This window comes from Ictalurus furcatus, chromosome 6 (genome assembly GCF_023375685.1).
Source record: "Ictalurus furcatus strain D&B chromosome 6, Billie_1.0, whole genome shotgun sequence".
Classification (NCBI taxonomy): Eukaryota; Metazoa; Chordata; class Actinopteri; order Siluriformes; family Ictaluridae; genus Ictalurus; species Ictalurus furcatus.
The window spans coordinates 33006267-33150445 of record NC_071260.1 but is presented as its reverse complement, the minus strand read 5'-3'; the positions used below and the strand labels follow the sequence as shown (position 1 = coordinate 33150445).

General features: G+C 41.2%; 3 protein-coding genes across 5 annotated transcripts in view; 2 read left to right on the top strand and 1 right to left on the bottom strand.

The window, feature by feature from the left end:
• Positions 1 to 24135: 24135 nt before the first annotated feature.
• klf12b (Kruppel-like factor 12b) lies at positions 24136 to 64230 on the top strand. Its single transcript, XM_053627736.1, has 6 exons — positions 24136 to 24543; positions 44189 to 44265; positions 48241 to 48748; positions 54161 to 54299; positions 61276 to 61433; positions 62453 to 64230. Exons 2-6 carry the CDS (start codon positions 44206 to 44208, stop codon positions 62632 to 62634), a joined length of 1047 nt encoding a protein of 348 aa, XP_053483711.1. The 5' UTR covers positions 24136 to 24543; positions 44189 to 44205; the 3' UTR covers positions 62635 to 64230.
• A 5338-nt stretch (positions 64231 to 69568) lies between these two features.
• Positions 69569 to 72889, bottom strand: klf5b (Kruppel-like factor 5b). The gene is made up of 4 exons (XM_053627735.1): positions 72516 to 72889; positions 70828 to 71611; positions 70206 to 70265; positions 69569 to 69972 (listed from the first exon to the last, which is right to left on the bottom strand). Exons 1-4 carry the CDS (start codon positions 72816 to 72818, stop codon positions 69794 to 69796), a joined length of 1326 nt encoding a protein of 441 aa, XP_053483710.1. The 5' UTR covers positions 72819 to 72889; the 3' UTR covers positions 69569 to 69793.
• A 46796-nt stretch (positions 72890 to 119685) lies between these two features.
• dachd (dachshund d) overlaps positions 119686 to 144179 on the top strand; it is a 121906-nt gene continuing 97412 nt past the window's right edge. Inside the window, exon 1 of one of the 3 annotated variants that reach the window (XM_053627733.1) lies at positions 119686 to 121552. In XM_053627733.1, coding sequence (XP_053483708.1) covers positions 120990 to 121552 — 563 coding nt within the window. In that variant the 5' untranslated portion in view covers positions 119686 to 120989. The remainder of the gene's footprint in view (positions 121553 to 144179) is intronic. The other 2 variants (XM_053627732.1, XM_053627734.1) reach the window with 2 other exon arrangements.

Genomic DNA, 144179 nt, shown 5'->3' with positions numbered 1-144179 from the left:
TTCTAGAGTTTAAGTAATTAGTCAAGCTGCACAAAAAAAGTGTAAATAAATAAATAAATAAATAAATAAATAAATAGACTGGAATATATAGGCAGCGACTAATAAAGTAGCTCTGCAGTTAAATCTGTGCTTCATAGTTGATATTTTTGCCATACAGTTGAACCAACTTTGACTGGCAAATATGTGCAGACCCTGTTAGTAATGATGTTATGCAACATGAGCAAACATCTCAAGAAGGTTGCCCAAATACTCAGACGTAGTGGCTGCATACTTCTTCCCTGCAGCAAGCCAAACGAAACATTATTATTACAGTACTGCTTTACTTTTTCCACAACCTTCATAAAAATCCATGGTGATTAAAACCAGGTCAGTGTGTGTGTGTGTGTGTGTGTGTGTGTGTTTCTTGCTGATTCGCCACTGTTAGCTCGTTTGCATTTGAGTTCTGCTATTTCCCTGGCAGTCCAGACTGCTTTGAGCCCAGGCCACCGCATGTTCTCATTGTCCAAGTATTTAACTAACCACGGTGTTTTTAGCGGTTGCCTCACTGAGGGCTCTGAGGGACACCCGGTCCTTCCTGCACCCACAAAGTAGACTTTCAGACGACAACACTTCATTCAAATGGACAATGCTCGAGGGACAACTTTGTCAATGACATCCTTAGAGCACTGACAACTACAAACTCAGTTTGTGATTTTTGGGAGTGTTTCATAACGCAATAATTCTCTGGCTCAATGAGAGGTCTCAGATGCAGTGAATGTCTCTCACAGAAGCCCCGAATTACCAAACGAATGAACAGAACCGACACAGGGACGAATACAGCTTGTTTTGCTGAGTCAGTAGACGATGACATTCCTATGCTCATAAAAGAGCACAACAAGAACATTCTTCAGTTTCCAGACATGCAAGCGCATGCTGGGTTCGACTGTTTCCATGGATTAACCATTTCCAGCTCAATGTGCCCTGTTTTGTTATGATTCACTGAACTCCCTCAGTAAAAGAGGCCATTGAGGTTGGTCAGCATGCCGCCAACGCATATTAAAATGTTTAGTGATTGGTTGAACAGCTCATTTGGATATTTCATACTTCTGGATTGACAATAGGCTACAAATCCACAAACAGTATATGTGTAACCTTAACTTTACCCAATATTAATAACGAATAATTATTATTTACATATCTTTCCGTACAATGCAGTTGAATGTATACTAATCTGGCAACACGGGGCCCAGTTCAAAGGTCTGCGGCACCCATTTGACTCGGTCAGCATTGGTGCTGAAACTCTTCAGGATGGACCAACTGCTAAGTTGCCCCACTACCATGCTTTTCAATTCAATTCAATTCAATTCAATTCAATTTTATTTGTGTAGCGCTTTTAACAACGGACATTGTCTCAAAGCGGCTTTACAGAAACATATAAACACAGGACAGAGATTGTAAGTGTGGGAGTTTATCCCTATTGAGCGAGCCGGTGGCAACGGTGGCGAGGAAGAACTCCCATGAGATGATACGAGACTATGAAACTTCGAGTTTAACTCTGCTTAAACTTAGTAGCAGCGTCAGTTCGCCAGTTGCAGAGTAAAGTGTCTAAATGATTCTCTTTAAAGAAACCCTGAAACCAAATCTGACTTTCTTACCTTGTTAGCTCAAGCCCTTGGCCAGATGCATGATTGCATGTGAATGATTCATCAGTATTAATTACTTAAGACAAAATCTTAAGTAATTAATGCAGATAAGTAATCGTATCTGTAGTCTTCCACCAAATCTCAATGACTTCTTCCTGCCTCTAAATGGGCTCTGACTTTCACTATGTCACTGTAACAGTTGTGAGCAGGAATAAAAATATATCAGTAACGGTGGGTGCACTGAGGTGCTCATGGTGCTGAGCACAACCTTTGCCCTCAATATTTAGTTTTGTTACCTTCATTCCTAGCTGTATGTACAAGCTCAAATACATATGGCCTTTACTCCCCGGACTCACTCTGCATCTGCTTGCAGTATGAAGATTTTGGCTGCCTCCCCCTCCTTTAATGAGTAAATCATCCTCAACGATTTACTGCAATCTAACATCTCCATGACAAATCCTGCCTGCCCAAATATTCCATTTCACGTGGAAATATGTCACACTGTAAAAGAACAATACATTTTCTTTCACATATAAACTCAGCCTTGATATTATAGTAAATAGTTTATAAATAAATAATACATTTATTGTAGTACAAAACTGCACTGTCCCCACCATCTATCACGATGCACCCCATTTTCCATACCCATGCCCATACCCATGCTTTGCTGATAAGTAATGGGCGCTTAAACCCAATGTAAGTTGGAGTTACAAGAACTACAGCAGGTTGATTGAAGCCCCATTTCTATATTAGATCTATTTTTTTTTTTTACTTTTGAATTGTCAAACAATCTTAAAAAACAGCTAAAGACCCACATCTTCCGTGAACACCTAACTAACCCCTGAAACACCAACCCCACGGCTCTTACACCTCTACTCTGTGCACTTTGCTTCTCTAGAATTCTATTAAAAGATATTGTATAATAGCGCTAGATATCTTGTATAGTGGCGCCTATAGGGGCGGTTGTGGCTCAGGTGGTAGAGCGGGTTGTCCACTAATTGTAGGGTTGGCGATTCGATTCCCGGCCCACGTGACTCCACTTACCGAGGTGTCCTTGGGCAAGACACTGAACCCCAAGTTACTCCCGATGGCAAGTTAGCGTCTTGCACGGCAGCTCTGCCACCACTGGTGTGTGAGTGTGTGTGTGTGAATGGGTGAATGAGACACAGTGTAAAGCGCTTTGGATAAAAGCGCTATATAAGTGCGCCATTTACCATTTTACCATTTACTTGTATTGTTCTCCGCTTGATATATCGCTCTGCTTGTATTTCCTCATTTGTAAGTCGCTTTGGATAAAAGTGTTGGCTAAATGAATAAATGTAAATGTACTTCTCCAAATGCCAAACGTTCACCAAAACATGTTGTAGTACAATTAATTATTTCATTATGTTTGAAAATATCGGGGACCTTCATTATATCACCCTAGGCAATGATTTGTAAACGGAAAACATCTGTCCAAAGACTCAAGGGAATATGCATCTGTGAAACACACTGTGGCGTGCTCTGGGATGGACATAAAGCTGCTCCGAAAAATATGAGCTCATGCCTGTTCTTTTCTTATGTTGTGTGCCAATGGATGTGGGACAAATAATGTATAGAGTCTTGAATCTTCTTTTACGCATCTATCATTTTGTACGTATTTACAGCTTACTGTAATCATTTCAGTCATCCAAAAGATCCCACAGCGATCTCTCTCGGAGTGAGTAAACTCTGTTTTTATTTTGTTGAAGTGACACATGGCATGAACGTATTTTAGAAATAGCAATGAAATGAAATTTCACAAGCATCGGTTTAAAACTTATAATTAAAAATGACATTGAAACAATGTATGTACAGTAATTGGCATTTACACTCCTCCACCCTACGGCTCTAACACACTTTTAAATAGCACTGCTTTTAAATGTTTGCTTATAGCCTTACAGGTACACAGGTGAAGCTGTTGGTATTTCTGATTTCCAGAAGGAAATGTCATTTTCAGTGAGTCTATATATTCTTTACAGCTTCATGATCAATGTTTAGCCCAGCTGGAGTAGACACAAATAAAACATTTTGTGTGCGACTGTACACATAATTTAAACCATAAGTCCTTAAAGACTCAAATTGGCACACATTCAGCCGGGACGATCTTTCCAGGCACTTTACCAAACAATCTCTTACAGTCTGCAGAATTCCATAAAGCAAAGCTAGCAGGGCTTTTCAGAAATGTAGCTCTTCCTCCTCCATTAGCGTCCACTGAACCTGCAGAGCAGGGGGAGTAGGTCCTCTTTGACAAATAGCACACACTCCACACTATGTTTGGTGTTAAACCTGACTGCAGCAGGAAGAGTTCTGGGAAAGATGCATGGAAACCAAACAAGATGTAATTTAAGGATAAGATGTATTAAGGAATGAAAAGTGCAAAAACTGCGACCGCAGTGCTGAGCTAAAAACCTCACTGGAAAATCTGTTTGCATTGAACAATAGCGAGTGTTATTATGTCATAAAACATTACAGCCAATCATGTTCCAGTATGCAAATCCAGACCATGCAACAGCATGAAAGTGGAGCGGTGCACGTGGGGAAATGGCATCTCCAATACAGATTTCAAAATGAAGGTTGAAAGTTAAGTAGTGAAATTTGTTGTTGAACTGCCAGACTGTAAGAAAATGAGAAGACTTTCCATGAATGACTTTGGGAAAAATTCATTGTGGTATTTATTTTAGATCCATCTTGCTTGACTGTCCAAGCATGCAGATTGAATGGCACTGATGAGCCGATTCTAAACGAAATGCTGCCAAAATGTTGAAATATCCCTTGATTTTTAACAATAATAAATCAAATAGGCAAAGATGTGAAAGGATATGTCATATGATAGGGGAAAGGACCTATCTATCTTTGTGAGTCCTGCAGGATATTGTGCTTGAGAAAAAAAGAGAGCGTTTATGCAGTTATTCTGGCAGAAAAGGCCCAGTGCTAAAGCCTGTTTTTGTTTCTCATAAGAGAAAAACAGCAGTGTATATTGGAATAGAGAATGTCCTATTTCAAACAGCTGCCTTCCAAACTTCTTTATGTAATGACTACAGTAATTGGCCAACGTGGCGAATTGTACATATGGTTCACTGGCATTTTAAGAATTAGGGAGCAATAAGGTTAACGACATGTAGAGACACTAATTAGAAACATTGCTAATTTAATAGCAATGATATCGCATTTATTAAAGCTGGCAATAACCAATTAAGAAAGTAATTTGGTTAAATGAATAAATAAGACGACTGGCCGTAATTAATTGCGTGCATACATAAAGTTTTTCATTTTAACCTGATAGTTGCCAAGAAACCTTTGTGATGCATTTTCCACCTCGTTTTATCCATTCTGAATGTATTCAAGGCATGAAAGAGCTGTGAGGAGAAAACTCCTTGCCAAAATATGATTCATTGAAACCTAGCCTACATGGCATTGAGCTGCTATCTCTGCTGCTTAACAGTGCAGAGCCTGCCATGGAAGAGAGACTGAATGTGATGTGTTGCTGTTTCTCCTCAGGCTGTGAACTGTGGCAGATGCCGTGCACCTTCGCCCACTCCCCTCCCACGCTGGAGCAGCAGTACACTCAGGGCAGATTCCATGCGCAAGCTGCACACTGACAGATAAAGAAAATCACACTGACACACAGACGGAGAGGAAAGACTAGCTTCTCCTAGCAACTTATCTGTGAACATTCGCACATACAACTAGGCTGTTGGTCGGGCGTGCCGACTAGTCACTATTTTATATACGTAATCGTATTAATGACAGGTTTTGTGTGTATGTGTGTGTGTGTGTTTGTTTGTGTGTGTGTGTGTTTTTTTTTTTTTTAATGGACCTGCTTTCATAGGTAGTCTATATATTGGTGAAGGTGTTTGCTAAGCTGAGAGCCTTATATAGAATGATGTCATGCAGGGTTATGCAAACACGACTTCAATTCAGCACCAAGCCTTATGTGGACTCCGGCATACATTGCATGACTATAAATCTGCACCCTGCTGCTGGGGAGCGTACCACTGTTCCACATAGTTCCGCTTGAACTGTTTATTTCAGTGCTGGGAAAGAGACTTATTAACTTGCACAGTATGGGCAAAAGGGTGTGTGCTTGCTTTTCTTCACCAATGCCCAGAGTAAAACAAATGCCAGTAAAATTCCACAGCAATATCTCTGACACCATGTCTACCTCAAGACAATCCAGGAGCTTTGTCTGCTTTGAAACACTGACCAAGTATTCTAGCACAGTGCTGTATTATCTAGATTAGCAACCATTTACTGAACATGGGTGTGTCCTCACACTCCAACACTAATGTTTCTCTATTTCTCTCTCTCTCTCTCTCTCTCTCTCTCTTTCTCTCTCTGTTAAATGAGCTTGAGTGGTTGCATGGGGCTCAGTGTAGGCTAGCAGCCAGAGCAACCTGAGTCTCTGAACCTTACAGGCGGACAGCTAAGCTCTTCTCCATGGGTGTATCCAACACTCGACTGCAGCAGAACATTAGACTGAGAGACACTCTGCATTATTAACCAGAGAGATGGGGATAGAGAGAGAGAGAAAGAGATAAAGTGGGCAGGCCAGCTTCGCTTCTGGCTGAAATGCGACACTGCACCCAGTAGACATGCATAGCGGAGCCAAACACACCCGCAGACTTTTCCTTCTCCTTTGTTTTCTAATTCAGTCCGTGACAAAAAAACTGAGAGGGCAACAATCATGGCCATTCCATTTTGCCAAAACCACAGGGGGATCAATGCGAAACATCTGGGGCTTAGAGTGGACAGGGCAGCTTTTGTTTGCACAGAGTGAAGTTAGTGTAATGTAGCTCCGGCAGGGTTCCCAGCTACGGTGTGGGTTACCAAGGACTGAAGGGAAAGGTGTTTGCTTTGCTCTGGGGCAAAGGCTGGCCTGGAGCTGCTGGAGTAGAGGATGGCCTTGGTAATGAGTTACAGAGCAAACCATCTCTAAAGCTGGTTCATTGCTGTCACAGAGACTGTCATTCTGGTTTTCAGGTTTATGAATAATCTGAGTAGAAATGGCCATGTAAATATAGTGGGCAATCGCTGATCAGTCAAATTCCATCACACAACCTTAGGTTAATAAGATTTTGCTATATCAGTAAAGCTGTCACAGAACAGTTGTTCAACAGTGGTTAGGATGTTGGACTACTGATCAGTAGGTCATGGTTTCAAATCCCAGCACTGTCAAGTTGCCATTTCTGGGCCCTTGAGAAAGGCCCTTAACCCTCTACTGCTCAGTTGTACAAAAAAGTGAGATAACTGTAAGTCACTCTGGATAATAAGTGCAACTGCCAAACGCTGCTGAACATACAGACACATGCACAGGTCTCTGCTGATAATCTCAGCTGTGTTTGATCCAATATTTATGTCTTTGAAAGAATGCGTATAAAATTATGTTTTAGATGATTACACCATGTTTGCCTCGCAGGGTTGCGGGTTCCATTCCCTCCTATGCCCTGTGTGCGTGTGGAGTTTGAATGTTCTCACTGTGCTTCGTGGGTTTCTTCCGGGTACTCCAGTTTACTTCCACAGTCCAAAGACATGCGTTGTAGGCTGATTGGCATTTCCAAATTGTCCGTAGTGGGTGAATGGGGGTGTGCTTGTGTGATTCAATTCAGATTTTCTTGTATAGCATTTTTAACAATGGACATTATCCCAAAGCAGCTTTACAGAAATATATATATATATTCAGAATATCAATTTTACATTTATGAATTTATCCCTAATGAGCAAGCCAGAGGTGACGGTGGTGAGGAAAAACTCCCTGAGATGATATGAGGAAGGAACCTTGAGAGGAACCAGACTCAGAAGGCAACCCGTCCTCATCTGGGTAATAACGGATAGCATAATTATAAATAAGTCTCTTCAATAAATGTGCTAATACTACATGGTCAAATAGTGCGGTTGTGTAACCAAGAAAATCCATTACAGTCTTTTTGTTGAACTTGAGTGCAAAACTGTTTGTGGTAATTGCAGTGCTGAGGCTATAATAGCAGCTGTAGTCCCAGCCATCATAGCATAACTGTTCACATGAATTGAGGTCCAAAGCCATCTTATGGTTTTTAAGTGGTACCGTCCTCAGCTATCCCATTGACCACCAGGCCGCACCACGTGGGGCCGTCCTCAGCAGTAGCACATAACTTCCAACTGACGAGAACTCCAAGCAGAAGTAGGGCATCAAGATGGATGGATAAAGTAAAAAGCAGTGGGCCTAAAACAGAACCTTGCGGAACACCAAGCTTCACCTCAGTATGGACAGAGAAATCTCCATTTACATCTATGAACTGATAACAATCAGTCACCTGATTGTGCCCTGCGATGGGTTGGCACCACGACCAGGGTGTCCCCTGCCTCGTGGGAGTCCCCTGGGATAGGCTCCAGGCTCCCCATGACCCTGTGTAGGATAAGCGGTACAGAAAGTGGATGGATGGATGGATTGGCTTCCACTTTAAGAAGGATGCATTTAATAAAGGAATAATATTGTACTAGGTTGCGCATAGTCTCATGCAACTCCACCTGCTGGCCTGGATGATACTCCATGACGCTCTACTACTCTCGGTTCACTGTGGTCCTGAGATGTATCAGTGCCACTCAGTCAGTGGCACTCTGCGTGGGTGTAGCCGAGACTATTAACCGCAAAGGACATCAAGTGCTCTACGTCAAGGGCAGTGAGGAGTGTCGAGGGTCTTTGAGCTTACATTAAGCAACTGTAATGCATAGACCAGTACCATACCAGCAATACCTACATTAGTATGTAAATGGATATGCTAAGTTGCTAAAATGCTTTTCTGAACTTACTGGCAGCATTTTTATTGAAGAGGACTTTAATTGGAAAGTTTGGATTTGTCTAACACTTTCTGGATGTATTAGTCAGTTCAAACTTTGTAGCAAGCACAGTTTGCATCCCTTGTGCCAGCTGTTCTCAATAGTTATTTCTAATAAGAATGTGTCATCACAACAGAATCAGCTATGTTGTGAAGAGCTTGAGGTTAGACATTTACCATGTCTGAAAGAACTGTATGAGCCAGCCTCCAAAACGATCTCAAATTATCCTGAGCAAACCACAGAAGCTCTTTCACCTTTGGCTTCTTCGTTAAGTTTGTCTACAGCCATACATCTGCAGTGAAATGCTTTGTACATTAGGCTCTGGAAGTGGGCTGCATATGGAGGACTGATGCACCGGGGTAATGAGCCCTTTGACTGGCTGTGCACCACAGTTGTGAGGAGACTAATTGGGAAAGACTCGCTAATTTAAGCACTCTGCTGGATAAATGAAGTGCAACCAACTATGAAGAGTAAATCAGTGTGTTACTGCAACCACAACTTTTTCTCCTGACAAGAGTTATACCTGAAAATTTGTTTTAACACGAGTGTAGTGCTCAGAAGGGTTCCATGTAGTCTCCTGCTGCTGACAGAACCATGCTGTGGTAGTTAAATAAGGTAGAATCCTAACCATAACTACCGAGTTCAAATTCCTTCACATCAAAACCAACTGTAAAGAGAGATGTAATAGATTTTTCTTCCACTGCTTTCCTGAAGAAAGTACAAGTAGTGAGGATAATGATCTATGATAAAACACATGGCCAGAATGACGCTAAAAAAAGAATTACCCCAAAGGAGCAAGCTGAAGAACCCACGTTTCGTTCTTTTTATTTTAATTTATTCCACTGTAAATATGATGGTTATCAAATACTTACTGAAGAGGAAGAACACAGAAAATAAACTAGGAACTGTTATTGAACAAAACTATTTATGATCAGACGAATGAAGTTAAAAGTTGCAATCACAGACATTAAAGTCTACTACTGGGTGGTATTCCTGCCCCACTGGGATAAGAGTGTGTTTTTTGGGACAGCTGGATGGCACTGCAGAGAGAGGAAATGGAACTCATCCTCCCCCTGCTGTGAACTGAGGGGTGGCAGAGTACAGAAGCACAGAACCAAAGGAGGGGTCTTAATAAGACTTATCCCTCCCTAGAGAAGAGTGTTTTCTCTCTCTCTCTCTCTCTCTCTCTCTCTCTCTCTACTTCTGCTCGGAACAAAAAATAATGCTTCCGAACATCAATTCCAAATATCTGTGTTAGAGACAGAGCAGCATCTCATGACCATGGATTTTGGTGGGGCGGGACAGCACTCATAATGACATAACGAACTTCAAACAAAATTAAATTGAGAGTCCATCGCATGTGATTTATGCTATCGGCTAATACATAGTGAATTAACCCCATCATAGTTCATAACATCAACAACATACAACCACCTAGCACACAGTCTCGCAGCTCGTTCTGAACAGGTTCAGATGTGCCTTTGTTCAACTGTGTTTGATACAGCAAGTGTGATTTGCCAGGTTTGAGCAAAATTTCAAGCCTAACTACATCTCAAAAACATCACGAAAGACCTGAAGTTCGCCCCAAAAAGTCTGAATATTTTCTTCTTTTTCTTAGACTTTGCGCTGGAAACACGATCATATTTCTGATGTACAGACATAATCCATTTCGTAATCCCTCTTTCGCTTGACCCAGGCTTTGGAATATATTTTACAATTAGCTCTTGTTGCAGTTTCCATTTTGACCACTAGGTGCAATAATAATTATATGGAGCGAAATAGGGCAGTGAGACTGCTTCGTCACAATTGTGCATCTAGAAATGTGAGCAAATCAGCTTATTCGAGATTTTCTTTTATTTTATTATTATTTTTTTACAAAATCGCACAAAAGAGGTAATTAGTATTCACAACTCCATACATTTTTAAAATGTATGGAGTTGTGAATGAGGACTTACAATGAAGATTGTTGAAGTGCTGATATATACGGTAGGCCTCTGCCTACCTAAACCAGTAACCTGGGTGAAAAGTTGTGGAAAGGGGATCTCTGCCATCTGTCTCTCAGGCCATGCTGTGCCTGGAGCAGCCCCATGGGAGATGTGCTGTGGATCCGTTATTCAATTAGAGGTGCATTATTGGCCCAACTGCCTCCACGTGCTGAGCTGATGATGTTGATTGCCCAGCTCTGCATTCCTCCATGTCCCCAAACACAGCACAGTTACATTATGTGTGTGTGTGTGTGTGTGTGTGTGTGTGTGTGTGTAAAAGAAACAGAGAGAAGAAAGAAAGAGGGAGAGTAAGGATATGTGCAAGAGATGAAGTGAAGGGGTGCTAAAAATGGGGGTCTATTAAATAAACCTCCTAAGCACCTCGGTCTTGTTCACATTACCCTGTCTTTATAATGCTGGAGGCAGCAGCAGCAACCTGTCACCTCTTTATCATACAATGTCTGGAAGCCTGCACCATTACTCTACCTGGAATTGTTCTTTCTTTATTAAAGGCTTAGCCTCTCCTTTTCTGACTTTATCCAGAACTACGTTTTAGAATGGCATAGCAGCTTTTAGTTGCATTTCTAAGGGACATGATGCAGCTTATCATAGCATCATTCAATCATATAGGTTAATATCTCAGAGGCATGACCCATGATTGAAGAATCACCAAAATCTTAAAGTATTTGGCTGAAAGTTGCTTGGCATTATTGTGTCCAGCTTTGGCATGGTGGCACAGACGGTAGCGTTGCTTCCTAACAGCACCAGGGTTCCCGGTTCAATCTTAAACTTGGGTTACTGCCTACATGGAGTTTATGTAGATGTTCTCTGCATGTCCGTGTTGTTTTCCCCGGGTTCTCTGGCTTACTCCCACCTCCCAAATAACATTCTGGATTGGCTACATTACTTTGCGCCTAGCTGTGAACAAGTGTGTGAATGTACCGTATGTGTGCATGGTGCCTTGTGTTGGACTGGTATCGAATCCAGGGTGTATTCCCAACTCACGTCCAGTGTTCAAGGGATAGGCTCCTGATCCACCTCGATCCTTAATAGTGGTTAATGAAGATGAATGAACGGATGTCCTAGCTCTTGGGGAAGTAGGTATCCAAAGTAGGTATGTCAAGTCTAGATATACTGGAGCTCCTGAGAAAAGTGTACAGTGCATCATTGATTGCACTTGCAATCTGCAACCTTGACTAGTCTTGTGTGTTATGGCCGTTTATGATACAGAGCACTGTAGACTGATGTTCCTTTCACCTAAGATGGCTGACAGGGACTCTGTGTGTGTTTGTGTGTGTGTAGTTGCTGAAGACTGCTTTCTCCTCTTGCCAGGCAAGGCTGGCTATGACACCCATAACCATATCCCAGATGCCCAGAGTGACGAGGGCTGGGTGCCTCATCTGCTGTGGAGAGAATACAAATAGGTCAATGTTGCAGAAAAGGGGTGGCCTTGGTCAGAATGCCAGATGAATTCCTCTATCAGACATGATGGTGAGGGCCATCTGCTTCGATTGTGGGAGAAGTCAGGGACAAGGCAGGGCTGCGACTCCCACAAACCCATCACACACAGACAGTGATGCACCTGAAAATGCCAGTGCTCACACTTCCCGTTTGTCTCAAACTCACAAAGGTCCCCTTCATCTACTTGTTGCCTTGTACACACAGATTCTGGTCACTCATTATTTTCCTTGTCGTTTTTTCCACACCACTTGATGTAATGTGATGTGTATTATTAAATAAAACCTTATAAGGACACCTTGGGATCCCTCAGCTTGTAACATGATCAGATTCCAAACATGGGAACTGTATTCTCACATAACACTTTTAAACCCAATTTAACTTCGGAAACATACGGTACAAGATCGCTGAAAAGAAACCTAATGAATCTTACAGGAAGTTTAAATTCTAGTAAGAACATTCTAGCGATTCAAAATCAAAAGAATTTGAACGCACAGGCTGTTTTCACTATAGTACATCTGGAGAGATTCCAGTTCCAACCAGCATAACCAGTGAAACCTAAATCCAGTACAACATGACTGTGGAATTAAGCAGAAACCGATTTTGTACATAAATCCTAAACAACAGCAAAATAAATGACTCCTAGCTAATTCCTAGCGAACAATTTCAGGGATCAAAACCTTTATTGAACATCGCAGGGACTCTTTGGTTCTAAGACTATTCAATCTGTTCATTTGTCGGGGTGTGCTGAGAATGTTCCTGTGGTAAAAATACTGTTCAATAAATCACACCTGACTACGCAGGAATGAATGAGTAGGACTATATTAAAGCAGTAAGACGCATGAGACGGTGTACTCTACAGTGATATTATCATGGGTAAGGATGTTCTTAGGCACTATGCATAGGAATGTTAACACCGTTGTTCGTATTATGTTAGCCAGACATCTAGCGATCGCTATACAGTAGAGTCTAGTCTTTCATCAATAAACCTGAGCAAAAGGACTTCTTACTTTCACTGAAACTCGCCATTTTACTCCTTTATTGGGGCAGTGGTGGGTCAGTGGTTAAAGGCTCGGGGTTACTGATCAGAAGGTCAGGGGTTCAAGCCCCAGCACTGCTAAGCTACCACAGTTGGGCCCTTGAGCAAGGCCCTTAACCCTGAATTGCTCAGTTGAATAACTGAGATAAATGTAAGTCACTTTGGATAAGGGCGTCTGCCAAATGCCGTAAATGTAATCACCATTAACTGTTAAAAAAAGCTCTTTAATAAGCAAAGTTCTCAGAACATCGCAATGCAAAATGTCTGGGTTATGCATGTAACCCTGTTCCCTGAGAAGGGAACATCTGGGTTACGCATGTAACCCTGTTCCCTGAGAAGGGAACAAGACGTTGCGTTTAGCATAACACTATGAGGCGCTTCCCATAGTGTTATGCTAAACGCAACGTCGAAGTTCCCTTTGAAAATGGAACACTAGAACAACACAGCTTTTTAAAATGTTACAGGAACATTGTTTTAGTAACATTTCGGCCTTACCTTTTTCAGAACACGTTGAATACGATACTGAAGGTTCTGACCATGTTTTTGGTAGCTGGGTTGGAGTTATGGTAGGAATGTACAGTACAACAAGCCGATCAGGCCACCATCTTGCAGACTACCAGCGTACACGTTCCAGCCGTTATTTAACACATTTCCAGACGGACTACAAATACAATCAAAGTCACTGTCTTATCGATAGATTGGTTCATTCTAATCACTATAATGTAGCAGGGAAGAGAAGAGTTTGGTTATGCTAGAAGCTACGTATGTGCGCATTTTAGACAACATCTGAAGTAAACACCGATGCTCAGTTCTTGTGATTTCCAAATCCAGAGTCGGTGTAGATTTGAAAAGCAACAATGGATCGAACACTTCACACAGGATAGGGATCAGATTAGGTGTTAATTTAGCGTGCAGAAACTCTTCATTCAGATTCCTGCTGTTTGTTATTATACTTGCTGCTGCATTTTCAGTCTAATCAGTGTGATTTAACAATGTGCCATTATCATGGGCATGGCTATGAAGAGAAGGAGCCCATAATAGACTTGTGCACTCACATAAAACTGTCCTGTGTAGCTAATTATTCAGATAGGGAACCTGTGGTGAAAACTTTAGCTCTGTCAGGTAGTTCTCTATATCACAATTGCTAATGTTATACTGCGTATTACAGGGCCTATTAGAGCAGCGCTAGACACTATTACAGGTCCTGAATTCGGGTGGTTTAGAGGTTAAAAATAAACGAATCTTTTTAGAGAGAAAGGTTTATTTGTATAGTGTATGTTCTTTCACATTTCCTCGTGATGCATCAAGGCCATAGCCATCTTTATTCTCAGAACAAATGAGCACATGCATTTTAAGTCAAACCAATGATTTATGCGTGAGTTAAAAGCAAGCAAAATGACAAAGCCACAGTTTATGGCATGCTTTTACATCCTCATGTGCAGCACATTATTACTCCATGTCTTTATATTCTCTCAACTACATAACGAGGATTGTGTATTGATGTTCTGTTTAATGTTAGTCTGTGAATGTGCAGAATAAAACTCCATAGATGTGAGACCTATATGGCTAAACGTCGAACATAAGGAGTAGCGGGTAACACCTCATAACCTGTCTAACCATACTGATAAACACGAGGGGTGGGGGTGGGGTTAAAAAAAAAAAAAAGATGGAATTATTATGGTTGCTTTAATTAAAAGACTATTTACAGTAGAGAAGACAGACTCAGGGTTCAGTATGTGGTCCAAAGTGGATAAGATAATCAGACTATATCGAAGTTTGCTAAATATAGGAACAGTGCCTGTCATAAAACCCATAAAATCAGTGTGCAATTTTGGAAAAAAGAAAAGAAAAGAAAAGAAAAGAAAAGAAAAAGCTCAAACTTTGGAGCGTTTGAATGCTTTTGTCATTTAAGCCAAGAACTTAAAATGTTTTCTTGAAATCTCATACGCCTTCAAGCTTCCACTTTTTATTTTTTCAGCTGGCCTACCTGATCGAAATGTTGTTTTTATTCGAGCTGCTTTGGATGTGTTACAGTGATCTTCTGGAGATTTTGTCTTGGCCAAACACACATCACTTTTACCAAGAATGAACTCATTAGTAGCCAAAAATAGAATCATGCAGTTTGTCTTGAAGAGATTTAAAAAAAAAAACATTTCAGGTCCACTTTTGGACTTCTTTGAAAATGCCACGAAAGATGAAGAAAAACTCTTCAAACCAAACATAAAATTAGACCTTGTTCAACAATGCTGTAATGTAAACTAGAGCATTCCAGTGTTTTAGGAGACCCGAAGCCTGTGTGTATTACCTCAGCCCGGGTTAATAGGGCATAAGGATGATGGAATTATAGGAAATAGATGTCGGTTTCTAGGTTTTTGCGGCTTATGGAATACTCGAGTCTGCCAGTTATGTAAATGTGTGAGAAGTGGATTACAGTTTTTGGCACGCCATGTAGTATACCAGAAATCCCCAAAGTGTTGATGGAAATCAGAACGTGGGCGGCTTCCGGTGTCTAATATTGCTATTGAATATTCAGCAGCTCATATCCAATACATTGCAATAATCATGCAAAATACATTTAGCAAACCGCACTCTCATGCAGGTTTCAGATTCCAGGTTTTTCTTAATTGATGTAACTCTCAGGCAACATGTATTGATGAAATTCACTGGCAACATTTATTGCTGAAGGTGCTACCCTCAGTTTTAATAACTACATTTCTGTCTTGTTGATGAAAATGAATGGAAATCATTCCGCTACAGTTCATTATTGGCTTGTGCTCTTTTTTTTTTTTTTTTTGAACTCGGAAGGTAAATGAACGGCTTTCATTTTCTCCTTCCCACGTGTGCTGAGAAAATAATAAACAGTTTCCTCGGTGTCTCGGCCTTAATACGGTCATCTCTAGTTTCTGCGTCTCACCATCGCTTTGCGACGCATCCGTCTCCATGATCATTTCAACTGGTGCCAGCAAACGACTGTGACCTCTTTAATTTTGCCTGTGATGAGGGCCCCTCCAATTCTCCACAGTCCCTTTTAGAGCGCAGAAAAAAAGTAGCGAGTGAAAGCAATGTTGTTGCCATGGCTACCTTCTGGCAGCCTCCTCGGTGTACCAAAAGCCCCCACAATGAAGAGCACTGGCTGTTCCCAACCTCCAGCCTGCACAGGAGGGGTGGAGCTGCTCACAAACAACAAGAGGTCTCTCCTCCACCAAACCAAGGCTGAGGGCTGGAGAAAGAGCAAGAAAAGTGCACTGCAACACATAATGCCGCTGAGTGCTGGGCCTGCTTAGTACAAACGGAGCGTTTGTACGAGTTTGTAAGTTTGCAAGAGCGGTACATGAGCAGCTCTATACTGATTGCTAGGCAACTGGTTTGAAATGAGGTGCTGGATGTACAGGGGTCAGTGTATGTCCTGCCCCTCTACTACCTAAGAGCCAAGCATGTTTGAAGACCGTCGATGTGTGAAATAGCAACCAGTTGAAGTGTTCCCTTACAAATGAACAGTGTTTTCTGTGAAACGTGTCAAGCGTCAGAAGTAAAAGGACCGCTCGTGTCAAACACGCACCTTCATTCCTATTCCGATCGTTCGAGCTGCAGCAAATCTTTAATATGCAGTCAATAGCTGATGTTGCTTTATTCACAGTGATCCAGTTGCTATCAGATGACTCATGAGTTTGAGGTGGGTTAAATGTCAGCACCAGAGGGAAGGTGATCCAGGTAATGCATCTGCAGCGAGAGCACGTAATACCTGGACACCAGCTTGCAAACATATCGCTCCCCCTCGTTACTTTCACAACCATTCTTTTACAAAGTGGACGACACATTGTGTAACAGTCACACGGCGTGCTGTTTGTTAATCCAAACCTTTTAAAATTCCATTATGCCTGCAAATCATCAAGTACATTAGGAGAGCACTTGAGAGTGAAATGCATGGGTGTGTGAATTTTTTGGAGTGGAGATACATGTGCAAATGCGTTTGCGTGCACACAGTTTCCACAGCCTCCTGTTTCTCCGATTTTCCCTCCGTCTGTATTTTAAGCATGGTTTGTATAGCCTCTCTCTCTCTCTCTCTCTCTGTGTGTGTGTGTGTTTTGTCCACTTATGTGTTTGTGTTTTTTTGTGTGCAGTTCTCCACAGTGTGTGCTTGAGCCCCGCAGCTGCAGATGCAGTCGCTATTGGACACAGTGTTGGTTGTGGTGGTGGTGGTGGAGTCGAGGCAGCCCGACCCCGTTCGTGCCCCTGCCTCTGCCTGGGGTATCTCACTGACCTTGGCCCCAGCATAGAGAAGCACTGCCTGCAGCTCTAACAGGCAAAGCCCTCCCTGTGTGGCAGGTGAATACACACACACACACACACACACACACACACACACACACACACACACACACACACACACACATATATACTGACTACAGGAGAGCTGTGCCTCCCTCAAGCAAACACGTTGTCATGTGTCTCTAGACTCGCCTCATTGGTGAATGTAGAATAATGGATTCATTGGCAGGAAAAGAGCAGCTGATTCAGTGTGGCTTGAGTACAGATAGTATTTTGTGTTATGTTGAAATGAATCAGTAATGAATTACATTGAATTTTACATCGCACTTAGGCTTTTTTTAAAATTTTTTTTATGATCGCCAACATTTAAAATACTGATGGATGTTGAGTCACATATTGATGGATCATGAACATCCATATATAATTTTGCACTATCCCTTCTGTGTACATACCAAACAAAGCAAACTGTATTGATTTTCTACATCTGAGCACTTCTATTTTACATCCATTTCTGCTAGTGTAAAATTGAATAATGCACACAGACTCATTCACGACATCCGAGGCGCACGGTGGCTGAGTGTTTAGCACGTTCGCCTCACGCCTCCAGGGTCGGGGGTTCGATTCCCACCGTGGCCCTGTGTGTGCGGAGTTTGCATGTTCTCCCCGTGCTGCGGGGGTTTCCTCCGGGTACTCCGGTTTCCTCCCCCAGTCCAAAGACATGCATGGTAGGCTGATTGGCGTGTCTGATTGTAGTGTATGAATGGGTGTGTGATTGGGTGTGTATGTATTGGCACCCTGTCCAGGGTGTACCCCGCCTTGTGCCCCATGCTCCCTGGGATAGGCTCCAGGTTTCCCCGTGACCCTGAAAAAGATAAGCGGTATAGAAGATGGATGGATGGATGGATTCATGACAACAAGTGGGAGAGTTTATTCTGCCAACATGTCTCAAAGCACAGTGGGTCTCAGTGGACTTCAATATCGATGAATTAATGGAACCACATGCAAAACCTTCCAGTGACAAGTAACCTGTCGTATCCTGTAACTGCTTGAGCTGAAGTTAGAAGAGCATGATGCCATTTACTCATATACTTTGAATGAATACAGCCTGTGTTAAATATTATTTATTGCATAGGGTTCTTTTCAGAGAGATTTACCTGCCCAGTATTATTGTGTCTGCGTAGTCTTACAGTAGAACATGTTGTTTTATTCTTTTATTTTTGCCACTTTCAAGGTCATATTTTAGTTCACGATGGTTTTATATTCACAGACTCTTCTGACTTGCTCTCGAAAAAAAACTCTCCTTTCAGAATGAAAGGTGAGGCACACCTTTTTAAATGTGCACCTAAATGACAATAGGTGTAATTTTAGAGTGATTCACTTTTTTCCCCCAGATGAAATTGCTGAGAAAATATCCATAATGCAGTGATGTCAAATTCTGAACAATTTGAGAGCACGAGAGCAGGAAGGCGAGGAAAGCGATGCAGCAGGAGACAACGTTATTGCACTGCGACTGTAGGCAAATGCTGGAGACTAACACTCCTCTACTCTACTCTACCGTACTGCTTGTGATTTCTTTATTGACTTGAGGTTTTTGTTTGTTTTGTTCTTTTTTGTCTTGGAACCATACAGAAGATTAGCCTTAATCTTTCAACTTCAGCGTATATTTCTGCTTTCTGCATTGCTATCAAATCCAGATCCGTATGAAATAAGGAATAAAACACAATGGAGCATGTTGTTATAGGAAAAACAGTGGGGTGGCGCATTCAAATGACTTTTTTTTTCTGATAACACAGTGATGTAATGTATTACATTTGAAATGTAGATCATTTGATTACAGTTACTGATGTCAATAAAGTTACTTATTGGAAATACTCGTGTCTTATTGGCTGACGGTCTCTCAATTCTGCTAAACGCTAGCTCACGGTCAGTGTGAGGGGGAAATGGATATACGCTAGTAAAGGAGTTGAAACTGAAACGGAAACATCCTCTGATGCTGAGCAGGAAAACAAGGCGTGTAAACGTCTAGATGAGTTCCAGTTTACGTGAAGATGATCTGAGCGGAGCAGAAGGAAAGATAACGAACTCTACACGGCGCTGTAGCAGCTAAACCCATACAGTGATAGCTTAGCTGTGTCTCCCCTCGGCTAGCGACGCCAGACTAGCGTAGTTAGAAAAGTTTTATATTTTATCCGTCTGGTCGTCCGACACACAGTGACAACACCCGAGGCAGGTTTTATGATAAATCCGACTTTTTCTCATCATGTCATACACTGACGCGCGCTAAAATTACCGAAAGAACTATGAGTTTCACTTTGTAGTGTATTTTTGTAGGTTTGAAAGGTTTTGAAAGTAACGTGAAAGTAAAGTAATTAGTAATCTGATTACAGTAATCAGAAATGAGTAATCAGATTACAATTTTAAAGTAATAATTAGCAATCTGTAGTGGATTACGTTTTTTCAGTAACTTACCCAACACTAGTAAAAGCACATCCTGAAGTGTTTGATTCCTTTTATAACACGCTAAATGTTGCGGAATGTCCAAGGACAAATGAATTCCTGTTATCACTTACGTTACAGGGACGAGAAACAGTGGAGGAAAACGTAAAGAAACAAATTTACCTCTGACTGTTACAAACACATCAATATTTATATGGTTAAAGAACACATTTTTTAAAAATCTATTACGTGGAAATAATCTAAGACCATAAGAACATCATACATGAACTGTAATATCTTTCATTCATTCATCTTCAGTAACTGCTTTAACCTGGTCAGGATCACACTAGATTCAGAGCCTATCCCATACTGCGAGGCAGGGAACACTTATGAGTGATTTAGTGTAAACAATCTGCCTACATGTTTTTGGACAGTGTGAGGAAACTGGTGAACCCCAATGGAAAGCAGAGCAGACACTGAGAGAACATGCAGAACTCCACTGAGCTCAGGGATGCAACCAAGGACCCTGGAGCTGTGAGACAGCAATACCCAGTATAACACACGTTTCCTATAGTCTGTGTTTCTGAAACTGAAGGGGGTAAACTCCTACAGCTTCTCAAACACTTTGCTTGGACAGCTGATGAAGGAATTTTGTCCAAAACATCTTGTTTCTCTGGAAACTTTTTGTGTCCCAGACTTCAATTTTCACTATTTACATATACAGTATCTCACAAAAGTGAGTACACCCCTCACATGTTTGTAAATATTTGATGATATCTTTTCATGTGGCAACACTGAAGAAATGACACTTTGCTACAATGTAAAGTAGTGAGTGTGCAGCTTGTGTAACAGTGTAAATTTGCCGTCCCCTCAAAATAACTCAACACACAGCCATTAATGTCTAAACCGCTGGCAACAAAAGTGAGTACACCCCTAAGTGAAAATGTCCAAATTGGGCCCAAAGTGTCAATATTTTGTGTGGCCAGCATTTTTTTCCAGCGCTGCCTTAACCCTCTTGGGCATGGAGTTCACCAGAGCTTCACAGGTTCCACTGGAGTCCTCTTCCACTCCTCCATGACCACATCACGGAGCTGGTGGATGTTAGAGACCTTGTGCTCCTCCACCTTCTGTTTGAGGATGCCCCACAGATGCTCGATAGGGTTTAGGTCTGGAGACATGCTTGGCCAGTCCATCACCTTCACCCTCAGCTTCTTTAGCAAGGCAGTGGTCGTCTTGGAGGTGTGTTTGGTGTCATTATCATGCTGGAATACATGCTGGGATCATGCTCTGCTTCAGTATGTCACAGTACATGTTGGCATTCATGGTTCCCTCAATGAACTGTAGCTCCCCAGTGCCGGCAGCACTCATGCAGCCTCAGACCATGACACTCCCACCACCATGCTTGACTGTAGGCAAGACACACTTGTCTTTGTACTCCTCACCTGGTTGCTGCCACACACGCTTGACACCATCTGAACCAAACAAGATTATCTTGGTTCCAGTAATCCATGTCCTTAGTCTGCTCGTCTTCAGCAAACTGTTTGCGGGCTTTCTTGTGCATCATCTTTAGAAGAGGCTTCCTTCTGGGACGACAGCCATGCAGACCAATTTGATGTAGTGTGTGGCGTATGGTCTGAGCACTGACAGGCTGACCCCCCACCCCTTCAACCTCTGCAGCAATGCTGGCAGCACTCATACGTCTATTTCCCAAACACAACCTCTGGATATGACTCTGAGCACGTGCACTCAACTTCTTTGGTGGACCATGGCGAGGCCTGTTCTGAGTGGAACCTGCCCTGTTAAACCGCTGTGTGGTCTTGGCCACCGTGCTGCAGCTCAGTGTCAGGGTCTTGGCAATCTTCTTATAGCCTAGGCCATCTTTATGTAGAGCAATAATTCTTTTTTTCAGATCCTCAGAGAGTTCTTTGCCATGAGGTGCCATGTTGAACTTCCGGTGACCAGTATGAGGGAGTGTGAGAGCGATGACACCAAATTTAACACACCTGCTCCCCATTCACACCTGAGACCTTGTAACACTAACAAGTCACATGACACCGGGGAGGGAAAATGGCTAATTGGGCCCAATTTGGACATTTTCACTTAGGGGTGTACTCACTTTTGTTGCCAGCGGTTTAGACATTAATGTCTGTGTGTTGAGTTATTTTGAGGGGACGGCAAATTGACACTGTTACACAAGCTGTACACTCACTACTTTACATTGTAGCAAAGTGTCATTTCTTCAGTGTTGTCACATGAAAAGATATAATCAAATATTTACAAAAACGTGAGGGGTGCACTCACTTTTGTGAGATACAGTACATACTGGATATATTTCTACATTTTTTTTTTTTTTTAAACACGTCTTCGATAAGACTTCTGCATAGGACTGTAGGTGTAGTGGACACAAGTGTAGATCAACCAGGTCAACCTTTGCAGAGTTGGAAAACTCGAGCTATGGAAAGCCCATCAGACATCCCAGCACCTACAGTAGCAGCAGGGTGTATAATGCAAGCTGTTGTGCCTGAAAGCATACAATTACTGAATGGAAGGAATATGGGTTGGACGCTCCTGAGTTCAAAAAGGAGGAACCACTGAGAGTAGTAGATAACAAAGCTAAGATCCTGTGGGACCTCCAGATCCAGGCAGATAAACAATTAATAATAAACCAACCGGACTTAGTAATAATAGATAAGGAGCAGAAACAGCAGTGGTGATAGATGTAGCAATCCAAAGTCATGATAACATCCAAGGAAAGGTCCACATGAAGCTGAAGAAATACCAGAAACTACCAGAAGAACTGGAGAGAATGCAGTGGGTTAAAACGAAGTTGTCCGACTGGTGATAAGGAGGACACTTGAGGCTGCGACCCCTATGCTGAAAGAACGGATTCAACAGATTCCTGGAATGACATCAGTCATACTCGGTACAGACGAGTGCAATATGAGAAACAACAACAAGAACAACAAAATAAAACCAGCACTGCACCACTCCCGTGTGCAAGGGAACAGATCATCCACCCAGATAGAAAAGCGGTTTGTTTCCTACACTGTCATTTCTCATCAAGGTTATTGAAAGACACAACAATTTATTATACCTAGCATCATGTTAACACTACAAGTGACTAATTCTCTACACAGTGTTGGCCTAGCTGAGCATGTATAATCTTATCACCCCAAACCAGCTGTTTCCCTTGTGTGTAGGTAAACGTTCGGCTGTGGACACTTGAGCCCACCTAATCGCTTTGGGTCCACTCTGCCACTTAGAAACAGCTTTAATCAGAGGTTGGTTGTTAGCTCAGGACCCCCTCCCTACCCATTTTCTCTCTTTCCCTGTCTCCCTATCTCTTCTCTCTCTCTCTCTCTCTCTCTCTTTGCCGGGGAGGCAGGAAGAGGCCAGGCTCTCTGGCAGACTCCCATACGCTCTCCCATTCCTCCCATCCGGCATGCCTGATTCCAGTTCAACCCTTTACAAGACATGCCAGGACCCTTTGTGGGCCAGTACAGGGCAGGCAGAGAGAGAAGAGCAGCCTCTTCGAGATGTCATTATTCCAGGGAAAATTGCTGCTCTTGCTAGCGGCTGCAGCTGGGTGATACACTGTAACAGGCAGAGGCATTGGGAACAATCAGAAAGAAAAGGGTACTTGAAAAAGCCATTTTTTAGGCATGAGGATAACAGTTGCCGTTTATTTATTAATTAATTTATTTATTTTGTAACTGGCTGTCCAATAACGAAACAACTATTTTGAATGTGAATCAGTACAAACGTATGGTTTTATTCTGTGAAATACTGGCAGTACCAGTGTTAGTTCATGGTATTCCTTGCTTCAGAACAGAATATCCCTAATGTTAAAATTATAACGAGTAAATATTAACAGATTTACTATATTAGACTTACACAAGAGGTTCAGGTGGATGTGGATGAAGCCAGTTTTTTTTTTGTACATGTTTGCACGTGCATCTGTTTCTCTCTGTGTGTGTGTGTGTGTGTGTGTGTGTGTGTGTGTGAGGTCTATCTAACAGTGATGCAAATTAGCTTGGCATCCTATACATTAATTAGGATTCCCAGAGGTAAAAGTGAATCTGATTATGACTGATGCATCTTCCAGCAACTCATCTAAAATAAATAAATAAATAAATAAAAATGACGGCTGTACCACACAGCACTTCATTGTTCGCCATTACCTGAATACAAACGACCGATTTTTTTGACATCAAGTGATTGATAGTTAGAGATGAGATAGATACTGCATGTCATTGGCAACTTTTAATATTTACACTTTTGCACAGAGCCTGAAATTCTCTTGACTGCTCATATGCAAATATTCCTTCAAACTTCTTTTTGTCATATGCTCTGACATTGCTTACAGTGCCGGTTCAGCTTACTTCCACTGTCAATAGGAAGAAAGACTCTCTCTCTCTCTCTCTCTCTCTCTCTCTCTCTCTCTCTGTGTCTCTGTCTCTCTGTCTCCCCTCCCCTGTAGGTGGGGCGGTACTCGACCGTGGCTCCATGGCTGTGGCTCTCTGCGCTGGGAGGGAGCAGAGCAGACATGTCGGAAACCTCCCACGAGGGGCCCCGTGTAATTCGATGCACGCTGTTAAAGCTTAGGGTATATTGTCTGCTCTTGCTTATGAAGCCTCCACCCACTGGCCCACCCTACATTTAGTGGATCATGTGACTGTGGTAAGTCATTTGCAAGTACAACAGTTCTCTGTGAGCCCCCATTCATTTCCTGAGAACTACCCAGAGCAGCTGAGAGGAGCAGAGCAGAGGGGAGGGAGTCTCAGAGAGCGAGCGAGGAGAGGAAGACAGAGTGAGAGAGAGAGAGAGAGAGAGAGAGAGAGAGAGAGAGAGCAGACTGTATAAGGAGAACAGTTTCTGCCGCTCTGCAGCTCCTGATCAGGTCTGTATATCTGTATTTATATATTGATGTACTCTCATTTTTCTGGAGCTCTCCATTCTGTTCTCTTCCATGTGGAGTGTTTTGTTGGCTTGTCAGTGGCTTAGTTCTGTGCATCTTGTTAAACTGTCATTACGCTGTCATGTCAAATGACAAGTCAGATCACCTCTTCATGCTTCTACACAGCAGTACATGAACATCCTGGGCAGGTGCTTACATCCTGGAGACATTATGGAATGAATATTACTATAGAAAGAAACATTGTAGATATGCATTTTTACTCACTTTTTAGTGAAGTATCGTGCAGCACCTCAGCAACAGTACTGTAGTTTTATTCGTACTCTTACGACAAATAATTGGGCTTCTGTTTTATTTTTTATTTTTTAAATAATTTGTATTTTTTATTTTTTATTTTGAAGAACTTGCTGTTGATTGCCAAGAGTGTTTTTCTACATTAAATGTTGACACACTTTTGTGCTCGTTCTCTTCATTTACTTAGAATGTTCCGGTTGTTGTAGTATGTCTGTGTATGTGCGTGTGTGTGTGTGTGTGTGTGTGTGTGTGTGTGTGTGGAAAGGGACAAGATACTACTATGACAGATTTGCTTGTTCACGAAGCGCGATGGCCAACGGGTTAAAGCTCGCGAGGCTTGCGTGGTGGTGGAAGGACACCAGGGGGGTGGGAGGTGTGTGTGTGTGTGTATGTGAGTGTGTGTGTGTATGTGGGGTGGAGGCTGACAGGCCGGGTGTTGCAAGGGTGGTGTCTTGGATGTCATCTGCTCCTCTGGCACTTGCAGGAGAACAGTCATTGGTATTGATGGCTGGCTGTCAGTGCGACTGTGGGCTGGCCTGTGGCTGTTCTTTTCAATTACAGCAAACCTGGCCAGGGCTGACAGCAAAGGCATTTGTACACAGGAAGTGGTGTTGGTCTGTAGAATAGCGCTGGGTGTCAGTGTGTACTGACCTGTGGGACTTTACCCTGTGTTATTGCTTGCCTGGAACTGTGAGGCAACTGGTCGCTTTAGCTGCCCCCCTGCTGCTTAAGGCTATTCAGCCAGAGAGATTACGTCCTATTTAACTTTCACTCTCTCTGTATTCAAACCCCACTCTGCTCTAAGACACTGTGTGTGTGTGTGTGTGTGTGTGTGTGTGTGTGTGTGTGAGAGAGAGAGCTATAATACTTGTTATAAAGTTATAATGAACTCTGTTGATATGATAGATACTATGATAATGAAATCATTTGTTTACTTTGTACACTGAAACCCAAGCTCAGATACTCTGATCTATGGTGTCCAGCCACACATCAGCTCTGATCCATACCAATCAGCATCTTCTTTCTTTCTTTCTTTCTTTCTTTCTTTCAAATGCATTGAAGTAAGAAATCCATTGCCCTTGTCTCTGTCAGGACCGCATTGAAGCACATTGTCCCTGGTTCCCAGATAGCAATTGACCAGGTATAGGGGTTCAATAGTAGCACACAATCATCATGGGAAAGTCTGCTTATCTTCTTGTCTCCAATGCTTTCCAGTTTACTCAGCTGCATTGCAGGATTCCATTAAAAGTCCAGTGTGGCCTCAACTGGGGGAGGATTGTTCAAAGTTAACCACCTCTGTGTTGCCCAGAGGTCTGTCAGGTTAGGCTGAGAAGGTGTAGATTATTGATGGGCGCTGCCTGAAGAAGGACACCTCACTAGAGAGGTCAGCTGGTAGAATCCATAGAAACTGCCCGTTGTAAACAGGCTCTCGGGCTGAGTTACGGTAAGAGAGCGCCAAACTAGACTTATCTGTGGATGACCCCTGACCACGAACTGTATTAATCCAACCTAAGTGACAAATATACAGCAGTAAGTACTGATGGAAAGCACACAGTGATTAAAGACATGTGTTTTATAATGTACAGTGAGAACAATAAGCCACTCAATCCAGTTTCTTTTAGGGAATGACGGATTCATTGACGGAGTGTATATTGGATTCACACAGCAACCTGAGTGATTGGTGTGGTGCACAAAAGGGCCAAAAAGAAACCTGTGCCATAAAAAAAACAACAACCCTAATCTCCCGCACTGGGTCATGTTATAGTCCATCACAAAAGAGATCATTTCATGTTAGCTATCAGTGTAAGTTACAGCGTGAGAGAAGCTGAGAATATTTTACTCACTATTGTCATGCATTCAAATGACTCAGGCACATACACACAGAAAACAAAAGAGAAATAATGATGTCACTGCTTCACTCTCAGGAAAATCCAATTTTATGGTACACATGTAATAAAATAATAATAATATGAAGCACCATATGATATGAAAATTCCACAAATTAGGTCTGCTTGCCAGGGCCAGTCAGTCGACCAAGCTTATTTAAATGCGGTGTAGGTCAAAGATTTAGTAATATTTTAAGGAAAAACTAACAATCACTCCAAAATTGAAGCTAGCAATTAGTGTGAGATAATTTGCATGTGCTACTCAGTGATTATTAACCTTCAGTCAGTGCTGTCCAAGGGCTTGGCGCATGATAGAGTGAAGCAGGACAAGTCGATGTCGGGGTATAGAAATGTCTCGTTTTCCTGCTTTCTCCTCATTTCGACATTTTTGCAAAGTTGACAAAATGTTCTCGTGTGTGATCTGTGGTGTGTTCAACCCTTGACCTGTTTGTCCAACACGAGTTTGTTTACTAAAGCTGTGGAGGAAAGTGGGCCCAGTTAAACTTTGACACATTTAGAGGAGTATTGTGGGGCTACACTGGATTTAGTGCAGTGTCGCACAGTACAAACTATTTACCTGTTGTAGAGACATATTCACAGCAACCCGAGGCTTTGGGCAACTTCAGAAATGGCATAATACCACATACCACTACATAATGATAAAGTCCATACTGCTATACAAAATACTCCATACGTCTATACAAAATACTCCATACGTCTATACAAAACACTCCATACTCCTATACAAAATACTCCATACGTCTATACAAAATACTCCATACGTCTATACAAAACACTCCATACTCCTATACAAAATACTCCATACTCCTATACAAAATACTCCATACGTCTATACAAAATACTCCATACATCTATACATAATACTCCATACTGCTATACAAAATACTCCATACGTCTATACAAAATACTCCATACTCCTATACAAAATACTCCATACTTCTATACAAAATACTCCATACTTCTATACAAAATACTCCATACTTCTATACAAAATACTCCATACGTCTATACAAAATACTCCATACTTCTATACAAAATACTCCATACGTCTATACAAAATACTCCATACTGCTATACAAAATACTCCATACTGCTATACAAAATACTCCATACGTCTATACAAAATACTCCATACTCCTATACAAAATACTCCATACTTCTATACAAAATACTCCATACTGCTATACAAAATACTCCATACGTCTATACAAAATACTCCATACTCCTATACAAAATACTCCATACGTCTATACAAAATACTCCATACTTCTATACAAAATACTCCATACGTCTATACAAAATACTCCATACTGCTATACAAAATACTCCATACGTCTATACAAAATACTCCATACTGCTATACAAAATACTCCATACTCCTATACAAAATACTCCATACTGCTATACAAAATACTCCATACTCCTATACAAAATACTCCATACTGCTATACAAAATACTCCATACTGCTATACAAAACACTCCATACTTCTATACAAAATACTCCATACGTCTATACAAAATACTCCATACGTCTATACAAAATACTCCATACTGCTATACAAAATACTCCATACTGCTATGCAAAATACTCCATACTTCTATACAAAATACTCCATACGTCTATACAAAATACTCCATACTTCTATACAAAATACTCCATACGTCTATACAAAATACTCCATACTGCTATACAAAATACTCCATACTGCTATACAAAATACTCCATACGTCTATACAAAATACTCCATACTCCTATACAAAATACTCCATACTTCTATACAAAATACTCCATACTGCTATACAAAATACTCCATACGTCTATACAAAATACTCCATACTCCTATACAAAATACTCCATACGTCTATACAAAATACTCCATACTTCTATACAAAATACTCCATACGTCTATACAAAATACTCCATACTGCTATACAAAATACTCCATACGTCTATACAAAATACTCCATACTGCTATACAAAATACTCCATACTCCTATACAAAATACTCCATACTGCTATACAAAACACTCCATACGTCTATACAAAACACTCCATACGTCTATACAAAATACTCCATACTTCTATACAAAATACTCCATACGTCTATACAAAATACTCCATACTCCTATACAAAATACTCCATACTGCTATACAAAATACTCCATACATCTATACAAAATACTCCATACTCCTATACAAAATACTCCATACTGCTATACAAAATACTCCATACTGCTATACAAAACACTCCATACGTCTATACAAAATACTCCATACGTCTATACAAAATACTCCATACTGCTATACAAAATACTCCATACTGCTATGCAAAATACTCCATACTTCTATACAAAATACTCCATACTCCTATACAAAATACTCCATACTGCTATACAAAATACTCCATACTGCTATGCAAAATACTCCATACTTCTATACAAAATACTCCATACTTCTATACAAAATACTCCATACTGCTATACAAAATACTCCATACGTCTATACAAAATACTCCATACGTCTATACAAAATACTCCATACGTCTATACAAAATACTCCATACTGCTATACAAAATACTCCATACTGCTATACAAAATACTCCATACTTCTATACAAAATACTCCATACTTCTATACAAAATACTCCATACGTCTATACAAAATACTCCATACGTCTATACAAAATACTCCATACGTCTATACAAAACACTCCATACGTCTATACAAAAGCAGGAAAAGTTAAGGATATGCTTCCCAATATGCTTCTATATGTTGTCAGATCATTCGAGGAAAATGATAGTGAGGAAAATGTGGACCAAAAATATAATAATAATAATAATAATAATAATGTAGGTACTATATGATTACAGGAGACTTAACCAACCACGTCGTATTCTCTGTGCCAAAACTGTGGTAACCTGGGACACTTACAAATCTGACTAATTTATGTGAGCAATGATTTTCCTAAAGTTTAATGCAACTATCATACTTCATACATTATATTACACACAATAAATAATCTCTGCTGTATAATCTTCCAGCATTGTTTTATTTCACATGTATATATAACTTGCTTGTTATCTCATTATGCTTTGGACAGTTTACTCTGTATTCCTAGTCTAATCATTTGTTTATTTATATGAAAACGCAAAGTATAATACTATATAATGTATACTGTATATATAACAGTGTAACACAAAATATACAGTATAATATACAGTATAACATATCCTTATATGTTATATATGTATATATATACCCATAATGCTGCATTAGCTGCTGTTGCTAACTTGTTAACTACTTTCCTACGTCATTAACCTGACTATACAAGTCCAGGGAGCGGTTCAATTTCACCCTGATAAGTTTGGCTTTCACTTGCTCTATGTTCAATGGATACAGATGTTGTACATTTCTGCTTATACACTGTACATAAATACAAATATGTGTGCACTGGCAATAATTTGGTTGAGTCAAACGTTTGGAAAATTGTGCTGTGGGATGTAGGGAAATGTAAATTTATGGTGGAACAGAAATGATTATAATCCATATTCGCCATTCAACCATTACTGAGTTGTATTAGTTCTAAGCTACTTTTGGAGGAAGTCTTTTTTTTGTGTCAGATGAAACGGACAATATTAAAATAGATATCTGAAACAATATTGTTAGTGTCTTCGGTTTTATTTTATTTTTTTTATAAGTTGTAGGAACAGCTGTTGTGTGCTATTGTTATAGTCACATCGCAGCTGTTAGGATATAGACTACTACACTCACCTTATGTGAGTCTGTGTGTGAGATTTAAATATATAAATATAATGTTGGGCGCACGGTGGTTTAGTGGTTAGCACGTTCTCCTCACACCTCCAGGGTGGGGGTTTTATTCCCACCGGGGCCCTGTGTGTGTGTGTGTGTGGAGTTTGCATGTTCTCCCCGTGCTGCGGGGGTTTCCTCCGGGTACTCCGGTTTCCTCCCCCAGTCCAAACACATGCATGGTAGGCTGATTAGCGTGTCCAAAGTGTCCGTAGTGTATGAATGGGTGTGTGAGTGTGTGTGTGATTGTGCCCTGCGATGGATTGGCACCCTGTCCAGGGTGTACCCCGCCTTGTGCCCCATGCTCCCTGGGATCGGCTCCAGGCTCCCCGTGACCCTGAAAAAGATCAAGCGGTATAGAAGATGGATGGATATATAATGTTTTATATATTTTTTAATATATATATATATATGTTTATATTTGATTACTTTCCAAAGGCTTCAAGATTAAAGCTAGGAAATGGTACGACGTTCACCTTACCTTGTAAGGAAAATGACTCTTTACATCTTTTAAACTCATATTCCTGTTTATATCCTGTGAATCCATGTTAGTTTGATAACACCTGTTAAAACGGTAGCTGCTTTCATTACTAATTAGTGCTTAGTAATTGAAATGTTGACTTGCCATCCGATTTCATCTGCATCAAAATAGCGCAGCACAATAGACGCCTTCATCTAGATCATTTGCATTCTAGCAGCTGGAGGAAATCCACGTGGAATAAGGATGATAGAGCCTGATGAAGATCGAGAGTAGTGAGTATAAGAGTGTACATGAAATGTAGTATGAATCTCTGTCGGTGACTGGAAGAGCAGAGGAGCTGCTCCACACGGCGTCTCTCCGCTGTAGTCTCTCAAGCGTCACCATGACAACGCACCCGCGGTCCTCGACTGTTGGTTGCTGAAACCTGAGAGGACTTATGGGGAAGTTAGTAATACAATGTTGTTTAGTCGTTGAATCGGTTGTGTGGTTTCAAACCCAAATTTTAATGTGTGTGGGTGAGTAGAAGCATCTGTGTAACTGCTATAGTCCCTCTCGTAACAGCACCGGTCGAAATGGTTAAGTCGATACACGTGGAATCAGTTCACTGAGGGGATGTATATTATCATTAAAAGGTTCTCACTTTTGAATCCCACACTGGCTTTTACTGTAATGGTGAATATTAGCTGAAATATGAGAATCTAAACTGTACTGAAAACAAGAGTCGGCCCATGTGAAGCATGAACATAAACACAGCTGCTTTTTGTATTAAGTGGTCTCTGAATGGGAAGAATTTCAGATCTAAAAATACTCCGCCAAGACTTCCTGTATTACTTAACATTTTAGTGGTATACTTTTCTTGTTTCGGTTGTCGCTTGGTCACGTACAGAGGGCGAGGAACATAATGTAAGCCTACAGTTTGAAATAGTGGAGGTGTTTACGTGTAGTAGCTGTAGGCTGTCAGGAGCTGTGTGAGAAATGTGACGCTGTGTTTATAGTGCTCGTGTTTACCGCATTGCTCAATCAGTTCGTTCAGTGCTCAATCAGTGTGTGTGTGTGTGTGTGTGTGGGCGGGTGTGTGGGTGGGTTTGGAGGAACGTATACACTGCTTATTGGACATTTTGCTCTGTATTTCTAGGAGAGATGGTGCAGGAGTTGCAGCGTATAAATATGGCCGTATCAGTAATCAGGATGTGGAAGTACATGTAGATTCTCCTGCACACGTTAAGGTGACAGGAGATGTGTGTGAATATTAGAGGGTGCTTGTGGTTGGAAGTGTGTGTGTGTGTGTGTCAGTGTTTGTGTACATGACTGTGTGTGTGTGTGTGTGTGTTTATTGGGGGAGGGCAGTGAGAGACCAGGACATAGTTAAAGCAGACTACAGACTACCCATTAAGATTGGGATACAGCCATCCATGAGGGACAGAAGATTGGTTATGGTACAGATGATAATGCACTCCACCACCTCCACCCTGAACTCCTTGTGATCCTCTGAGGCAACTGCACCACACACACACACACACACACACACACACACTACAACATCATATGCACAAGCTTTAAAAGTTTCCGAGTGTAATGCTACTTTTATTTTCACAGTGATACATCACAGTATGTGCTATCAGTTTTCTCTGATCTTGTACTGAAAGCTGCGGCAAGCACGATCGATTCCACTTCCAGCGACGTGTTATACGTGTTACATAAGTCCTAATAAAATGTGTTATTATTTTGCCTGAGATAAATGAGAGGAAATGTGCAAACGGCATAAACCACTCAGACCTCCGTGACCTATAATTACTCAGACTATCACAGCACTCTTTGCCTGATTAAACTAAGTTCATTTAATATCCGTGTTTGTGATACATAGGCACAATATACTAAATAAAACATACTGGTATATACTGTATAATCGCTTATAAAGCTTATTTTCTTTAGACCCTCGAATGACAGAACAATATTGATTCGCTTTCTAACTATGATGTGCATTTAAAAAAAAAAAAAACATGCAAGATAGCACAGCTGGAGAGTGTCACATTATTTTTGTTTCCTACATCTGTGCTCTGGGTTGTGTTTGCTTTGGATGAAAGCGTTACCTTTCTTTAGAAAAAGGCTCCCCTGCAGCCTACAGATGGTCCTGGCACTCAGATGGCTTCTGAAAAGTTAGTTTGACCACTCTTTGTGTGTGTGTGTGTGTGTGTGTGTGTGTTTGGCTGAAAGATTGAGACAGCTGTGTGTCTGTGTGTCTAGACCTTTAGGAACTGGGATTTGGTTCCTCCTAGTGAATCAAAAAGCAGGATTGTTGAATCCATTGGAGTTGATTGTGTGCTTAACTAATTAAGACAGTATTAAATCAGTACCTTTGTTGGAGCCCAGTAGTGGTCGCTCACTGGTTAAGGCGTTGATCTGCTGCTCAGGAGGTCATGAATTCAGACCCCAGCACCACCAAGCTACCACTGTTGGGCCCTTGAGCAAGGCCCTTAACCCTCAATTGCTCAAATGTATGAATGAGATAAATGTAAGTCTCTCTGGATAAGAGCGTCTGCTAAAAATACTGTTAATGTAATGATGTAAGGACATTAAACAACTATATTATTGTTGTCCAGAATGGTGTAAATAGGCATGGTGGCTTAGTGGTGAGCACGTTTGCCTCACACCTCCAGGGTTTGGGGGTTTGCGCGGAGTTTGCCTGTTTCCCCCATACTTCAGGGGTTTCCTCTGAGTACAGTACTCCGGTTTCCTCCCCCAGTCCGAAGACGTGCACTGTAGGCTGATCGGCATTTCTAAATTGTCCGTAGTGTGTGAATGGGTGTGTGTGATTGTGCCCTGCGATGGGTTGGCACCCTGTCCAGAGTATCCCCTACCTTGGCCCTGAGTACCTTATGGTAGACTTCAGGCTCCCCACAACTCCATGTAGGATAAGTGGTACAGAAAATGCATGGCTGGTTTAAATCTTAGTAAGCTAACACCACTATTCCTTGGAGACGAGCAAAGGCTGTTTTACACTTGACGGTGGGTGACGGTGCTGATAGGGAGACCTGTCAAATTTACAAGCTCATGTCAGTGACATGACTAATTACATTGGGCTGAGCTCATTAAAAGGGATTAATGACATGTGAACGAACGTGACATTATGAATCTGCCTAGTTAATCACGGCGACCTGTCAGCGGCTCAGGAAAACTCAGTGTTCGATAAGTCTGTGTTGAAGCTTGTCATTATAGTGCAAAGCAGAGCCCACTCCAGAGGATCACAGGCATGGCATGGACTAGCCTTCCTTTTAGAGAGAAAGACAGAGAGGTTCATTAGTGTGCTGTAGCGCATTACAGATCAGGCCGGCTCGTCCGTGTGTGCACTGAGGGCTTGAGGTCAGTACATACAGTAAAGAACAGCGGGTGCATGTCAGAGATTGAACAGTCTTTATTGATCCGGTCCAGTCCAGGCTCCACCTGCTCCACCACCACGCTCTGCTATCGGGGTTCTCCACAGTGATCAATCTTGTGGTATGTATTGCTACACACCTCTGAGAGCAGTTGAGGTTTTCGTGTCAGATCTATTTTGGAACAGCAGCCACTGATAACCTTGCGCTTAGACAAAGAGGAGTACAGAGGGGTCATGTGTTTCTGGTCACATCTACTATTTTAAGGTTATGAGTTGCATATACAGTAGAATCAGATCATTCATATTTCCTGAACCGATTGCTGCTGTATAGGTTATAGATAGTAACAATTATTGTGCGTGTGCGCACGTGTGTGTGTGTGTGTGTGTGTGTGTGTGTGTGTGTGTGTGTGTGTGTGTGTGTGTGTGTGTGTGTAACGTACAGCAGTGTGAGTTTGTAGAGGAGAGTGCAAGCAGAGGGCAGACTGCAGTGGCACTGCCAGATTTAGCAGAGGAACTGAGGATCAGGAAGGCTGACGTGTTTCTGAGAAATGGATAAATCTGGCAAGAAACGCCCACGTTTAGTTTTGTTTTGATTGTAACAAAGTTTCTTTGCACTTCTTTGCAAACTTTTAACTAAAAGCTGTTGGTTTAATGAGCTTGTTTAATGCCTCGAGCATGGTATAATAAATGTAAACATCAGCACCGAAACGCAATTCCACAGCACAGTTCCCAAATATTAGAGAATCATTAAAGCCGTGTTCTGCTGAATGCAAACTGGTTTTTTTTCTCTTTTTTTTTCTTTCTTTTCATCAAACCAAAGTTCAATAGCAGGTAAGCGTTAAGTGGATTTTGTCCTCTTTTCCACACACACACACACACACACACACAAAACCTCTCAGTCTTTCTACACTGACCAGTGTGTAAAAACATTATGTAATATAATATAGAACGCTAGTACTTATTACATAACATTTAGCAGCTGAATGAATCGTGCATTGAGTCATAAACAATCATAATTTGGTTCAATCATCAGTATACAACCTTTACTATTGCCCCAGAATTGGTGGGGTCACTTAGCCTGAGTACAGACCCTGTGTATGTGAGTCTACATGAACCTAGTGACCATTTCACCCCTACAGAATTACTGACACAGGATCTCCCCAAGCAGAAATAGCCAGAGCCCAAAGGCAATCCACTGGCCTACAGGCACTTCCGCCAGCCCCATAGAGAGCCCACTTAATGTTAACACCAGTATCAGCGTTCTATTAATGGGCTCCTGCTTCCTATCAGGTGTTTGGGGCTGTAAAAGATGCTGAGAAAAGTGATGTGCTGAACAGTACGGCTGCCGTTTTGCCATTTCTTCTTGGATAAAGGGTCTCGCTGTAGGGGTTATGAGCTTTAAGGCTTGCTCACTTTCTCCACTTATTGTGTTTATTGCTCAGGGTAAAAATAGCCTGTGTGTACCTAAACTACACTCCAATGTCTCTAAACTACACCCTTGCCAGGTTCCAGCACAAGCCTGTGAGGATAAAGCCATCACTTCCAGTACATTTACACAGTTCATCTGGATTTTCTAAGATTCCTCAGTATATCTCTCAGTAAGAGGACATTTGCCAAAGTTCTAGGATTAATGGACGCAACAAGATGAGAATACAATTTGTTGCGAGAAAGACATGATTTATGATTTTAGCCAAAAGAGAACGGCCAAAGGGGTCCTCTGAGGTAAAGTGCAGTTATGAGGACACACACACACACACACACACACACACACACAGAAAGAAAGAACTCTCACTGGGACTGAGGCAGCATATTCCTCTTGAGCTCAATTCAAAAATGTCCCAAAAGCATCCAAAGTTTTAGGAGTGACTTGCCTGCCAAGGAAAATGCTCCTTATGAAATGGAAAGTCTTATGTCATTCACCATGTGCCAGACAAGATTAACAGACGAAAAAGTGTCCACCAGAGTATAGAGCGGCTGGGGTTAGGGGCCCTGCGATGTTAGTGGATGAAGCGTGTGTGGAAAATAAATTACACAATGGCTACGGAAGTTCACTTTCAATTCAGCTTCAGTGAGAGTAGGAGCTAATACTCCTGCTAAGCTTTTACACAGTCATTCCACTCTCACTCCTCCAGTGACATGATCTGTTGGCATGTTCTGTTTGAATGGACAGCACTGAAGTGATCTGCGCGAGAGAGAGGAGTGGAAGGCTTACTGCCACATATGTGGGTGGTGCTGGCAGCGGGGACTAGCTCTTTAAAAATGAACAAAAAAACCCCAACAGAATTAACCTGGCAAATTGCCACGTAATGAACTGGCTATTCCCCTTCCTCACTAAAAGCATGACAAGTTCCTGTGAGAAACACAAGGGTGAACAGAACGGAACAACTCCTTTTGGTGCTCTGCTGAGGTTCTTGTCAGGCTGACTGGATATCTTGGGGGTGTTTGGAGGGGCTTTGGAGAGGGAAGTGGCTTTTGAACTGATCTTTGTCTCAGACACGGTGCAGAGCAAGCTGGAGGAAGCCCTCTTCTCCTGTTCTGTGTGAACGCTCAGCAGCACATATGAGCTTTGATGTTAATACTGAGAAGATCACTATCTGAAAAAGGCCCAGAAAGAGGTGGGAGACCAACTGAAATGAATCCACAGACAAGACAAGGAGAAGAAGCTCTGAGCAGGGGTGTTAGCTGGACTGGTGATCATCCAGGGTTGAGCTCAGATTCTTCTCCATCAAAATCTTTTAAAAATCTAAATAGACATGCATTTTTTTTTCTTGCATGTGAGGGCTAATTGCCTTAAAAATGTGAAAATTGGACAAAAAAGTTTGATTTGGTCATAAAACTTGCCTCAGGTGTTATCACTGTTTGCAGGACTCAGACCAATAAAACATCAAACTTTTTGGCTATCTAACACAAGACTACGCTAGTTCGGTGTCGCTAGCTAAGCGGAGGCACAGTTAAGCTATCACTGTGTGGGTTTGGCTGCTACAGAGCCGTGCAAAGTACATTCGCTGTCCTTCTGCTCCGCTCAGATCACGCTCGCGTATCTTGGAACTCATCTAGACGTTTACACGCCTTGTTTTCCTGCTCAGTATGACAGGATGTCAGTGTTTCAGTTTCAACCCCTTTACTGCTTTAAAAATAAATAAATAATAAAAATCGCCGTATATCGATTTTCCTCCTCACACTGACTGTGTGAGCTAGCGTTTGGCAAAACGGAGACCTTTCAGCCAATAAGACGCGAGTATTTCCACGTGTTTTCCTGTAAACCCTGTCTGATTGGTCTCGCCTCCGTTCACTGAAGATATAAAATTAATATAAAACGCCGCCGTCTTCTTTTACTGACGTTCAGTTACGTAGTGACGAACCGCTCCAGGTGGAGAGCGTAATGCCCAGGACGGGTTGCGCCCCCGGCTCTGAGCTCTGAGTGATAAAATAAGATATATTGCACTCTTACAGTATAAGTGTTCCTTGAAGTTTATTTACAGTGGAGCAGTAGCAGTTAATTGCTCCTGTCTTGAACATGCTTATGTAATTTTATTTCATTTTATTCTTTGCTCTGGTTGAGGAACCTACACACACACACACACACACACACACACACACTCACACACCAATCCTTTGTTTGCCCCTTGGCTTTGTGGCAGCAGGGTCGGCCTTTGTGGCCCAGATGCCCACTCAGAGCACTCAAAAGCCTTGGCAGAACCAATCTGTTAGGTCTCTACTAAACTCCCACTGGAAAAATCTAACTCTTCAATACGAAACACCTCCATATATTTGACCTTACACATCATCCTGCTGTTTCACCTTTCACCTTTCACTCTTTCATCTTTACTTTTTTCATATTAGCTCTGACTAATATTCACAGCCTTGGTATAATGCCACCTTGCACATCCAAATTCTAAAGAACAGCAAGACCGTGCACGCACCATGCACCCATTCTCACGTCACTCATATCAGTGTTTTGAGAAAAACTACCAGATTTAAAAAAATGCAGCGAGCCCCTGGCTGTAGAGAGCTGAATGCTCAGTACTCTTTCAAATGATTATGTAGTGGGGTCACCACTGGATCTAGGAAGGTCACGCTTTTGCATCCCGCGCTGCCACGTCGTATTGATCCGCCTGTCATTTCCTGAGCTCCGGTCTACACTGATTCCTGTCCATGCAATGCAGCGGCCTCCATCAGCACCCATCCTCAGAACAGTGCTGGAGCTGTGATCGGTCACGGGAATGCAGTCATCCTCTCCTCCCTCCCTTCTCTCTCTTTCCCTTATGACCAAAATGACTCTTGGGTGATCACTTTTCCAAACTGGCCATTTCTAATTGAATTGCCTTCTTTCTATTCATGAGCCTCTTGGGGGCTTGTTCTGGTGGTGCACGGCAACAAGACACTGAACACTCGTCCTCCGTTCACACTTGTGCTCACACCTGGGATCACCATTTCATTTCACAGCCGTAGTGAAATGGAAAGATGATCTTAAGCTTTTCTCGATAACAAACACGGGCATATGTACAGGCTCACACAGTATCGAGGCTTGTCCTGCCAATAGCTACATTCTTATGTTTTTCACCGTAGCACTGTGGATGTACAAGTGCGGGGTTTAATGACTTGTTTTTGTTGCTCTTGTGGCAAAGTTGGAACAAAGAGAGCTGCTTCGTTCAAACGGCATTCTTAACGAGAGGTAAAAATTTATTCGAGCATTAAACCTAATTTATTATTTCATTACTACTAATTTATTAATTCATTGTATTTTTTGTGTGTGTGCTTTTGTATTCTAGCTAGGGTTAGGGTTAGGAAAATCCCTCCACCCCTCCCCCAGCATACAGAATATACAAAATCATACAACAACCAATCATTATCACATTATCAAGAGGTTAACCACGCTGCTGCGATAGCTAATCAGATCAGCTTATGAACCCATACCACCTTACGTAAGAGCGTATTTTCCCCCATTGGCAAGGTTTCTACTGCAAGCATTATAAAATACAAGATTTAGTCATTATCTTGCGGTGTGCTCCTGCTACTAGAGCAGTATATGAACTATATTTAATAGTTTAATAATAAAAAAAAAGATAAATGCCAAACTCGAGCTGTATGTTTTTAGCAATGGCATTAAATGCTCATGGGTCACTACACAAACTAATAATGTCTGATCGCTTTACAATCCAACTCACGTTGTTTAAAATGCCGCGCTTGAAGTCAAGGAAACGCCGCTTTATCCCTGATTCTGTACTAAGTGGGGAATCACTGCAGCACATAGTAAATCCAGCACATTCATTTACAGCCATTCATTTTTTTGCATGTATTTGTTGATTTAAAAATGTTATATATATATATATATATATATATATATATATATATATATATATATATATATATATATATATATATATATATATAATTTAATAATTGTTTTGTGTGTTGGCTAATTATGATAATTTCCTATAGTTGTCTCCTTCTTTTGAAGTTTTAATCAATTGGACTCCAGGCAGACGGAAAAAAAAAAAAAGCTAATAGTTAACATCACAGTGCTCCACTCAGTTATGTTAATAATGCATTTAAATGACTTCCTGTGAAACAACCGACTGCTTGTTCTCCTTATTGATTTCCCATTGGAGATGTCTTGTGGGGTGTTTATGTGGTTAGCTCAGCCAGAGGTTTCCCCATTTGTCTTCTGTTCCATCCAATCACCATTACCGTTGGAGCGTGAGATGGCATATGATGTGAATGGATGACAAATATAGGGTTTGTTTGCAGGCATATAAAAGCAGCTGCCTGTCAGACAGCAAGGTCTCTGGTCACTGGTAAAGCTCATGTGTTGATCTAGAGGCACAGCAAACCTCAGCACTCCAACTTAGGTTGCCATGGTAACATCATCTTGGTCCACCACTACCTGAAGACATCCTCATCACAATACATGCTCACTACAGCCACATTAGTGGGCGAACATGCTTTGTGTATAACAAGAGACTGTGGGACAGACGTATGTACGTCAGGAGGCGCAGTGCAAAATGCCACTTGATGTGGCTGCAAGATGCGTTCACAATGCGTCTGACGTTAACATTCGATTTATTAATTTATTAGCTCATCACGCAAACCGCACCTGGAGCTGCCTACTAAATGTACTTCTTGGTGTGGAGTAAACTGCTCTGTTGAAGCAGCTGTGAGATGGTGAAAAGACAGAGAGGACTAAAGAGATATATATATATATATATAGACACACGCACACACACACAGGGTATATATACACATATACGACTGTGTCGTTAGCAATACTAAGTAATTACAAGTAATGTTGCCAGATATTATTCACAAAAGCAGCCCAATTAACACGATCCCAAAACGGTGCCGAAATTATTACACGTTTTGTAATGATTAAAAAAAAAAAATCTTTCAGAATAAATAAAAAAACAACTCATGTTGGTTGTGTAAAAGCTGCCCATTTCTGTGGAAAGGCACACACCTGGCAGTAACACTTCAGGCAATACTCATGGTATTAATTAATAAGGTGTTGGACGAAATGATGTGCAAAAAAAAAAAAAAAAAAAAAAAATCGTCCGTTGTTGATTGCCCAAAGTTTAGTACACTTTCCATTTCATTAACTTTCTCCAGCTCTTTCGCTCTGACTTTCCACTTTTTTTGCATGGAAATGCTTCATGGGTGAAAGACTGTAAGTTCTTTTGCTTTAAATTTGTTTGGGTCGTGTACAGTAATTGCATAGAGCCAACTGGCTCATTAACCTGATGTAGCAAAGTCAATCTATAACCGCTCGTATTCTTTTGGCAAGACCTCTTTATCGACCACTTTTATAGAATGCAGACGTGTTAACCATATTAACGCATACTAATTGCTTTAGTAGATCTGGCTTTGAGTCATTTGGCTGGCTGACAATTAGGCAATTACTAATTTCACACTCTAGTGTGCTAGGGTTCATGCTCTAGCTCGTGGCTCTCTGCATGCCGATCTGCTGATCTGGATCTGGTCAATGCCAGGAGTGAACTGTAATGGAGATGTTCAGAGCATATCTGCTATGCTTGCATTTCTTCATATGCTGCTGCTAAAATAATAAGGGAGTGGGTTACCTCAGGACACCTCCTCCTGAGGCACACTAGCATTGTTATCATTGGCTCCTTCCATGAAGGTCTCGTGCCTAAAAGATACAGCCTCATCCTCTGATCTCCACGCCACCGTAGGGAGACTATGTGAGCTCTGCTCGGGTCAAAAGAACTTATCATAGTCACCTACCTGATTACTATTAATACCCGATATTATTTTCTCATTTGCTTCATGACCTAAAAAAAAAAAAACCCCAACTGGACAAGAGCCTAAATTAAGAGTACGATACATCAGAATATCACTTGTGTTTAATTCATTCTTAATACATTTTAATGCGATGGAAAATTGGCTAAATCGGCTTCAAAAGCTGTGAGAATGAATGCGTCCTGTGACTTTACTGAGTACAGTCAGTTTTCTTCTGATGTAGATGTGCTTTCTATGCTTCGGTGCTTTTAGAAATGACAAATTGAGTAGACACGGAGGAAGTGATGGCCTCAGTGGGACGACTAAACCATTTCATCTTCACACTGTGGCTATGCTCTGAGAAGTATATTAGCTTGTAATCAGATTCTACCAGTTCATTAAACCTGTCTCGCTGCTTGTCTTTAGTTGTCGTGGCCGGGAGGTGGATGCGTTTTTCACTTTTCTGTGTTTCAAGTGCCTCTTACAGTGAGGCTCAGGCCAGAGGGGACGGTGGTATAAAGACTGCAGCCTTTTGTTCCAAAATAAAGCCACCTAGGGCGGTTTTTATAGCGAAGCGGCTCTATGAGACAGTCTGCCGTCTTTCTGTTGTCTGTGTGTGTGTGTATTTATGTCTCTCTCCCTGTGTGTGTGTGTGTGTGAGAGAGAGAGAGAAAGTGAGAGATCTGTGAGTCGATAGGATAGTTTAGAGGTACTTCTGCTCAGGTTAAACGTGCATCTCAATTCTCGGACATTGTGGAACTTTTTTGTTACAAAGGTTGTTTTCTTTCTATGGTCTGTCATATGTTCAGATGATGTTGACTCATATGAGAAAGCTGGAGCCATGTTTATATTCGATCCGCTCGTTGGACGCTTTCTTATGAACACCTGTACACCTGAGCGCTCGTGCAGTTTTCCGATCAGCCAATCATATGGCAGCAGCACAATATATAAAATCATGCAGATGTAGGTCAGGAACTTCAGGTAATATTGACATGGCGACAGAGGTCAGAGGTCAGAGTTTAGAGGAGAATGCTCAGGCTGGTTTGATAGCTGATAGGAAGGCGATATAGTCACTCACATAAACACTCTTTGCAGCTGCGGTGAGCAGAAAAGCATCTCAGAATGCATAAAACAGTGAATCTTGAGACGGACGAGCTACAACGGCAGAAGACCACATCAGGTTCCTCTCCTGTCAGCCAAGAACTGGAATCTGACGCTAGATTGGGCACACTACGCAGTTTTGGAAGATTAGATAATTGCATGAATGAGCAGGCGTATAGGTGTTTTTATTCAAATAGCTAGGGAGTCTATGTCATGTACGAGTGCTGATGTTGTTGCTGATACACACACTGGTCAATTGTAGAAATTGGGACTATATGTGCTTGATTTTTCATTATTGTTTGTTTGTTTGTTTTATTTTTACGTTTTAGAACATTTTAATTTGGGAATTAGTAATCTGCTGAACCACACATACACCTGGATGAGAACTACAACTAGTGCTTACAAAGGCAGTACACTTTACTACAGTTTCCTGGTAATGTCTTTTTCTTTCTTTCTTTCTTTCTTTCTTTCTTTCTTTCTTTCTTTCAAAAAGAATGGATCATTGTGAGGAGCACGATGGCTTAGTGGTTAGCAAGTTTGCCTCGCACCTCCAGGTCTGCGCGTTCGATTCGCGTCTCCGCCTCGTGTGGCAGAGTTTGCACGTTCAACCTGTGCTTCAGGGGTTTCCTCCGGATACTCCGGTTTCGTCCCCCGATCCAAACACGTGTCTTGTAGGCTGAGTGGCATTTCCAAACTGTCTGTAGTGAACGCGTGAATGCGTGTGTGATTGTCTCTTGCAGTGGGCTGGCCCACATCCAGGGTGTCCCCTGCCTCGTTCCCCGAGTCCCCTTGGATAGACTCCGGGCTCCCCCGCAACCCTGTACAGGAGAAGAAAACGCATGGATGGATTTTTTAATCATTGCAAATAATCGAAAACATCTTATCAAACAAATTCAGTTTGAAGTCCTGAAGCGAAGTTGCAGTGCGGATTTATTTTGAACAATACCATAACGATATCGATATCCTCACAATGCTGCGTAACGTTCCTAGTGATCTGTTTCTCTGAGGTGTTCGGGGTTCTCCAGGCAATATGCTTTCAGGCAAATCTTTTAGTTTGTGGAAAGGTAAGCCACATGTTTAACTGCTCTACATTTGATCCAGACTAATTACGCTAGTCTCAGCCTGCGTCTATGATCCCATTATAGCACAGAACCATCTGTGTGCACCATTTTAATAGGCGTGTAATGAAAATGCCATCGCAGATGTGCTTTCTTACTACAGGCCATAAAGCTGTTTACTAACTACACACGGTACCTTCATGCCATCATCAGACACGCCATTGTATTCAGTGTTTCCCGTTCAGTGTGAACCGCAGTCCACTTCAGTGAGGAAAAGCTGAGGAATCACATATGAGTGCTTAGTCATGGTAAACACGACTTACTCAAATCTCACCTCTCTCTCTCTCTCTCTCTCTCTCTCTCTGTCCTCATAGACGCCATCAATAACAGGATGTTAATGCTTGACGGAATGCCAGCAGTCAAAGCAGAGCCTCTGGAATCTGAGAGAGGGGTAAGGAAACTGTTGCCTTTTCACAACACCCTACATCACCTTTTCTCCATGTTTATCCAGTGTCCCACCCCACACCCCTATGCTTTGACACACACACACACACACACACACACACACACACACACAAGAAAACTTGTTTTTCTCACTGTGATAGCTTAATTACTCCCAGACATGGTACAAAAGAGTGTGGGGAGGGGTATGGCCCTGATGGCCCTGACGGAGCTGTAGGATGGGGAGAGTTTCACAGCTGAAGCAGGAATGCTCTCAGGGTTTCCAGGCTGGCCGTCTTGGCAAGACACAGACACAGATGCACACACACACACACACACACACACACACTGCTTCCTTTCTCTCATTCTTCACTATTATTATTATTTTTTTAATATCATCAGTCACTCCCTTTGCTTCTACTACATGTCTCTGCATTTTGAACTGTGAGATGACCTACAAACTAACTCTATTTTTACTCCCTTTCCACTTCCTACAAATGCTAGTGCGTGTTATTATTATTATTATTATTATGATTATTATTAGTGACTTTATTTCTTTTTCTTTCTGAACAAAGATAAATATACTGTCTATCAATCCTACGCATTTCCTGCATGAGTAATCGGTGATGATTAGAAGCGATCTTGCACACAGAGCACTTCATCAAAGGAAGTAGAGCTGTGTGTGTGGTGGTTTATTTCGCGCACTGTTTAAGCACTGTCTACTGTCACCGCTAGCTTTCTGTTTATCTACAAACAGTCAGAGTAGAGAAGAGTACGCTTTTAAAGGACACCACACCACACCACACCACACCACGCCACACCAGGATCCCAGAACTTTCAGATGCGGTCTTCAGCTGAGTGGAGATTTGCCAAGACGGAGCTAGGAACGGGAATGACAGCCTTCACCCCAACAGGCTAAGATAAATAAGCTCCAGCTCAGACCCTAGCCTCATATTCAAGTGAAGCGCAGTGAGACAGAGAGCGAGCTGGTAGGAGTGAGGAGGAGTGCATGTGAAACAGTGGGCTGACTGAGGTTTAGAAACATTCTGCTTTCTGCTGAAATGACATTTAAACAAGGGAAGGAAATGTGACATGTGTGTTGTTTTGTCTCTCCCACAAACCTCTTCATTTAGACCAGTGTTACTTTGGATGAAATTCAAAGCAGGTTATTTTAGGTTGCATTCCGCAGGAGGTTCACGATAGTTTTCCGTCGTGGTTTCACGGTGGTGTCTCATAATGACCTATTATCCAACCACAGCGACATCATACGTACCTCCGTAAACGCGCAGGCCGCACGGCGTTGGTACTGTTTTGTTTAATTAACAGCGTTTAATGTAACGGTTTGCTCAGTTAACACATTGAAACAAATTGCTTCGGAGCTGAACACGCAGGGTGGATAATGTGGATGGTTGTCTGCAGTCAGCTCAGATCTAATGCAGTGTAGAGAGATGCGAGGATGCTTCTCTGGAGGCTGGAACCACTCGATCTCCTCGGTGATAAGCATACAGTATCTTAAGAGTACATCGGCTGGAGCGCACTAGACTGGAAGATGAGTAAAGGGTTAAAGCGCCTTTACACGTCCGGATTAGAACAGCCTGCCTGATTGTAGTGCACTTGTTTTGTAGAAAAAAAAATATATAAAAAATGCTATGTTGTAACACAGCTCAAGAATACAAGAAGTTATTCAACAATCACATTCGCAACTAAGGCTGTGGTAAAATAGTCCTGCTGAAGAGCGGTTAACCAGAGATGTTGTCACTGCCCGTAAGATGAAAAAAAAGCTTCAAGTCACTCAGAGTGAAATCTTTCAGTTAGACACGGTGGCTGAGCATGTGGCGAGCTGGGAAAACCCATCACGCGGTGACGTTTGGACAATTTATACTACACTACAGGTTTTCCTGGACCGTAATACGTCGCATGTATCTCAGTCACGATTAAAGTTTAAGTTTAGCATTTTAAAACGAAAGGCATTGCTGTTCACTGGTTTAACTAGCATGTCATGAAATGCAATCGATACGAGATTTAAGTAAATACATGCACTTAATAAACACGATGATTTTCCACATCTGTAGTCTCATCGACGCCGTTCACAGCGCTCCACGCAGAGCAGCCTCATCGTTGTCTGTTAACTCGACAGATCACAGTTTGCTGAAATAATCCCTGACTAATCCAGTGAGTTTTGCTCCGTTAGCCGAAGCTGTAGGATTTCGTGGAGATTTTTTTCTGCGTCTTTTTTCTTCAAAATTTGCATTGCAAATCGCAGAGGGGTTTTTTTTGTGTGTGTGTGTGTGTGTGTGTGTGTGTGTGTGAAAAACTACTTGAGTCTGAAATCGCAATTGTACAAAATCGTTTTGTCTTTCGGATTGTCTTGTGCCGTGAGGTTCGTGGGTAAACGAGACCTTTTAGCAGGACGTACTCGAGGGCTTTGGCTAAATGTGCGTCGTCATGACGTCACATGGACCCTACAGATTACTACAGAAACTCTGTGGTCATTTTTGGGAAATTGCAAGTTCCTCCGACTATTGCTTGAGTTTGCTTGACTTTGCAATAATGTCTGCGATCACAAAATCACCAAATCCTGGACGGACCGACTACTGACTACTGATTTCTACATTGTTTTGGTACACTCTTTTCTGATTTTTCTGAAGTAGCCTCAGCGGTGGGTCTTCCCAGACTGCCACACAAATCTCATTCAGTTGTAGTGTAAACAGGTTGTTTATATCCTTTTATGGGAATAAAATAAAATGACTGACCTTCCACAAAAACTTTTTTTTTTTTGAAATGCATTGAGAGAAACACACACACACACACACACACACACACACACACTGCTTACATGTGAAAAATAGACCTGGCAAAACATTTGAATTGATTTCTACTGAGTTGAATAAATCCTAGTGAGACACGGTGTCCTGCTAATCAGAGTGAAAGGCTAGTGTTTGTTTTGAGACTCGCACGAGCTTTTCTGTCTTCCACATTTGTGATAATCCTGACCTTGTGGCCGTACTGTAGGCTCTGATCTTTAACCTTTGAAAACGGCCACCATTTGTGCTTCAGACTGAGATGCTGCTTCACTGTGCTGGTGATTCACAGGTCTGTAAGACATCTCGTAGGCTTCAAACGACCGTGAAAGCATCGATGGGATGATTATCCACCACCATGTTCATTTCAGCTGCCATGGTGATTTCAGAACTTTCCTTCTGTGGATAATGTGCTGCTCTGTCTTGATTAGCTGAGAGTCCAAGAGCTCAGTCTTTATCCTGCACCCTCTCTCTCTCTCTCTCTCTCTCTCTCTCTCTCTCTCTCTCTGCTCAGAGCTCTCACTTCATAGCAGTTAAGACTGCATTGTCGACAGACTGCACTGTTCACCTTCCTGTCCTTTGCCGTTCCGACCTGCTGCCCTTTTAAGATTTGTTAAATCCGGTGCTTGGGAACGGTCTCGGAAATGCACAGGGTACGGAGTCAACAAATATCACGTGCAAGTATGAGTTTTAAATGTTTGAAAAAGACACGCTCCTGAGCAGGTTCGTTATGTTTGGATTAGCGTCGGGAGAGAGTGCATGTGTGTGAGAGAGAAAGAGAGGTTGGAGGGACGCCCTGGCTGATCCACTAACACATAGCTCCTCTGAGGCACATGACAGTGCCAGTGAGGGTCAGGAAATTGGACCCATATGATGTTTTTGCAGTGGTGGAGAACAGATTCGAGAGGAGATATGAGTGGAGCCATGAGGGATGAGTCACAGGGATTGAGAGGAGAAGCACAAGAGCGACACAAATGCAGCAAATGGCACTCATCCCAGCCTTGTGATGTCATATCTTAAACCTCCAAAATGGTGTCACTGTGTGAGAGAGCTCATCTGGGTGAAAGTTTGTGTGTTGCAGTGTTTATACCCATATAAGTGTTGCTGCCTGTTTTGAAGCATACTGCACAACAGCTCGGATATGACTTAATAGCCTTGTTTTTGTCTCTGTCTCTCCTCCTCAGTCCCCTAAAGTGCACAGCTACCCTGATATGGAGGCGGTGCCCCTTCTCCTTAGCAAAGTGAAGGCAGAGCCACCGGAGGACCTGCTCTCTTCTGAGCACTTTCACACTCAGACAGAACCCGTGGACCTGTCGATCAACAAGACTCGGTCCTCACCTCCTTCGTCCACTGCCTCGCCCATCACTTCGGCCTTCTCTCCATCCTCCTCCTCTTCGCCTTTATCGTCATCGCCTTCTGTCATCGCCTCCATCTCTTCAGGAAAGGCCTCAGTGTTGACTCCTGGGCCTCTGGTGGGCTCTTCCTCGGGGGTCCGAGGCCAGTCATATTTACACATCATCCACCCAGTGCCGCCTTCCAGTCCCAGCAAACTGGCCAGACAGGTGCAGCGCATCCCCGTGGTGGTGCAGTCCCTGCCGCTAATGTACACTACAGCGGTGCGCTCGCCCTCCAACCATCTCAACTCCACCATCATGGTCCCTCTGCTGGACGAGGCCAAGAACCAGGGCAAAGGTGAGGGAGCACTTGTCACGGTATAAGTCATGTTAACTCAGACTGGATGATTAAGAAGGTCTGACACCAACACCAAAAACTCTGATATATTTATTTAATCTGTCAGGAGAAATGTCCGTAACTCTTTTCCGTACTAATATCATTTTCAGGATCTACAGATTCTTAATTTCATACAAAGATTCCTCAGACAGCATAAAATATTTTCCTTTGATATTTAATTCCATTTTATTTGTATATCAATTTTAACAATATTGTCACTTAAGTAGCTTAACGAGCATCTAACTGTAGCTTTAGATCCCTTATGAGCAAGTTAGAGGTGACAGTGGCAATGAAAAATTCCCTGAGGAGGAAACCTTGACAGGGACCTATCCTCTTCTGGGTGAGACTGGATAGTGGGATCATAAATCATTACTCTGCTACAGTGGTATACGACAACGTCACATAGTATGGAGTGAGCTGAAAGTATGTTTAGCACGAGCAACATAGTCTTTATGATTAAAGCGTCAGTTCTCGAAAGGTCTCTGCGGCTCCTCGTGAGGTTAAACGTATTTGATTAGACATTAGTATTCCTTGCACACTACTGTGGATCTCCTGAACATGTGTAGATATAGACTTAATTGTCCTCAGCCGCCTGTGCAGGTCCTGATGTGTACGTTCTGTCTGGCCCTGCTTCGTCTATGACTCGGGTCTTTGTGCCTCAAAAAGCCCACTCGAGATCAAAGATGAAAAGAAGAAATAAATGTCAACAGCCTCCAACTCAAGTACTGTACAGACCCACGTCCTGCACTCTCTTGTGGTGTGGGTGTCTCCAGGCACTAATGTGTTTTTGGTGAGCTGGGAGGGGATTTTGGAAGATGAAAATGGCTTCTCCTAAGTGTGATATTTTCCCTGTGCTTTAGCCTCCAGTTCAGGTAACAGAGACCAGGCTCGGGCCTGCACCACCCTGGCTAATCAAAAACATATGTCTCAGGCCAAGCTTCCCCCCGAACTCGCTAGACCTCACCAGCTGTTCTGTCGGGCTGCGTTTTAAAGCAAGCGAAGGGCTTGCGGAGAAGATCTGGCCCAAACCCACCAGGCTCTGGGTGTTGCTACTGAGCAAAGATCGGCTCCGGACAGGCACCGGGGGAGCCGTGTCTTAGTAACCAGTTGTTTATCTGGGACTGGTGTTGGTCCCAAAGGACTGGGCATGGCTGGGCGCAGCTTGCGGGGAGGAAGGAGAGGAAAAACAAAGTTTGCATAATCGGGTGGGACGGATACTGAAGGTGGGTGGCTGTTTAAGCAGCACGGACTCCACCCAGGGAGCTGTACTGAAGCACAGAGGAAATGGAGTCAGGCTTGGGTGGAGTCAGCTGAGCGGCGGCCCGTGATATAGCTGGGAGATAGCACAAGTTCGGGGCACTTACAGGCAAAATCACAAAGCGTGCAAACACACACACACACACACACACACACACACACACACAGGTTGGCTATCATTTTAAAAGGAATTGTGTGCCCTTGTCTACAGCTCGGTCTCTGGTGAGGTTACCATGGAAACAAGCTTAGGCTGGAAACAACAGCAGAAAGAAATCCTGGGGTTTGCTTCACTACCTCTCTTGAACTCAGCTTTTGTCGTTGCCTTTATATGGACATTTTCCCGAAGCATACTGACCAACAGTTTAGCTAAATTGGATGGCTTAATGCAGAGCCAATGTAGAGATCACTGTTGGCTCTGAACGTGTGTGTGTGTGTGTGTGTGTGTGTGTGTGTGTGTGTGTGGTAGCAGGCCACTATACTGAGCTCTGTCTAGTCAGAGTAGGAGTCTGAGTAAGACGGCCATGCTCCAGGCTGTAGTAATGAATCCAGTGAATCTTTAATGGGAGGGTGTGTCAGAAGTTCTGCTGAGTGTTTGTGGCACCTCAGCCAGGGCTGTCCTCTCCATGCCACTGAGATACTCTAGATGGACGTTCTTGCATCATCGATGAGACAAGACACTGACTCAGAAAATCTGACGGACTGAGCACTGGGTTCACCCAGGGCAGTTACAGGGAGTCACTACATGTACGTTACCTTGTAAGTAAGTATGTGAGTACATTTTATTTCTATAGCACATTTAAACACAGCAAAGCTGACCAAAGTGCTGCACGGAGTAAGATAAAATGAAATAGAAAACAGAATAAAACCAATAGACAATAGTAAACATGAGATTAAAACGCCTGGGAGAAGAGATACGCTGTCAGCTGCTTTGTAAAAACGATAATAGAAGGTGCGAGGCGGATATCCAGTGGCAATGGATTCCATAAGAGAGGGGCGGAGACGGAAAGAGCTCTATCCGCCTTCGTTTTTATACGGGATCGAGGGACATACAAAAGAAACCTATCAGAAGATAAAAACTCTGCTGGATGAATGTGGTGTAAGACATTGCATCTGGTGTGGTGTAAGATGTGTGGTGTTTGCTCAGAGCTCTGCCTGGGCTGGGGAGATGTTGTAGCTCAGCATGGGTGGAGGAGTGTGTGAGAGGGTGTAAATGGAGTCTGCTGACAATCTGACTCTGCCCAGGCGCTGATAGAGAGATATACAGCTGGTGATATATAGCGATATCACAGGAAAATGTCATTTCAAAATTTTTTAGACATTTTTAATTTTTGCAATAATTTATTATTATTTTTTACAATAATGACTTTGTGAGTTTAACATAATCCGAAAGAATAAATTATGAAGGAATAATAATAATAATAATAATAATAATAATGATAATAATAAATAATAATAATAATAATAATAATAAAGCAGTGATAAGGCAAGAATTGGAATCATAAAGACTTACTGTAAATTCTGTCAAAATGAATGTTCTTATCATATCTCTTTCCTATCCATAGCGAGCGTGGCGCTGTAGACGTCACGTTAAAGACGAAAACCGCCGTATGCATGTGAAAATGACATTAACTGCTTTATACAGAGAAGCAGAGCAGATATGGTAACTTTTCAAAATAGAAAAACAGCTACAGTATATTACGATGAAGTTGTGTTTTCTGATTCTGTAAATAAATACAAAACTCATAACATCGACCGGGTGGGTGACTCGATCAAGAAATCTATCGAGTGTATGATAAAATGGAGTATAGGACCAAAGGGTCTGCACTTATATAGCGCTTTTTTAACCTTTGTGGTTCAACCAACATTCACACACACACACACACACCAATGGTAGCAGAGCTGCCATGTAAGGACTTGACATCCGGAGCAACTCAGTGTTCAGTGTCTTACCCAAGGACGCTTCGGCATGTGGAGTCATGTGGGCGTGAACCGAACCTCCACACCTATGATTAGTGGACAACCCGCTCTACCACCTGATCCACATCCGCCCCTATGAGTACAAACAAACTATGCGGGGGAAAAATATGGGAAGCATGCGTTACATCTGTCAGACGTTCTCTGGAGCTGGCTCGTTAAAACAACAAAAAGTGTGATGCCTGGTGACAAACATGAAATGCTCGAACCCTTCCTTATGAAATATTACCATGCAATCTGAGAACAAAAGAATAAAACTGCTTAATATTTGAGTTGATACAAATATTCAGACTATTTCATAATATCCTAACTATTTGATAATGCTCTGTCACAACAGCACTAATAAACTATATGGCTGATAATTTGCAGTGTAAGAAGTTAAGCGTTAAGATGACACCCGCTAGACCAATAAACAACTGATATCAAACAACTCGGTAGTCAAATCAATACTGACTGAAATATAAAGAGGGAAGACCCTCGATAAACCAACGGAATGCTGCGGCGTTTCTCATTTGCATGTGTTTCGTAACCTTGTGCTGTAAAATATTTGGTATTTTCTGCTCTCTGGTAAATTAATAAGAGATTATTGCAGTTGATTTAAAACACCGAGTAGCTGATTTCTCTGCAGCTTATGTGCTGTTTGCGTGGCTGATCAGAGAAAATGCTACTCTTATTTTCTAGAACTGATGTAGTGTAGTGATCATGATGGCGATGCATGGCTGACTGTGTACCGGGACAGAATATAGAAGACGGACGTTACTAACATGATTTAACATAGATTAACACACACACACACACACACACACACACACACACACGCACACACACACGCTAATATTCAAAATAATTCTTTATGTAATTAACAGAACACTCCAGTGATTTTCAAGCTAATTAACATCCATCAGATCTGTGTTGTATATGAGATTATCACACAGTATAATTTCTGCACATTTCCCTGTACTGAGAAAAGAGCGGAAGATATATTTACCTGAAACGCTTTTATAATGGCAGTCAGTGGTGAATTCTGTACGCATAAATAAGCATAAAATATATCGTGGTTAAAGCACGTAAATTGGAAACTAAAACTTATATGAACCAGACATAGGAGAATCTTTAACCAGTGATGTTCATATGTAGTTTTATATATACAGCGGGGGAAATAAGTATTGGACAAGTCAACATTCTATTCAGTAAATATATTTTCCAATGAGGTTATTCACATGAAGTTTTCACCAGACATCAGTATTAACTCAAGGAATCTGGAAATATAAAGAATTCACAGCATTAAAGTTCATAAATCAAATTATGTGTAATAAAGTGGAACCCTAGCCTTAAGGTTAACCCGCCCAATACTTATTTACCCCACTGTAACTTTCCAACAGTAATATATATATATATATATATATATATATATATATATATATATATATATATAGATAGATAGATAGATAGATATACAATTTTTCCCCCCCTGGTCCAGACATCATCATGCAGAAACAGAGGTGCATCTATGCCTTCATTAGTAACTCATAATCACAAATTCTTCCCCCTGAAAAAAAAAAAAAAAAACCTTTCATACCCGAATAATGTAATGAGTGATACAAGTCTAGAGCTTAATACTTTAATTGTTATTTTTCATTTTTGTTCTACAAAAATAAATGTTTTGCATAAATATTTATTGACTGCCCTTCGACTCCCATTATAGGAGACTATCAAGTAAACAGGTTTTCATTTCATTTCTTTCTTTCTTTCTTTCTTTCTTTCTAAATCTGAGAAATGTGTCACCGTTCTTGTCCATGATAATGACACTGATGCAGTGGATAGCAGTTATGTTGAAAATCACACAAGTATTGATGTACCTCAACAAAGAATCGTTTTGTCCTATGTGTGTGAATGTACACTGTGTGCATTTGCCTATGTAAAATCATGTAAAATCATGCCAGCCAGTTCCTAAGCCCACGCTCCAATTTTGATATATTACACACTGGATTATTATCATTACAGAAAATTGTGGTTAATGATAACCAATTATAGTGATGCATTTGGCCTTTAGTGAGCAAATGAAATTGAAATGAAGTCTCTGAGTGTAACTGTGTAAAAGTACATTGGCGACACAACTAACTTGTTCTCTACCTCACACAGCAGCACAATCAGACCTAAACGGCTTGTCCCCGAGACAAATCAGAAGTGACAGTGATGATGACGACCTGCCAAATGTAACCTTGGACAGCGTCAACGAAACAGGATCCACCGCGCTGTCTATAGCACGAGCAGTGCAGGAGTGAGTAACATTTCTATACACACAAACACATTATACTGTGTATGCAGTCTGTCGACTCTGACTAATACTATAGACTAATAGAGAGAGAGAGAGAGAGAGAGAGGGGAGAGAGCAAGAGAGCGAGAGAGAGCAAGGAGAGTGAGAGAGAGAGTGAGAGAGAGTGAGTGAGAGAGAGAGAGAGCGAGAGAGAGAGAGAGCAAGAGAGAGAGAGAGAGTGAGAGAGAGAGAGAGCGTGAGAGAGCGAGAGAGCGAGAGAGAGAGAGAGAGCGAGAGAGAGAGAGCAAGAGAGAGTGAGAGAGAGAGTGAGAGAGTGAGAGAGAGAGCAAGAGAGAGAGAGAGAGAGAGCGCAAGAGAGAGAGAGAGAGCGAGAGAGAGAGAGCAAGAGAGAGAGCAAGAGAGAGAGCGAGAGAGAGAGCAAGAGAGCGAGAGAGTGAGAGAGAGCAAGAGAGAGTGAGAGAGAGAGTGAGAGAGTGAGAGAGTGAGAGAGCAAGAGAGAGAGAGAGCGAGAGAGAGAGCGAGAGAGTGAGAGAGAGCAAGAGAGAGTGAGAGAGAGAGAGAGAGCAAGAGAGAGTGAGAGAAAGCGAGCGAGAGAGAGAGAGAGAGAGAGAGTGACAGAGACTTTTGACTTTTAAATTGTCCTTTTATTTAGTCATTTAGATTCCTCCAAATTTTTGTGAGACATAGTAGATAATGGAAAAAATTTCATTAATAAATAAATAAATAAATAATAAAAGTGTAAAAGAAAAAAAGTAAAAAATTAAAAAAATAAAAATGACAAAAAAACGAGGTAAAAAAGAAAACTATGGAGTGAGAGAGAGAGTGAGAGAGAGCGAGAGAGAGAGAGCAAGAGAGAGTGAGAGAGAGAGAGTAAGAGAGAGAGAGAGTGAGAGAGAGAGAGTGAGAGCAAGAGAGAGTGAGAGAGAGAGAGCGAGAGAGAGAGAGAGAGAGAGAGTGAGAGAGAGAGTGAGAGAGAGAGTGAGAGAGCGTGAGAGTGAGAGAGCGTGAGAGAGTGAGAGAGCGTGAGAGAGAGAGTGAGAGAGTGAGAGAGAGAGAGCGAGAGAGAGAGAGAGAGAGAGTGAGAGAGAGCGTGAGAGAGAGAGTGAGAGAGCGTGAGAGTGAGAGAGCGTGAGAGAGTGAGAGAGAGCGTGAGAGAGAGTGTGAGAGAGTGAGAGAGAGAGAGAGAGAGTGAGAGAGTGTGTGAGAGAGAGAGAGAGTGAGAGAGTGAGAGAGAGAGAGAGAGAGAGAGAGTGAGAGAGAGGTCTTGAGTTATGAGTGGGAGTGTAAGCATATTTTAGTATAGTACTCATGATGCATAGTACTCATGATGCATACCATATTCGAATGCTATTTTCTGCCTCCATTCAGTGCCGTTCGCCTGCACGGATTGAAAAGGGTTTAAATGCTGAAGTGGGTTGTGGAATGCTTCACCTCTGGCAGATGTGTCATGAAGATGTGTCCTGGTGTCTCAGATGATTGAAGGCATCTCTCATTAGAGTCAGTGCGCTGGTCTCAGCCAGGCTTCCGTCTTATCACCGCTTATAAACTCTGTGACTATTTCCTGGCCAGACTCACACAACTGACCAGCCCAGCCATCCTCTTGTTATTTAAACTGCTTGGAAAGTATTCCAGGATTCTGTTCTGTGTCACAGTCTCCTGGAAGAGCGCAGAGTAAATGTTTCCCTTTGCTGGGAGTGTGCCATGGACGTGGGACTTTGCCTCAGCTGGCACGCCAGAGCCGAGGTTTAACCAGGGTTTTTAAAAACGTGCTGTTTGACTGAGGTGCTTTTTGGGTGTTTACAGAAGTGAGGAAGGGTGGGGAGGGAGATTCAGAGTGTGTGTGTGTGTGTGTGTCTGTGTGTGTGTGTGTGTGAGAGAGAGAGTGTGCAGCTGTATTCACTCTAGCTCATAAAATGAGATTATTCCAGAGTGCTGTTGAATTCTCGAATCTGCTTGCTCAGAAGTTGCTGATTAATTAATTCATCTGCAACAGCACAGCTCTGGCAGTGCCAACTCTACTTCAAATCACAGGTTTATACCCCATTCACTCGTTCGAATATGTTCATGTTTCTATAGTAACAACTCGCTGAAATATTCCGAGGTTAATAATAAACACATTTTTAAAACGTCCTGTATGTTTTTTTATTTTTATTTAAATTTTTTAAACAAAGAAAAACTTATAATCATTGCTATGGTGAAGTATTACAGTATATAGTGATATGGTGGACACTTTCTGGCAGAACATTTGAACATTCATGGAAGGAGTATCCATTGGCAATGCTTTGCAGCCGTCAGAACGATTTAAGTCACGGGAACATCTTCAGCACGGAGGACGTTTCGGTTTCTCAGACTGCAACTGCATTAAAAAAAAAAAAAAAACTAAATTAAACTAGAGGCGAAGGACTACTTATAACTGTGATGACATGAGTGATTATACATATATATATAAGTTACTGTACTTTACTGTACTGTAACGTACTGTATATATACATGTACATATACAGTATGTAGTGTGTGTGTGTATATATATATATATATATATATATATATATAAAGATAACATGAATAGTTTCAACCATGTGGCTTATAAGAGTATTTAATGTCCGACTCCACAGTCATTTAACACTGAACGTGTGCATTTTGTTTTAAGCATGGCTCTAAAGTGCTGCAATTCACTGCAGGTCACTGCTGTTGTGTTGTGTGGGATGCAGTGTGTAGTTGTAGGTGTAGGTGCATGGGTTTGCTGGCACCGTCTCACCCTCAGAGGTGAAAATAACTCTCGGACACACATAGCTGTCAGTGTCCGCTCTGAATAACCTCGAACGGGCTCTGTCTCATCCACAGTGCTTCTCTTAAGCAGACTGAGAGGAAGCTTTTTGCACCCTGACTCGACCTGGCCTAAAAAAAAAAAAAAAAAACCCCAGCATATGGCAGCACTCAGAGAGAGGCGACAAGCGCTATCATTCTTAAATGTCACACTTTATGAGATGTGAGTCATCAGATGGGCCGCCATGCAGGGGAGTGAGGGATAGAGGGAGAGGCGTGTGCACCTGATCAGCCCTGTGGGGGAAACTTCCAGATGCCTGGAGCGCCGTCTTAAGCACTCTCCTCCCACGTGTGTATAAATCTCCTCAGGTGATGTGTGTCTCGGTGTGTTCAAGCCTGTGTGTGTAAAACGAACCACACACGTTCTCCATGGCATTCTCCATATTCATGAATGCTAGGGGGAAGAGATGCTGTTCTATTATTAGAGTGGCCCTGGCAGATTCTTCCCAGTTCCATAAGTATCACACACACACACACACACACACACAGGAACACCTCAACTACAATTACAATTGCTCTAGAGTATAAGAGTAGCCAAAAAACCTTATTAAACTAAAATGAATGAGTAAGTAAGGATGATTAGTAAGTGTTCATGCATGGTACCATTTACGAGTACACCATATGGGGAGAACTTTGTGGACCATCACAGCCGTATGTGCTTTTTTAAACCTCCCCTTCCAGATTGAGTTCCCCTTTGCTGTTATAATAACCTCCAGTCTTCTAGGAAGGCTTCCGTCTAGATTTCGGAGCGTGTCTGTAGGGATTTGTGCTCGTTCAGCCACAAGAGCACTACTGAGGTCAGGCTCTGATGTCATGCGAGGTGGCCTGGGGCGCTGTCTGCATTTCAGTTCATTCCAAAGGTGTTCAGCGGGGTTGAGGTCAGGGCTCTGTGCAGGGCACTCGAGTTCTTCCACTCCAAGCTTGGCAAACCATGTCTTCATGGAGCTCGCTTTGTGCACAGGAGCATCGTCATGCTGGAACAGGTCTGCTCCCATTAATTCCAGTGAAAGGAAATGGTATTGCTACAGCATGTAAAGACATCCTGCACAATTCTCTGCTTCTACCTTTGTGCCAATTGTTTAGGGACGAACCTCATATGGGTATGATGGTCAGGTGTCCACATACTTTTGGCCATGTCGTGAGTCTAAGTGACACACAGTACTTGCTGCACAAACTTATCGAATTTATACTTATATGCATGATGGTTGTGAGATCCTCACCTCAACTATTCATTAAGAGTGAATGGAGACACGTATGATATAAACACATGCATTGACACACGCACGTTATTAAAATCGTACACGTCTTCTCTGTAGAAACTTTAGCAGTAATACGCCGAGATGAACCTCGTATGTGTGCTAATTTAAACGTTGGCCATGTCTACACAAAGGCTTTCCTGTTTTTGTTTATTCCTATTAAATCGGACAAGAGATAGGGTTCGGATTACATGAAAAGAGATGAACGAATGATATTACTGCTACAAATGATCGCACACGAAATAATAATAATAATAATTTTTAAAAAAAACCCCAAAACGACAGGCTTTTATTAAAGATATGTGACAGACTTGACAGTTTGAAAAGCCAGTTTATACACGATTAAGATGATCGTGGCTTAAACCAGGCAACGAGCAAGCTGCACAGGCCTGCATCCGTCAGGCCGAACCTCAACTGGTGTACTTTTCACTAAATACGCTCACTACGTAGGGTATAAATCGTATAATTCTGATCTAAACCTTACTGTATGACCCGCACTGTATTCCCTGTAATAATATTGAGCTGCTCTATATACATGTACTTAATTAAGAATAAAAAAACGTACCCTGTGGTACAGTTTTAAACTGCTCGTACGTGTAGAGTAGTAACGAATGGACAGTTTTCACGTGTATTTACTATAACCGTGTGAGAGTGAGAGTAGTGTTAATACCGTCCACCTCTGACGGCCACGCTTTCTGGCTGTTCCGCATGATTTGGCTTCACTGCAGCATAGTGTCTGCAGATCCTCCAGGTTCATCCCCTCTCCATCTCCCTCTCTTTGCCTTAGTACAGTCGCACAGCTTGTGTTTCAGTTACTCTTGCTTAAATTCTCTTGAAGTATTACGACACTCATTAATTACAAGTCATTACTATTGGCCGGTTTGGCTTTTCAGTGATTCATCCCCTTACACAGGTGGCTTCATAACCCCCCCCCCCCCCCCCCCCCCCATTCCCGGCCATCCGTCCTCCCTTACCCCACCCTGACGCACAACCACACCCAAACCAACCCAAACACACACACACACACACACACACACACACAGGCACTCACATACACACTCACACAGAGAAAAACAAAGCCAGGATGTCGGGGTTATGCAGGGTTCAAGGTGTCCTGTTTACACTGGGCTGTGTGTGTTGTGTTGCACTGTATTTATTAGCCTTTTCCTCCCCACACAGCTACACACTAAGACCTGCGTTCTGTGTTTTACGGATCAGCTGAATCGGATCGAATCAGACATTATGTATGTGCTTCTTATGGCGTCCTCTGGAGTGAAGTCAGAGTGTAAACATCCTGTAAGAGAGCTCGCTGCTGAAAATCTTTCCACTGTAACTCCTCACTCTCTCCTCGCTAACTCCCATCAGTGCGTATCACCCTCACATAAAGGGCTTTTCGGAGTTCCGACCTCCCCCCTCTTTCTTCTTCAACTACTGACATTCATTTGGACTAGAGAACACACTACTATGTCTCTTTCGCTCTCTCGTTCACTCCCCCTGTCTTTTTGCCCTTGCTTTCGCGTTGTATCTTCCTACACTCTCGCTGCTCTCTACACTGTGTATAAGTGTGCGTTCGCTCGTTCCGAGTAGAGGCGGAAGGGATCTAGAGTTCAGCTTCATTTCTGACACATTGGCTCACATCGGCTAGGCCTCAGCCCGGGCGCGTTCCAACACCTACAGGTGATCTGTAGAGCAGGGTGGAAACTGAGAGTGGGCAGCGCGTCGTGGAGACAGCTTGCGGGAAGCATCGTCTAGCTCCTCGTCCTCAGGTCTCACCAGTTGCCCGGGCCATGCCAATCACCATGCAGGGGGCCAAAAATGAGAAGAGAGAAAAACAAAAACAAATGCACAGCGACATGACACTGCTCTGTGATCCGTCTGTGCTCAGCTCGTACACTCCACAACCCACGCAAATGCACTGCCACCGCTTCTCACTATTGAAAAACAGCCTTGCACTCACATGTATCAATATTCCATTACCCTAGAGCCATCACGAACCCACACATACGTTAATAATGGACAGGGGTTTTTTGTTTTGTTTCTTTTGCCCATTAAAGATGTGATGCCATAAAATATTGATTTGGCCTGAAAAGGCAGACCAGTCTCCATTCATAACACAGCGGTGAGCTGTCATTAAAGGTAGCAAATAAAGCAAAGAAAATCAAAACACTCTGAGCCTAAAATTGGTTGGTTGGAGATGAGAAATGATCGGGCTTGGCTTCTTAGTCACGTTGTTGAGCCGAAATAAATCAGTGCTAGAGCGCCATCCAGTGGTTGACCATGTAAAGTTCTGTCTTTCTCTGGAAGCTAGAAGATTTCCAATGCTTTCTTTCTGGTTAGTTATCACAGCGTAGGGTTGATATCAGTAAGCCTGAAGAACACATGATGACTATTGAGGTTGTTGATATGTCGAGAGGATACAGAAACTTTTCACATAAACTCCCTTTTTTTTTTTGTTTTTTGTTTTTTTGTAGTAGTAGTAGTAGTAGTGTAGTAAATCCAAAGTCCATAGTATACCTACTATATATGCATGTGATGTGTATGTGAATATAAAGTAATAGCAATGAATACAGTAGAATTATTTACATTCGATCAGTGGTGTTGAACTTGAATGTAATATGTGATTCACTTCAACGTAGTTGCTTTTGCGTATAGCTAATATGTTTTCACATTTGTAACTGATCCGGTATGGTACCAGATATATCTTGGCTTTAGATCAATTCTATTGTCTTGTTTTAAAGCCTACACTGGCGTTGTAAAACATCCATATTAATATAACGGAAAGCTCAGAACCACAGCAGAAACAGCCCTGCTGAGAAATGTATCAGTAGACCACTTGAAGAAGCTTAAACTCTTATTGTTTTCTGAATGATTCATGGTTCTAATTTCTCCTGTCACAGTTCCATGTCACCGTTCAGTATTGAGAGCATGCGACGGCCGCGGCGGTCCGAGTCTCCAGACTCTAAGAAGAGGCGCATTCATAGATGCGACTTTGACGGCTGCAATAAGGTTTACACTAAGAGCTCCCACCTAAAAGCACATCGGAGAACACACACAGGTTAGTCAGTCACACGTTTCGATTCAGCTCATGTGATGTATGTAATAGTAGTGTTATTTGATCCCCCCCCCCCTTTTTTTTTCATGGCTTTGTAGTTTATTTGGCTGATTTGGTTTTCACTGTGAAGTAAATACTGTTGGATGCAAAGGTTTTCAGCGCTTTAGGACAAAATGAAGAAGGCAAAGCAATAGAAATTTACCGTAACAAGGCCAGCGGTAGCTCAGTGGTTAAGACTGATCGGAAGGTCGTGAGTTCAAACCCCAGTACTATCAAGCTGCCACCGTTGGGCCCTTGAGCCAGGCCCTTAACCCTCACCTGCTCAGATGTATAAATGAGGTAAATGTAAGTCGCTCTGGATAAGAACGTCTGCCGAATGCCGTAAATGTACTGTAAATGTAACAAGATTGTCACACGTAGTAAAATGATAGATATGCAGAGAGAAGACTTTCATCAGTTCACAGTTTTTCATTCTGAATGCGACACAATAGCATAACTGCCTTTATCCCACAGCGCTGATGAATCATTTTGGTCAACGAGACCTTTTTAGCTGTCCTCACGTTCGACGCACGTGAAACAAGAGGGCTTGGGATGAATCCGCGTCGTGATGACGTCACGTGACACGGCCCAGATCGGCGGTAATTTAGAACGAATTGCAAGCTCCTCCAAATATTGCGGGGTTTGCGTGATGAAGGGACTGTAATATGTTGTCGTTACTATAGTAACGACTCACGTAGAGACTTGAATCTCTACACGAACAGATTTGCGTGATATCTTTGATATGGGGAGATTTTTTTGGAAGGAGTCTCCAGTGTCAGCGCTTCCTTACAGTCAGTTTATAGCTGTTTTATAACGTAAGTGATAGCAGAACCTAACTTGTATATATATATCCTGATATATTTGCGCCGACTACAGGACGGCATGCCCAATCTTTGCCCATTCTGTTTTACGTATGTGTTAGGACTCACTTCTGCTTATCATGATATTCACTGCGTTGCATTTTCCTGCATCTTGTTGTCTAGGTGAGAAGCCGTACAAGTGTACCTGGGATGGCTGCACATGGAAGTTTGCTCGCTCGGATGAGTTGACGCGGCATTATCGGAAGCATACGGGAGTGAAGCCTTTCAAGTGCGCGGACTGTGATCGCAGCTTCTCACGGTCAGACCACCTGGCCCTGCACCGGCGCAGACACATGCTGGTCTGAGTGAAGGCCACTTCACACACCTTCTCTCTCTCCCACACACACACACACACACACACACACACACACTCACACACACATACACACACACACTCATATACGCCGGGGGAGCTGGGTCTTTCCTTGCACTTGTTCAGCTGGGCTGAACACGGTCATGGCCATCTCAGGCCCTGGTGAGAAGTGAGAGAGAGGAGGTTTTTGAATGATGCGTGATGGACAGAATGTGCTGATAGAGCTGAACAGGGTCTGCCTCAAGGACGGAGCAATGCTCTACAGATCTGGGCTCATCTTGAAGTTTCAGGACATCTTGAACCGGAGCACTTGTCCAGATCCTGGTTGTTGGTTCTTGCGTGAGAGTTCTTCTGTCTGCAGTTGTATTTTTTTGTTGTTGTTTTGTTTTGTTGTTGGTTCGTTTTTATATTTAGCATCCTTGTTTTGTTCTCGTTTAAAATGTCTGTTTCCCCTTTGCCATCAACAATGTGAAGAACTGCAGTATTGAATGGCTTCCTCTTCTGAGATCTGGAGCTTGATATTGTAGGCGCAGCCAGGTTCCTACAGGAACAACATTTTTTAAAAAAAAAAAAAAGCCAGCACACCTGATTATTAGAGCGAGAGCGAGAGCGAGAGAGAGACCCTTAGTCAGCGATACCTAAGGTGAGGTTGCTGGAGATTTTTCATATAACACAAGCTCGCAAATCATCGAGTGAGATTATACCCACAGCAGGTGACACGTCACAGATATCATGCAGTTTATATATATATTATATTTCATTTTCCGCTGATGTTGGTTTTCACACTAAAACTGTTTTCTGCAGCACAGCCACTGACGTATATGGGGTACATTTGGCTTTAAGAACTCTCAGCTGGCATTTTTCGGTCCTTTATAGTGATCAACAGGGATATCAAACAGTGCATTCGGTTCTGTGATTAGCCAGTGAGTGCGATTGTACTCTGTTCACGTTCGAATCCTTTTCTCGGCTTAAGATATAAGGGCCCTGATATAAACTAATACAGTAGAGCACTATACTCATCACACACAACACTGACCTCCACCATGTTTGACTGGCTGACACAAAGCTCAATGCCCTCTTTAGCTTTGAGGAAATTTGGGTGTAGAAAAAAACAAAACAAAAACAAAAACACAAACGCAAAACACTTCTGCTAATACGTGATCCGTATCTGATGACGTGATCCGGTTTTGTTATTTTTTTTTTTTGGTTGGTTTTTTTTTGTACTTGAACGGACAATACAAGCCAGGAGAGCAATACACTCACTCTAGAGTGACGGGAGAGGGAGAAGGCCTCATGGCCGTCTCACTTACTCCACCAACCGAGGGCTTTTAAAACATGGACAAATCGCTGGTTTTCTACCATTGCCACTTGTTTTTTCTATACTAGAGAATCTTGTATATTTGTAATGGATTTGTAGCTCTAACTTTTAAAATAGCAATAACGTATTGCTATTTTAGTCTCACACCTAAAGGACTTGAATGCACTCAGAAGAATAGATTTTCTTTTTTGGCAGGTTTGCCCAAATTGAAGGTCATTTTGTTCCCATAAACTCTCATGAGACACACACACACACACACACACACACACATACAAAAATAATGCACATGATGTATCTAGGGCATTTAATTGAACATTTCACAAGATTCTTCTCGTAATATTTTAAAGTATTTAAAAATTTTTTTTTTTTTTTTCAAAATCATTGAATTACTGGACTCGCTTTTGTCACTCTGAATCTGAAATAGCTCAGGTAGTTGTTTTATTTTTTATTTTTTAAAAATGTATAGTGCACTCAAGTCTTGTCCAGTGCACTGAACAGTAAGCTGTTTCACCTTCAGCCTGATTCCCAAACACGTACAGGCCACTAGAGGGCGATCAATGAAGAAAAGTTCAGTAAAGAACACATGAAACAGTCAAATAAATAAACCAATAAAAATACAAATCTTGTATGTTCATATCCGTGGCAGTGATTTGTTCATAATTTTCATGTCCAATGAGAAGGTTAAAGACGTTAAAGACTAAATAAGTCATCTATTCTGAGCTGTCAGGTGTTTTGCTCATCTTTGGTGGCCTTAAGATAAATATTAGATGATAGACGTATATGACATATACAAAATCTTTTTTAAAATTTTTTTTAAAAATTATGTATCCCAAATAAACATCATCCTAACATCCTATACAACGTTAAAGCGTCCATTGTATGTTGGGAATGTCATCAGATTGGTGAGAGAGTAGCACTTTCAAATGGCAAGTACAAGCCTCAGTGATATACACACACACACACACACACACACACACACACACACACTCATGTGCACTGCTGTTGGAATCTTCATGTCCATACTATCAACTAGCAAAACACATTTGAATCGCAGTTTTGCGAAATGCTGTAAAAGGAATGTGTCCATGACAAAACTAACACGCCCAACGTCACCTTGCTTTATATGTGATCTGAAGTATTATAATCTATTATGTTCTTGTTTGTTTGTTTGTTTGTTTGTTTGTTTGTCTACACATGCGTGTTTCCTGTGGTACATGGGCTTGAGTGTATCATCAGCACCTTGTTTTTTTTTTTTTTTATTTTATTCGATGAAGTATGAAATATGAAATGCATTCTTTTCAGTCAGACATAACATTAATCCGCAGTGTATCTTATCATCTTATACTGTATTATTATTTTCTTTTTTTCTTTGAGAAATCTCCTCAATGTGGGGCACTTCATCTGCATATTGCTATTTTATGTAAAAAGAAATCTTTTTAAAATGTTGTAATATATGTGAAAGTGAAAGTTATTACTCAGTTTTGAAGGCTGTATATACCTATTGAAAATAGGGCTTTTTATTAGTTTTTTTTTTTTTAAATTGTTATTATTATATATATATATATATATAAATACAAGGGATTAACTTTATAGAACTACAATACAGAGATGATGATTCCCTGTTGGTACACAGTGTATAATGGGACTGTGTGGGAGAGTTTTTGAGGTTTTATCATCCTAAACGCTCCTGTTCCTTATGATTAATGTGTAGGGATTAAACGATTCATCTAAATGTACACAGTGTTGAGGAGCAGCTGCCTCTGTGCACATTCAGCCATTTCTAATCTAATACTCTCTATAGTGGGGTTTTTTTTTTTTATAACCATTCACAAACTGTAAAAGGAAAAGAAAAGAAAAACAAAAACAAACAACCCAGTGAAATGAATGTCCCTTTCCAAACAGTATTCAAGAGCCATCAGCATCGTTCTCTTTGCTGTTATTTTTTCTTTTCTTTTTCTTTTTCTTCCATTTTTAATTTATTTATTTAGTCGCTGTACCGATATCAGTTCAGTTTGTATTTGGCATTATTTCCGCTCCTGTACAGTAAAAATATAAGCTTATAAAGTGTATTAACACGTGCACGTTCTCAAATCACTTTTTATAAACCTTTTAGTTCGTCTGTGAAAACGGAACGATGGAAAACATTGTTATAATAATTAAAGGGAGCATCTGGTTTTGGGTTTTTTTTTGTTTGTTTTTTTTCTGCTCTGGCATTCTTACAGTACACTTTCTGTCGCATAATTTTGCAACGGCAAACAGGGTCAAAGTTATGCAATAATGATGAGTGCCTAATATATTACACAAGAAGCACATGCAGAAAGGCAAAAGATGCCATAAGCACAAAAGTGCATCCGGTACCAATACACCTGTACATATGATCCAAACTAACGTACAGTAACAAGCCTGTTTGTAATGCACTGAGCCTTACGGACCTTTCGAAAGACAACATTTTTAAATGAAAGCTGTGAACATCTGCCCATTAATCACTTAGTGAGCAATGCTGTCTGCATCTCCTTGGGAGGATTTGGATGGATATATATATATATATATATATATATATATATATATATATATATATATATATATATATATATATATCTATCTTACACTTAAAATATCATCGTGACTGAAGGACACAGCTTCTCTGTTATTAAGGTTGACTTTTACCTCTTTGATATCACACAGTGAAATTGGAGTACATGTATGAGGCACCCTTACAGCTCAATTTGGTGCCTACAGAGTGGACCTACAGCACAAAAAGACAATGTCGCTTCGTTAATTCCTCCGTGAACGCTCGTTTCTGATTTGTATTCAACTTCTTCTGTACAGTATTGCCTCAGTTTCAATATCAACTTGGTTTCTTAATCTAAATATTTACTTTATTTTGTCTCCCCCCGTCCCCGTTCCCCCCTCCCTGATATTCTGTGAGTATCGTTCTTGTATTTATGTATAGTGTACGTGATTATGTGTAAATATATATTTCAGAGCTTTTCATTTTACTGCAGAGTCGAGTGACATGTTGCCCTGCTTTTGTTTCAAAAGGGAATCCCTTCACACTGAATCCTATCACAGAATGTCTTCATTTCAAATCAAAAGAAAAGTTGTTTTTATTCTTTATTTGAAATTCTCCAGAAGGTGTCTAGATATGATGTGCTTTGGTTTTTTTGTTTTTTTCTCTGTATTTTCGTTTTGTTTTGTTTTTTTTTGTTTTTTTTTTGTTGTTTTTTTTTTTTTATTCCCTAAAGATTGAGCTGTGAATTTTAAAATTTTTTGGAGTTTTAACATGATACTTGTATGATAATCTAATCGGAGGCATGGAAGTTAATAAAGTTGCATTTTGTATGGAATACACGTGACTGATTTACGTGGGCTGATGGTGGATAGTTTCAGCTTTGAATTCTGAGAAGTTGCATAAAAAAATAAATAAATTTAAAAAAAAAAAAAAAACAGCAAAATGTGCTTGCTGGACAAAAAGCACTGAGTATAACGTTAGGGACCGGGCGTGGCACACAGTGCAGCAGAACTACACCTGCCTGATGGATTTAACCCTGTAATGTACGTCACATACCTGTGACAGCAATTATCTAACCTTCCTTTTGCTGTTGAGCAGTTGAGCTTGTTTTGCTTTTACATCCCCATAAGCCGACGATTATATGAAATTATAAACCAATCTTTTTCTTTCAAATTAAGATAAATGACTAGCAATTTAAAAAAAAAAAAAAAAAAAAAAAAAACCGGCTGCATTACTTATTTCAAAGGTTAAACCAGGATGAAACCAGTTAGTCCACATGCACACATGAAACCACATTCGAACGAAGCGCTTCGAAAAGCTTCCGTGAGCATTTTCAGCAATAAGAGCTTCACTGCTTAACGTACCGTGAGGAACTTCAAGCCCTTCTTCTAATAATCATGATTAAAACCAGCATCAGAGATTGAGACTATTGAGACGCTGCCACTTCTCACTGGCCTGTAGCTCTTTTCGTCGAGGTGCGATGTGAGCACAGGGCTTTCTTTTTCATCATTGAATCGTTTAGATTCAATGAATTGAATCATTTGAATCATTTAGACTGACCCATAGACTGGTCCATGTGATTCTCACAGCCTGATGAAACCCATCCAAACAATATAGCACGGTCCACGTAGTCAGGAAATCCACACTACACCTCCCAGTGCTTTGGTCTTCTGATACATGATTCTATTGTATAATATTAAACAAAAAGACCAGTATTTATTTAATATCGTACAGTACATATGAGTCAATCTGAACACACGAATGGTTTGAAAAGTATAGGTTTGAACCAGCATATAAGAAAACACCCAATTCTCTAATAATAACACTACATTTGTTCGAGAGCAGTAGTGTTAGCTGTATCAATTCAGTTTAATTACTCTGTAATAGTACCACACCTATTATCATTCAGGTATGTGCCTAAAGCGTGGCAGGTGTGGTAAAGGACATGGCAGGACACAATGTCTAGGATCAGAGCAGCAGGACATGCCAGTTTGACTCGTATAGCAAGGGATTTACTGTGATTTATACACGTACAAATGATTCTGTGGAAAATAATGATGCATGGCTTGGTAATGAAGTATGAAATCTGTGACTCAAACGCTGTCCAAATACAAACGCATCGCTGTGTTGGAAATCTTCTGCTTTCAACGCAGACACACAGTGACTTTGTGAAATTAGGTCTCGATGTGAACCATATAAAAGGCTTTAGATGTTACAGTCCTTCATCAGAATCCATGATCTGATCTCTGCTATCGTTATTATAGTGTCACTCTAGGCGAGCAGGCCTTCAGCAGAATATCTGGAAACATAACCGATACCACACAGTCGATATAAAGCACGGGAAGCTTTACACGTAGAAAATGAAGCGCTATCTGCTGTAGCTGTTATTCAAAAAGAAAAAAAAAGAAACCCCTCCAAAATACCCCATCACGTAGTTCTTAACTTATCTAAAAGACTTTTTTTTAATATCGTTAACACCGTCAAACCCGTAGCTCTATTCACACATGTGCATAGAGAAGTACTTTATACAGTAAAAAAAAAAAATTATAATAATCTGAAAAAAATAAATAATAGAGTAAAGGAATTACAATATTTACACACAAAGTTAAAGCTATTAATGTCCCAAATTAAATCGAATCTTCTAATCATCCCAAATAAAGTCTCATATAAACGATTTCAGTTTCTGTAATGCGCTTTGATTAAGAATAAAAACAAAACCCCACCTAAAAAATGGTTCAAATCATTTAGCTGTGACAGAGACAGTACAGGAATACACGCGTGGAACTTCTATCTTTGGTATTTCGGATTCGGGTCTTTGTTTACTCGGTGCTTCATAAGCAACTTCTTTGACAATGGACGTTAATCTCATTAACGTCTCACAGGGTTTTCCGAAAAAGTTAAACTTTCCATTTCACTTGGACAGATGTGAAATTAACGGTAAGGTGCAATGGACTTAAGAATATATTCGCATTAAAAGTGACTTTTATGTTTCAAAATATGGAAAGGCACATTTTATGATATTATATATATATATATATATATATATATATATATATATATATATATATATATATATATATATATATATATATATAATACTACTACTAGTACTACTACTAAAATAAAAAAAAAACAGCTAATGAAAGCTCCCAGCTAATTTCCCACCATGTAGTGGTTGTGTTCCACAAGGCTACAGGTCTAGTGCCAATACCGTTTACTACTTGTGCCTCATGAGCTGCCAAAACCAAAGAAAACACAACACACCCAAGTTCTACTGACAGAAAGAGAGTGAGTCATGTAAGCCAGCATGGCATTGTGGTTCTAGCTCTGGTGTCTCTTCATGTGCAGGGCCAGGTGATCAGAGCGCGAGAAGCTGCGGCTACACACCGGGCAGTGAAAGGGTTTAGCGCCCGTGTGCTTCCTGAAGTGGCGTGTCAGCTCATCGGAGCGGGCGAAGCGCCAATCACAGCCCTCCCAGGAGCACTCGTACGGCTTCTCTCCTGAAATAAGACACGTCGCCATACGGTTACATGCTGGACATGCCATCTCTCCACTGAGTCTTGAGCCGTTTAAAATCACTTTGTATCTCAGGAAGAGGAGCTAACACAGACGTTCAAGTGCAGGCGCGTGTTGTTCTTCTGCCATGCAACATATCAAATTCACTGCTAAAATAAAATAAAAATAAACAAGAGTCACAGAAGACTTGTGGAATGTGTGTGACCAAGGTTTTTACCTGTGTGAGTCCGTAAGTGCGCCTTCAGATGGGAAGACTTGGTGTAGACTTTCTTACAACCTGATGCAAGAAATAAAATAATAAATAAATCACCACATGTGGCAAGACGAGCTCGAGTTCTAATATTCACGATGTCGTTCCACACTCTTTCTGAACCCCTGAATATCTTATGCAGGAGTGTTGGGAACGTCACACTACATTAGCTCGTACTGTTAAGTGTTAATACCAGGTGTTTTGGATCTAATGTAATGTTATAACTTTGTAATTATCACTATTAACACTAATTCTAGGTTGTTGCTGTTTTGTAATGAGACCTCTACCATGATCCTGTGACAACAGCGTGCACTGTGTGTGAGAATCTCACCACCGATTATATACCCATTTCACATTGCTATTATTTTGCAGTAACTTTTTTTTTCAGATCATAATATCTGTCACGCTGAATTGTTACTGGAGCACTTCCAAAATATTTCCTAGATCCTCCTAAGAGTCTGAGTGAAAGGTTTTGATTTGAAATCATTAAGTGCTGTGAGAGGTAATGTTTGCAGCTCAGAACTGCAAAGCCAGCTCTAGTGCTCAAGTAGGACAGTACCTGAGAGCAGAGTCTTATCTAACAGCTCACCTGGGACATTGCAGTGATGTATCCTCCTCTTCTCTAGATCAGGATTGCTCCTTCGGTTGTGCCTGGCAGGCATGGCTTGTGTTTGTACTGGTACAGCTGCTTGAGGGCCTAAAGCCGGCCCTACCAGTTTACATGCAATACTGGCAGCATAGGAGGGAGGAGGCGACAGCTTGTGTAAGAGTTCTTTTCTCCTGTCAGGACTGCTGGGCTCGGAGTTCGGGGGGGAGGGGGGAAGGTACGGCACGCTCGGCTGCTGATGATGCCGACCGAGGTGACCGGGAGGTGTGGACCCACTTCCCATATCACACATGGTTCTTCGTGCTATCGGAGAAATGGACGAATTCATGCTGTTGTACGATGACACGGACGAGCAAATGCCAGAGTGGGGACCAGGCACTACAGGGTCTAGGTCTGAATTCAGAAGTTGGAATAGATGACCGTCTTGGTAGTCCATCTCCGACGTCTCCTGCTTGATGAACGCCGAGCTGCACGTCCCGCTGGCTGGGCTGAAGTGGTGTGTGTATTCTGAGGGTGGAGGAGCTGACTGCACATTGCTGTGGCAGCTCGGGTAGCTGAGTGTATGCATGGGTTCTGGTTTCATTTGGGGTGCCAATGTGGGTCTTGTCGGTCGACAGAGCCCAGTACGCAAGTACGGGACTTCAGGCAGGAAGACGTTCATGTTGATGCTGTAAGGTACACCTTGGTCCATGGTCATGAAACCGTTCTGATTATACTTCTTATGCTCTGGCATGGTCTGGAACTGCGGTGGCATGTATTTGTCCATCTAAAACGAGAGCAAACATGATTTCACATGTTCAGACACGATTAACATAGTGAATGACTTGGTGAATAATCAGGGCTTTTATCGATCAATAATCGGTCTAGGAACAAACAAAAGCGTGGACATACCAATCATGGCACAACATGCCCGCACATATTTCTGACATTACACACCGTAACACCTTTCAGTTTAGCAGCTAAAACGGAAATAATTCCTAACTAGACGAATTATTCTTCGATGAACATCTGGTGAATCTTCACTGCACTGAAGACTCACCGGTAAAAGTTTATAAAAGTCGAACACAAACGAGCACCGGGGACGTCCGAAATCACAACCACCTTTTCTAACTACATTCACTGTCTACATTCAGTTTCATCGCAGTTGCGGAATACCTAATGAGACACGATGCTTCAGCACGAAGAACTTATCCCACAAAACGACTGCGGTTCGTTCGCCACTAAGGACTCGGTACTCGGAAGAAAAGGAAACAATTCTCAGTACACAGAAGTAGCCTACACTACAGAAGGAGGTAGATATGATGGTATATTCTCCAGCACTGCCTGCCTGCTAGTGGTGTCAGAGATGCAAATCCTTACAAAGCTCTATCATTGCTAAGCACACAGCCTGAACATGTTCGTCTGGAATCTGAATTTAGCTCTTCCAGCTGCTCGCCTGATCTGGAGAGCTCACATTAAACCATCATACCCTCAAGGACGCTTTCCTACTCCTACACAAACAAACACGTATTTACAAATAGAGTGGAGACAACAACAACAACAACAACAACAAAAAATAATAATAGCACCCTTGTTAAATTAGAAAGGTGCTGTTAGGAATTCAATAGACGAGACGCATGCTCTTCTCTGCGTGCATTTTAACCACCTGAGATGTTTTGAGATTACCGTACCAGAGTGTGCTGATCTGCTGGGGTGCCATTAAATCTGTTCCTCCCTGTGAGACGCTCCTGAGGTCTGAAAACGTCTCCGTGCGCTGTCTCGGGCACCGTGACCGTGAGAGGCGCGTTAAACGGCTCGTGTGGAGCTGGAGTGGAAGACGCGCTTCTCCTCAGCAGAGCGGTAGCCATTGAACGCTGCTCTTCACCCGACAAACCGATGGAGCTGAAGTCCTTCAGCGCTTCAGTCCACCGCGGGGTAAATCTGAAGGGCAACACCGAGCTGTCAGGAGCGTGAGCGGCTCGCGCGTCTGACATGACACATGACGCAAGAGGCTCATTTCAACGCCGCGAGACTGGGCGTGGCTCCACGGGCGCAAACGTAAATAATTCCATCTCGCTTTTCAGCCTGTTAACGTGTGTGTGTGGGTGTGTGTGTGTGTGTGTGTGTGTGTTCATTTCAACACACCATACGCCTCGTGTAGTCCTTGATGGACACAATCAAACAAACAAACAAACAAAGCAATTACTCCATGATTTTGTGCTCGTGCTCGTGCACGTGATTGGCTGATTGGTGGATAACTGCATAAATGGGCAGGTGTGCAGGTGTTCCTGTTACAGTGAAGTACTTTCATTTTCAAAGGTGACCAAAACAAAAATGCCCACGTTAAAAATAGCTACCTTTGCCCTGTATATGATTACCAAGTTAGCTATATTTATGCTTTGTGTAGCTGAGAGAATGTCAGTGTTTTATTAGATTTGACTAAACCACAAGGATGTCACACAGATTAGACAGCATGGGCATTCGAAACCTTCCCTGCATGGGTTGGATTAAGACTGCAAAATATCATTTGGTAAGAAATGAATCGTTAAAATTGTCAGCATACCATTTAGTTATTTAGCCAAACCACGCTAGTGAGTAAAGTTATGGCCTTGTGTAGTTAATGCATTGCCTTAATGTCTAGTTAATACAGAAATATATTCCGAATGGTTCAAATGAATAATAAATGAAGTTCTATTCTGGACTAGAAGTTGCACTTGCAGCAGATTTCTGTGACTTCAGACCTTTTCTGACCGCCGTTCTGTCTCAACAGTAACAGTGGAAATTCCAGTGAATGAATGTTGACACAATGTGTCTATTTCCTTTTAGGTCCACATCCCTAACCCAGCATGCTGCCCATTATCCACTCAGAGTGAGTCACACTGACCCAAATACCCGACACAACAAGCTACACCTACAGCAGCCGAGGTGTAAAAAAATAACCCAACATGTTTGTTTTTTTAGAGATTTTATATTAAAATTTCACGCCATCACACATCTTTCCTTATTACCGGACTGGTGCCCTTAAGAGTACGTCTTCTGCACCTTTGCTGTGCAATTTTTGCCTGTAAACATGGATGTAATGTACCTTTAAAATGATTTAAGGTGCATCAGTGAACCATAATAAGTTTTCAGAGTAAAGCTTTAAAGGTATATGCACCCATTCGACATTACAGCGTTCGTCAGACGCCCTTATCCAGAGCGACTTACAATGATCTCATTTATACATCTGAGCAATTGAGGGTTAAGGGCCTCGCTCAAGGGCCCAACAGTGGCAGCATGGCAGTGCTGGGATTTGAGCTCACGACCTTCCGATCAGAACCGCCACCCGCTGAGCTACCACTTTACCAGGTCAGTCCTACGTCAAATGTATGCGTTTTCTGAGAATGCACTGTGAAGATACGCTCAAGAGCAAGAACATTGAATAAAACTTTTTCTTTGTTTCTTTATTTAAACAAGAAAATTTGTGGTTACAAACAAATTCCTTTATAAAATCTCATATAAAGCCAGCTCTTATCAACAAATTATGAAATTCCTCTGTAATATTATTATGACTAGGTATATGAACAAACAATTGCAAATTTCATGAACAAAAGTCACCTAGACCCAGAGATTGAAGTGGTCTGCTACATAATCTGTTTACTTTGTTTGGGGGTGGGGTAGTGGTGGCTTGGCGGTTAAGACTCTGGGTGACTGATCAGAAGGTCGGGGGGTTCAAGCTCCAGCACTGCCAAGCTGCCACTGTTCGGCCCTTGAGCAAGGCCCTTAACCCTCTCTGCTCCAGGGGGCGCTGTATCATGGCTGACCCTGCACTCTGACCCCAACTTCCTAACATGCTGGGGTGTGTGAAGAAACTAATTTCACTATGCTGTAATGTACACATGATCAATAATGATTTGTTATCATTATTACTGACATGCATCTATTTGTCTGTAACGTGCAAAAAGTCATGTTTAGAAATATAAAATGTTTTTGTGCTGACTCAATAATACAGAAGTCATAAAATAAACATAAAATAGGGTGCCTAGATCTTTCATGTCATATATATATATATATATATATATATATATATATGACATATATGTCAAGTTTTTGAGTCTAAAGTCTATGAGACGTCACGTTATATAAGCAATTCATTCAGAAATCTGAAAAATGACCGGCGTCACGAAAATTTTAATTTCTACCTGTAGTGTAGAAATGTGTTGAGCTGCATTTAAAACCGTTTTTTTCTTTTTTCTTTTTCTTTTTTAAACAAAAAGCATCTGAGCTCAATCTCACCAGGTTCATTCAGAGTGGAATTGCAGACCATAAGTCACTCTAGCTCCCCACTTCTCTCCCTTGGGCCATTTGTGCTGGTATGCAGATCTGCCTGACTGCACTACAGCTGTCTGCGAGCACGGCATGCTCGATGCCAGTGCATGCCAAGGGTAGTGGTAAAGAAGGCAAGCACACTGCCAGAGATGAATATTGAGAATGTTAGATCAAAATAGCATGAGATGACCCTGTTAAGTCACATACTATGCATGCTAGGAGGAGCAGAGGGCACTGATTTGAAGGAAAATGTTGGAAGGCAGTCAGTGTATTTTAGACGTTGTGACACATTTTGATTCCTTTCCTTAAATGACACGCAGCATGGCTATATCAGGATTTCCAGTTGTCTTATGGCATTTCAGACATATTTAATCTCATATAGTGCCAGCTGGTTGAAATAACTGTACAACGATTCGATCTCAGAACATCATCGGCACACGATAGTGTAGATTCCGTTCACCGGAAGAGAAATGCATTCGCCATTTTTTTGTTGAATTTAAAAAACTTGAGAGTGAAATGACGGTAAGAAGGGAAAGCCAGACCAGTCATCCATACGAAAGTGCGTGCGATCCGCATTCATACACAGGTTTGCTTGCCCGCATGTTGCTGACATGAAACAAGGCTCATGTGGAACAGGTTTGGAGACAATTACACTAAAGTAGAAAAACAAGTCAACAAATTCGCATGGCATTCCTAAAGGGATAGTCATTTAGCATGACAGATTTTCTACTCAGATTTCCCAGGTTTGGATATATGTGAGAGTCGCACTGAGAAGAACATTAAAAAGTAACCGTTAGGCTTAAATGAATGAGAATTTATACAGTTATACGCGTGGAGCTGTGGTCTGATCGTCTCACAGTACTTTTCTTTCAAACCATGACAACAAAATATTCTTCTACAAGTTATGAATAGATGATCATGCTGTTTAACTTTCAATGTATTTACAACCCCAATTCCAAAAAAGTTGGGACAGTATGGAAAATACAAAAAAAAAAAAAACTATATAAAAAAAGTCATTTGAAAATCTAATTCACCCTGTACTGTATGGAAAACGCATTATTAATACATTATTTGATGTTTTACTTTGTGAATTTTATTTATTTTTGAAAATATGCACTCATTTCAAATCTGATGACTGGAACACACTCCAAAAAAGTTGGGACAGTCGATTGTTCAGCACTGTGTAACATCAGCTTTTCTTTTAATAACATTATTAAGCGTTTGGACGCTGAGTGGAGACTCCAGTTGGTTAAGTTTAGCAAGTGGAATTCCCCCCATTCGTCCATTACGCATTTCTTCAGCTGCGTGATTGTAAGGTTCCTTCGTCGCCTTATTTTGCGCTTCATAACGCACCACACGTTCTCAATGGGTGACAGGTCACGACTGCAGCAGGCCATGCTCGCACCCGCATGCTCTGTTTACACAACCATGCTCTTGTAATCCGGGCAGAATGTGGTTCGGCGTTGTCCTGCTCTGGATGGAAGCATATGTTGCTCCAAAATGTGTACATATCTTTCTACATTAATGCTGCCCTCACAGATGTGTAAGTTATCCATGCCATGGGCACTGACACGCCCCCATACCATGCCAGACGCTGGCTTTTGGACCTGACACTGATAACAGCTCGGACGGTCCTTTTCCTCTTTGGCCGGAGAACACGACGGGTGTTTTGTCCAAAAACTATTTGAAATGTCGACTTGTCGGACCACAAAACACGATTCCACTGTGCTACTGTCCATCTCAGATGAAACCGAGCTCAGAGAAGTGGCCGGAGCTTCTGGACAGTGCTGATGTACGACTTCTGCTTTGCGTAGTAACGCTTTAACTGGCATATGTGGATGCAGCGGCGAATGGTGTCGACCGACAAAGGTTTACCAAAGTATTCCCGAGCCCATGTCAGGATCTCCATCACAGACTCATGACGGGTTTTAAGACAGTGACGTCTGAGGGTTCGGAGATCACGCGCATTCAGAAGTGGTTTTCGGCCTCGCCCTTTACGCACCGAGATTTGACCGGATTCCTCGAGTCTTTTAATTATATTGTGCACTGTAGAAGGTGAAACGCCCAAAATCCTCCCGATCTGTCTTTGGGGAACGTTCTTCTCAAAGTGTTGTATTATTCTCTGACACATCTGTTGTCAGATCGGTGAGACTCCCTTGCTCTTGAAGGACAGGACCTTTTTAGAGGCTTCTTACATACTATGATTAGACGATTGCCTCACCTGTTCCACATCACCTTCTTATTTCAAATTCTCACATCGCTATTAGTCCTAAACTGCCCCTGTCCCAACTTTTCTGGAATGTGTTGCATGCATCACTTTCAAAATCAACATTTACTTAAAAAAAAAACTATGTAGCTGATTAAATAAAACATCAAACACCTTGTATTTATACGTTTTTTGTTTAAATACAGCTTGAAGTACATTTACAGATTAATCCTCTTTGTTCTTATCAGCGTTTTCCACACTGTCCCAACTTTTTCAGAATTGGGGTTGTAAAATGCAGAACACTATACATTTCACCAACCTTTAATTAACATTTGTTTTCACCAAAGAATCCTACTTTACTCGTCTTCACTCCAGATATCTTGAATTCAGTGTGTGATTGCACATGTTGAGTGACTGCAGTGTTTTACGTTCCTTTCCTTGAGCCATTTGTGCTTGAATGCAAATTTACTACAGCTGCTGTGAGAGCAACATTCTTAATGTCAGTACACATTACAGTGTACAGTGTACATTACAGTACAGCGAAGAGGAAAGCACACTGACACCTCCTGGGTTCATATTCTGTACCGAATAGATAACTTGTATATAATAACTGTATATAACATAATAACATAATAACTGGATATAATAATTATAGACAGACAGATAGATAGACAGACAGACACAAATACAGACAGACAGATAGATAGATAGATAGATAGATAGATAGATAGATAGACAGACAGACAGATAGATAGATAGACAGACAGACAGATAGATAGATAGATAGACAGATAGATAGACAGATAGATAGATAGATAGATAGACAGACAGACAGATAGATAGATAGACAGACAGACAGACAGATAGATAGATAGATAGACAGATAGATAGATAGAGAGATAGATAGATAGATAGATAGACAGATAGATAGATAGAGAGATAGATAGATAGATAGACACACAGACAGACAGATAGATAGATAGATAGATAGATAGACACACAGGCAGACAGATAGATAGATAGACAGATAGATAGACAGATAGATAGATAGATAGACAGATAGATAGATAGAGAGATAGATAGATAGATAGACACACAGGCAGACAGATAGATAGATAGATAGACAGATAGATAGACAGATAGATAGACAGATAGACAGACAGACAGACAGACAGATAGATAGATAGATAGATAGATAGATAGATAGACAAACAGACATATAGATAGACAGACAGACACACATACAGACAGATAGATAGATAGATAGATAGACAAACAGATAGATAGATAGACAGACAGACAGACAGACACACATACAGACAGACAGACAGACAGATAGATAGATAGATAGATAGATAGAAACATGTCCAACAGCTGCATCACAGATCTAAGAAAACGTTCCTCCAGTTGGTGTCCATTGGCATGAATCCATATGGAACACCTGACATGGAGTAAAATATTCTGACCAAACTATCATACGGCTATTCGAACAGTAGACGTTTAGAGTCAGTGAAAGTCTTATGGCATCAGATATATTTGCATACAATGTAAAATGAAAATAAAAAATGAAAAAAGTTTTAGATGACCAATCCTGACCAATCCAGGTTAGTGTCTGTGTGGAGTTTTGTCCTCTCCTCTGGGTTCTCTGGTTTCCTCCCACCTCCCAAAAAACATGGCAGTAAGTAAAATGACATAGCTAAATGAAAAAGTAAATTATCCCTAGATATGAATGTCGAGATTATAAGGCTGCATCTGCATTTTGGTTGAAAATGAACATAACTTCATCCCTGGGGAATGCTTTATTCTTCTGTTGTGTTAGTTTTTTAGTTATTTTGCAAAAAATTTTGGTTCAACAAATAAATAAAAAACCCCTCCAACCTCACAGATAAACTTGGTTTAATAAGGCCAACCATAATTCAGGACGAACATGACTGAGATAAAGAGGCCATTATAAGCTGTATTGCTAACAACAGGTTTAAACTCAAATGTACAGACAGACTTAATAACCACGTTATTAGAACTGACATTTCAGCTTGGCGTTTTGGATAATAATTTCCTCGGTATATTCCTGTGTATAAGAAATTGCACATGAGGTCACAGAGAGAGACAGGGTGGTGCTTTAAAACATATATACCTTACATATGTTCAAATCACCTATTCATATCAATTCATTGAAATACAGGCAACATAGTGACCGTATTGTTATTTCAAGTATTAAGTAGCAAAGCTAGCAAAGTAGGTTTAAGTCACAAAGCTCTGTCGGACAATGACAGACACTCCTGATGACCTGTTATTTAGCAGTATTTAATTACAAGGGTGTTACTTACCAAAGTATCTACTATTAAACTGTAGTGAAACAAAGGGTATAAAATGTGTACAGGCTTTAAACGATGTCAATCAGAATCTGTATTTACATGTACCGCTACACCATTTATGGAGTCTTTGGAGCAAAACAAAACAAAACCAAACAAAACAAGAGGAATTAAAAACGTCATATTGGGTGGATAGCGTGCAAACGCAGCGTGCTAACTCTCACAGATCACAATCCTAGGCGTTCACTTAACTTAATCATAATAATAGAAGTAGTAATAATAATAATAATAATAATACAGAAGGATGACGGAGGACGTGTTTTAAACACCGTTTCATCTCTGTATTTTGTGTTTGTTGCCTTAATACAGCAATTTATGGGATTGTACAATTAAGTGTGTCATATAAAAAGAACTTTTTGAAGAAAAAATACCAGGTAGGTTTGGATATCAGCTGATACGCAAGGTTTTAGTATCGACATTGGTATCGGAAAAGAAAAAGTGCTATCATGCCATCTCTAGCAGTAAGTATTACGGGCGTTTCAGTTCACCTTTGCGTGTGAAGTTGGTCAGTAGAGGGTCTGATTAGGCGCTGAGTGTAGGACGTTTGTATGTTATGCAGCTTTTTATTTTAAATTGAAACTACAGGATCCTTTAAATAGCTTTATTTCTTATAATGTTGTTTTAGTTTAAAGCACTGTTCAGGCACACTACAAAGCTGACAAGGATAGAGTTCACTGGCATGACAGGACACAGATATGGGTCACCTAAAGCCCTGTACATAGGTACAGATCTACATTTGGAGTATGCTTTTATCAAAACCATCTCATCATTAAGGAAATATACAAACAGATAATAATGTATTCAGTTATTCATTCATTTTCAGTGACCGCTGTATCCTGCTCAGGTTTTTGGTGCATTTGGAGCCTCTCCCAGAAACACGTGAGGAACATGCGATACATTCCGGATGGGACGCATCGAAGACGTCCACACCCATTCGCACCCATTTCATGACACTAATTAACCTCCATTTTGAGAGTTGGATTGGGGACTATATATGCGTGTATGCTATTCGGGCCAAAGTTTGTAGACACCCAACACCTATATGTGCTTTTTAAACAACCGCTCATTTCCCCAGTCGACCTTTGCTGTTAGAATAACCTCCACAATACTGGGAAGGCTTTCCTGTAGATTTTGGAGCATGGCTGTGGGGATTTACGCATTCAGCCACAAAGAGCATTAGTGATCTGCAATTGTTGTCTGGGGCGCATTCGGCGTTCCAGTTCGTCCCAAATGTGGTCAGTGGGGTTGAGATCGGGGCTCTGTGAAGACCACTCGAGATCTTCCGGTCTAAACTCGGCAAACCATGTCTTTATGGATCTCAGTTTGTGCACGCTGGCATTGTCATGCTGGAACAGGTTTGGGCCAGTGAAGGGAAATTGCAACAGTTTGGGGAAGAACCACATGTGGGGGCGATGGCCAGGTGTCTGTAAACCTTTGGTCATATAGTGTATATAAATATATATATATATATATATATATATATATATATATATATATATATATATATATATATATATATCTATATGCATGTTTGTATGTATGTGTGGGTATGTATGTGTGTGTGTACAGACAGGTCATTAATTACAGGCCAAAACAGAAAGAATGGAAACATAAGGAGTACAGATGCTTCCAGGCAGGTATTCTGAATGACACCGTGAAGCAGTTAGCATCCTAACATTGTGTATAAAATGCCAAACAGTTGGCCTCGATTTTCACTCAACATGGAAAACATCTTAGAGACTCTGAATGAGAGTTCATTGTTGGGTCAGACATAAAGACTACTCTATCTAGCAGTGTTTCAATAGGGACTGTGAGTGAAGTAACATCGTCGTTTACATCTATGGGAAAGACATCAGTAAATATGGATGCATAAAGCACACCATGATGCTTGTGAATTTGTGTGATATGTAAGGTATAACTGAAGAGCAAGGGTTCTTCAGGTGACTCAGGATGTCAGTGTAGGATGTGATCAAAGAGGCTGTCGTCTTCATAATGTCGACAGGTTGTCCCTAAAGTCTCCACTCATAGGGGAAATGAACACTATATAGCAAAATAGCTTCCGAAACGTTTCACACTCAGTCCTTTAAGAACGTATCGGAATCGTTCTCATGGCCGAATAGGGAAGCTGTCGTAAGGTTGCGATGGACCTTAACAGGAAGCATGGTGAGCACATCACACACGACACTGACACCGACCGAGAAGCAGACGTCCACTGACGAAGGCTCACCCGACGTGGTGCTGGCGTACATAGTCCACTATGTATGGAGAATTTTGGGACACCCTGTAATAGGGTTGCAGTGTACATGTATGAACCATTCATTACATTACGAGTTCAGAGGAGAAAATAAACCCACAGTCACTGGTCTACAGAGATGTGGAAAGAGTAATACGCTCAGACGAATCATTCATCCATGCTTCGTGTCTACTTGCCCCCTCAGACTGAAAGGTCACTGCAAATCGATATAAAGTTCTTCACCTGTATCCTATGATGAAACATTTCTATCCTCATGGAAGTGGTCTCTTCGAGGATGACAGAGTCGACATCAACAGGGTATGATCGGTTTGTTCAGTACAAAAAAATGATGGAAGTCACCAATTGAGTGAATATCTTTTGTGTGTTCGGTTCTTCGTGTGGTCAGGTTTCCTTCCCGGTTGTCCTTGCAGTTGCATTTATTATCTTTACGTAAGCTTTAAATTCAACCGTGTATTTACTTTCTAGATTAGTCTTTAATCCTGCTAGTCTGACCAGCTACCAGTTAGAGAACCAGCTGGTCAAACTGGTAGAGCATGTTTTCCAGTTGGTAAATGATTCCTCGGCTCCCTTATTACATGACTAATTTGAGTAACAAAGGTTTGTACTTTTCTAATTGTCTTAGCGTGGTGAACATTCAGTTTCCTTTCTCCCAGCGCTCACCACCCGGTAGAGAGAATCTACCAGTTTGACCAGCTTCACCTATGCCTTGGCAGCTGGTTACTGGTCAGACTAACCTGGAGTTTTCAGCAGGCATCTTTCAGATTATCAATCAATCCTTAAACATTCTCCAGGTACATTATAGCATAGTTTTAAAGTTAAACTCACATACTTCTAGTCACTAGCACAGAACCTACCACTGCTAAGATTTATATTCAGCCTAGAGGTATTCCTAAATATGTGTGTGTGTGTGTGTGTGTGTGTGTGTGTGTGTGTGTGTGTGTGTGTGTGTGTGTGTGTGTGTGTGTGTTTTAAGCAGTTTACTTACTACGAAACTAACATTTCTGTATAAAACACCGACATTTCGGTATGGTGGTGATGTATTTGCACCTCATTCCCAGCAGGTGGCACTGTTTAGTTGTGTAAAAGATGTTTTACGAGGATACTTTGCTACTTTATGTTCCATTTAACAGGTGCATGATTTGTTTATTAACTAGAAAGCTACTGTTGATAATGATATTTAATTACTGTGTTTGTTAATTTATTACTATATCCATCAGATGTTTGGTAGCTCATTACATTTTTAACTTCTTTTTTTTTTATTTTCACGCAGAGGTGAAAGAGTTCTTTTGCTTGTCTGATAATTTAAAGTGATTTAAATGGCATTTTTGTCCTTTTGTTCTTTTAATTTCTAGTTTTCAGTGTCTCCCACTTTTTGTTTATTGTTTAGAGAGTTACACTCAAGCAGTGAACAATTACACGGTGTTATTATGTAGTTTAAATATAAAAGCCTAAATGGCTCTCCAAAGGACATCATTATGAAATTGTTTATGAAAAAAAAAAAAGTTTTACCATATAATAATAATAATAATAATAATAATAATAATAATAATAATAATAATAATAATAATAACGACGTAGTAAACAAAACATATCAGCACTCATGCACTTTCTTTGCCTGCCGTTGACACGGTGTTATCTGCTCGTGATCATGTTGGTAGTATTATTCTGCTCTTGTTTGTAAAACAGCAGATGAGGCTAATGCCAGTCTCTGGGGAAAAGTTCAATATAATTTGTTAATTAAATGGAATAATTTAATTACAGTAACTCCGAATACATTCATCAAAATAAATTGTTTTTCAAGTCCCTGTTATAATTAATATTTAAATGGAAACGACTCAGCTTCTAATGTACATAGTGCTTCCCCCACCCACTTTGCCTGTTCATCCCCCCCTTCCCCCCGCCCCCCCCCGCCCCACCCCGGTACCCCCCGATATTCAGCGCACAGAGGTGTGTGTTTGATATTCAGTGATACTGCTGGCTGAAACCAAACATTTATTACAGCAATTTAATTTAACCTCTCAACAGGCTTTTACATGGAGAGCCGAGGGATAGTATCAGTGAAAGGCATTCAGTGTTCACTTATTAATCTGCTCCTGCCTCTGGCCCTTTCATAAAGGAGGCCGAGCATTATCCAGACTCCAAACATACCAGGGCCTTTTAAACTGTCTCCAATTTCATCACAACGGCAACTAGATAGAGTTCGATTCAGCCGAGCAAGGCGAAATAATAAAACATCATTTTGGCTAATCTGCTGGAGGAATGTGGAGCGTTTGATGTGGACAGTGCGGTGTCTTCACTCAGAATATTTGCCTATTGACTCAGATGAGATGGAGGCCTGCAGTAAGCTAGTAAGCTCCTCAGCAGCCTTCACCTTACAGGTGCTCTGGCAAACACACAACCCTGGCCTTGTTTCACATGAAGACAAAGAAAGAGAAATACAAATCTGATAGAATTGATCTGACAGTGGGAATGACTTGTGGATCGAGCGGTGGAGAGCTTTACATTCCCTCAACGTATTTTCCACTGTGTTTTTTTTCTTTCTTCTTCTTCATCAGCATGAAATAATTCTTCTTCTTTTTTTTTTGTTTTTTTTTTTTTAAAAAAAGAGAAAAGTATTTTAAACTCTCTATTGTTGCTCATTGTTGGATTTTTCTCTTTAAGAAAAGGCAACGATTTCTTACAGGCGTGTTAAATCCGAACGCTGTAAGTGTAACATGAACATGTGTGTTGAAGGGTAGATTAGGTTTTATAGGCCGATATAACACTCCATAAACAGTGCTTGTTTTAATATTCGGGATCTGCAGGACAGTATTTTGCCCACAAAACACTTTATGGCAAAATCATGCCTGCAATGCAAATCGCAGATTATTTTCGTCTCAAATATTTATAGTACATACAGAGAGATTTTGTAATCAGCTCTGTAACGTGAGATCCACTGGTCATTAGCAGGAGTCTGGTGTGTTAAAAACGCCGTGTCCAGAGCGGGAAGATATCTCTCAGAGTGGTCTATCAAAACGAGATGAATATTACACTGTAATATAGAACAATCAGCTCGTCACCTGTGAGACCAGCTAAAGCACATGCCGATGTGCACTCTGGAGACAGGACAAGTTTGTGGAGTGTACAAGCTGAAGACTGTTCATCATGTGTGAGAGAAACTGAGAATAATAATAATAATAATAATAATAATAATAACAACAACAATAATAACAGTAATAATAGTAATAATAATAGTAATATAATAACAATAGTAATAAGAATAATAATAGTAACAAAAATAATAATAATAACAGTAGTAATAATAATAACAATAATAATAATAGTAATTAAAAAAACAATAGTAACAACAACAATAATAATAATAATAATAATAATAATAATAACAACAACAACAATAATAATAATAATAATAATAATAATAATAATAATAATAATAATAATAATAATGATAATAATAATATGTTTTAATATGTTTCATTTAGATAGCACCTTTCCAGAGCTCAGGGACGCTTTACAATACAATGACATATGAACAATGAACAATCATGGACAAACCCACAATGTGAAAAACAGTGAACACTGAGAAAATGAGAAATGAGAACATGCATTATTACAGATTAGGACAGATAACACAGATAACACAGATAACACAGATCTGATTTTAATTGGGGATTTGAACTCACGATTTGAGAGCATTGTAGAATGTGCAGAATGGTTTATTACAGCAGATCGATGAATGATATTCCTTGTTAAATAAAAAATAAAAATAGTGTTAATTCATAATTTTAAACAGTGTGTATTTTTCGTTAAGTGTATACAGACCTCCATTCCTTTTTGGAAGGATTTCATGCAGGTTATATATACATGAGCCTCGTGTTAGGATTTTATTGCCTTGATTTGTATGAAGACTAAATATGGTATGATATATTGCAGTCTGGGAGATGAGTGGATCCTCAGCAGGCACATTCTTAATCATTACCTGATCTTTCCTCAGCTCCTCCTCCGCAGTCATTGCCCAGATTCTTTCAGAATAGACCACTAATCATCGAACAAAGCTGTCTCTATTAGCCTCCACCGGCCTTGCTCTTTCTTTACTCTCCACTCACTTTATTTAGCTGTATGGGGTGGGAGGGGGGAGGGGGAGGGGGTAGATAGGAGGGGGTCAGCTAATATTTTAGCATTTCTCATTCTTATAACCAGTTAACTGATCAAAAGTATTAATTACGGACAGGATAAATGAAACTTGTAAAGAAAACCCCGAAAACTACTTTGTGCTGGGTATTTTAATAAACGCAACCGGTGCCGTGCCTCTGAGGTGAATAAGGGCTGAACAAAAGGGCACCTTCATGATTAAAGTGATTAGCGATGCCGTGAAAGAAAGAGCTGTCAGTCACTGGGGTTCTCTAAAGACAGTCGCCTGGGTTCATCTTTTACATACCCAGTGTAAAATGTGAGGTAACTGTGAGGTAAATGTGAGGTAAATGTGAGGTTAATGTGAGGTAACTGTGAGGTAAATGTGAGGTAAATGTGATGTAAATGTGAGGTAAATGTGAGGTAAATGTGATGTAACTGTGAGGTAAATGTGAGGTAAATGTGAGGTAACTGTGAGGTAAATGTGAGGTAAATGTGATGTAACTGTGAGGTAAATGTGATGTAACTGTGAGGTAAATGTGAGGTAAATGTGAGGTAAATGTGATGTAACTGTGAGGTAAATGTGATGTAACTGTGAGGTAAATGTGAGGTAACTGTGAGGTAAATGTGAGGTAAATGTGAGGTAACTGTGAGGTAAATGTGAGGTAAATGTTAGGTAACTGTGAGGTAAATGTGAGGTTAATGTGAGGTAACTGTGAGGTAAATGTAAGGTAAATGTGAGGTTAATGTGAGGTAACTGTGAGGTAAATGTAAGGTAAATGTGAGGTAAATGTGAGGTATATGTGAGGTAAATGTGAGGTAAATCTTTGATTAGATTAGAGCAAGCTTGGATCCATGATGCTCTTCACTTCAGTGATTCTTATTCACTCTGCATGATGAAATGCCTCCTTAAAAAATAAATAACTATTTAAAAAATATTTTATTTATTCCTTACAATCTGCTGTAAAACCACAGGCATTTTATTGTTCCCGGATATGTTAGCAAGGACTCATTACTCTCAGATAATCACACCAATAATTACCCATAAAATAATACGAGAGAATGTAATCCAGCTTTCCTGGACGTAGGACCTGTCTTTATATTTTGGATATTTATCACATTTATAAAACAACTTGCTAGGTTTTTAAAATTTTTTTAAATCATCCTCTATTTGTGAATTTTACTCGTTTTTTTTTTTGTTTTTTTTAATAATTAAGATCACTTTGGTATCAAAATAGTCTGGAGGTTTGTTCAAAGGTTTTTAATTAGGACTTTATTTATGCAGATTTGCCGAGAATTTGCATAAAAAGCTATTCTGCAGATGGGTTTATGAGAGTAATGAATGTGCCAGCCTGTAATATAACATCTGCTTCATCACAATGGCGCTCGTCTTCAGGAACGGGGGGAAAAAAAAGTGTCGATTTTAACGAAGAACTTGCTGAAAAACATCTCCGAAACATCGAACAGACTTCTGAGCAACAGGGGAAGCAGAGCAACTCCAGACAACTTCGTGTCAATCTTTTAGTTTTGTTTATTGTGTTTATATTGTTTATTATATGCAGTGATCACATACTGTAGAAATCATATCTATCTATCTGCCTATCTATCTATCTATCTATCTATCTATCTATCTATCATATAGGTGTATTATCTCCAATGACACAGCAATGACACAGAAGTGGAATTGTTGATGATGGAGCTATTTTTTTTTTTCATAGAGGTTCATAAATAAAAGCAGTCACTTTCCATCAGTCCACCGCAGCCCAATCATGTATATTCAGCGTTTGCGGATGTGTTCAGGGCGTTTAGAGATTGAATACGGGGCTGCTGTGTGTGCATCCGCCACTGGCTACAAGGTCACTCGGCTATTGATAAATCACACAGCTGTGATTCCCCCCTGACAGCTCAAACTAACATCAAGCTGGATGGGAGAGAACAAAAGACCATCAAGCGGCCCTTTTCTTGACACTTTTATTCAATCACGGCCAGATTGCTTACGACAGCAGCAGCAGCTGTTTTGTCTTCATCTTTCCCCATTTGATAAAGCGTGTCAAGTCATATTTTTGTAAGCACTTCGCTTCACCCCTACTGTGTGAAAGCAGCTCTTGTTCAGCATATGCATTCCACTTGAAGGGATCATCAAATGGGTCAGGGTTTAATGACAGGCCTCTCAAGGTCATCTAGCATCTTAGAGGAAACCGCAACAAAGCAACAAGCTGAGGGTCAAAGATAAGAGCACGCTGGGAGATGTCTTAGATAAAGACGAGAGAATTAAACAATGAGAGTGCGGCTTGGCTTTGATTGTGTTGTTTAGCAGAGGCACTCTGTGATTGTTATTTTGGGACCTTCATTTCACACAGGGCTGATGTTAACCTTGTCCCCACAGGATAGAGGTTACTGATATGAGTAATGCTGCACATGCCCATTGTTTATTTAAGAGCTCCCAGGAATGGGATTTCCATTCGCCCCGCTAAAGTCTCGATTTAGATTGCATTTGCAGCAGTTGTTTTCCGAGGCATGTGTGATCACAATTACAGATGATCAAATGTTTGGAGATCTGATGATGCGGCCTGCAGGCAGAACATGGCTGGTGGCCTGTAATAAAAATAAAAAAAATTAAAAAAAAAAAAAAACTATCACTGTCTTGCCGTGAAGTCGCTTATTCTGTTTGTCATACCAGGCGGCGGTGCTGAAAGAAAATCTGTGAGGTTTTTTACACCAAGCTCCTAGATGTATACACAAACAGATGGAGAAACTAATGGCCAGTGTTGCACTGTTTATCCATATCATTGACCATATGTCTCACTGTCTTTGGCAGCTTGAAAGGTTAATGTGCATTCCCTTGGCCCAACTGCTCTTATGCTAAAACTGGATGTAGTCTTAAGGAAGATTAAGTGCTTCTGAGTATCTTCTGTGGTCAAACAGCAGAGCGCAGATTCCTTATTAGGGCTTGTTTGAAAACAGAGAAACTGAGATCTATTTCATTTCGTATGTTGTTATTGTGTTCAGCTATGACTTTGCAGTTTGTTGAGATGACAATATTTTCTGCTATTAAAACAACCCTAAAATAGCGAGATGAATCGATAAACACTCTGTGCAAATGATTACATGACTTACATGTGGAGATAAGGACAACGTGTTTGTCGGAGTGACTCCTCTGAACGCGGTGTGCCGAAAACACATGCATCGCCCTCTAGAGAAAGAGGGCTTCAGAAAGGCGTGGCCACCTTGCTCAGGTTAAGTGATGAACGCTACGCACGGCTTCATCCCTACACGTCCTTTTCATATACTGACTCGTCTAGAAGCAAGCAAGGTTTAGGTCATTTGGACCTGAGCGTATAAATTAGTGCAGTTTCTCTTAGGGACGGTTTATTAAAGTTTATCTGTTGCTCATTACAGCGGAGTTTGTATGCATTGGGATACAAGTGGTTGTACAGAACAGAAAGAGTAAGTCAGGCCATATTGAGGTCAGAAATTCAAAACAAAACAGAAATTCAAAACAAAGCAAGCAAAAACATTGCAGAAGGATTAGGTGTGTCAAGATCAACTGGTTGTGGAATTTCTAAGAAACTTTGCCTGTGTCAGACCTGATCCCCCCCCCACTCCTCCCCCACTGCTATAAAAGCCTCCACACGTCAGGGACGGTTTTCCACTGGATTTCGGGACGTGTCTGTGGGGACTGGGGAGTGAGTTCGGGCACTGATGTGGGGTGAGGAGGTGTGGTGCGCAGTCAGCATTGCAGTTCATTCCAAAGGTGTTCAGTGGGGTTGAGGTCAGGGTTCTGTGCAGGACATCATGTCTTCATGGAGCTCGCTTTGTGCACAGGGACATTGTCACGCTGGACCTGGTTTTGCGCCCCTTAGTTCCAGTGAAGGGGAATCTTAAAGCTACAGTATACAAAGACATTCTAGAGAGTCGTGTGCTTCCAAATTTTTTGTGGCAACAGTTTGAGGAAGGCTCACATGCAGGTGTGATGGTCAGGCGTCCGCAAACTTTTGGATATACAGTACTGTGCAAAAGTCTTAAGCACCCTATTTTTATTTTAGTACAAACTTTGTTTTATTTTATGACTTCTACATTATTAAGTCAAAACAAAACATTTTAGATTCCCAAACATTAGCTTTCTAGCACAAATAAAACTGCTACTATTTTTACTTTATTTTTTTTCACACCAAATATTGACTTTGCTTCATTTACTACTGTTTACTGCTCTTTATGGTATTTTTCTAGAATGTAGAAACATTTAATTTCACTATTTTGAAGGCATCTTTGCTCTACAGCATTTCTTTGCATGTGCCTAAACTTTTGCACAGGACTGTATGGTGTATATAAATTACCATTCAAATGGTTGAACACACCGGCTTAGAGAAGGGTCTCTCTTCTTTTTCTTCTTCTCCTTCTCTTCTTTTTCTTCTTCTCCTCTTCTACTTCTTTTTCTTCTTCTCCTCTTCTACTTCTTTTTCTTCTTCTCTTCTTTGTCTTCTACTAGTTCTCTGCTTCTTTTTCTTCTTCTTCTCCTCTTCTACTTCTTTTTCTTCTTCTCTTCTTCTTCTTCTTCAGCTTTTTCTTCTCTTCTTCTACTTCTTTTTCTTCTTTTTCTTCTCTTCTTCTACTTCTTTTTCTTCTTTTTCTTCTCTTCTTCTACTTCTTCTTCTTCTTTTTCTTCTCTTCTACTTCTTTTTCTTCTTCTTCTTCTACTACTTCTTCTTCTTTTTCTTCTTCTTTTCTCTTCATATTCTTCTTCTTCTTCTTTTTCCTCTTCCCTACTTCTTCTTCATCTTCTTCCTCCTTTTTTTCCTCCTTTTTTTTCTATTGTCTACTATTTTCTATAAAGACATTAACACTATGAAACAATACATATGGAATTATGCAGTGACCAAGAAATATATTTGAATGGCTTGATCAGAATGTGTGGTCTTTGGATCATACATCACAAATATTATTATTATTATTATTATTATTATTATTATTATTTTAATTATGATTAGAACACGCTACTCTTATTCCTTTCATGTCATGCTCTGTGTCTGTGTATTTTGGGTTAGAAGGTAAGGTTTAGGTTGGGTGTCGTGAGTTGGCAACAGTGTCCAATGTTTATTTCCAAAGCATGATTTCAGAAATCGCCCTCATACCATTCAATCCTCTTAATGTTTAGAAACAATAAATATCTCACAGATTCCTGGGACTGAATGTTTTGGGAAATTTCCCCAATGCAGAATCTCATAGACGCCCTTGATGAGAGCTTTCATTTCTCCTTCCCTCTCTCTGTGCTCAAATGCAACATGGTCGATACTTGTGTCTGATTATCCGTGCATATTTTCATGTTTGTGTTATAGTATCGAGAGGAACAGCAACAAACGCTGCAACTTCTCAAGCCTTCAAGCAAAACAGTGGGAAAGTAAGCATCCCTGGTTAGTTAGTTTATGTAAAGAATGTGAAGCAACTTTGCCTAATTACAAGTAGAGTTTTTTCAGAGGAGAACGTGGATCTGAATGTATATGATCTCAGTACTCTGGGACCGACCATTAAAACCAAGCAGTAGATGAATTGCTAAGGTGATATGTCCCTTTGTCTGAGATGTGAGCAATTCACAGGAGGATTAATTAAATTATATGGGTCTCTTTTAAATCATTACATTCTTAGCATTTTTAATGCTATGGGCATTTTGTAAATTGCAGAGTGCTACAATAATTATACACAGAATCTGGTTTATTAGTGCTATTTTATTATACGGGGCACAATAAATAAACCAGAGATATATAAAATCCTCTTCATCATAATTGCAGTTATTATTAATATTATTCGCGGCATTGACAAGCTGTGGTGTTCACATCCATTTTTACTGTCAAGAACAGCTCTATGTAATTGTCACTGTGCTCATTAAGGGACACATTTGTATTGGCTCAATGACATCTTGCATTTCACAGATGACTGTGAGAACGTTTCAGATAAATGGTACTTTTACGTGACCGTGCTTGGTATTATCAGCTTTGAATGGGTTTTCCACAGCGAATTTTTCCGTCCTAGCTTATCATACCGCAGCAGCCCTTCTGAGAGTGGAAGTTATTTCCCTTTGAGAGAGACCTACACAGAACCCTGATATGTCTCGAAGTGCTACTCACTGTGTGCAGCATTAAAAGGCAGCTTAAACGAAGTTTAAAACATGCTTAAGATACCGTACAGTGTACTGTATAGAAACAAATGCGCATTGTGGTGGTTCACGGATTCACAGACTGATTTATTTATTTATTTATTTTACAAGTGGTGTTTCTTCCACGTGGAATCAGACCAAGTCTGAAAATAAGCACCGGCTCTTTAGCTCTTTATCACGATCAGTCAGTCATTAAAGAGAAGTTTCATACTCCTAATTACGACTAAATAGACCGAGCTTTCAAAGTCCACCTAATCTTTGCTTTAAGACCATATTAATCACTCCAAAGATGACTGAGATCAGTGCTGAAAAACACTAAACAAAAAACCCATAAAATGATTACCAGTGCTGCTTGAAATGACAAGTATTATCAACAAAAATTAATCAGGCGCATCTTTTCACGAACTCAATTAATAATGTGCAACAAAAGGCTCTTTTTTTTTTCTTTTTTTTTTTTTTCCTCTGGATGAAAATTAATTAGTAGTGGGAAGGTCACTCCAAGACGCTGACATCACTCATCAGAATGGTGTGACACTTCTAATTATTTGTCTTCCAGGCTTGGGTGATCAAAAATTATTGCAATACCTGAGCAACATTTCGAAAAAAAAAAAGAAAAAAAAAAGCTGTGTTTTAAGCACATTTAATTAGGGCTTAGCTATATGATTAATGCTATGTAAGCATTCCAGATCAGCCTCTTATCAGGGTCTGAGTCGTTTGCTGGCTACTGTTCTGTGAAAGACATTTTACTGACACTATCCAGCTGTCTAGGATCTAATTCGCACACTTTAGAGCAATTAAACAGCTATTTACTGAAAGTGTACTTGTTGAACTTAATAAAGATGTTATAAACTCTGACAAAGCTTACGGGTTCAATATCAGACACAAGACTAATATCAGATAAGAAAACGCCAAAAATGCCTACAGATGGTGTCTGAAATCTTGTTTTGGTACCAACTCGGAGATCGAGAGCTTGAATGACATAATTCAATCAAGTAAGCATGAGTTTTCATTTTGTGATGACCTTATGGTTTCATGAAAAACACGGCGAATGAAGCAGATCTTAAACTGGAACTGGGGAGATACATGACAACGCTGATGATATAACGGAGGACTATTACCACGCCAAGGTTTTTCTACAGCAGTATGTTCTGTAGTGTTTTATTCCTCTTATTCCACAGCGATTTTGCCAATCTGCGTTTTTTTAATTCATAAAAAAACAACTCATTGTACTTTTTATCCATTTGTAGTCACGTGTAATGTTGTGGAATGTCTGTGAAACAAATTCGTTCCTGTTGTCACTGATATCTTTTCATCATTCGTTTAATCATCCATGTTTTTCCTCTCCCGTGAAGTTAATCAGACAAAAAGAAATGCAGCTTGTCATGTTATTGAGAAAGCACCAAATCCACCGTTCCCTCCAAAACTATTGGAACGGCGAGGCCAATTCCTTTATTTTTGCTGAAGAGTGAGATATTTGGGGTTTCAGATCAAAAGATGAACATGAGAAGAGAGATATATTAGAGGCAAGATGTAAAGCACTCGTCAGAAGGAAGCATCGGAGAGACAGATTGGAATTCGCAAAGAAATACAGGGTCGAGCCACAAAAGTTCTGGAAGCAAGATGAACCTCTACCAAAGCGATGGAAAGGCCAAAGTGTGGTGAAAAAAAGGATCTGCTCATGATCCACAACTCATCAGAAGCTCATCTGTGAAACATGGTGGAGGTAGCGTCATGGCTTGGGCTTGCATGGCCGCTTCTGGAACATTCTCACTGATCTTTATTGACGATGGAACTCATGATGGTAGCAGCAGAATGAATTCAGAAGTTTACAGGAACATTTCGTCTGCCGATTTACAGAGAAGTGCGTCCCGTCTAATTAGGAGGAACGTCATTATGCAGCAAGACAACGATCCAAAACACACCGCCAACTCAACATAGTCAGGTCAATCACTAGACCTTCACCCAATTGAGCAGCAGTTCACCGGAAGAATGAAGGGAAAAACCCACCAAAATAAACAACAAGTGAAAGAGGCCGCAGTAAAAGCCTGGGAAAGCATTAAAAAAGAAACACCAGTGATGTCAGTGAGTCACAGGCTTGATGCAGTTATTGCAAGCAAAGGATAAGCAACCAAATATTAAGTGTTATTTACTTTAATTTACTTAGGACTTATCTGGGCCTATGCTTTTGATTGTCTAAAAATCCAGTGGTCTGATACAAAAGGTTCCATGTTTTATATCATTTAACACATCTAGACGAAAAATCCCAGGAAATAGAAGCTGAAATCCTAACCTCTCGTCTCATATCCATCTTTTGATATCAAACCCAAATGTCTTTGGAGTACAACACAAACAAATGAATTGGCCTCGCCGTTCCAGTAGTTTCCGAGGGGACGGTAACTCTCACTGACTGAAATACCTTGGGCTACGTCACCGTGACAAACCATTGTTGGGAAAACTGCTAAAAGTGTGGAGTGAACTTAAAGGAATAGATAAAATGTCATGTCAGACACTCAATCATCTTCAGTAAGCACTTTATCCTGCTCAGGACTGCCTCAATCAAACCCCAAATCCTCAAGATGTCATGTAATGTACTGAATATGTCAAAATAAATAAATAAATAAATAAGTTTTTTAATTTTTTTATTTGTTTGTTTGTTTGTTTTTATCACAAGTATGTGTTAAAATAAAGTCTAGTAGCAAAGGCTAATGTAGCATATTTGCACAATATTCATCAAAATCTAAATGAAATGCGAGGGCGACTTAACAGTACTCCATGATTTGGCCGGACAGTGATTTACAGCGGGATGAACGGGCCGGCTGTTTAGTTTGTTTTCTCTTCATGTTTTTAACACATATTCAACACAAAAAAAACGTGATAAAATAGTGATAACACAAAAGGTGTTGTTAATTAACACATCCCTTATATCCGCTACCTCTGTGAAACTTCATTTTCCAAAAGACTTAAATATTTAATAATAACAGATGTAGTGTCTCATTCATCACTACAGAACATTGTTTTGCTATGTACGAGCTTTAACACTGCTGCGCCATTGTCTTCCATTTCAAACAGAAAATCGCAGCCAGGATCAAGAGATTATTAATAGCTACTTGTTTAACACTATTGTCTTTTTATGGCTGATGTTTGGGAAGACGATCGAACGATCTCCAGATGCTGAAATGAAAAGGTGTTAATAGATTATTCGCACTTTCCCGTTCCTTATCTTCTCTGTCTAGAGACGGCCGAGAGCACCACGGGAAACATGTCACCCTTAAATTTAAATACAGGTGATGTATTCCTAGTGCAGATTATATGTTATGTATGACGTCTTTTCCTAATCTAATAAAGCGTGTTCTCCTGTACTAAGCTCGGTCACGGTGCAAGTTAAATAAGACGGCTCATCAAGCACCGATATTCATTGCTGTTTTGCTATTAAGTACAAAGTGAACAGCTCCGTAACCCCTTAAATATCACAGCGAATGTCGAAAGGACTCGTATGAGCTCCAAATGAGGAAAACGTGTTAAGCATTACACCCAGGTGAAAGTCCATGTACAGGTAATATATGTGAAAGCACAGTAATGCTAGGCTCCCTACAAGTGTTGTGTGAAGTATCTCTATCCGTAACTACATCAATTCACATTACCTGCAAATTAGTAAAGTTCTGCTTTCAGGCACATAGTACATTTGATCCAAATAGGCTTTAAATGCCATTTCTGTTCCTATTAACCCACAGAGCTCTGTGGCAGATATTTCTATGAGGGCATGTGAGGAAAAAAGAGAGAGAGAGAAAAAAAAACAGGAGGCTAATGGCTTAGTTGTGACAGCGCTTTTCATGATGATTTATGATTCTGTGTTTAACTTGATTACTCCACTGCTGACTCTGAATACTATTTCAATTAGTGCACTGAAGGTCACATCACAAAATCCCTCCATAATCTATTCCTATTAACACTAATGCGCCGAGTCTCCATATCTGTTCACCCTTGTTGATTCAAATCATCCCCTCTCCTAATGGCCGGCTTGTTTACCAGTTTACTGGTTTAGACATATCCGAGATGGTAATTTTCAACCCTTAGCATATCATTAATGTCCCTGAGTTTGACACATTGCTGGAAGGGACATCTCAATAGAGCCTCGTGCATTTCCACAGCTTTTGATTTGATCAAATTTGTCACAGATTTAGTGATATTTATGCTTGATGAATTTGATTCATAAATGCCCACTGGCAAAGTAATAAAAATAAAATATGCATAGCAGTGTGTAATAAAGAAAACACTGTAGAAATATACATCAGATGTATTAGGAGCGTCAAACTGGTGGTGGTGGTGGTGGTGGTGGGGGTGGACTCTGCAGTGTTGTTGAATTGTGGTGTTGCGTTACAGCTGTCACAAACATAGGTGTAATACATATATTATGGTAAACAAAAATCCTTGTATATATGATTCTCATAAGGAACACAGGTCAGTATGCAATTAAAATGTGTTGATTAAATCTGATATGTTTAGCAGCCTGGAAATATGAGATGTCACTACAGATAAACTCTGGAAAACAGTCAGTAGAGAAAGTTTTAAAAATGTTTGAATGACAAAAAGAATGAACTCACTGAATTAATCAACGATTATTTCCCCTATGATGTTAATACGAGATCAGTGGAGTGAGGAGACAGTGACGAGTTTCATGTGAAATCCCACCAGACTTTTTTTTTTTTTTTACCTCGGAGACAGATGTGGTTGATGCTGTTAATCAAAGTGATAATTTGATTATTTCCCATTATCATCTTATAATTCTGTACAATTTTCCAGTATTGTTGTCGTTTCCATAAATAGATAATTATATACCTCTGCAGTTATAACTGTAAAGGTAGGATAGCTTCTTTCGGTGTTTAAGTGTGATTTTCTCCATTTTTACTTTTGGTTGCAAATAGATTTCCAAATTCTATCATTTACACCTGCCTGAGATACATGCAAAAGAGAAACATAACTATATACAGTATAATAGAAATCTTCCCAGGACAAATACACTATAAGTTTTGTGGACACCTGACCATCACACCCATATGTGAGGGCGGTGGTGGCTTGGCTCTGGGTTGATCAGAAGGTCGGGGGTTCAGGCCCCAGCACTGCCAGGCTCCGGGTTACTGATCGGAAGGTCGGGGGTTCAGGCCCCAGCACTGCCAGGCTCCGGGTTACTGATCGGAAGGTCGGGGGTTCAGGCCCCAGCACTGCCAGGCTCCGGGTTACTGATCGGAAGGTCGGGGGTTCAGGCCCCAGCACTGCCAGGCTCCGGGTTACTGATCGGAAAGTCGGGGGTTCAGGCCCCAGCACTGCCAGGCTCCGGGTTACTGATCGGAAGGTCGGGGGTTCAGGCCCCAGCACTGACAGGCTCCGGGTTACTGATCGGAAGGTCGGGGGTTCAGGCCCCAGCACTGCCAGGCTCCGGGTTACTGATCGGAAGGTCGGGGGTTCAGGCCCCAGCACTGACAGGCTCCGGGTTACTGATCGGAAGGTCGGGGGTTCAGGCCCCAGCACTGCCAGGCTCCGGGTTACTGATCGGAAGGTCGGGGGTTCAGGCCCCAGCACTGACAGGCTCCGGGTTACTGATCGGAAGGTCGGGGGTTCAGGCCCCAGCACTGACAAGCTGCCACCCTTGAGCAAGGCCCTTAACCCTGTCTGCCATATCATGGCTGACCCTGTGTTCTGACCCCAACCTCCTAACATGCTGGGATATGCGAAGAAAAATAATTTCACTGTGCTTTAATGTATACGTAACCAATAAAGACTCATTATCATAACAAACTGTTGCCAAGGTGGAAGCACACAGTTGTATAGAATGTCTTTATATGCTGTAGCATTACAATTTCCCTTCACTGGACCTAAGAGGCACAAACATGTTCCAGCATGACAATGCCCTTGTGCATAAAGTGAGTTCCATGAAGACATGGTTTGCCAAGCTTGGACTGGAAGAATTCAGGTGGCTTGCACAGAGCCATGACCTCAACCCCACTGAACACCTTTGGGATGAACCAGAATGCTGACTACGCACCAGGCCTCCTCACCAGTGCCTGGCCTCACTAATCCTCTTGTGGCTGAATGGGCACAAATCCCCATAGCCACGCTCCAAAATCTAGTGGAAAGCCTTTCCAAAAGTTTGGGGGTTAGTATAACATGAAAGTAGGGACTAATTTTTGGAACGGGCTGTTCAAAATGGACATAAGAGTGTTATGGTCAAGTGTCCAGAAACTTTTGATCTTACACTGTAGTGTATATAGAGCTGGTATAGTAAAATAAATGCAAGAACACCTGTTGGCCATGTTAAATAATAAAGTAAAAATGTAAAAGTTTAGTGCAGTCAAATGGTGTGTAAAAAGCTCTTTCTGCACAAGAAAGAAACCCAAAACAATTCCTGCTAACCTGCTATCACTGGGTTTTCGCCCTGCATTAGCACTGTCGTGTTCGAGTTGTGTCGTGTGTCATGTGAAAAAAAAAAGCGCCACTTTTAAGAAACAAGCTAAGGGTAAAAGTGCTGACATTGACGCAATATGATGGGGCTCTATCAAGGTGTAGGTGAAGCACTTTGCCATGCTGACATCAATTTTCAAGATGATTTAACTCTATACTTTTCTAGCGACGGAGAGAAATTTCAGAACCCTGATTTACCTCCACTGACAGTCACACTGCTCCCGAAACAATGTTTCCAAGGCTACTGGCGAATGACGAGTGGTCACGTCTACACAGCCGGCCCCATTGCTGTGATTTATAGATGGGGCATCCAATAAAAATGGCAATCAAATCAGCCCAGCCACTTTACAGGTAGAACGCTGTCTGATTGAGTTGTCGAAGGCATAGCTACAGTTCAGAATGATTATTCAGAAGGACTAGAAAGTGGCCCATTCTTTCAGTCAACAAGGACGCCATACATCTCCTGCTGTGTTCATGCTCCGCTGTGATACAGATCCAAAATAACTGCGCACCAACTGCTTGCATCCGCGGACTGAAGGTTATTTGTTGTCTGAAGGACTCCACTTGTCAAGATATGATGAATGCCATGTACACAGACAGAGTAGCATCAAAACCCGGATTAGCCAGAAAACTCACTGATCTGTGAATAACCTAAAAAAGAGGAGCAGAAGATTAGCAATGATGCTTTTAAGAATGATCCATCAAACTCAACTATCAGAGGAGCTCGAATGAATCATCCGGCTTTGGGTTTTAAAACCCGCTCCCCTTCGCCGAAACGCTGTCATGTAGTCGCGAGAATCTCTGGGAGAATATTATTAAATCAGTACTATTAATTTCCTCGCAGATCATTTCTTATCTGCCCTTCCAAATGAATTATTCACACAAGGATGTCTCCGATTGCTGTATTAATCTTGGGCCTTTATATTCAGCTCTGTTGACCATAAAGCCTAAAGCAATGTCAGTGATTCGGGCTTTTATGTGAAAGAATGGTTAATGAAGAAGATACTCCCTCAGGAGTGTGTGACTTGTTTTCACTCATTCACATTACAGGGATAGTAATGACCATGCGTTCACTTTATGGCGAGACTCGCAGGCAGTGGAATGAATAAAGGGCACTGCTTAGTTGCTAAGGAGCGGATTTGGTTCGCTATAGGTTTATGCTAATGCCATCTTCTAGAACACTTTCCTATCCATGTGCTCAGAAGGCATTGATGACTCGACTACACCAGGGTGTCGGTACGGTACTAGCGTCTCATGGTTAGCATTTGCTAATACTGCTGCTGAAACAATCTTTCCAGAGCAAGGACAGAGACAAGGCTAAGGAAAGGCGTATGGAAAGGCTTTTTGTGTCGTGTGTCAATGACAGCATCCTCTCGGCCTGTTTACTGTGTGCTCAGTAGACTCGTTTCAGGAAGTGTGCTGGATCAAAGTCAGGGCAGCTGGTTTAACAGTTAGTGTGTGTGATAAGTCAAATGAAATCACCCACATTGTTACAGTGCGAATGACTTGTCTTAGTGTCTGACAGGAAAAAAGCAGGAAGACAAAAGTGGAGCTGATAGTCGGAGTTGCTTGAGTAATAAAAAATAAAAAAAGGCAGTGGGCAGGCCTCCAACTTCAGAACAGAACAATTGAATAGAGAAGCTTTTGTGATGGCAACACAATCACCTCCAAGAAATTATAGTCTTGTACGCATAACTGGTAGAGACAAGTCTTTTTGGATGTAAATCAAACTAGGGAGACCATAAACATGGCAATTACCGCTATGCCTGGGTACAACATCTGTTTTATCTCCAGAGAATACTTTCTTTTTAGTGGGTTTTTGTGTGTGTGTGTGTGTGTGTGTGTGTGTGTGTGTGTGTGTGTGTGTGTGTGTGTGTGTTGTTTTTGTTGGAATGTCTCTCACTCCCAATATTTTTCCATAGAACTATTCGAAGGTCTTTTCTACGCTATGCCATCGCGCTGTGTGACACAGCACCAATCTATCCGTTTACACACGCACCGCTTATAGTTATCTGATGCAGGACTGAAGGGAATTATTATGCTATAAAGCAGAATATAGGAATCAGTGGAAAGCAGCACCGGGTATGAATTTGACGTGATCGCCATGAACTTCTAAGGCCGGTCTTGAAATGGAAAAGACATGAAAGGTTCAAGGAGTCAAGGAGTAGGTCAGTCAGACTAACATGCATGAAACAGGAAATAACTATTCATTGATTTTTGTTTCCGGAAAGATCAATTGTATTCTCCCTTTGTTTTCAAAGTACAATGTGCTAAAGCTCCTTACAGCTGGATGTATCCTGTACACCAAAGGAGAAAAAAAAAAGGGCTATTAATCAAATCGTGGTGGTGCGAGCACATTGTGTTGTCCTTCTGCACAATAGAGACAAGCTAAATCACTTCAGGTTAAGAAGCCATGGCACACATATTTCTCTAGGAAAAGAAAAATAGATTGGTTGATATGTGGGATGGTTGACTACAGTAAATATGAACAGGCTGAGATATTAGACAGTGTGTTTTTTTCACTGGTGTAAATTACGACGGTGGAAACTAGAGAAGCCGTCGATTTTAAATAAAAAGAAGGAGGTAATGTTTTGGAATTTTTTTTTTTTTTTTTAAGATTTCCAAACTTCCATTTTTTCCTTAGGGAAAATAAAAAGCCCCATTATGCAGGTATACTTTGCATTATTTCAGAGAAATGTCTTTGTTTGGAGCCTGCACATCAGTGCCAACTGTGTTGTGAAAATACTGCTGCTGTGTATGAGCTGGACTTATTCTGCATGTTGATAACAGTAAACTGTCCAACTCCTTGCTTCTTAAGCACCATTGGACCAGATGTACACATAAATCACATTTTATCACTGATTGTAACTAAAGCTTAAAGCATAAATAATCTGGGTAATATGCTTGTTTCAGTAAAACCACTGCATTTTGCAATGTAATTATTTTTCATGGTAATCTTTCCTTTATTGGTAGTACAGTGAAAGCGATGCATGGCTGACTGTTTCCTTCCTTCTGGCACACTGATAGCAAGTAAAAGTGATGTCTTAAGCTTTATCGCTCCACCTGCCTATTTAAGATTCATAGAAAAGGCTATCTGCTCCAATCAATATCTTCTTGAAATTTAAGTTGCATAATGCATCTTCCTCAACAGCGTGATTTAAAACATCAGCACAAAGTATTCTTAATTTTATTGCCTGCTGTAAATTAAAATTAATGATGCTGACATCCACAATTAACAATGAAAAATGCAGATTCCTATAATTACTTTAGCCATAATATTGTTTTCAACAAAGGCTCAAGGTGCTCATGTTTGGCTCCTCAGCGTTTAACACAACACAAAAAGACAGCTTCATTACATTTTCTTTGCTATAGGAAACAACAACGACGGGAGGAAGAAAAAAAAAAGCAAACAAAAATTCCGTACTCATTTGGGAATGTCTTGCCATGCATAATTAAGCAAATTTGATTGGAATTAGGCATGACTTCTTTGGTTGGGATTTAATGAATGCAAATCAGGCATCTACATCCCTAAGATTAATTTCAGCCAATTAAAAAACAAAGCTTGCTACAGTGTTTAAAAAAAAAAAAAAAGTCTAAAAGTGTTCAAAGCTGGGCAGCAAAGCAGCTTTTTCCTCTGTTCGTCTCATCCCCATAACTTACACTCAGGAGATCCATCCTTCAGGTTTGATCATTAACATGGAGTTACAGGGAAACCGCGAGAATCCAGATCTTGTCGAAAGACACAGAACTTTCGCGTCCATAACTATAAATTTGTATCTTTACATAGATTCCCATTTTGATGAGCTGTGTTTTTTTTTTTTTGTTTTTTTTTACGTCCATTTTTCTTGGGTTATTTTAATATTCCAGTGGTATTTAACGCACATGCCTTTCCCGACGCGAGCCGGCAGCGTGGAAGATAATAGGCAGACAAACATGTGCATAAGAAATTGGGAAAATGAGTGACTGAACAAACAAATTACTGAATCCAGAAATAATTAAACAAATAAGTGATGAAAATATTGATTGTCACAAAGAAAACAGACCAGGTATTCACTGTTTGTAGAGCTGGACGAAGTCACTTTGTAAAAGTAGCTTGCATTGATAAGGAATATTGCTTAGATAACAGCGGCAGCCAGGAGCGCTGAACGCTGTGTTTGAATTCGCTCGAAAAGTGGTTTACAATTTGGTGATTTGGCTCTTTTCTCATAAACAAAACAATGACAGCAAAGTTACAATGAAGAAAGCATCGATTTGAGGGGTTCGACATATAGTGTATTGGAATTTGTGACCCATATGTATGTATTTACTTATTTATTTATTTATTTATTTATCTCTCTATGTATTTATTTACTTCTTTAAAAAAAAAAAAACCTACTATAAAGAGCATTAAACGGTAATTAAATAAACAAAGTCATTACTTGGTGCAAAAATACACTTTTGTAAAGGTAACTGCATGAGAAGATTGGCTGTTAAGTTTTTAATCATCTTGGAGAATCTTTTAGAAGGTTCGAGCTGTTTTTTGTAGCATGGAATACGGTCCTTTATACTAACATACAGACATTTTTCTGTAACATTTCAAAGTAATATTTGGAAAGTTTTTACCGACTCGGTAAAACAGAAGTCATCAAATAAAAATCAGGGTGGTGAAGACTTTAAGACTTTAAGACTTTAAGACTTTAAGTTTAAGGTTTTTTTTTTTCCTTTATATGACGGGGCATATTTTGTGGAACATGCAGGTGCAGGTCCAGTGTGTAGGTTGGTTTGAGTAAATACAGCCACTGTTTACAGTATGTGTTCCTTTCAAATGTTGTCCATCAGGGCTCTCAGCTCATATTGTTTTCTCTTTGGTCTCCAACCCAGACTACTAAAACCCTCTTAACTCTTGGCGGTGATGATACAGCCAGCATTTTCTGCTTCCCTCTTGGTCTCTGTGCCTTCGCATTGGAAAAGCAGTTTCACGTTGCTATTTCCCCCTTTTTTTAAGCATTTAACGTTTCTTTCTTATGTCTCTGTATTTCCCTTGCTTCTACTTAATAATGAAGATGGTAGAAATGGAAAACTTTCCTTCTAGCTCTCCGTTAAACCTGTGTCGGTAATCTCCGCTTATTTGGACAGGCAGACGTTAATGCTAATGATGTGGGCCAAGCAGGCACCTTCAGTACTGGAAGCTGGGAATACTAATCTCTACAACCCCCCCCCAACTGCCACAACACACACACACACACCATGGTTTGTGAGAGCGTGTACATCGATTTGATCACTCACATCAAAAGACAAACACTGATGCGAGTCAGCAGTTCCTCTGTCAATGTCACTACTTTATGTGATTCTTTCCACACCCATCTTTATGGCACTGGGGGATCGAGCATTAGGCAATCACAACTATCGGCATTTCTTTAAAGGAGATTCATGTGTGCAGAGGACACACAATGGCCAGACAACACACATGCTGATGCATATAGAGAGCCTCTTGCTGCTTAAGCAGCAACAATTTCATTGTCTTCACGTGTAATGTTTTCTATCAATGTTGTTTTTTCAGGATCAGCTTCCAGAAGCAAGTTGAATATGTGCAAAAAAAAAAACAAACCTCCATGGCAAAGTTCAAAGCTCCAGGAGGAAGCCTTTATGTAAGCCTTAATCATGGTAAAACACAGCCTGGTATGCCAAGCGCGTCGTGCTTCCCCTGCTTCGCCGGTTGACACGGAGAATTAATATTTGGCCTCTGATGCATTCTTTTTGAAGGAATAAAGAAAGTAAAGAGAAGCATTATCTATTCAAGTAGCAGAGGGAATAGTGTGTGCCAGGCTTCCTCTGTTTGAGCTGTTGTGTCTCATTTTGTCTAAAGAAGATCAGAGAGCTGAGAACTTCACTGCTGAGTGGATGGAGCAAAATGAGCCCATGCTCCAAGTCTCAACTCCTCAGGGAGAGTTTTGTATGGGAAACAACGCTATTGAGCTTATTTGCATCACGCTGCTGGATAAATATAATGCAAGGTGATATGCACAAAGGCAAACACAGAGACAATAGTGTTTTTGTTCAGTGGCAATGCCGAGTCTGAAATCTGTAAATAATAGGACATTACTAAAGTATTACAAGAAAGGTTTTACTGTTGAACTCTCCTGAATGCCAGAGTCATTTCCTGTTGTATTTGAGATCTTCTAAATAATGAACAATAGAGCCAGGGTGATTTAGTAAAATAGCTAAGAAGGACCTAATTCACTCGCTGTCCACTCTCAGGCTAGCTCTGTTTTCTGTATTTATTTGGTTGGAGCCAATTATACTACAGTATAAACCCAGTTTTTTTTTTTTTCCCCTGTATGCCTTGGGCTTTAGATCCTATTAGGCGAAGGTTCAGTGGTAGACAGTCAGCCTTATGTTTCCTTTATGCACCACAGACTCCACATCCAAGATCACTAGAGCAGACCTTTTGAAGCCTTTGAACCGAGTCGTTATAACGCTGTGGCATTCGTACATATGTAACCACACGATTGTAGATTATCCATCGGTTAAGGAACTGGTTAATGTTCTCTCCTCATTACAAATGCGTGTAGTGCTTTATTCCGGCACTTAATGATGGAGCACGTGTTTATTATTTTGATGGATAAAATCAGTGGAAAGCTATTTTATTCTGCCTGTTTATTTCATTTCCTCAGTAGAAAAAAAGGGATCGTTTGCAAAGCCTGCAAAGAACTGACACAATCAGCAGTCTCTTTAAAAAGGTTTTTTTTTTATTTTTTTTTTAATGAATCTAAGTGAAATTGTGAGTGAGTATTTAAAGGAAGTGTGTGCTACTGGATCTTCGGCGCGTTGGATGGCGTGGGTGAAGAGATGCAACAATGTGATGGAAGACCCGGGGGACAGCCGACAGGACAATGCTGCCTCTTGGGAGGATTTTATGCTGCTGAACTGAATTTGAATACATTAATGAAAACTCTGCAGTGGCGGGGGAAAGGGCATTGCCTGTTTTTCCTTTCTATTTATATATATATATATATATATATATACAGGGAAGAAACCAGTACACAAATCTCCAAATTCACATAGAGACTTATCTGATGTTTGAAGATGTTTGTTATTTGAAACTTATGAAAATCCAGAAAGAAAGGAAAAACGCAGAGGCCTGCAACGTGAGTATCCACCACCACCGCTCTGCTTTTCCAGGAGACGCCTCCTCCATTTGCTCCTTGCTTTGCTTTTCCTGTTTGGTCTATTCTTTTTTAGTTTGTTCCTTATCTTTCCATCATTCATTCCTCCTGGTTGATCCTGAGCTTGGCTCTGTCTCATGCGGTCTGGCACACTTTCATTCCAACCTTTCCATCCACGAAAGACATTTTCCCCCTCTTTCTAGCTTGAGAATCACACAGAGAGATAGAAGGAAACGTCTTGGCAGTCGTCTACAGGTATCCCGACATTAAACCTGGATGTTTCCTTGGCATTGTGTTGAGGGACAAGTCACATTCCAGTACTGTACACTACAACACATTTCCCTATAATATTTCCAAGATGTTCCCAACAAATAAGCGAAGGGAACGGATGGAATGACTTATATATAAATGCTGATTGGTAATCTTATATATATATATATATATATATATATATATATATATATATATATATCGTGTTTGGAAATTTCTCCTTTTGGATAAATGTTTAATAGGTTTAAGGAACTGTGCTTCTGTGAAAGTTTCGATTCCTCACATGTTTATGGTTCAGACTGGAAGTCTGTACCACTTCCTCAGCCGTGAATCAGAGACAGCATGTTGAATCCCTGTAGAGGTCGCTGTTGTACGATGCAGCTGTCTACTTCTGAGAACTTTCAGCACCGACGTTAGCATACTGAAACATATTTTAATACTGAATATTCTACTAATGAGTGTATCGCCAGCAGCATAATCCCAGAATCCTTACAAATAGAAAAAAATTAATAAAAATCTGTTTAAGAGCTCGGTCAGGATGATAACTTTAAATATCCAGGCTTGTGTTTGTTGAAATAATTACCATGTGCAATGCAGGAGGAAGAGAGGAGTTATAATAGAGATCAGACATGAGAGATCTTCATTTGTTCTACACTCCACATTTGTTTATGCCATTTAACTCTGAAATCCATACGCTCTCTTCCGGGAACATATACGAATCAAGACTAAATCATATTCATCGAGAGAAACACACGTCCAGATGGCAGCCTCTTAACAAAGCCTGGATTAACTTCTCTTTAGGACCGAGAAGAACATCACGGATAATCACTCATACAGATGTGGTTGAGTATATTTGCAGAGTGAAGATAAACAGTAAATTAGGGTGTGGTGTTGGTGCACACTCTGGCCCGTGTTTTAAGGCACTCTGATAGATATTCCCATATGTATGCGTGTGTGATGGTGAGATGCAGATGGCTTGGCCTGCATAAGCCCTTACTTAGGATTCTGTTTAAGTGTTAAAATCAATTCCAAGTAAATAACATGGAAAGGTTTGGGTAAGCACTTTCACACTGTTAATTTGCCCTTGTTAAATTAGCCTCGGTGCTGCAGTGAAGGGACAATAAGCTTAAGAAGAAGACATTCGACCCGTAGGTGTTTCATGCCAGAGGCTAGTAACTTTTTTCTTTTTTTTTTCTTTCTTGAGAACTTGAGGTAACAGGTTCGTCGTTTTCGACTGATAAAACAATTATACATTATAATTATTAGTTAGTAGAATATTCTGGCTGAATTTTTTTTTTTAGATATATTTATAGTTTCAGAGCTATCTAGTACTGCTCAGTACTCTGAAAATGAGCAGTGAAAATGATAGCTGTATAACACATTGTCATGATTGTCATGTCTGCAGTTTATTATTATTATTATTATTATTATTATTATTATTATTATTTATTGTTGCTGTTGTCTGCGTCATTCATGTTGTTATGAGTATTAATAGTATCAGTATTTATTCATTTATCTTACTTATTTATCTGATTTATTGTATCTATTTTTATAAGTAACATTTCAACATTAGAACCATTATTATTATTATTATTATTATTATTATTATTATTATTATTATTATTATTATTACTCAATAATGATCTCTCTGTAGCTGTAAAGATTATAGCTTACTATTAACAGTAATAACTTATTATTAGCTTGTAATTCATATAGTAATGACCGTGTAATTAATTCAGATTTGCTTATGACAGGTTGTAGAGTCATACTATCTCACTGAGACACCGTCTCAGCTGTACTTTGGCTCTACTGTAATGGACTTTCTGTTTGATACTTCCATGTAAATTGCTGAAGTAGTTAGTGTTATATATATATATATATATATATATATATATATAGTACCATATTTCACAGTCTAACAGCAGGTCTATTTGTTTTATTACCAAGGACCTTGAATAAATGAAGCACAATGATTTAAATACAGTATGTTGCAGTTGATATATAAAGTGTGATCGTATCCTTTGTAAAACATGCTATGAAGGTAGAGATGATGTAGGTTAGGACAGAAAGTGAGCCCAGTGGAGCGCGAGCAGGTCGTTTCTGTCGGAAAGAGACGCTCCATTATGCTCCCAGAATTCCACACGGAGTTGGAGGCAGGCTGTTTGCTTTGCTCCCGCTAGGGTTTATGTATGCTACCCCAGTTGATTTCCACATCTAAAAGGACAGAGCATCTCATTTCTTGTCACTGTCTCCTAAATTCCTAAAGGTACAATTAGCATTTTGTCTGACAAAATGTTGAAAGGTTCATAGATTGATATTTGCAAAAAAAAAAATAAAAAATGCAGCAAGATGCTGCTTTCTCAAATGCAAATTTTGACATTTATTAACTTTTATTCCAGATCTGTTTATAGATTGTAAAGTGTCTGCATATATTTCATAAAAAAATAGATAAATAAATAAATAAATAAATAAATAAATAAAGCAAAGTTACCTTGTTTAAACAGAATCGGTGGCTGGTGTACAAACGTGTGTATTTTAGTGCTGAAGCAATAAATTTTTCAATGTCCTTGATTTATGTCTTCGTGGCATTTCTATTGTGACTAACATTTTATAGCAGTATAGAGCAGGAAACTATTTATTTATTGCAGATCTGTTTTCCCCTCTGGAGCGTTTTTTTTTTTTTCTTCCCCTCCCCCGTGAAATAATGTCAGCACTTTCCCACCTTCACGGCCCTTTTGTTTCTAAATCTATTAACAATTCTAATTGTACAACACTGGTTAAGTAAGCATGGCAAATACGGCAGGAAATGCATTATTTCCCTTTAGTGCAGATTAAAGGTAGGACTGTTTTCTGCTGAAACATGCTGCCATGCTCCTGAGTATAGACGTCTGTACGAAACGTTGAGCAAGAGTTCTCAGACGAGCCTCCCGAAGTTTGCGATGCCGAGTTTCTCTGGAAGGAAGAATACATCATTCCATCTTCACATCTGTTAATGAACATGTCCGTGCTCTGGAATCTTCAAAAGGCGTACAGTCTCTTGAAATTTGATTAAAGTGATACCTATTAGGCAGAGTGTTTTTCTTTGGGTCTTTCAGCTAATTAAATAGCTTTGTATAGCATCGGCCGCTTTTTCCTAGACACAACAGCCTAGTTCGACTGCGCCGTTCGACGTGCACATATCTTAATTGCAGATCATTTTGCAAATGTGGTTCAATTTCCTTTACAAGACAGTTACTGTTAACTGCTATTTTTAAAGCCAATAACAACGTCAAATGCTTCGGATGATTAAAGCAATTAAAGTTTCTCTTTGTTTTCGGAATACAGTGAGATAGGCAGCAGTGTTTGTATAACATTTATTAAACATTTACTAAATGGAATTGAATCTGTCATCGTCGAGGTTTTCCACGACAATTACCATTTAGGCAAACACTTTCGTTCAGGGAACATTTCGCAGCTTATAGCCCTGATTAGCCGAGCAATTTTACTCAAACCTTAACCTCAACTCCACTGGCAGGGAGAGGAACATAGAGTAAGCCGTGTTTTACCATAAGACTTCTCCAGTTAACATACTGCACTGTCTAGATCAGATCAACTGCTTGTTGAGATCGGACGGTTTTATTCTCTCTAACGTGTGTGTAATCTCACAGTTCCCTAAAATCCTGTAAAGACAGAATTCAAAGACTCGTCCTATGATGATGCAATCAACTTCTGCTGACAGAATAAGAATGTCATGTTAATTAGAAAGGCAGAATTTTCACAGAATGTTTTTTGTCTTTGCTGTATATAGGACGTAGGTACGTTGTAAAGATCGGATAAAAGGTTTTGCACTGGTCGATGGATATGAGTAATAATAACTTTTTATTTAAGAGTATGTTTGGTTTTCTGGCTCTCAGATGAGATTTAAGAGGTTTGACATTTTCTACTATACAAATACATACCGTGGGGCTTGATCTAAAACATCATCAGACTTTCACTCAGGTCCTAAAAGTAGATAAAGAGAATCCAGTTAAACAAATGAGACAATAATATTATACTCGGTCATTTATTTATTGAGGAAAATGATCCAGTGTTGCATATCTGTGAGGGGTAAAAGTATGTGAACGTTTGCTTTCAGTATGTGGTGTGAGCTCCTTGTGCAGTGATAACTGCAGATAAACGTTTGGGGTAACTGTTGATCAGTCCTGCAGATCGGCTCGGAGGAGTTTTATCCCGTTCCTCAGTACAGAACAGCTTCAACTCTGGGATGTTGGTGTGTTTCCTCACATGAACTGCTCGCTTCAGGTCCTTCCACAACATTTCTACTGGATTAAGGTCAGGACTCTGACTCGGCCGTTCCAAAACATTCACTTTATTCTTCTTTAACTGTTCTTTGGTAGAACGACTCATGTGTTTAGGATTGTTGTCTTGCTGCATGACCCACTTTCTCTTCAGATTCACTTCATGGATAGATGTCCTGACATTTTCCTTTAGAGTTCGCTGGTATAATTCAGAATTCATTGTTCCATCAATGACGGCGAGTCGTCCTGGTCCAGATGCAGCAAAACAGGTCCAAACCATGACACTACCACCACCATGTTTCACAGATGGGATACGGTTCTTATGCTGGAATGCAGTGTTTTCCTTTCTCCAAACATCACGCTTCTCATTTAAACAAACAAAAAAAAAATCTATTTTGGTCTCCTCTGTCCACAAAACATTTTTCCAATAGCCTTCTGGCTCATCCACGTGAACTTTGAACTGCAGACGGGCAGCAATGTTATTTTTGCATAGCAGTGGCTTTCTCTTTGCAACCCTACCATGCACACCGTCGTTGTTCAGTGTTCTCCTGATGGTGGACTCATGAACATTAACATTAGCCAAGTGAGAGAGGCCTTTAGTTGCTTAGAAGTTACCCTGAGTCCCTTTGTGACCTCGTGGACTATCATACGTCTTGTGGACTATTACGGAGGGGGGTGGGGTGGCTAGATGTAAGTTTCTGATTACAAAGTAACTCTGGATGACCTTGCTGTTTCATCATGCCTTCTTTCACCTCTGAAATATTGCTAAGATAAGAAATATAATCTTACGACACGACACAGAAAAATTTGTTGATGCTTTTGTCACCTCTAGACTAGATTACTGTAATGCCTTACTGTCTGGAGGTTCCTGTAGGAGCATAAACAAACTCCAGTTAGTCCAGAATGCAGCTGCAAGAGTTCTTACTAGAACCAGAAGATACGACCACATCTCCCCGATCTTATCAACACTGCACTGGCTCCCAGTGGAATCTCACAATGATTATAAAATACTATTATTGACCTATAGAGCACTGAATTATCCACATTAATTAATTAATTATCCACGCCACATTATCTGAGAGAACTTTTGGTCTTTTATGATCCGCCACGATCAATCAAAAGGTGCAGGCTATTTGTTAGTACCTCGAATAGTGAAGGCTACAGCAGGGGGAAGAGCTTTCTCTTACAAAGCCCCACAGTTCCGGAACAGCCTTCCAGTTAGTGTTCGGGACTCAGACACAGTCTCAGTGTTTAAGTCCAGGCTGAAAACATTAGTTTACTCAAGCTTTTTGTGAATAGTTTTTATTCTTAGGTAAAGGAGCAGATCTAGAGGGCTCACAGGTATAGTGTTGTGGTCAACTGGGATGTTTAGAAGCTTTTTTTTGTTTGTTTGTTTGTTTTTTTTTTCAACCACATTGACACCCAGTGAGTTTCCCAATGAGGCCACCAAACACATATTGTCGAATATACTGTATGGCCAAAAGTATGTGGACACCCGACCATAACACCTATATGTGCCCATTCAAAACCATAGGCATTAACATGGAGTTGATCCTCCTTTGCTCTTATTATAACCTCCACACTTCTGAGAAGGCTTTCCACTAGATTTTGGAGCATGGCTGTGAGGATTTGCTCCATTCACAAGAGCATTAGTGAGGTCAGGCACTGCTGTCAATTGAGCAAAAGCCTTGGCGTGCAGTCAGCGTTCCAGTTCATCCTAAAGGTATTCAGGCGTTGAGGTCAGGGCTCAGTGCAGGTCAGTCGAGTTCTTCCACATGAAACTTGGCAAACCGTTGAGCTCACTTTGTCCACAGAGGCATTGTAATGAGGAAACAGGTTTGGTCCCTTATTTCCTTTACTTTACGGCAACAGCTTGGGGAAGGCTCGCGTATACTGGAGTATGTCTGTGATCATAGTCAGGTGTCCACTTACATCTGTTGTGAATACTGTAACAAAAATAGTACTTTTCAGTGCTGGCAAGTGTAGACATTAAATTGTGATGAAATGTTTGGTGAGGCTCAATGGGTGCAGGAGTATCGAGTAGGGCACCAGAAATTACAATGTTTAAGTATACATTATAGGGTTCAATATATTGTGGGCTCCATGAATCAGACAGGGATAGAGCTTTGTGCTGCCTCCATCTGAAGTCACCTCATTGATTACCTTGAGCCAAGTGGAAATGGCTCATGCATCTCATGTACATTATAACAAATGTTCTCTTTGCATTACAATTGAACTGTGATTGTTATGTTCAATCAATGCAAAAGGTCAAAGGATCGCCTCTGCCAGCAATTTAATGGAGAAGTCAATAGGGATTCATTTTAATCACTGCTGCAGTTGCCCAACGAGCACAACAGATACCATCAAAGCCACAGCAATTATACAGGTTTACCTTGCAGTTTAGAGATCCACAAATCTTTTGTCCTCTATAAAAGTCCGCAGTGCTTTAAGTACTATATGAGGCATTGTGAGTAAGTGGACTGACTTTTTTTGGGGGGGAAAAAATAAAAAAATAAAATAAATCGACGACTTTATGTCTGATATAACCAGGTGAGCTAAAAGTGAGCTAATGTGAATTAATGACTAGCTCAGCTCACACACACACACACACTCTGATGTCTTTTGGAGTGAGTGAATATAGTGGCATTTGTACTGATGAGCGTAATTTGAAGAGGATATGCAGTCAGACATTTGTACTCGCTGCCTGTTTGATGCCGGTTTTATCTCTTATTCTTTTTTAATTGCATAAATGATAGCGCTTCATTTTGAACGTCACACGAAAACCAACTGTTTAAGTGCTGAACTCGAAATAAATAATCGCCAATATACCGTACGTCTTTGGTACATGACTTAATTCTAACGTTAGAAACTATAATGCTAACATTTATTAAGTATAACTATTTGGGGCATGGGTAGTTTTCATCTGATCAAATAGGTGAGAAAATGCTTGTTTACGTAATAATAAAATAATGGTTGTAAACCTGTAACGACGCCATTTTTACACGTGTTCTGTACATTAAACGGTAAGCCGTCACATTAATCAAGGAGGCGTTGGATAATGAAGGTAAATAAATGCTTACTTCCTGATGTCGTTACTACGAACGTAATGCTGTGAATACACCGGCGACAGAACTTTAGCTCTGATGCTTTGGCGCTATGAAAATATATATTCAGAGAAAAGTTGTGATGTCATTCACCTCACAAAATTTCAGGATTTGCAAACGAACCGGATTTTGGACCGTTCATAAATCAGGACACTGACTGGGAAAACAAACCCTTTGCTGGTTTATCTGTTTATAAAAGTACCTGGGTAAGTTATATTTATGACTATATGGTCTGTCGCCGTGTCAGGAAGAGCACTTTAGCTTCCAGGCCCTCAGTTTGGCATGACATCGGCCCTTCACCCTTCTCTGTTGCAGTGTGCGTCTCTGCAAGGATGGGGTCAATGCCATGCAACCTCCAAGAGACAAATATTGAAGATCAATAAATGTTTTTTTTTTCTCTCTCCTGCAAATGGCTCATGGGAGGGGTGTGTTTAGACAACAATATTGTCTGTACACTGTATACATTACAGTGTATATAACACGTATAAAGATCAACTATATTCCCTTACAAAACGGAGCAGCATGATTCATGAATAAGCACTAATGCCGTTTAAAACATCAAAATATATACATTATATTCGAATCCCTCAGCGCTAAATGTTTAATAATCGCCTGAATAGAGTCTACAGTACATGATGAATCAATCCACAAATGGGATCTAAACTTGGTTGTGTTTAAACCGAGTACCAACTTTGTGCAATTAAAGTTATTTATCTCTCTTTTCAGAGTTCATCAATTATATTGAAATACACTTAATGCCCATAAGAGGGATGATGTATGATTGGTCTAATTATTTCTTATTCATTATGCTTTCTAAAGCATATCAATTTTGTTAATACCATGTAATTAAAACATGTCAGTGCACTACAAGTTGCAGGCTTTATTAATGACTATGAAAATTGTTTTTAATTAAATAGCCAATTACAGAAAAATCCTAACCATGAGAATTGACATTTAAATGAATTTAATTTAAATTGCTTTTCAACATTGTTTTACCGAAGCCTTATAGGATGAATAAATTATGACTTCAACCAATATGCGGTGTCATCGATCATACAGGAGTCATGTCACAGTTCTACTTTTAAATACTTCTCCGCCATAACGCTTTCGCTTTACGGTTATTCATCAAGACTGAGAGCAGTATGAGTTTGCTCTATGCCTTTTCCACTTCCTGCTGCATTTATCTTCAGATTGTTAAATACCATAGTTGGTCATGTGGACTGCCACTGGTATCTCTTCTTCAATTGCAAAGGCTTTCATCTCTCTACGTCACATATTTGACATGATCTGCGTATATAAATATTTAAATGTCATTCAAAAGTATGACTTTTTTCATTTCGTATATATTCGTATATATATATATATATATATATTGATGCAATATGAAATTTCGACATACACTGATCACATTCCACTGCAGTCCCAGCTTAGGTCTGATTAACTTTTTAAAGACTCTTTTCTGTACCGGCACCTAAGAAATGAACTTCTTCTGGCTGTCTTCAAAATCTACCTCTTTACCAAGCACTTTAAAATGACATTATTGCATGAGGCGCACGGTGGCTGAGTGTTTAGCACGTTCTCCTCACACCTCCAGGGTCGGGGGTTCGATTCCCACCGTGGCCCTGTGTGTGCGGAGTTTGCATGTTCTCCCCGTGCTGCGGGGGTTTCCTCCGGGTACTCCGGTTTCCTCCCCCAGTCCAAAGACATGCATGGTAGGCTGATTGGCGTGTCTAAAGTGTCCGTAGTGTATGAATGGGTGTGTGAATGTGTATGTGATTGTGCCCTGCGATGGATTGGCATCCTGTCCAGGGTGTACCCCGCCTTGTGCCCCATGCTCCCCGGGATAGGCTCCAGGTTCCCCCGCGACCCTGAAAAAGTCTAAAGCCGTATAGAAGATGGATGGAAGGATGGATGGATTATTGCATGAACACGTTGTACTCCTGACGTATTTGTACTAGCATGGATGTGTTGTTGATAGATAAATTGCTCTACATTAGAGCATCCACCAAGTCCTGTAAATGTAGGCTACTCTATATAGTGAAGGAATGGCATTATGGGCCATTTAATATAGAAGAGAGTCCCGTCATGTAATATTTTAATGTTGAAGGAACGTGACTTTGAGCTCGAAACACGTACACGGTTATACTAAATCAAGTAAGGATAAGCAAGATATCACACAGAATCTATAATAGAGCTATATTGGATGATAGAGCTCTTGTTAATCTCATATGTCAGGTTAATTGTTATTTATTTATTTATTTATTTATTTTGTAGTATGTTTAAGGTAGTGATTGTTGTTCCAGGGAAAAAGTGAAACTTACAGTTCCAGCGTTTATCCATTCTACTCTGTTTTAGCTGCGTATTTGTAATTCACGGTATAGATCTCGCTGCAGGAGTCTTTACGCCTGGAATACATTAGGGTAATTGTAATGTGCGGCTCTACCATGGCAGGTCCTGCTGTGTGTCTACAGCTCTAATGGAGCCTGGATTTATCAAGTCAACCCAGCATATTAATCCCTTATATCCGTAGGTTATCATTCACTTATTCATCTGAAAACATTTTTCAGTGAATTGAACAGGAAAGGGGCGTGATTTACAAGACTGAGGAAGGCGAGTTTAATCGTTCAAACCGTCCAAACCAAAAGATCGTCGATGCCTCGGTGTTTTAGATATCCTCGCCTCGGGTCTCGTCGCCACCTGCACTTTTCCGTAGGGGTTTTTATGACTCATTTGTAGTTAACCCATGCTAACATGAAAAACGGTAGGCAAACTATTGTGACATTCATTGTTTATAATGAAATCTTAATATGGTGAATATTTAAGCAAAGGTTAGCAACATAAAGGGCAAATGGATTGTCTGGCTATGAATTTTAAGCAGTTATTGATTTTCACACTACCTCTTTGCCTGAATGGTAATTGTGAAATGGTTCTTATCTTAAGGCAGGTCTACCTAACATGCCTTTCTATAGGCTGTGGCGCTGTAAATATAAGGGTAACGGTATAGCTGTACAGTAAGTGTGGATTCCTAGTTCTCATTCTAATAATAATCACCTGGTCCCTGAACTCGGTCTCGCATTACACTCGAATACAGCATTTCACACAAGTAGCTTTCTAAAGGATTTTGACGAAGAGGGACGATCCAAAAACCTGAGCTGTTTGTTTGTTAATGACACCAGCACCAGCGTGCACCCCAGACGTTACATCATCAGTCCTGATGCTGCTTTGGTGTGCTCGCAGATGAAATGCAATCCATGCGCATCACCTAGACTTGCGTTTCACCACCGTATCGACAGAAAACAGCAACCCTATCCTGCGTCCAGCTTTGCTGAACGCTTCCTCTGCTGCTGTGTAGACATGCTAGCTTGCTATAAACTTCACATATAGAGCCGTCTATATATTATTGGACTCGTTTGTTTTTCATGTTTAAAGGCTTATGAAAAGTTTTTTTTTTTTTTTGAAAAAGTCATTGAATCTTTATTAGTCTTAGTACCCATCATGACACCTTATCTGATTTCTTTTTTTCCAGCGATACTGCTATGGATGTGTAAATGTCAATGATATTAGGAAAAGCTTGCAATGTACAGTATAAGCCTCTTATTATAAAGACAAATATACATTTGAGGAGTAAGTAGTGCAAAAACTACAGACACTGGTTTACTAGATGTGGGAAAAAGCGATGTGGATGCGGTCAGATGAATCATCTTGGACAGTGCACGCGTGGCGACACCGAGAGAACAGAAAAGGTCTGAACGCTTGACCTCTACAGTGAGGGCTCCGGTGGCTTTGGTTGTTGGCATGGTTCAGAGACGGGTCACTACAAATCAATACAAAGTTCTTCTGACTGATCACCTTTAACCTGTGATGAAACATTTCTATCCTGACGGGAGTGGTCTCTACCAGGATGACTCCGCCTCCTCCATCCACGCTGCATGCGAGCTCAACGATCGGGTATGAAAATGATATAAAGCATACGCAGTGCCTTCTCAATCACGTGATATGAATCCGGTCGAACACTTATGAGAGATATCACAGCGACATGTTAGATAGCGCGCTCCACCATCCATCATCCATCATCCATCCATCCATCTTCTATACCACTTATCCTTTTCTTCAGGGTCACGGGGGAACCTGGAGCCTATCCCGGCGAGCATCGGGTACAAGGTGTGGTACACCCTGGACAGGGTGCCAATCCATCGCAGGGTACAATCCATCATCCTCCATCACAAATATCCCCCACTTGAGGTTGATATTAGTTATGAACGTCTCTCTGATGAAATACATACGCATGGACGTGCAAAAGTTTGGAAATGCTTAGGATGAAATAAATAACAGAAATCATTTTTTTTTAAAAAATATATATATTCATTTATTAGGTTATCAGATGCTCCTTCATTATCGCAAGTCACAAAAATTGGCAAATAATATTCAGTACATTAATAGCAGAGATATGAATTCATTTAAGAGATATTAACAGCGAAAAGCTTGACGTCTGAATCTCCTGGTCTAAACTCGTTAGATAAATATTCTCCAAGAACTTGTATGAGCACCTTTTGACTTTATATCTGCTTTCAGCTTCTTTGTGTATCCCCTGAACATCTTTTAGATCCTCTCAGTTGTAATAGTTGGCCTCCCTTTAGTCTAGGCCCTTCAAACACACAGTCTTCTTGACATGTCTTTTCTAACTCTGCCAGATTGCTTGGCAAATCTTTGCAGATTCTTCCAGACATTTCTTTTATAATTCTGCCAGATGTCATACACGAGAGACTGAGAGGATCTTATCAAAATATTTTATGTTAATTTTGCCTTATGTTCAGATTGTTGCAGGACACACACACACACACACACACACACACACACACACACACACATTTATTTTTTTAGCTTTGTGGGATGCTTTTTATTTTTTTTACAGATAAGATTGTAAATCAATAGTACCTACCGGTATTCCGTTCTGTACCCCCTTGTAGCTCTGCGGTTTGGGTTTAATCTGGACAATTCTTAGGATACACTTTCTGGCACAGGAGTCAGTTTTATCCTTAAATTCACTCGGAATTAAATTCTACTTTGTCCTCCTGTTTGGACAGATACTCCATCTCCAAGTCACTACCTTACCCCTGCAATATGTTCCTAAATCATTTGATCATACTGAGGCAAACGTCGATGCAGAGATGTTTAACTATTTTATCTATAAACAAAGGGTCATTTGGATAATTATACGGTCTGTACAGGATTGCACAGAGTTTTTTTTTTTTGGTGATTGTTGCAGCCAGAAACGTTTGATTTTACAACACCACAATGTGCGGATCTTTTTAATGATAACGAGTCTTTATTGGTCACATATACAGTAGAGCACAGTGAAATTGTTTTCTTTGCATATCCCAGCCTGCCAGTAAGTTGGGGTCAGAGTGCAGGGTCAGCCATGATACAGCGCCCCCTGGAGCAGAGAGGGTTAAGGGCCTTGCTCAAGGGCCCAACAGTGGTAGCTTGGCAGTGCTGGGGCTCGAACCCCCGCCCTTCTGATCAGTAACCCAGAGTCTTAACCGCCAAGCCACCACTGCCCTGTTTGTGTGTTGTTTTTTTGTGTGTGTGCGCAGAAAACGACTCGAATTAGTGAAATTGTTTTCCTTCACAGTGACGTTTGTCGGTAAACGTGACCTTTTAGCTGTAATCATGTTCGATGCACGTGACTCAAGAGAGTCCTGGCCGAATGCGTGTTCTGATGACGTCACACGACGCGTCTCGGCCCAAACCTGAGGAAAAATCCTGCAGTAATTCGGAGAAGTCGTGAGCTTTTCCGAATATTGTGGACTTTGCTCGATTCCGCATTCATTTCTGCAGGCGCAAAATCCTGGAAGGACTGATTAAGAGTCCTCAACTTGAAATGTATTATTATTATTATTATTTTTTTAAAGTTCTACTCGGAACCCTTAACGATGAGGAACTTTGAATGTTTGTAATGTTTGAAGGGACAGTAGAACACGCAAGGTTTCAAAGTGTATTGTCTAAATGCGTACGGCGATAAGGAGTAAGAGAGTAGATTGCTCTCTCAGACAGTATTGTCATTTATTACACTGCAGAAGGTAAAAAGACAGAGACACATACTTTAATACGCAACTCTCTCTCTCTCTCTCTCTCTCTCTCTCTCTCTCTCGTGTGTGGTACAGTACAATGTAGGAAAAAAATGTTTTGGGATAATATAGTGGAGTCTCTCAGACTAGAGTAAAAGCTAGTTGGTATATATTGTTTTAGCGAAATGGAGAAAGGTCAGAGGTTTCTCGGAGTTCATTTTGATGTGTGTGTGTGTGTGCGTGTGTGTGTACATGGCCTTTGTGCTGCTCAGATCAGATTCAGTTCGCAAACGTCTCCTTGAAACCACCAACCTCACACCGTGAAACGACACACGAAACCCCTTCCCACGCCTGGGGGATTGTCCGCATGGCAGGTGTGTGCGCACAGGTGGGAGGACAAATAAGAAGAAAGGGTATGTGTCAGAGTCTAAAAGCAGATATTTGTTTTCATATTGACAAAGACCACTGAGCTTCCACTTACAGTATACAGTATGTTGCATATCCTAAATATATGTATGAGCCCGGGGTGCAGCATGTGCGTATGCACAGGAGGTAAACGTGTTGTTTTGGCTTTTATTCATTTGAGGAAAATTTTCATTTTTCGGATTTTCACATTTACAGCAGTTCACTTTGTCCCCTTCAGGTCCTACAGTATAGGCTTATTTCATTGGTTGTTGTTATTCGGTTGTCAAAAGCCTATAGAGGACCACTGATTCAGAGCAGTGTAGTGAATCTGCATGGCAAAGTGGGGCATTTTGACACCCTGGCGATAATCAAACTCATCCTAGAAATAATAATAATAATAATAATAATAATAATAATAAATACATCAAAGAGGTGTGTGTGAATGAAGAAATGAAGTGAGGGAGAGTGTAAAGTGTGTGTTTAGCATCGCTTTCCACTTGCACTCAGTAGTAAATAGTGTGAAAATCTCTGCTAACTCCATTGCGGGGAATTGCGTTCATTGCGGGAAATGAGTTCATTAACGCGTTACTGCGCGCTTTCGAACGCAGACGGTGCGCGCGTGCTTCAGAGGCCGACAGTGTCCACTAGCTCCTCCCTCTTTGGACCTTGTGACAACAACAACTCATCCCAGAGAGCGAGCTGCACTTTTCGGCTCATTTTCTTCCTGTCTCTCTTTCTCGGGCTCTCTCTCTCTCTCTCTTCCAATCTCCAAATGGTCGTCCCGGCGTGCACAGCCTAATTCATCACAACACACGCTTTTTCTCGTGCCTTTTTTTTTTTTTGGTGGAACTTTTCTTGCTGGAGCGCGCGCTGCTGTGGATTTCTCCTTCGAACCAACTCGCGCGTTACTTTTTTGTTTTTTTCTTTCTTTGGGGTTTTTTTTTTTTTTTTTTTTTTGTTTTTTGTTTTTTAAAATTTTTGCCCACTTTTTGAACTTTAACGCGTGCTCGAGCTGACCATGGCCGTGCCGGCTGCTTTGATCCCCCCTTCCTCTCTGGTCCAGCCGTCTCCCATCTCATCCTCCTCCTCCTCCTCGGTGAACACTTCATCACCGTCGGCTACTTCGTCTCCGTGTCCGTCGGTGGCTCCGGCCGCCGCGAACCCGTTCCGCTCGGAGCTGAGAACGGCGGCAGGAAGCCCGGTTATGCCGATCGCTGTCACTTCGACTCCGCTCGGCTCCAAGCCCGTGTACTCGACCCCGTCGCCCGTGGAGAACACCCCGCAGAATAACGAGTGCAAGATGGTAGAGCTGAGGGGCGCGCAGGTGGCCTCGTTTACCGTGGACGGACGGGAGCTCATCTGCCTGCCGCAGGCCTTCGATTTGTTCCTGAAGCACCTGGTCGGTGGGCTGCACACCGTCTACACCAAGCTGAAGCGGCTCGAGATCACGCCCGTGGTGTGCAACGTGGAGCAGGTGCGCGTGCTGCGCGGCCTCGGTGCCATCCAGCCCGGCGTGAACCGCTGCAAGCTCATCTCCCGCAAAGACTTCGAGACGCTCTACAACGACTGCACCAATGCCAGGTAAGCGCCGAGCGCCAGCCCTCGCGCACAGTTGCGCTGCGAGCTCGGAGGAGAGCCGATTCTTCATGCAGCTTCGCGCGCAAACAGCTCCAACTTCTCGCGTAGTTGTTAAATGGGAAAGAAGCGCGGAGCTGCAGAGAACCGACTCCGAGCTCGCGAGTTCAGCCGAGATGATGACGTAGCGGAGCCGTTACTGCCGTGCTCAACTTCTACACCACTGACACCAAGTATACAGCTGTTACTTTAACATTTACACCACTGACACCAACTATACAGCTGTTACATTAACTTCTACACCACTGACACCAAGTATACAGCTGTTACATTAACTTCTACACCACTGACACCAACTATACAGCTGTTACATTAACTTCTACACCACTGACACCAACTATACAGCTGTTACATTAACTTCTACACCACTGACACCAAGTATACAGCTGTTACATTAACTTCTACACCACTGACACCAACTATACAGCTGTTACATTAACATTTACACCACTGACACCAACTATACAGCTGTTACATTAACTTCTACACCACTGACACCAACTATACAGCTGTTACTTTAACTTCTACACCACTGACACCAAGTATACAGCTGTTACTTTAACTTCTACACCACTGACACCAAGTACACAGCTGTTACATTAACATTTACACCACTGACACCAAGTATACAGCTGTTACTTTAACATTTATACCACTGACACCAAGTACACAGCTGTTACATTAACTTCTACACCACTGACACCAAGTATACAGCTGTTACTTTAACTTCTACACCACTGACACCAAGTATACAGCTGTTACTTTAACATTTACACCACTGACACCAAGTATACAGCTGTTACATTAACATTTACACCACTGACACCAAGTATACAGCTGTTACTTTAACATTTACATCACTGACACCAAGTATACAGCTGTTACTTTAACATTTACACCACTGACACCAAGTATACAGCTGTTACTTTAACATTTACACCACTGACACCAAGTACACAGCTGTTACTTTAACATTTACACCACTGATACCAAGTACACAGCTGTTACTTTAACATTTAGACCACTGACACTAAGTACACAGCTGTTACATTAACATTTACACCACTGACACCAAGTACACAGCTGTTACATTAACATTTACACCACTGACACCAAGTATACAGCTGTTACTTTAACATTTACACCACTGACACCAAGTACACAGCTGTTACTTTAACATTTACATCACTGACACCAAGTATACAGCTGTTACTTTAACATTTACACCACTGACACCAAGTACACAGCTGTTACATTAACATTTACACCACTGACACCAAGTACACAGCTGTTACTTTAACATTTACATCACTGACACCAAGTATACAGCTGTTACTTTAACATTTACACCACTGACACCAAGTACACAGCTGTTACTTTAACATTTACACCACTGACACCAAGTACACAGCTGTTACATTAACATTTACACCACTGACACCAAGTATACAGCTGTTACATTAACATTTACACCACTGACACCAAGTATACAGCTGTTACATTAACATTTACACCACTGACACCAAGTATACAGCTGTTACATTAACATTTACACCACTGACACCAAGTACACAGCTGTTACATTAACATTTACACCACTGACACCAAGTACACAGCTGTTACATTAACATTTACACCACTGACACCAAGTATACAGCTGTTACATTAACATTTACACCACTGACACCAAGTATACAGCTGTTACATTAACATTTACACCACTGACACCAAGTATACAGCTGTTACATTAACTTCTACACCACTGACACCAAGTACACAGCTGTTACATTAACTTCTACACCACTGACACGTATACACACAAGTATACAGCTTACCATCGTTTACATTTACACGGCTTACACAAAGTACACAGCTAAACAGTGTATTAGATTAATGTATAAACCACTGGCACAAGAAACCCAGCTAAACATCATTGTCTTGGATTAACGTTTATACAGCACTGACACAAAGTACACAGCTAAACAGCAGCGTGTTTGAGATGAACTTTTACACTCATCATCCGCGTCCAGCTGGACCTTCATAAATAAGCACTGTGTAAATAACACTAGCTTTCTTTCTTTCTTTCTTTCTTTCTTTTTTTTTTTGCTGTGCATGCTGCTGCTAATATTTAATAATAATAATGAAGTTTAGAATATGAAAACTCATTCTCGGAATTTTGCAGTTAAATATCAGCGCTGCATTTACAACAAACTAGCAAAGAAATGATCACGATAGTCTAATGAATGAACGGGAAGAGTTGTGATAATATCTTTAACCTGAGTAAAGCCCGGGTGTGTTGACACACCGCTGTATAAACAGACCCGATTGCCAGCATGAAATATTTTTTTCAACAAATGAACACTTACAGATATTGTATAAGTGAAATTTATTAAATTACTTTTATTTAATGTATAACACATGACCAATAATGCTCTCTTAATATGTTTGATCATGTAAAAAAAAAAAGGATAGTAAATGGATACTAACGGTTATTAAATCTCGTGCACTGTATGTGACCCCCTGGTACATTCAGTTATTTATAGTGTTTCTTTCTTTCTTTCTTTCTTTCTTTCTTTCTTTCTTTCTTTCTACTCCAGTCAGAATAAAAAGTGCTTGTGGTCAGTAAGTGCATACTGTCAATACTGAGGAAAGATTCACTGTCTCCAGCTAATTTTAAGTAGTGGAAACATAGATTACTGTTAAGTGGGTGCAACATTTTCTCCGTAAATAACTTTTGTCTAATTGTAAATAACAAACATAATAATAATAATAATAATAATAATAATAATAATAATAGTTTAATTTATAATAAGACAAATGTTATTTAATGAAAAGGGTCACATGTTTTATCTTTGTTATTGTTAGTATGATTAATTGATTAATATATTATATTAATAATATGTCATTATTGCCGTATATACACACAACAAAAACCCCAAATCTATTTTTTGAGAATACTGGTCTCTTATATACTGGCCATGTTATTCCTTGTCCCATGTCATGTTTTTATATATTTTTAATTACAGTTTTTCCTAAATATGAAACATATATTTTATATATAAAACAAAAGAAACATATATTTTATATATAAAACAAAAGAAGCCTAAATGAGTGCTTTTCACCATACATCATGCCTTCATTTTTGGGTCGTTTGACCACAGTGACGATGATTCAGTTTGTGAAAGCTGGAACGTAAAGCTGCGAGGCCTCGCTCCTCGTCCACGCAGACCTTCGCTGGTCACACAGTGATATAGTGTGTGATTTGAACTCTGAGGTTGGCACTGAGAGTGGCCAGTGATGGGGTTAAAGGATAATGCAGTGCTACATATTGCTTTAATGACGCTAAAGTGCTCGCCTATTACTGCTGCACGGAGAGGCCTGTAATGGTCTCTGAAAGCACCTGGTACTGCCGGTGTTATGCTGAAATCAATCATATCCGCCATGGCTGCTTCCCATTTGGAGAATTACATCATTTGTATGGACAAAGATATCCTGTGTAGATGGAACACAAACAGATGGCGCAGGAGGAGCAGCTCTTGGTTACACTGCTGATTGAATCTGTGTGTGTATGTTTGGCACTTTAAGCAGAAAGGTTTGCACTTTAGCTCCTAATTCAAGTATTCGTGGGTCACTTGAGTTTTGATGCTGCGGGAAAGTATTGCCGATGTTTCTGGAGTATCTGGAGCTGTACGCCAAACCACGGAACGAAAACCTCGTCTTTTAGACTGACCTAGTGGAGCTCGTGGAGATTTCTTTGTAGGTAGTGTATACTCAGAGCCCCTGATAGATTTCCACAGAACGTGAAGATCTCCATGCATTAATTCCTACACTGTTATGATGATAAAATGCTCATGTTTGGTTTTTATTTTGGTTTTTGTTTTGTTGCTAAATGATAGCTGTTTATCTTTGGCTGCTCTAGTTTAGTACATGTGCCGTACGGCAGCGGCAGATGATCTGCGCTCTCGCTTTGCAGGAGCACACGCTCCCCTCTCTCCTTCTCTCTCTCTCTCTCTCTCTCTCTCTCTCTCTCTCTCTATGCTACACCTTCACACAGAGCCTCGACCCAGATTAATGCTCCCCTTCCAGTGCCGAGCAGATAGAGGGCCCATAATCTCTCGCTTTCACGGGAGCTACGGCGGTGCCTCACGAGAAGCAATACTTCAGCCACTTGTTTTCCTTTTCATTTTGTGTGTGGGACAGCGCAGGCACTCTTCATTCCCACGAGCATGTGAACTTACAGGGTTATTGAAACATCACAACAGTGCTGCTCCCTCACTGCAGGCAAGCTGTACATGCACAGCAATGCAGCAGTTAATTGACAATCATTGTCTACCTCTGAAGGTTAAACACGCACCTCCAGACGACAGGAGGCCTTTGGGATGTCGGCTATTTTTCTCAGCCGTACAATTTCATGGATTTTTATTTAAATGGTATTCACACCCCCCCCCCCCCACGCCTCCCCCGCCTCCCCCCCTTATAATAGCTTCATAATTCGAAGCAATATAAATGTCAAAAAAATTACAAATTTGCCCTTTCTAGGGACAATAAAGATTTACTTACTTATATTTACATGCCCAGTCATTAGGGCAGGGCATTAAAAAAAAAAAAAACGAGGCTTGTGTTTTGTTTGTGTTACGATACAAACTGTCCCATTTACAGGAAAGTGGGATTATTTTGTCTAGCGCTCGGGGGTTACGTCTTCACCAGTGGTGGCAGATCTTATCGCACTTTCTCTCTCTCTCTCTCTCTCTCTCTCTCTCTCTCTCTGCAGTGCTCTTCTGATATATTTGTTTTCGGCAGGGCACAGATGTGTTTACAGGTACTCATGGGAAATCTTTGGATCGGATTCAAATCATTCCCAGTCAGAGTGGGTGCTAAGATACCCGTCACCCAGCAACCACATCCAAGAGGGAGCCAGGGTGATAATAACTTAAAAAAAAAACACACACACAAAAAAAAAAAACAGAGAGACAGATGTCTGATTAGGATGAAAGAGTTTGAAGGCGGAGGTGGTGGTGTGTGAGTGTGTGAGTGTGTGTGTGTGTGTGTGGGGGGGGGGGGGGAATGATGTGCATGTTAAAAGGCTTGTTAAAATCACAAATTCATTCAAGCACTTTCTTACAAATCAAATATGCATTTCTCTGCTCTGGCCCTGAGTTCACGTTGTGCTGATGGGTCGGAGAGGAAGAGGATAAACAGCCGGCTTTTTATCTTTGTTGCTACGAGTCGGTAGAGCGCCGCTGTTGGATAGGATTAGTGTCTAAATTAATTGTGCATTTGCTGCACGTTGCAAGACGACGTCGTTAGAAAACGCCGGAACGTCGCATCGTTTTTTTAAAAAAAAAGTCGATCGGAAATCGAAACGTCGTTATAGTCACGACTGCCGTGTGTGTGTGTGTGTGTGTGTGTGTGTTTATTATCTGTTCTTCGTTTAATTCGGAATATTTGTGGATTTGTACCGAAGTTGTTCTTTTAGTTAAAGCTCTTGAATAAATATAGCTGATAGGACGTTGCTACTGTAGCTATTTATAGTCCCTTTTCATGTAAGAGGCTCTAAAGGCCATCGTTTTTTTTGGTTATCAAGTGAAGCAGTTGGAGCTGATTAGATTTGCATGTCTCTGCTGGAGGATCAGAGCTTAGTACAGGAAGACAATTGTGTTTCTGACAGTGCACTTATTTATTAATGCGCATATGTAGGGTGTACCTCGTCCTGTTTTTATAACGGATGTCATAAGGTGATGCCGAGAGGATTAAAGGGCAGACATTTTGGCGACTTTTTTATTTTAAATGATGGAAAGATTAAAGCAGTCGGGAGAAGGCATAGTTAGGAAATTGGAATAGTGCAGCAGCACCTGTGACAGATTGGCTGTGGAGAAAGCCATGAATTTGGGCCTGTGTGTGTGTGTGTGTGTGTGTGTGTGAGACAGTGTGAGTGTTAACGAGAGAGACACCGTAGGGTCTGGCATGTCTTTAGCCGGCAGCTCGTCCACATTACACCGTATTTAGGGAGCAAGGCGCAGATCACTGGTGCTTGTACAGCGATGTTAAACACAACTGACAGAAGTTAGAGGGAGCAGATGAGATTTCTTGATTGGACGGAGATGCTAGGCTGTAGCCCCGCTCCGTCTAATGTGGTCACGTCGAGAAATTGATTTTCCCCCCCCGAAATTAATTAATTTTTCATATAGCCCAAAGCTGGAGTTTAAAAAGAGGGTGCACTTGCCGCGTTCCTATTTTCCTTGCTCTTTTTTAAGAATTATTGCCTAATCATATTAATACTTTTGCCCCAAGGATGAAAAGATAATTGTACAAATGCATTTGGAAATATGTATCGCTGAGTATTTATGATTAAATTATGCAAATAACTCCGCTCCTATCCTTCGCGGACCCAGATTGTCTAATTAGGATTGATATGCCGAGTAGATGTTCTTGAATCTGAATACACGCATGTCCAAAGAGCAGAAAATTGAAAATGACAAGGCTGGAATCCTTAAAAAGTGCTTTTTTTTTTTCCTTCTTCTTCTTCACTGTCTAATTCAGCGTAGCTGTATCAGGAGTTAATTTTCCCTAGCTCATTTTCACATTGGAGATGACAGGAGGGGGGGGGGGGGGGAAAGAAAAGGAAAAAAAGAAGAATACTTGTGGGAATCAGTCTCAAATGGGATTCTGGAAATTTCTTCCAACTTGTTTTTTTTTTTTTTTTAAGGCTCTCAGATCCATTTTGCAGTATGGAAACATTTCTAAGTTGTAAGACGGCTCTACAGTCACAGTATAGCCATGACGGAGCTTGTCGATGCCGCTGTTTTGCGTAGGACGGAACTCCTTGATGGATATTCGTGAGGTTTGTGTTGGGGGTTTGAGCATGAAGGATATGGTAGTGCCTCGGTGCGGTAAACAGCGTCAGCAGCTTTGGTAGTGCCAGGCTGGAGGACAGGTGATTATTTAGCTCTGCAGGCTGTTTTCATTTAGGTCAGAACAAGCTCCACTTTACAGGGCAATGAGAGCACCATGACTCCATTAAAGAAAAACAACAGGCTCTGGAGTGCTTGCTGAGGACAAAAGGAATAAGTGCTCACCGAATTCACTTTCAAGCCCTCCTCAAAGCACAAAATATGTGGCTCTAAAGCACCCTTTTGAAACCTTTTGAAAACAAAAATAAAATAAATAAAAATACCGGTGGCTCTTATTATGGGATGGATGCACGTGATTTATTTATTTATTTATTTATTATTTTTTTTAGGCTCGTTTCTGTAAAGTTAACCCGACAGCGTAGTTGTTCGAAATGTCCTCGTTCCAGTTGATTTACAGTTTGGTCTCTCTCTTTCTCAAGTGCACTGAAAGCTGTCAAAGCGAGGGAATGATTTCCACTTGGTTTCATAATCCGAAGGCGAAGTTAAAAGGGAAATGACACAGGAGTAACATTTCTATCAGCGCTGCTCGGCCCGGTACAAACACCTCCAGGAGCATCTCATAAAGTTGTGATTGTTATCTAATCTTTACCTGGCAAAGCGAATGGCTCGCAGCTAATGACACTTGAGACCGGAATGGAATTCTATCACCGTTCAAAGCATCTGCTCTCAGACAGGCCTTCTGACAAAAACGTGAGACTCCAGGCCCCTCGCCCAGGAGCTGAACTCCTCACAGACCACGCAGCAGCGTGTAAAGTCAATTTGCCCAAATTGAATCATAATAATCATAACAAAACACAAATATTGTTTTTTTTTATTTTTTTATTGCCACTAAGGATCCCATATGGTGCGTGCAGGACTTGTTAGATATGCGCTTTGCTTCTTGAGCAAGACGCTTTCAATGTGAAACCCAAACGGCTGTTTATTAGATAAAAACACTAAGCGTCTGGCTGTAGCTTTGATGCCGCTAGTGTGTTTTTCTCCGTTCTCTATCCTCGCTAGCCGCGTTTACATGGACAACAATAATCCGCTCTTAATCCGATTAAGACCATACTCTGATTAAGAAACTACCATGTAAACAGCAATTTTTACTGACCTTAATCTGATTAAGCTCATAATCGAAGTAATCAATAATCTAATTAAGACGTGTGGAGTATTCCTGTTTTAGTCGCATTATGGACGTCTATTACACAGACATGTACACACCTTAATCACACTATTATCTTAATCAGAGTAAGGTTAATAATTAGATTAATGCTGTCCATGTAAACGTGTTAACTGACTTTCGGACAGTCCTCCATTACTTGAGAATGAACTGTGACTGCTTTGGATTGAGTTTCCCCAACAATTAGAGCGTTTTTTTTTTTTTGGGGACAAATAGACATTTATTCTTGTCGTTCTGCAACCTTGTAGTCGGACAGAGTAACCCTGCTATGTTTTCGCAACGCGGCGCCCGCAGAAGGCCGGCATATATCAGTGTCACGTATAGCTTGACTGACTGTGAAAGGGAGGGAAGGGAGACATCCCTGGAAAAAAATATTTTCTGACTATATACAAAGGCACATAGAAAATCTTTGTAATAAACTGAAAATCCCATTTACACGCTATCCAGTCCACTCCCTCCGCCCTGCTCAAATTCGCGTTAGAAGTAGACACTGTATTTCCGTATCAAACAAAAGCCACTGTCTTTTCCTTTAGACCTGATCCAGAGGCGCTCACGTTGCGCGCTCGCCGAGCCCCGCGCGAGAGAAAGAGAGAGCCATTATAATAACTCCAGTGTGTGTGTGTGTTTTTTTTTTTTCTCTCAACGATGCTTGGCTTGAGTTTCTCTCCGCCAGACTCGAATGTCACTGTCTCGCTGAGGCTTCTTTTAAAAAATATCGCCCCTGCCACGGTGAGCCGTAGTGCCCGGCTATTATTACTCTCCCCGTAAAGACTGACAGTTTGCTCCGGAGAGACATGACACCGAATTCGTCTGCTGGAAGTGGACCACCGCGCCCCCTTTCTGTCCCATCAGATATGTGTAAACCCGATGACACCTGGCTGGGGGATGCGGAAGACGAGGCAGCGGCGGCCACGGCACACACACGTCGCCTGCTTTTATAGCCTTTGTTTGTCGGGACCACGGCGTAGACTCTTACGCAGGTCTAGCGGCTCACTGTCTCGTGTTTCCCAGCTGGGGTTTTTCTTGAAGATAAGCCCAGTTTTAATCAAGCCATCAGGTTTCGATCACGCATCGGTTTTATTTGCCTCTACAAAAGATATTAGACTCCCATTTGTTCGTTTCGAAGACAGGCGTATATCCATATATGTATATATATATATAGTATCTCACAAAAGTGAGTACACCCCTAAGTGAAAATGTCCAAATTGGACCCAAAATGTACATGTACTGTGACATACTGAAACAGACCATGATCCCAGCATGTATTCCAGCATGATAACGACCCCAAACACACCTCCAAGACCACCACTGCCTTGCTAAAGAAGCTGAGGGTGAAGGTGATGGACTGGCCAAGCATGTCTCCAGACCTAAACCCTATCGAGCATCTGTGGGGCATCCTCAAACGGAAAGTGGAGCAGCACAAGGTCTCTAACATCCACCAGCTCCGTGATGTGGTCATGGAGGAGTGGAAGAGGACTCCAGTGGAACCTGTGAAGCTCTGGTGAACTCCATGCCCAAGAGGGTTAAGGCAGCGCTGGAAAATAATGGTGGCCACACAAAATATTGACACTTTGGGCCCAATTTGGACATTTTCACTTAGGGGTGTACTCACTTTTGTTGCCAGCGGTTTAGACATTAACGTCTGTGTGTTGAGTTATTTTGAGGGGACGGCAAATTTACACTGTTACACAAGCTGTACACTCACTACTTTACATTGTAGCAAAGTGTCATTTCTTCAGTGCTGCCACATGACAAGATATCATCAAATATTTACACAAACGTGAGGGGTGTACTCACTTTTGTGAGATACTGTATATATATATAAACACACACGGCGACTCGTAAAACTGTTTAAACGCTTAGCATCAGGTCTATGACAGTCACCTTTGCTAACTGCCATCGTACCAGTTAATGTATTCTGCTCCGAAATTTGTCCTGTTATGTCATGATCCAGTGCAGGCTTTGTGCTCTATACAGGCTCCCAAGCATTATGCTGATAAAAGTTTTCCAGCACAATACATCTGTCTATATGTATTATCCCTCTGTTTCTCCAGAGCAGACACTGTGACATCCATAAACTTCACATGTGAATAGGCTTTTCTGAAAAGGAGAATGAATTAAGTCGAGCTGACATCGCATGCCAATACGCTTTGTTTCATTCCCAGTGCAGTATTCATTTGTGGCACAGAGAGATTTATTGCATGATTGACAATTATGAGAGGATGACCTAGTTTTTTTTTTTTTTGCAATGGAACAGAAATGGTTTTCATGGGGTGGCATCGCCTTCCTTTGTATTCTGCAGACCATATGGAGGCTCTCGCCAAGAGGCACTGAGCTTTTATTTATTTATTTATTTTTAAGCTCTGAAAGTGTTGGTTTACTGTTTACTTATGTGTTTTTACCTCAGATAATTTAGTATTAGCCTAATTGTGAGACATCCCCGTGGATAGCACGTCCCTTTAAAGCCCTCACATTCAATTTTCTCTCCAAAGTTATTTCCTGTGCTATTTGACAAAGTGCCTCCCCGAAGGGAAACACTGAAGTCTGCACTTGTCTTGGAGGTGAGATGGCATATTAACTATTCAGCTAGATTTCCACACCACAAGCAGCTAGAAGAAAGCTAACAGCTAGCTCTGACTACTAATCCAAGTAGGTTTTCAGCGACACTTTAAACGGCTGGTTTTTCCCGATTCACGCATATGTGCGTGTTATTTATTTATTTATTTATTTATTTATTTAAATGTATCTTACCTTTCTATTAACCGGCTTTATTCTGCGTCGTGAACCTCATTACAGCTGTAAGGAGGGTGCGTTCCCCGTGGGACCACCGGTTGAGTGGAACCACAAATGACACAAGCAGGGTTTAGTTGGAAGTTAATATCCTGCAAAATTGTTTCTGCACAGCTCGCTAGAATCAGGATGATTAAATGACACGAGCAGATCAGAAACGTTTCCTCCGACTACAAGGTGTTAAGTGTTGGTGCTTTAGAGCGCTGCCGCTCTCCCAAGGTTGCAGTTAAAAGAAATAAGATGTATTTAAAGGAGAGCACTGTCACAGAGAGAGGCAGGAAGTGAATGCCAGGCTTTGTGTATTATGTCAGACATTGTGTTTTACACAGATAACAGTGCTGTCGACGGAGTTCTTTGAAGCACTACCCTGACAAGAAAAAAAAAAGAAAGAAGGTGTTATAGCTACTGGGAAAGAAATATGATTTTCTGTGTCAGTTGTGGGGTTTTTTCTAGACGGGGAATTGAACCCTTACTAGCATATCTCGGGTGTTTAGTGATCCGTGGCACGTTGTGAACTGTTCACAAGTAATTGTACGTTATATATCATTTGCGTATCACGTTTAAAGGAAGTAGATCATCACCAGTTAAAAGGTATTAAAATAATGGAATATTATCCATATTTTTATTTTTTTTCCCCCACTTACGGCCTCCACTTCTGCAGTTTTTCCTTAGCTGTGAATAATTTATCAAAGACCAAGGTTTATTTATTTATTTATTTATTTATTTATTTATAAACTGTTGTAGGGTCCAATATGTATACTATTAAATATAATAAAAATAGTTTACATAAAAAAATGGTTTACGTTAATTATATTATATAAATATATAAATATATAAAGCATGTATATTTATATGATGTGTTTTGTCATTTTTTTCATCATGTGTTTATATACAGTCCTGTGCAAAAGTTTAGGCACATCCAAAGAAATGCTGTAGAGCAAAGATACCTTCAAAAATAATGAAATCAAATGTTTGTACATTTTAAAAAAAATATATAAAAAATACCGTAAAGAGCAGTAAACAGTAGTAAATTAAATAAAGTCAATATTCGGTGTTACAACCTTTTGCTTTAAAAAAAAAAAAAAAAAAAGAAAGAAAAAAAATAGGAGTCTGAGGTAGAATTAGTGCAGTTTTATTTATAGGGAAATGAGGTGTGAGTGTTATCGAGCGTCTTGCAGAACCAGACTCGGTTCTTCTGGAGATTTTGTCTGTCTTATTTTTTGCAGTCCGTCATTGTGTTTTTTTTATCTGAAAAGTCTCTCTTACCACTTAATATACTGCTTTCTTTACTCACATACAAACATTGTTCTTTTTGTGTGCTGGAAAACTACTGTTTGGAAATCTAAAATGAGTTTTTGTACTGACTCGATAGTGTAGACGTCATAGCATAAAAATCTCTAACAAAGTTTGTACTTAAAATCTATCAAATCTATCAAATCTATCAAATCTATAACAACGTTTATACAAAGTTTGTAAAAAAACAAAAAAAATACCCAAAAAAACAGGGTGCCTAACACTTTCGCACAGTACTGTATACATATATAAAAGATAAATTAATACGCTATTAATCCCCAGATGGAGGAATTAGGGGATTATATATATATATATATATATATATATATATATATATATATATATATATATATATGTATATATATATAATCTCTGTCTTGTTCAGTAAGTGATATATTTTCTGTTAGATGACTGACTAGTCATAATAATCATAACATCTGTGAGTGATTGACAAATGGAGCATGTATAATTACTTGTACGTACAGTGTGTAGCTACACAGGTGTACGTCACGTTTATTTCCCTGTTTCGTAATTGTCAGTTTGCACACCGTCGAAGTATTTTACACCATCGTGGCAGTCGGTAGATGCTGGATCTGTAAAAATATGTCAAAATGAAGTGGAATAGTTCAGTCAGAAATAAAGATTTTTGAAACCAGAACATTTGACATTGTTACTAGAACTAAAGCGTGGGCATGAAAGCTTTTTATTTGACATAAACTGCCACTTGTCTGTGGCCAGCGCACGCACACAATACCGTTTCTCATTTTCTCTAAACTCGAGTTCTCCGAGATTTACCTTTATAGCGGAGTAAAGAAATCCGGCAGTTTCCTCAAACGCCGATATAACTTCCGCTCTCGCCGTTCAGCCGGAGATGAACTGTTATGTGTTACCAATCCTGCGAAGGAAGATTAAGGGTTGTACAAAAAAAAAAAAAAAACGGCGCGAAGGGGGTTCGCAGTGATCATATGTCCTCTCACTCTTGACCTTTCAAATGTCAGAATAGGAATGTGAGACAATAGCCGTTCTGCAGATCTGATTACGCGGATCAAACAGGCCTCCGTGGTGCTATTAGTCACAGGGATGTTTAATTGGAGGAAATCAGGAACCCGAGGTGAACAATACACTATATTTATATCTGCCGCGCCGTCGTTATCGTTCGAGCGCCAGAGCGTTTGTGTTTCTCCTTTGTCCGTTAAAAAGAGCTCTCGAACACAGAGAACATTATAGCATTTGTTCTTGATAAAGAAACTGTGTCATTTGCTATTCTCAAAGCCCCAGATAGTGCAGTACTGTTTCACGTGACTCTGAGGCGAGAATTACACGAATATACTTTCAGCCTGCTTTGATGCATATTGCAATGGGAGGAGATTTAAGGCAGGATAATTAAAAGGTGTAGGGTCAGGGTCAAGCCAATAGGAATGTCAGGGTATGACAGGCTCTTTCAGCACACCCCAGACAGAGATAGCGTCCGAGCCACAGAAAGGCCAGTGTGCTGACAGCGCTGGCGCAGCAGGAAGACATCAGCAGGAGAAGCAGATAGCGAGAGCGGCCGGCGGAGCGGGCCGAATCAGGAAAGATTAGGCGCAGACCCCGGGTCAACCCGTTCCCACCGCTCACTCGGGGTGTTATTAATAAAAGACACGGGGGCTAAGAGCTTATTAAGCTGTTCAAACATACACACGGGTCACCGCTGCCGTCACTCAGAAGTCTTTAAGTCTTTATTCGCAACTTTATATGCTTCTTTATCACGCACGTTTCAAACATGGCTGTACAAAAGTAGTACTAATGAGAGTGGATGAGTGCGATGCGATAAGTAATATTGTAATATGAGTACTCTTAGGCATGGATTGTGCGAGCACAGTGAAAGCAGGTATCTGCGGTCTGAATTGGCTCTGTATAGTTCACTTGTCAATGTAAATAATGGGAGTTATTTAGCATGCTGTGAGCAGATAACATGGAGGCATGAGGAAGATAAACTGTACGCACATAACTCTCTTCTACCGTAAGTGATGAGTGGTGTCCGACCTGTCTGCTGTGTGAAAGGAAACATGGCAAGATAGCGCCAGATCTTTGATCAAGATGTGCGGGCGCCAAGGCTGTGATTTATACCGCAACATCCCGGTGAAAAGGATGTCAACTTTAGGTCTTAATGAAAGCTCTTGAACATAACAGTATCTGCGCAGGAGCGATATGGTGACAGCGAGGATGCAAATGAGGTTAGGTGACCGTAGAGCCGAAAGGAGTGGGCCGGTTTGTGCAAGTGGAAAAGAAAAAAGGCTTCTGGGTGAAGAATTCGCGTCTAACTTGTGACTCTAGTTAATTTCACATCTTATCGTCTGTGGCTTTGTCCGTCCACTGGCTCCTCCCAAGTCAGAGCAGACCCCAGGAGATAAACTCTGTCAGGCTCGGGGGTGATTTATTAAATTTTGATTTCTGTGAAGGACTTTAATGTCGAGGGGAGAAAGAAAATACATTGCAGGTGGCTGCCAGCTTCAGGCACTATTTGCTGAAGGTAAGGAGAGAGCCCTACCGAGAGAGAGCGAGAGAGAGAGAGAGAGAGACAGAGTCCTACCGAGAGAGAGCGAGAGAGAGAGAGAGCCCTACCGAGAGAGAGCGAGAGAGAGAGAGAGAGAGAGACAGAGTCCTACGGAGAGAGAGAGAGAGAGAGAGAGAGAGAGTCCTACCGAGACAGAGAGAGAGAGAGAGAGAGAGAGAGTCCTACCAAGAGAGAGAGAGAGAGAGAGAGAGCCCTACCAAGAGAGAGAGAGAGAGAGAGAGAGAGAGAGAGAGAGAGCCCTACCAAGAGAGAGAGAGAGAGAGAGAGAGAGAGAGCCCTACCGAGACGGAGAGAGAGAGAGAGAGAGAGAGAGCCCTACCAAGAGAGAGAGAGAGAGAGAGAGAGAGAGAGCCCTACCGAGACGGAGAGAGAGAGAGAGAGAGAGAGAGCCCTACCAAGAGAGAGAGAGAGAGAGAGAGAGAGAGAGAGAGCCCTACCAAGAGAGAGAGAGAGAGAGAGAGAGAGAGAGAGCCCTACCAAGAGAGAGAGAGAGAGAGAGAGAGAGTCCTACCAAGAGAGAGAGAGAGAGAGAGTCCTACCAAGAGAGAGAGAGAGAGAGAGAGAGAGAGAGAGAGAGAGCCCTACCGAGAGAGAGAGAGAGAGAGAGAGAGAGAGAGAGAGAGAGTCCTACCAAGAGAGAGAGAGAGAGAGAGAGAGAGAGAGTCCTACCGAGAGAGAGAGAGAGAGAGAGAGAGAGAGAGAGAGAGACTCCTACCAAGAGAGAGAGAGACTCCTACCAAGAGAGAGAGAGCCCTACCGAGAGAGAGAGAGAGAGAGAGAGAGAGAGACTCCTACCAAGAGAGAGAGAGCCCTACCGAGAGAGAGAGAGAGAGAGAGAGAGAGAGACTCCTACCAAGAGAGAGAGAGCCCTACCGAGAGAGAGAGAGAGAGCCCTACCGAGAGAGAGAGAGAGCGAGCCCTACCGAGAGAGAGAGCCCTACCGAGAAAGAGAGAGAGAGAGAGACCTACCGAGAGAAAGAGTGAGAGAGAGAGCCCTACCGAGAGAGAGAAAGAGAGAGAGAGAGAAGGAGATAAAGAGAAAGAGAGTGAGCCCTCCTGAGAGAGAGAGAAAGAGAGAGAGAGTGAGAGAGAGAGAAAGGGAAAGAGAGTGGGCCCTCCTGAGAGCGAGAGAGAGAGAGACCTACTGGGAGAGAGAGAGAGAGAGAGAGCCCTACTGAGAGAGAGCGAGAGAGAGAGAGAGAGAGAGAGAGAGAGAGAGCCCTACTGAGAGAGAAAGAGAGAGAGAGTGAGAGAGAGAGAAAGAGAGAGTGTGAAAGAGAGAGCCCTACTGAGAGAGAGAGAGAGAGAGAGAGAGTGAGAGAGAGCCCTACCGAGAGAGAGAAAGAGAGAGAGAATGAGAGAGAGAGAAAGGGAAAGAGAGTGGGCCCTCCGGAGATAGATAGAGAGAGAGAAAGAGAGAGAGAGAAAGAAGGAACAAATATATGTGGGGTTTCCTGCTTTTGTTTTGGCAATGGGAGCACAACCTCTAAACCCACCCTCTTCTGCTGCTGCAGTTATATTGAAGAATGGCTGTTTAGATCAGAAGGATCTTGAAGAACTTCTCTGATCCAGGCCTTTTTTACAGAGCAGATTTATATCCGTGAAGAACGACTGGCCGACACCTAAGCGTGTCTCTGATTCTCCATTAGGGAAATGTACTGACCCGAGCGGCGGTTCGCATCTCTGTATCTCTACAACATGCGTCCACAATTAACTGAGTGCACTGCGCATCCATTTCATTTCAATTGTTAAAGGCAATTTATTACAGAATATGATTAAACATGGCAGGCATTTCATCTCAAGGTTGTGCTCATATGGCCCCATTAATGGCTGGCGAGCGCGGGCCGTAAAAATGATATGTTACTTATTCATCTGCGACTGCTTTGTATATGACCACGACTTCGATGCGGTCCGTCTCTACGTCTTTGCTCTTTCCCGCCCGGGCCGAGCCCGCGTTCCCACATGTCCTCGATTTCCTCCATCCGTTCACCTACCGCGGCACGTCCGGCCTGTGAAATTCACGTCTGTTACTCCGTGTACGACTCCGGCGCTCGGTTAACTTGTCAAGGCCCACCTGCGCTGCCTATCAGAAACACCTTCTGTGATCTCCATATCTCACGCTCTCCGTCGTTCGCCCCTCGTCAGCGTCTTTTGTCTCCGCCGCTGATTTCGCTGTCGATCGGGGCCGAATGATTTATCTACACAGAGTCATTTTTCACACAATTCCCCCTCAGGAAATTTGGAATGAGCCGCCAGTAACCTTGGCAGAGCCAAACAAAACACTAAAGCTAATCTCATGATGTATTTTGGTGCATGCAAGCTACACGTGAAATAGAAGAACCGTCATCTTTCCATTCCTTAGTAGACCGCGTCTTGATTATGAACGGCACGGCTCTGCTCTTTACTGTTACGACGAGTGTCACTGTGATAAACACCGCAACATACATTTGATTTTATTACGCTAAACTGTCTTGTCTTTCGTCTGCATTCCTCTGCCGGCTGCACCAGAAGTACTGGGAGTTTGGTGACGGCAACAGTTTTTCCTCTGTTTGCCTGGTTAAAAGCGTTGCGGGTTGGGGGGGATCGGTGTTGACAACCCTGGGGGTATTGGAGCTGTTTGTATTCTCTTTTCTCTCACTCTTTCCCTCACTTGTTTTTTTTTTTTTTTTTTTCCTCCACCAATGCTCAGCTGCAGCTGTTTGTGTCTCCTCCCGCCAGCTGTCAGTTAGAAAGTCTCTCAGTAGACATCCTCACTCAGCACCTGCTACCCACCGGAGAACTAGGTATGTGTCAGAAAAGTTGGTGGCAAGCCACGTTACATCTTCCCAGCATCCTAGTGCGATAATTATTACGATTGGAGTACGGCTTTTATCTCATGATGAAAGCTGCTCCGGCAAATGAGGGAGATATAAGAGATCCGAATCAAAAGGAGAGAACTGTTAAAGTACGCATCATCGTTTTTGTAATTTTTTTTTTTTTTTTTTTTTTTAAAAAAAAGAAGAAGAAGAAGAAGAAAAAAAAAAGTCTAGTTAGTAAATAGCAGTTGCTTTCTCTGATAATGGGTACGATTTGACAGGTGTGTGGGTGTGTTGGTTTTTGTGTGCTTTCTGCTTCAGCACACAGTCAGAAGAATCTTTTCATCTGTCAGTAAAAGATGTTTATTTTCTGACGATCGCCGACTCCGAAAAGAAAAAAAAAAAAGGGGGACTTTATTTAACTTTCCACCGTCCTTTCAAGACTCCGTTCGTCAATCCTGTGACATTATCACGACTCGAATTATGAAAGCTAATTAAAGAAATGGCCTAGAGAAATTCCGATAACCCGAGTGTTTTTCTGACCAGCCTGCCTGTTGAGAGACTTGCCACAGGGTTCCTTTTGTGCAGGAAGTTATGAAAGTATTACACCCAGATCATTTGCACAACGGAGTCTCGGGCCTCACTCTGTGTTTGTATTTGGATCAGTGTATCAAGTTGAAAAATGACCCGCCTGGGGCAAGTTTAGCTCCAGTCTGTCAACTGAACAGATTTAAGCTAATTGTTGCTACGCTTTGCAAATGACAAAAACAACAAACAACAAAAACCCCCCCCCCGAAAAAGCACATTTTTATTTGAACAAATTGTTTCGCTTTGAGTTTTGATTGTAAAATCGTAACAATGTTGCCAAACAGGCGAACGTTGCGTCACGTCTTGTGCGCTCGGCTAACGGGGCAGCGAGTCATCTGGCCTCGAGTTTCTCAAAACCTGTAACCACAGAGCGATCTGACAGCCACGGCAGAGATCGCATGTCGCTGCTCCTAGCTCAAAGAGTTTCTTCACATGAGTCGTTGCACAATGGCCGTTAGAAAGAGAGGTCTGAAAGTCGATCGGTGAGGCAATGGAACAGGTTTCGCCAGCAGAGATCGAGGAGGGGCTTCATCTCCATAACAGACTTGTGTACCGAAACAATGCGAGTGTGTTTGTGTAGACGGAAAGGGGAAGAAGGGGGAGGAGTGTCGAGTAGACTACTGTTTAGTGCTCAAGAGCCCCAGACAACTGTAAGGCCTGGAGGCCACCTGGGTGCGACTTTATTAAAGAATAAAATGAGAGGTCACACGTTCTCGTCACCCGCATGACGTCCCACTGCTGGCTTCCTTCCCTGCCTTGCTCTCGTCCAGCCCTGGATCGGTTAGCAACGAAAGTGTTTTTCATTAATACTCTTACGGGACATGAGAATTGCACTTCTGACAAACAGATCTAAATTTCATCGCCGAGGCAGCGGGGGTGGGGGGGTGGGGGGGGTTTGGGTCTGTTAGGTGCCCTCGGTGACTGTTTTAACGCATCCATTAATGCGGCTCTCGGTGTTAGTTAGGTGTTTTTAGCGGGTACAGGAATTAGCGACGGTGGGGCGTGATATTAGATGTCAGAGTTCAAATCGAACATGTAACAATATGAAAGCGTTAGGGTTGAGCGAAGCATCATATCACGTGATCCATTTTTACATCTACATTTTATGGCATTTGGCAGACGCCCTTATCCAGAGCGACTTACGTTTATCTCATTTATACAACTGAGCGATTGAGGGTTAAGGGCCTTGCTCAAGGGCCCAACTGTGGTAGCTTGGCAGTGCTGGGGCTTGAACTCCTGACCTTCTGATCAGTCACCCAGAGCCTTTAACCGCTGAGCCACCGTGTATAATAAGCATGATGTGGGGGAGAACTCTTAGACACACATGCAGGCAGTATCCGTGAGTTTGAATTTTTGTCTTTTGTGGTAAATGGTGCTCTTATATAGCGCTTGTATCCAAAGCGCTTTACACTGTGTCTCATTCACCCGTTCACACACACACTCACACACACACTCACACACCAGTGGTAGCAGAGCTGCCATGCAAGGCGCTAACTCGCCATCTGGAGCAACTCGGGGTTCACTGTCTCGCCCGAGGACACTTCGGTACGTGGAGTCACGTGGGCCGGGAATCGAACCTCCAACCCTACGATTAGTGCACAACCCGCTCTACCACCTGATCCACAGCCGCCCCGGTTCAGCGTTTCATATCCGTAACGCTCGCCGAACTTCGTCCCGTTGTTGTTTCGAATGCGAAACGCAAACACGCTAAACAGAAAAGTCGGTCAAACCAAAAACCCTACACTCGTGTATTTATGTTTCGGTCGTCTGTCCCTTTGTAAAACAGTCCACCTTAACAGCAAGTCTTTTAATCCATCGAAAGACCATAAAAGTGTTAGTCCATAAAAGTGCGAGCCCACGTATACCAGCTCGGATTACTCAAACAACCAAAACAACGACTAGCGAAGCACTGTGTCGTTGTTCTTTGAACCTTTCTGGACGTCTTCAATAATACTACTCCTAGACTGACGTTTTTATGATACAACTCTTGCGCCCCACTGCTCAGTTCAGAATCGTTGAGCTACTGTTTGTGTTCGGCAGGAAAAAAAACAAAACAAAACATTGGAAGCTTTTATATCTGATATTAGATTCATCTGGCCGTGTCTGATGGTAGTGCTGAACGACTGGTGAGAAAGTCGAAGGGCTTTTTTGCTCCCGTCCCGCTTTACGAGCAGTTGCAGTAGTTGTTTTTCATATCCAGTGGGCTTCTTGTAAAGCTCTTGTGTATTGGTGTTTGGCTGCCGAGGCTCTCTGTAGTGCGAGCTAATCTAATTGCAGCAACAGAGTACCAAGTCAGTAGTCTTTTATCTCATCCGTCGACTCTAAATTGACTACCTGTTTGCGTTGGCAGGATGTTTCCAGTTTTGGAGCTGTGTAGCTACAAAATGTTCAGCGTCTATTTATTTATTTATTTATTTATTTATTTATTTTATTAATGGCGAGCACACTAGGTTGATGTCTCCTTCTACTTCACCGTTTCCCTTTCTCTGTTTAAAGAATCTCCTTCAGTCGGGGGAGGACAGGAGCTCATGAAAGTGCAATCTGTTGGCTGATTTTTCCATAATACTATCACGACACACGGTGATGAATCTGAAGCATTATCATTTTGCAGCGAGCTTTTAAAGCCACCGTTTAATTCCCTCCGCTCGTGCATGCTGTGTTTCCCTGCATCTCATTTGTATGCCTGTCCTTTGGTGTCTGTTTGAGCTAGCTTTAAGTAGCACAAAGCCTTTAATTGTGAGGTTTAACATTTTGCAATTAAAATCTACCCTTATTGCTCAGAGGAACAAATGACGAGGCTTTGATGTATTTTAATCAGTGGAGATGTATTGTAGTTTAAGGCGCGTCGAGATCCCAGATACATTTCTGATTTTAAATTGATGTCCTCTTCCACCTTTTGAAGTCGATAGCATTTTTTAGGCTGAAAGCGCTGAGATGCGCTCCCTTGAACCTCCTCGCACATAATAAGGATCTTTATCTGCCAGATTCTGAAGTGGACAAATAGGATTATGTGAGACATTTGGATCTTAATAGAACCAAGAACACTACAGTGATTCAGTCAAGCATGCACAGCTGCAGAAATCATGGCTGCAAAGATCTAATAATTAATTATAGCTTTGAATACTCTTATGGGATGATGACACCAGAGTCATGACTCTGGAAATATTGTGTGTGTGTGTGTGTGTGTGTGTGTGTGTGTGTGTGGTAAACTTAGTGAAATGTTGTGTATGTCTTCATTCAATATCCATAAATATAAAAGTAAGTAAGCCAATATCTTAGAGCTGGCATAATGATTGATATATAAGCGAGCCTGCTATGAAATGCCTAAACTAATCTTGTTTTCAGACCAACAAGGTTTACAAAGAAGGCTTAACCCATTACATTTTCTATCAGAGGCTCGAGCCCCAGCACTGCCAAGCTGCCACTGTTGGGTTCTTGAGCAAGGCCCTTAACCGTCTCTGCTCCAGGGGGCGCTGTATCATGTCTGACCCTGCGCTCTGACCCCAACTTCCTGACATGCTGGTGTATGCGAAGAAAAGAATTTCACTGTGCTGTAATGTACACGTGATTAATAAAGACTCATTATAAATATCACTGTTAAACTGGTTTTGCTCAACCATTACTATTTCATTATAGCACTACAGTATAAAAATCCTTATAATCTCCTTTAACCTTTAGCATTAAAAAAATATATAAAATACATATATATATATATATATAACTAAGTGACATGAAAGTGCCAAAATCCATGCCTTTGGGCTGACAGGTCTTCTCCAGCTCACACTGCATGTGGTACTATGTGACCCAGAAATGTGTAACACAGCTACTGCTCTCACACGCATCTCTCTTTGCTTTTGGACTAAACGCTGATCTGTGTGAAAACCTATGACTTCTGTAAATCAGTCCCCCTGTTTATTTCATGACCGCTAACCCTATGCTAAGGAAGTACACTTTGTCGCTGGATTGCAGCAGAGTTTTGCAATCTGTTCAAGAAGATTTTGCCCTGACTGAACAGCTCAGCTCAGGCCCTTTAGCATGTGCCACTTCCAGTGTGTGCGTTACTCCACAAGCAAACGAGCGCGAGCGGGGAGTCGCTAATAATGCATCTCCTCAGCTTTTGTTTCCCGTTGACAGATGGACGGTGTGCGCTCAAATCGAATCGGGTTTTAATTGCACTGTGGCGTTGCGAATTTATCTGCTCCGCCGATTCTCCTCACAGGTTTATGAGATCCTGAAACCTGTGCTGGTTGCTGCGTCTCCCCTTACTTTCTCCACAGAAATATAAAGGAGACCTCGGCTCGTTGGAAATGTGCTGCACATTACCATTTCGGTTTGGCCTAAGGGGACAAAGCCGTTCAATAGGGCAGATTGTCGCCCCCCCCCCCCAATATACACTTAAATGGTGTAAGATTGGCTGTGTGTGCTCTGGAGCTGCTTGTGCGCTTGGATGCACAATGTTCACAAGATGGGGTTTGTT

What these genes read in the sequence shown, in the direction of transcription:
- klf12b (XM_053627736.1), top strand. Translation starts at nt 44,206, where the DNA reads ATGTTAATGCTTGACGGAATGCCAGCAGTCAAAGCAGAGCCTCTGGAA. An exon ending in ATAGCACGAGCAGTGCAGGA is followed by an intron (nt 54,300 to 61,275) that starts GTGAGTAACATT and finishes CTCCTGTCACAG; the next exon opens with TTCCATGTCACCGTTCAGTA. An exon ending in ACATCGGAGAACACACACAG is followed by an intron (nt 61,434 to 62,452) that starts GTTAGTCAGTCA and finishes CTTGTTGTCTAG; the next exon opens with GTGAGAAGCCGTACAAGTGT.
- klf5b (XM_053627735.1), bottom strand. Translation starts at nt 72,818, where the DNA reads ATGTCAGACGCGCGAGCCGCTCACGCTCCTGACAGCTCGGTGTTGCCC. An exon ending in ACATCACTGCAATGTCCCAG is followed by an intron (nt 70,266 to 70,827) that starts GTGAGCTGTTAG and finishes TTCTTGCATCAG; the next exon opens with GTTGTAAGAAAGTCTACACC. An exon ending in GCACTTACGGACTCACACAG is followed by an intron (nt 69,973 to 70,205) that starts GTAAAAACCTTG and finishes GTCTTATTTCAG; the next exon opens with GAGAGAAGCCGTACGAGTGC.